The sequence below is a fragment of the Vanacampus margaritifer genome, chromosome 8 (assembly GCF_051991255.1).
Source record: "Vanacampus margaritifer isolate UIUO_Vmar chromosome 8, RoL_Vmar_1.0, whole genome shotgun sequence".
Classification (NCBI taxonomy): Eukaryota; Metazoa; Chordata; class Actinopteri; order Syngnathiformes; family Syngnathidae; genus Vanacampus; species Vanacampus margaritifer.
Window position 1 is genome coordinate 3,094,610 of NC_135439.1, and position 123,356 is coordinate 3,217,965.

The 123,356-nt window shown below is 39.0% G+C and overlaps 10 protein-coding genes and 2 long non-coding RNA genes across 17 annotated transcripts; 8 read left to right on the forward strand and 4 right to left on the reverse strand.

Moving 5' to 3' along the window:
* Nucleotides 1-1,838: 1,838 nt before the first annotated feature.
* On the reverse strand, nucleotides 1,839-11,109 carry bin2b (bridging integrator 2b). The gene is made up of 12 exons (XM_077574323.1): nucleotides 10,825-11,109; nucleotides 10,065-10,145; nucleotides 9,110-9,164; nucleotides 8,630-8,724; nucleotides 7,112-7,207; nucleotides 6,865-6,972; nucleotides 6,708-6,793; nucleotides 5,207-5,282; nucleotides 5,006-5,088; nucleotides 3,739-4,420; nucleotides 2,470-2,562; nucleotides 1,839-2,278 (listed from the first exon to the last, which is right to left on the reverse strand). The coding sequence occupies exons 1-12, from the start codon at nucleotides 10,915-10,917 to the stop codon at nucleotides 2,177-2,179; spliced, it is 1,650 nt and encodes a 549-aa protein (XP_077430449.1). The 5' UTR covers nucleotides 10,918-11,109; the 3' UTR covers nucleotides 1,839-2,176.
* A 1,364-nt stretch (nucleotides 11,110-12,473) lies between these two features.
* txnrd3 (thioredoxin reductase 3) lies at nucleotides 12,474-23,972 on the forward strand. The gene is made up of 16 exons (XM_077573155.1): nucleotides 12,474-12,781; nucleotides 13,180-13,240; nucleotides 14,211-14,320; nucleotides 14,740-14,847; nucleotides 14,975-15,047; nucleotides 16,149-16,268; nucleotides 16,391-16,533; nucleotides 17,673-17,788; nucleotides 18,556-18,781; nucleotides 18,875-18,967; nucleotides 19,202-19,278; nucleotides 20,511-20,667; nucleotides 20,777-20,884; nucleotides 20,972-21,067; nucleotides 21,362-21,496; nucleotides 22,284-23,972. Exons 1-16 carry the CDS (start codon nucleotides 12,665-12,667, stop codon nucleotides 22,344-22,346), a joined length of 1,803 nt encoding a protein of 600 aa, XP_077429281.1. The 5' UTR covers nucleotides 12,474-12,664; the 3' UTR covers nucleotides 22,347-23,972.
* Nucleotides 23,973-26,653: 2,681 nt separating this feature from the next.
* LOC144056531 (carbohydrate sulfotransferase 11-like) lies at nucleotides 26,654-40,127 on the forward strand. The gene is made up of 4 exons (XM_077573443.1): nucleotides 26,654-26,856; nucleotides 26,924-27,050; nucleotides 33,368-33,447; nucleotides 38,132-40,127. The coding sequence occupies exons 1-4, from the start codon at nucleotides 26,827-26,829 to the stop codon at nucleotides 38,972-38,974; spliced, it is 1,080 nt and encodes a 359-aa protein (XP_077429569.1). The 5' UTR covers nucleotides 26,654-26,826; the 3' UTR covers nucleotides 38,975-40,127.
* Nucleotides 40,128-41,227: 1,100 nt separating this feature from the next.
* LOC144056530 (solute carrier family 41 member 1-like) lies at nucleotides 41,228-52,685 on the reverse strand. The gene is made up of 9 exons (XM_077573442.1): nucleotides 52,545-52,685; nucleotides 48,091-48,198; nucleotides 47,487-47,558; nucleotides 46,640-46,994; nucleotides 45,432-45,576; nucleotides 45,278-45,357; nucleotides 43,147-43,281; nucleotides 42,899-43,047; nucleotides 41,228-42,061 (listed from the first exon to the last, which is right to left on the reverse strand). The coding sequence occupies exons 1-9, from the start codon at nucleotides 52,674-52,676 to the stop codon at nucleotides 41,897-41,899; spliced, it is 1,341 nt and encodes a 446-aa protein (XP_077429568.1). The 5' UTR covers nucleotides 52,677-52,685; the 3' UTR covers nucleotides 41,228-41,896.
* On the forward strand, nucleotides 42,608-46,785 carry LOC144056532 (uncharacterized). 2 transcript variants are annotated; one of them, XR_013295078.1, is made up of 3 exons: nucleotides 42,608-43,231; nucleotides 45,096-45,565; nucleotides 45,635-46,785. It is a non-coding gene; the product is annotated as an uncharacterized LOC144056532 (long non-coding RNA). The 2 variants fall into 2 exon arrangements; XR_013295077.1 differs by having other exon boundaries at nucleotides 45,096-45,561.
* A 1,129-nt stretch (nucleotides 52,686-53,814) lies between the features above and the next one.
* On the forward strand, nucleotides 53,815-81,860 carry ppp1r3db (protein phosphatase 1, regulatory subunit 3Db). 3 transcript variants are annotated; one of them, XM_077572635.1, is made up of 4 exons: nucleotides 53,815-56,083; nucleotides 79,695-79,818; nucleotides 80,180-80,297; nucleotides 81,473-81,860. In XM_077572635.1, the coding sequence occupies exon 1, from the start codon at nucleotides 54,065-54,067 to the stop codon at nucleotides 54,962-54,964; it is 900 nt and encodes a 299-aa protein (XP_077428761.1). In that variant the 5' UTR covers nucleotides 53,815-54,064; the 3' UTR covers nucleotides 54,965-56,083; nucleotides 79,695-79,818; nucleotides 80,180-80,297; nucleotides 81,473-81,860. The 3 variants fall into 3 exon arrangements, with proteins under 3 accessions (XP_077428761.1, XP_077428763.1, XP_077428762.1); XM_077572637.1 differs by lacking the exons at nucleotides 79,695-79,818; nucleotides 80,180-80,297; nucleotides 81,473-81,860 and adding an exon at nucleotides 71,071-71,249; XM_077572636.1 differs by lacking the exons at nucleotides 79,695-79,818; nucleotides 80,180-80,297; nucleotides 81,473-81,860 and adding an exon at nucleotides 57,767-59,501.
* On the reverse strand, nucleotides 57,429-88,151 carry phactr3b (phosphatase and actin regulator 3b). Its single transcript, XM_077572631.1, has 13 exons — nucleotides 87,868-88,151; nucleotides 80,132-80,290; nucleotides 79,938-80,012; nucleotides 79,686-79,826; nucleotides 78,674-78,922; nucleotides 78,388-78,595; nucleotides 76,426-76,616; nucleotides 74,604-74,757; nucleotides 62,425-62,480; nucleotides 60,500-60,561; nucleotides 60,275-60,415; nucleotides 58,706-58,782; nucleotides 57,429-57,954 (listed from the first exon to the last, which is right to left on the reverse strand). Exons 1-13 carry the CDS (start codon nucleotides 88,136-88,138, stop codon nucleotides 57,939-57,941), a joined length of 1,800 nt encoding a protein of 599 aa, XP_077428757.1. The 5' UTR covers nucleotides 88,139-88,151; the 3' UTR covers nucleotides 57,429-57,938.
* On the forward strand, nucleotides 87,923-92,113 carry acot8 (acyl-CoA thioesterase 8). Its single transcript, XM_077572634.1, has 6 exons — nucleotides 87,923-89,218; nucleotides 89,542-89,678; nucleotides 90,100-90,325; nucleotides 91,326-91,480; nucleotides 91,576-91,767; nucleotides 91,897-92,113. Exons 1-6 carry the CDS (start codon nucleotides 88,908-88,910, stop codon nucleotides 92,013-92,015), a joined length of 1,140 nt encoding a protein of 379 aa, XP_077428760.1. The 5' UTR covers nucleotides 87,923-88,907; the 3' UTR covers nucleotides 92,016-92,113.
* A 793-nt stretch (nucleotides 92,114-92,906) lies between these two features.
* LOC144056145 (uncharacterized) lies at nucleotides 92,907-93,805 on the reverse strand. Its single transcript, XR_013295009.1, has 2 exons — nucleotides 93,645-93,805; nucleotides 92,907-93,573 (listed from the first exon to the last, which is right to left on the reverse strand). It is a non-coding gene; the product is annotated as an uncharacterized LOC144056145 (long non-coding RNA).
* Nucleotides 93,806-93,850: 45 nt separating this feature from the next.
* Nucleotides 93,851-99,384, forward strand: ift52 (intraflagellar transport 52 homolog (Chlamydomonas)). Of its 2 annotated transcripts, XM_077572632.1 has the most exons (14): nucleotides 93,851-94,611; nucleotides 95,038-95,177; nucleotides 95,257-95,344; nucleotides 95,499-95,628; nucleotides 95,731-95,806; nucleotides 95,906-95,977; nucleotides 96,069-96,195; nucleotides 96,283-96,366; nucleotides 96,903-96,971; nucleotides 97,060-97,214; nucleotides 97,314-97,401; nucleotides 98,738-98,846; nucleotides 98,936-99,081; nucleotides 99,154-99,384. In XM_077572632.1, the coding sequence occupies exons 1-14, from the start codon at nucleotides 94,609-94,611 to the stop codon at nucleotides 99,193-99,195; spliced, it is 1,329 nt and encodes a 442-aa protein (XP_077428758.1). In that variant the 5' UTR covers nucleotides 93,851-94,608; the 3' UTR covers nucleotides 99,196-99,384. The 2 variants fall into 2 exon arrangements, with proteins under 2 accessions (XP_077428758.1, XP_077428759.1); XM_077572633.1 differs by having other exon boundaries at nucleotides 93,851-95,177.
* Nucleotides 99,385-102,337: 2,953 nt separating this feature from the next.
* mybl2b (v-myb avian myeloblastosis viral oncogene homolog-like 2b) lies at nucleotides 102,338-108,910 on the forward strand. The gene is made up of 15 exons (XM_077573510.1): nucleotides 102,338-102,664; nucleotides 103,425-103,521; nucleotides 103,614-103,685; nucleotides 103,784-103,876; nucleotides 103,955-104,175; nucleotides 104,261-104,390; nucleotides 104,504-104,563; nucleotides 104,692-104,895; nucleotides 106,133-106,399; nucleotides 106,479-106,621; nucleotides 106,727-106,826; nucleotides 107,356-107,466; nucleotides 107,978-108,085; nucleotides 108,178-108,306; nucleotides 108,408-108,910. The coding sequence occupies exons 1-15, from the start codon at nucleotides 102,645-102,647 to the stop codon at nucleotides 108,534-108,536; spliced, it is 1,884 nt and encodes a 627-aa protein (XP_077429636.1). The 5' UTR covers nucleotides 102,338-102,644; the 3' UTR covers nucleotides 108,537-108,910.
* A 1,151-nt stretch (nucleotides 108,911-110,061) lies between these two features.
* Nucleotides 110,062-118,894, forward strand: rpn2 (ribophorin II). 2 transcript variants are annotated; one of them, XM_077573833.1, is made up of 18 exons: nucleotides 110,062-110,151; nucleotides 110,471-110,665; nucleotides 110,757-110,848; nucleotides 111,325-111,500; nucleotides 111,574-111,649; nucleotides 111,742-111,876; nucleotides 112,721-112,897; nucleotides 112,990-113,108; nucleotides 113,861-113,966; nucleotides 114,288-114,379; nucleotides 114,459-114,573; nucleotides 114,649-114,843; nucleotides 114,925-115,011; nucleotides 115,089-115,184; nucleotides 115,491-115,566; nucleotides 117,416-117,545; nucleotides 117,989-118,086; nucleotides 118,449-118,894. In XM_077573833.1, exons 1-17 carry the CDS (start codon nucleotides 110,139-110,141, stop codon nucleotides 118,038-118,040), a joined length of 1,932 nt encoding a protein of 643 aa, XP_077429959.1. In that variant the 5' UTR covers nucleotides 110,062-110,138; the 3' UTR covers nucleotides 118,041-118,086; nucleotides 118,449-118,894. The 2 variants fall into 2 exon arrangements, with proteins under 2 accessions (XP_077429959.1, XP_077429960.1); XM_077573834.1 differs by lacking the exon at nucleotides 117,989-118,086.
* The last annotated feature ends 4,462 nt before the right edge of the window (nucleotides 118,895-123,356 follow it).

The window sequence follows — 123,356 nt, forward strand, 5'->3', positions numbered from 1 at the left end:
AATATGTTGTGATTTGTGCTCATAAAACAAATTACACTATAAAACAAAATGTTCAAATTGTTTTTTCAAATGAGGGAAATGCATGAACCTCCTTTTTTTTTTTTTTTTTTACAAAGATGGACCATGTTTCTCTTATTTGATGGCATTAATGTATCGTTGCAGCATTTAAGCAAACAAGGCGAAGGCCAAGGTCAAAATTCCAGATGTGTTTTTCCAAATAAACGACAGCATAGCAACAGCAACATTAAAAAGCATCCTACATTTGACATTTCTTTACACAAGACTTTTTATTCTAATAAAGGTAGAATACTTAAAACAGTGTATCAAAGTTGTGTGGGCTGCCTGTTGTTTATATGTTGAGTGTATGCAAATAATCTAGTCCACACTTTTGACAATTAACATTCATTTCCGGAATCGGGTTGTGGTTGCAGCAGTGAAAATAACGCAAGACAGATGTCTTGTCTGGCAGCACAAACTCCCCCCCCCCCCCCCCCCAAGAATTCCCCGGCCAGATGAGTAACTTAATCCATGCAGTGTGAAGACCTCCAGTTGGTGCAGGGACACAGTTTCAAATACTGTGTGGCTGACGTTCATCCATTCCATAACATTGATGACACAACGTCGTGAGATACATTGGGTGTGTGTGACACGAGTGTGGTCGCTGTGATGGGTCAATTGCAAAGGTCAAATTTTGTGTACATGACAAAACGTCTTTGATTAACTCTTTGACTGCCAGACGTTTTCAGAAAAGGGATGCCGTGGGTGCCAGCCGATTTAAGCATTTTGACTGATCTTTCAAGGTCCACAGAAAATTATGTGTTTGGACTATGGAAACACACATACTACCAAACGAAAGATTGGACTCTCATCTTTCATCAGAAAAAAAAGTTTGTTTCTACCTTATTCCGTTTTTCAGTAATCAACAATAGAAAATGGTTAATTTCACCTCTGTTTTGAAACAAACGTCTTTTAACGTCTTTGGCACTCCTCCCTAGGATTTTACTAAACGTTATTTTACGTTTTTGGCAGTCAAAGAGTTAAAAACAGTATGACATCAGTTTTGTCACGGTGACAGTCGGGGCTGCTTTGCTTCTCCATGACATGGACGATTTTTCTGTGGGATTAACAACGACGGTTTCTGCCGTCTACAACAAAATCTTGCAGGCGAACTCAGCAGTGGTTTCCTTAAAGAAAATAGAAGCAATACGTAAGTGCTTAGCAACACTGACAGAGATCAGTTTAACGATTTAATAAAGTCAAGATGAAAAATGCCAAGCGGCTCCTGTATCCTTTGATTTGTCTGTATATGGCCCTCGTGGATATTCACTCTAAAAGGAAAATTGTTGAACCAATTTAAGATTACAAATTGAATTTTATTTGTATTTTTTTTTAAATCGCTTCAATCGTGTAACACACGATGGAATTAAGTTAGTCCAAAGTGAATATATTAAGTTGGAGTTCATTAAACTTTATATTCACCTGAATTAAATTAATCCAGAGTGACTCCAATCCAAAGTATTAAATTCAATGTACTCATAATTAATTAAACATCATATATTCACTTTGGACTCAATTCAAACGTGTTACAGATTGAAGTTGGTCAAAAAAAATTAAAATTTTTAATCCTAAATTCTCTTTTTAGAGTGTGGGACAGTTGTCACATCAAATTAGGACTATAGCAGAGGAATAAACTACAATTGAAATTTTCATTCACTTTAATTTGACGGATGTCATTAATGTCATGAACATTCTTCTGCAGAATGTTAAAAAAATATACTGAACATTGATTGAACAATAACATCATGATTTATAATTTAAACACAGATGAGCAACAACTCTTAAACTTGATCTTTATTGACAAATAGTACAAACTGTATTTAAAAAAAAAAAAAAAAAAAAAGCTTCACAGTGTTTCAGGAAAAGAATAAAAATACTGAAAATACGGTTAAAAGTTTTGCTTCAGTTATCCAAATGTTTCTGCAAAATTCAGTTCATTTTGTTCCACAACTTGCAACACACCAAAACACGTGAGTATCCGCAAAGGACTTTTGAGATTTGTTTGTGCAGCTTCCACACCCAAAACAATTTGGACCTTCCGCATGTGAACTAGTGAGTGTGTGTGTGCACGCGTGTGAGTCACCAACTCCTCATGGGAGTGAATATTGCGTCAATACGCCTAAACAGGCCCAATGAGGTCTTCTAAGAAAGTCCCGGCGTGATTTTCTAGATCTCTGTGCAGTTGCCAGCTCTCCTCCCGGACTCCTTTCAACAGACCTTCCTGTTGCCAGACACAAACCACATACATAAACACAGACGCAAATCAGATAACTCGCGTGTCACTCTCATCTGGTCAGCCATTCAAATTGGGACGGCACCCCAAAACGACAATGAGATCATACCGTTAACAAGCGTTGCAGTATATTGGATTTGACATTTTGTGAATATTTTACAAAAGACGTAGAAACAAACCTGCTGGGTGTCAGCAAACACCAAGATGATTTCCCCCTCTTCAAATTGCAGCTGGCCACTTTCAGACGCTGCATAACTCTTTAGCGCCACACCCTGGTGGTAAACATATCACATCAGTTACAATTCAGGAAGGCTTCCACCTTAACAAATACATTGCGGTTATTACACAAACAGTCAAAAATATAAATTAATCAATAAATCGCTGTTAGTTAACCAGAGTTGAGATTCTCCCTCTCAAAAATAAATACACCCCAGGGATTTTTTTTTTTTTTAATTTCGGAAACCTCTCTTCTGGTTAAATTATGAGCACACACTGTAGTGGTGACTGGTGAATATTACATGATCTCACAAAAGTGTGTACACCCCTAACATTGCTGTGGATATTGAATTATTTTTACACGGGACAACAATGAAGAAATGACATGTTAAAATGCAATGAAAAGAGGTCAGTGTTATCTTATATATCACAGTGTAAATTAAATTGATTGGTCCCTCAAAGTAATAAAGCACAGCCATTAACTCATCCAAACCCAAAAACATGTAAATAAGTTTATTTTCCCTTCACTCCCAAAAACGTATTTATTCGTTTTTTTTATGCTAAAGCATACAGAAGGCTTTGATGCAGCCTCTGAACTTCAGAGAACGGGTGAAGCAAATTCAGCAATTATAAAAACGTCCAGCAGGTGGCAGCATAGTATAAGATATCAGCCAGGGCCATGTTGCAACAAGCTCTTTTCAACCGGTTTGTGAATAATGATGAAACTTAGCGATATTTGACACCTTGCGCTGATCCACCTTCCATTTTTGGAGGCCCTAAGAGAACTAGTTTTCCAAGATTTCAACATAATTTCCTAATTTTATTATTATTATTAATTTTTTGGGTAAAAAGTGTAGGGAGTTCCTAGCGTCAGCATCATTTTTTTTTTTATAAAGTGGAAATTTAAATAGTTTCATAAGAGTGACAAATGCATGCGAATGTAGCTAATTTGGGGTTTTCGTCAAGGTTTGTTGAAGGTTTCAAAAGATCTTTGCAGTGAAAAATTCTCCGAATATCTTCCAAATGTGTCCACGACAAGTAAAAACTGTCTATACTCATCTTACAAAAATCCTGATTAAAATCCTAAATTCACTGCGTTTGCAAGATGTCACCGCTCAGTGAGATAGCAGCTTGATCGACTTTCAGATTTATAAAAAGGACGATATTTGTCAAAATTCAAAATATCAGCGCTGAAAATCAGTCCATCCCTAATTTTAAGTGTGTTTGCCTACCTTGTAAAGAAAGCCAGGTGGATAGCGCTCATCGCAGTCATCATCTTCTGACCCGGCCGTCTCCTTGTCAGATTCTCCTTCCTCCTCCTTAGCAGGCAGAAGAGGAGGTTTCTCAGAGCGGAAAGACACGCGAGGGGCTGGAACTGGTGTCATTTTGTTCTTGGCTTCCTCTGATGGCGCCTCGCTCGTATTGTCCTCCTGCTCAGGAGCGGCTGGCGCGTCACTGCCTGCGCAATCGGAAAGGCTGGACGTCTCTTGCCTCGCGACATCCGATTTCGGGACGCCAGAGTCATCGGACTGATTTGTAGCCAGCTCGGCTTCCAGCTCGGTTTCCACCTCCGCCTCCAGCTCGGCTTCCACCTCCGCCTCCTCCTGACTTTCACTCGGGCTCCTGTCGCTACGCTCGCTGACGCACTCCGACGGCCTCCTGGGTGTGTTGGTACCGCAGGAACTCAAGTCAGAGTCTGAGGATCGGCCGCTTTTGGGAGGGATGGCACTTTCCTGTGCTGCACACATTTCTCCCGAGGTGCTTTGAGTTTGTGGAGGAGGACAGGAGGGCAAAGCATTTTTCCCATTTTGGGATGAGGAATGGAGGGAGACGTGATCGGTCGGAAAGGACGTGTTGCACGGGATTGGATTGGAGATGACCAAGGACTTCCTCTTCTTTGACTTCACTGTGGCGCTGCGCAAAGAAAGAATTGTTAGTTTTGGACTCGGATGACTTTTTTTTTTTTTCTTAACTCATTCACTGCCATTGACGGCTATAGACGTCAAAAATTCATTTGAACTATTTCTCTTAGTTTAACATTTTTTCCCACTTTTGTTAGCAAGAGTATGAAAACCTAGAAAAAAAATACTGTTCATTTGAAACAGATATAAAATTTGTTAACTAGTGAAGTCATGCGATTAGGATTTTAAAAAAAAAATAATCGCCTGAGTTTTAATAATCTTTTCTTTAAAAAAAAAGAAAAAAGATTATTAAAAAAATTAATTACAATTAATTAAAAAAAAAAAAAAGATAGAAGAAAATACTTAAAAATAAGGGGAGTCAGGCAATTACATTTTTTCATAATTAATTGCATGACTTCACTAGTTAACTCACGATTAATCACAAATTTTGTATCTGTTTTAAATAAACAATTTTTTCCCTAGGTTCTATACTCTTGTTATTAAAAAGTGGGGAAAATTTTTTAAACTAATAGAAATAGTTCAAATGAATTTTTGACGTCTATAGCCGTCAATGGCAGGGAATGAGTTAATATATCACCTGTTCAGACCCTTTACGATGAACGCTTTTCCAGAGTGTTGATCTTCTAGTTTCTTCATCACATTGTACAAATCCCTGTTAAGCTGCATATGAACAAAATCATAAATGTTTGAAAAAAAATACGTGAAATATTTTTCTTACGTCACTGAATGTTTCAATGCTTTAGAACTTGAGTGAGACGGCGTGTTTTGTCTTACTTACCACACTCATTTCTTTATAGAAGACATCTCTCAGATTTGATGCATTTTGGAACACCGTCACGTAGCAACCAATGCGGCTGTAAACAAACAGACATTTTTTCAGTCAGCTTGTCCTCATGACATCAGTTACAAGACCTTACATCAATGCATTTATATTCTTCTTTAACAGGAGAAAGAAAAGCATTGCATAGAATGAAATTAAGAGACATTCTATGTCTTCTAACACTTTAAAACCGTTCCCAGGTTTCTTAAAATATGTGATGTATCAAAAATGTATTTCTATTAAAGTCAAATCAAAAGCTTTCTAATTTAGACTAATATGCCTCACTACGCTAAACACGGTACTGGTGGTATTCTGATTAATATTTTGTTTGTGTCATATGAATGAATCAGCAAAAATCCACCCGTTTTTATCCATCTCAGGGGACGGCCATTTTGTCACTAACTGAAAATGACATCAAAGTTGCTCAGGTAACGACCAATCACGGCTCACCTGTTTTCTGACTTTGGTCATGTTGACATTTGCAAGATTTTGCCGCTTAATTTATATTTCACAAACCAATATATACATAGAACATATTACTGTAAAGAAAATTTTGACTTGACTTCCCCTTTAACTCATTCACTGCCATTGACGGCTATAGACATAAAAAAATATAATTTTAACTAATTCTATTAGTATAATTTTTTTTCCACTTTTGTTAAAAGTATGAAAACCTAGAAAACATTTTTTTTATTGTGCATTTAGAAGAGATATAAAATTTGTGATTAATCATCACTATTAAAGTCATGCGATTAATTACAATTACAATCGCCTGACGTGATAAAAAAAAAAAGATAATTAAAAATGAGGGGTGTCAGGCAATTACAAATTTTAATCGTAATTAATTGCATGAGTTCAGTAGTTAACTCACAATTAATCACAAATTTTATACCTGTTCCAAATGTACAATAAAAAAATGTTTTCTAGGTTTTCATACTTTCAACAAAAGTGGGAAAAAAAATATACTAATAGAATTAGTTAAAATGATTTTTTTTATGTCTATGGCAGTGAATGAGTTTTCATACTCTTGTTAAGAAAAGTGGAAAAAATGTTAAACTACTAGAAATAGTTCAAATGAATTTTTGACGTCTATAGCCGTCAATGGCAGTGAATGAGTTAAGAAGGTTAACGTAGAGATCATTCTTTTTAGATTGCTTCCTCTCAAATATTCAACAGACTACTAGTACTCATGGTATCCCAGAATACGATGTCTTTATGATTCTGATGGCCGTATTAGGATTCCCAATCTTTCTACAAAACCGAAACGACTGCTGTGAAAACAATTTCGCAATACTGGGAGACGTTCAAAATGTTGCTTCTCTGTAAAACTTTGATGAAACGCCATCTGTAAATGGGATTTTTCAGACTTAAAGTACAAGACCTGCCTGAATAGAAAAGACAAAACAAAACATAGCCAAAAAGAAACATATCAGGGGAAACTGCAGCTGGGCAATCATACCTCTGATAAAGAACCGGCAGATCGTCCCTCAGCTCCTGATTAATCTCTTCAAAGACATTCTGGGCTTTGTTGAACTCCTCCTCTGCCTATTCAAACAAAATCGATTCCGCAGTGGATGTGCTAGCGTCATCCAAAGTAGTGCGCTGCTATTTGCTACCTTAACAATTTTGCCATCATCCTTTTTCTTGGCACTCTGAAGCGCCTCCAGGTGGTGACGTGCTGAATCGTAGTCCACCAGCTTTCGACCCCGCTTGGCAACTCTTTCCTGAAACACGCAAGTAAGAATTTAGCAGATTAAAGCCATTTTGGAGTATTTTAGAGGGTATCAAACCAAACATTTTGTATCTGAAATCAGTTTGATAAAACACAGACAAAACTAAAGCAAAAAAAAAAAAGCAGGATACCTTGACTTCTGGAAACTGGCTCGTATAGTTTTCCATGGTGCGCACAATCTGGTCATTCATTTTCTCCTCATAGTCGCTCCACAGTAAATCTTCACTCTAAAACATGACAGATTTATTGGAATTCAGTTAGACCGTACACTGTAAATTGGTTTAAACGATGGGGGTCAGGCAATTAAAATTTGTAATCGTAATTAATCGCATGACTTCTATAGTTAACCCACGATTAATCGCAAATCTTATATCTGTTCTAAATGTACAATAAAATATTCTCTTGTTAACATAAAAGTGAGAAAAAAATTAACTAATAGAAATATGTCTGCATCTTTTAGCCATTGATATGGTAATTTTTATAATATTTCATAAAATTGAGTTTAAATTAAAATGATTTATTGTACTGTAAAAGAAGACTATGATATTGATTTGTTTTGAGGTCACTTTTATGCCACTAGATGGACTTGCTGATATATTAACTCATTCACTGCCATTGACGGCTATAGACGTCAAAAATTCACTCGAACTATTTCTATTATAAGTTTAAAAAATGTTCCCCCTTGTTAACAAGAGTATGAAAACCTTGAATTTGTTTTGTTGTATATTTAGAACAGATATAAAATTTGTGATTAATCGTGAGTTAATTATTGAAGTCATGCGATTAATTACAATAAAAAAATGTAATCGTCTTGACACCCCTAATTTTTAATAATCTTTTCTTTATTATGGGGCATCAGGCGATTACATTTTTTAATTATAATGAATCACATGACTTCAGTAGTTAACTCACGATTAACTCATTCACTGCCATTGACGGCTATAGACGTCATAAATTCATTTTAACTTTCTATTAGTTTAATTTTTTTCCCACTTTTGTTAACAAGAGTATGAAAACCTAGATTTTTTTTGGGGTACATTTAGAACATATATAGAATTTGTGATTAATCGTGAGTTAACTAGTGGAGTAATGCGATTAAACATTTTAATCACCTGACACCCCTAATTTTAAATGATATTTTCTTTAAAAAAAAAAAAAAAAATTTTTTAATTAATTTTTAATAATCTTTTTTTTTCTTTTAAGAAAAGATTATTAAAAAATTTAGGGCGTCAGGCGATGACCATTTTTATCGTAATCAATCGCATGACTTCACTAATTAACTCACGATTAATCCCAAATTTTATATCTGTTCTAATACAATAAAAACATTTCTAGGTTTTCATACTCTTGTCAACAAAAGTGGGAAAAATGTTAAACTAACCGAAATAGTTCAAATGAATTTTCGACGTCTAGAGCCGTCAATGGCAGTGAATGAGTTAATCACAAATTTTGTATATGTTCTAAATGTACAGTAAAAAAAATGTTCTAGGTTTTCATACTCATACTGTTAACAAAAGTGGGGAAAAAAAGTGAAATTAATAAATAGTTCAAGTAATTTTTATGTCTATAGCGCGTCAATGGCAGTGAATGAGTTCAAGGCAACATATTTTCATTTTCATTGAAATCAAGAAATATAATGATGAAAATACTTCTATGATGACAGCGAGGTCCTCCACTCCATTCCAGTCCGATTCGTAGACATCTCGCAAAGTCTGAGACAGCCGCTTGGACGTCTCGTGTACAGCTGTGGAAATGGGAATAAATAGAACGTCATGTTACCGTTTTGCATCGGCAGCACTTGAATGTAGCATTGTGTTCAAGGTTTGAGGCAAGACTGACACACCCACACGAGAAGGTCAAATCAACACTTGCTTCCTGACGGTAGCTCAAATAATAATAATAGCTAACAATGCTAGAAAAGCAAGCCTTTCTTAAACATAATATCGCAAGCACTGAACTTTGTTTTCACTTTTCTTTGAAGCAACGCAGACATCGTTGCAAAATAGACTGCGGGCACCAAGACGAGTACAAGTTGACTTCCCATTTACTCACTACTCCATCTTCCTCTTAAAGTGCCAGTTTGTTGAAAGAATTGTGTCTGTTCATATAATAATACTTTGGAAACTTGCCTTTCACTGCACCATAGTAGGCCTTGACATCTTTAAGCAACCTGCTTCCATCAATCTGTGTGAAAAGGGAAAAAAAAAAAAGTCATCATGAGTTGCGGGATATGAGCTAAAACACTACCGCCTAAAATAATGGGATTTTCTTCAGCCCCAAGAAAAAAAGAAAACACCTTCAGCGAGACTATACTGTATCACAAAATGTCCGAACTCAAAATCGACTAAAAGGGGGAGTCGAGTAAAAATAAATGATTTACGATAGTCTGTTCTATGCAATACAGTCCAAACACATCATTCTGTTTGTAATTGTGTTTGTGGAATATGAGTTAAGCAGCTCAGGGGGCGGCCATTTTGCCTCTTGCTACAAATAGAAAACAATACAGATAGCTCAAAAATGTCTTATAAATACCTTTAAACATTATTTTTGGTGCAACATAAATGTCTGTATAGTATAATGCACGTAGAATACTTTGTGATAACAGCAAATTGAATGGCTGCTCCATAACATAACTGACGTTGATTTATTTTTGCCCCCCAAAAAATAATTTTTAATACTTCAATGAAACTAAACTACAACACCGTGATGGTGAATAGTGAAGTGAAAACAGTTGTGGCATGTTAGCATTTAACATCCTTCCCGTTGCTCAATGGAAAGTCGTACTTTTAAAATGCACTAGCCTTGCATTTTTCAAGTGAAAGTGCTTTCAGGAACTTTACTCCCCCCCCCCCCCCCCATGCCCATGACTTTGGCAGCAAGACCTGCAATTAAAGAATAAAAATCTACTCTTGAATAGTTACTTTGTTAAGAGTAATGACTGTGGAGAGAGAAGGATAACAGAGAATTTTGTTGAAAAAAATAAAGACAGGAGATTGTCTTTTATCTTAGTTTCACATTAAATAACAGACTCAATCCAAACGGGCCTACATGTTATTTTTTTATTAGTATTATTATAACATGTACCTGTTGTTTGTTGAGGTTCTGCGAGCAAAGCTCAAACTGTTCATCCTTGGTCTCCACGGTTTTGCCCAGTTTTTGGAGGACCTGCGTGATCATAACATTGAGATTTCAGCTCGATCTGTTTTTTTTTTACATACGTTTATTATCCATTTGCAAAATGTACCAATTCACATTCATAGTTTTTTTATGGTGCTCAGCAAGACAAGCGGCATCTTCATTTTTGTCATTTCAAACATATGCCCTAACACTTTTTCACGTATTTGTATAATCTCAAATAAATATCCTCAACAAGCAGGTGTTTGTTACTCCACATGACCTTCACCTTTCAAAATGATTCAAAGCATCTGACGCACTAAAATAACATTTGGCCTGCAAAGTCAGCGCGCGCACTAATCCACCAAATCTTTGGAGGCGTCTGCTTCAGCTTTGTTCTATCAAACAAATCAAGCTCAAACTTGATGTTTTAGAGTTCAGAAAGCAGCGGAAGTTCACAATCAGGAAGTGGCGACTTGTGCTGTGTGGTACTGAACAGCACTACGATGTTCTGACAGGGGTCCGAAAACCAGGCATGTTGAATGCTGAACTAGTCATTTCGTCATTTGAATTCACAGGTCACGTAGCAACCGCGCAGAAAATGATCACAGCACATTCCAGACACGACAGCAAATATTCCACTCGCTACATTTGTCAAAACGAATTGAAGGCACTTGAAGGACCACGCTTCCCATCAACACTTGGTTTCGACATTCGACACACAGCTCACCTTCTCCTGTGCGCGACTCAACGACTTCTGGACCCTTTTAGCGAGAAATCCAGCACCGGACTGCAGGTTCGGCCCCAGCTTATTCTCGGCCATGGTCCGCTCTGTGGTTTGCTTGGCAACGGTTTGAAATCCGCCTCTCGTCTGCTTCCTCTTGAAAGACTACGTTCGTTTGCCTTCTAACTGGAGGCGAAGGAGGTGGAGCAACAAGGCAAATGACATGACTCAACACGCGCGCGTGCGCACATATACACGCGGACAACAACTTTGAGTGAATTCCTTGACATCACTAACGTCGTGACGTCATCATGGAGTGTCTGTGCATGTCCCAACGGTGCTTTTCGCATAGTTGCAAAAGTAAACCCGGCTTCCGTCCACTCACCTGAAAAGCATGCGCGTCGATTGCGTCCGTCGGATGAGGCGGAGTTGACTCAGCCAAGTGATGAGATCATGAGACAGGTGAGCAGCAGGTGAGCAGCAGGTGACCGGGCTGCTCTCAAATGGGTTGCAAAATAACCTTCAACAACAAATGGTCAGGATTTTTTTTTTCATGTTTTACGTGTCTTTGTTATTATATGACATTTTCTTTCTCCATGGACAACACTTTGTATGCAGCAATGGTTGTTTTAAGGTGCTTTATTATTATTATTTTTATTATTAATATTATTATTATTTATGAACGATTAGTTTATTTCAGCTCCATACATAACACAGAAAAGAAAACACAAACATCCTTTCAAACAAACAATTAATAACCGAAAAAGGAACACAAACAGGTAGGCTATTGTTCACTACACACATACTCACACACCAAAAACACATTTCCAGTATCTTCAAATACACGATATCCATAAATTTATAAATACCAGATCCTATCACTAATTGATTAGTTGACGATTCTCTGTAGCCACCCTTAGTTCTAATCACTTTTTTTCTGTAATTTAATAATTGAGTCCATATTTTTTTATATACATTTCCCCAAACTTCAGCACAATATGGCATGTGAGGCCAACACAAGAGATAAGTGCAGTACAGTATATGAAGACCTTTCTTATTTTTAAAGAACAGCCCCTGATTTAGCTAATTTACTTGTATCTGTGGCTTCCAACACAATTCATGAATCAATAATTACGCCCCAAAACTTAAATTTCGTTTTCATTTATTTTTTTCATTTAATGATAACTTTTTGACAATCTTTTTTTTTTTATATATAAATACAATGGAGTTGAGTACAGTTACACCAACTTAACTTTGCCTTTACAACATAACCTGTCATTTGTCATTGAGTATTCTGGCCAACAGACGGCGCCAGATACCAACTATTGACTTACTAACGCTTGACGGATGTTTTTGTTTTCGGTTTCTTTAAATTTAATTTGAATTTCCTCCAATTGTTATTTTTATGACATGCGTGCACGTAAATCACATTCCACGTTTATTTAATGCGCAAATTTACAGGAAATGTAATGTCGTCGCGCTTTTATGGCATGTTACTAAGCAACCCGGTGACGTTTTGTTGGATGGGCTCGTTTTTATTTTATGGATTAGCCATGTGGGCGGAATAGTTCTTGACGAATGTATATCGTGCTGGACGGTGAACAGAGTGCCGCAAATCGAGTGCATCCTTGTACATGGCTATAAAGCAGTGGGAGTAACCTCGGCGTATTCAGGCGCGGTTTGGGCTGTTGGTCGCAGACGTGAAGGAGAGCCAGCGGTCCGGTTGTTTTGTCCGTGAAGCCCTTCAAAGAAAAGCGAAAGAAAAAGCTACATTTTTCTTATACTTTTCCCTTCCTGCGAACAGGCCGTCTTTCGAAGGCTTGGACGGAAACGTTTCACCTTGAAAATGCCTCCCATCGAGAATGAAAGCGGGAAGAATGAACTTAAAAGTCGGATCCAATCGCTTATCGACTCCAACCAAGTGGTGGTCTTCAGCAAAAGTATTTGTCCGTATTGTGTGACGGTAGGCGATTTATTTTCATCTTTGGCTTTATTTGTCAACTTTGTCGTGGCGCGGCTTGCAAAGTAAACGGGCTTCGTCTAGTCTCTGGATGCACATGTTTCGTAAATGTAACTAACTTATGTCTGTTGCAAGTTGAATGTATTTTTCCAAGTCGCGCATCTCATTTGGGGAAAATAATAAGAGTATGTAAAATTAATGTCTAAGTTTCTGCGCGCTTAATAGTCAATTCAAATCTCTCTGTAATGGAAACGTCCACATCGCGAAGTTAGCTTGCACCGTCGTTGATTACAGTCCATAATTTCACCCAGGATCGCCTTGTGTTTTATGGCATTAATACAATGGTAAGATTGTATTAATTTAAACTGAATGTGTTTGTAATCCTATGTGTGTTTGTGTAGGTAAAAAAATTGTTCAAGGAACTCAAAGTGGAGTGCAATGTGGTGGAGCTGGATCTCATGGGTAAGATCTATTTCCTCATAGAAATCCCTACAATGACTCAGCATCTTTAGCACGGCTGCTGCAAGCCTTGCTGCAATTGAAGGGACGACGAGCATAATGTGTCAAAAGGCGTTTTATATTTGCAGCTAATTAGCATTTCAAGCGTGATGAACTACCGGCAAGTACACAAGACTGATCAATGAAAAACACAGATAATAACATGATCAAAATATCGACTCAAATTGAATCCGTTCGTGCTTGTAAACACGGTGACGCCTAATTTTTTCACCAAACAACCAAACCTTTATCACCTCTTGCATACAATAATGCTACAAAAAAAATAAGACATATGAAGTTGATATATTGCCACGACTGTCACCTCTGCTCCTACCGTTATTTTGCCGTGAGCTTCTCAGATTGGTCAATCAGCGCACGGGGCATGCTTCACCCTGTCCTGTGTCTTTTCACGAAGTTTTCATTTTTGTTTTGCCACCGAAAATAGGCAGTCGGCTTTACCAGCCTAACCCTATCCAACCCTTAGAGCAGGTTTATCAGCCAGTAGTACACACTTTGCATCTTTTCTAATGCAGCAATCACACGTTCTGTGTCCTTAAATGTGCACAATTAATAACTGTTCACTTCTTCAATAAAAAACATGAAACAAAGCGGCCGCAAGAAATTGTAGTTCAAACATTTTTTAGAGAGTGGGATTGGAACCAAAGACTTTGCGCTTTGTGATCATTCTAACCAGTATTCCACAAACTAGAACACATTTACTGGTGCAGAAATATTCGTTTTAATTTAATTAACAAAATAGCACCAGGTGGCGAGTTGCTGGTCACGGCAAAATATCCATTTTATATTTCTTAATTTTCTCTATAGCATTATTTAATGCGAAGTAATTTTTAACTGTTTAATAGACTAATTTTCACTGTGGCAGTTCAGACCGTGTACTTGTTTTTGCATAATATTGTTTCTACACTCTTTCTAGAGGATGGAACCAATTATCTGGAGATGCTACTTGAGATGACTGGACAAAAAACCGTTCCTAATGTTTTCATCAACAAAACGCATGTTGGTGGCTGTGACAAGACAATGCAGGTAACATATTTTTAATGGTTTCTTCTTCTCACTTAACAAAATAGTGTTCATCTAAAATGGCTTAATTGATTTGTTTACACACAGCTACCATATAATGGCGAGCACTTTATGAACCGCTAAACACGGATGAGCGAGGGCTTTTCTCAACTGCATTACAAGTAGTCTTCACCACACACTAATTGCTGCACTGATTTTGCTATAAAAATCGTGAGGTTGTTGTCGGAATTAACAGAGGTCCAGAACAAAAATCATTACAAAAAACAAGTTTTAAATAAACATGATAATAATGAACAAACAGACGGATTAAATTAGCTTCCAGTATATTAAGAAGATACCATACTGGGTACTTGACTATAATTATAAAGGATAAAGTGGTTGTGTAAATTACTCCTAATGTGTGCTTACGTGTTTATTATTAGGCCCATAAAGATGGCAGCCTGCATCAACTCCTCAATGGACAAAGTGAAACGTATGACTATGACCTTATTGTCATTGGAGGAGGATCTGGAGGACTGTCCTGTTCAAAGGTGAGATGCCCGGCAACACGGCGACCGGATGTAACCTTTTCAATAACTGATTTATTGCTCAGTTGTCTGGCTCGGAGTGGCTACCAATGTAATCCTTAAATAAACATTTTTCGTTTGTCAATTTAAGGAATCTGCAGCTTTGGGTAAAAAAGTTATGGTTTTGGACTTTGTTGTTCCCACACCAAAAGGAACCACTTGGGGTAAGATTTTTTTTTTTTTTTTTAAATATCTTCTTGGCTCCGATGTGTGGGGGAAAAATATTGAGACAGAGAGCAAATACATCTCCGGAAATTAAAAATTGAGGAAATATTTGTGTTTTGCTTTTTGTAATTGCAGCCACTATTCTGTGCCTTTGGACAATATATTGCATGTGTATTCCTCTGCTCCCCATTAAGCCAAACTAGTGTGTTGAAAACGCATCACATTCTTCCGCAACAAATTTGAAAAAATAAAAAATAAATAAGTAAGGCTGCTCGATTATGAAGAGAATATTAATCATGATTATTTTGGTATTAATTAAAATCACGATTAGGACAATCATTTCATTGTTGGTACAAAACAAGAAAATATAAACGTTTTACGTACGTAAAAAATATTAAGACAAATAAAATTATTTGAAACACTAACTATGCAAGTTCCTTTTGGATGAAATAAAATGTATTAAATTATTTAGTTTACATTTAACTCTTTGACTGCCAAAAACGTTAAATAACGTTCAGTAAAATCCTATGGAGGGGTGCCAAAGACGTTAAAAGACGTTGTTTTTTTTTTTTCAAAACAGAGTTGAAACTAACCATTTTCTATTGTTGATTACTGAAAAACAGAATAAGGTAGAAACAAACTTTTTTTTCTGATGAAAGATGAGAGTCCAATCTTCATCTAACATTTGGTAGTATGTGTGTTTCCATAGTCCAAACACATCATTTTCTGTGGACCTTGAAAGATCAGTCAAAATGCTTAAATCGGCTGGCACCCACGGCATCCTTTTTCTGAAAACGTCTGGCAGTCAAAGAGTTAAAAAAGGAGGAAATGTATAAATTTAAACAACTCATAAATGGTTATTAATTATTTTATTGTATTTACAATTATGCTGATTTTTGTAATTGTGTAGTGTAATAATTTAAATTGTAACTGAATTTCGATTCATTGCGCAGCCCCATCTCAAATGGTCTATTACATATGTGCTTTCGGATAAGACTGCGTTAAGTGTGTCCAAGCATTTTTGTGCTCTTTAAAAACAGTCATGGCTGCATACAAAGTGCTGTACTTGAATGTGTCATCTTACTGTGGTAATCAATCAGGTCTCGGTGGAACATGCGTGAATGTCGGCTGCATTCCCAAGAAACTGATGCACCAGACTGCCTTGCTGGGTACCGCCATGCAGGACGCGCGCAAGTTTGGCTGGGAATTTGATGAAAGTGGTAAGCGGTTCATTTCATTGACAGAAGAATTGATGAAAGGCAAAAGCACCAACTAACCTGCAGTAGTAAATATTGGGTCCGAGTTGGTGCTCTTTTATTAATGATTAGTGTCTTGCGGTCAGTCAAGCACAACTGGGAGACGATGAAGACGGCAGTGAACGACTACATTGGCTCACTCAACTGGGGCTACAGGGTGGCACTGAGGGACAAGAATGTCAACTATGTCAACGCCTACGCAGAATTTGTCGAGCCTCACAAGATCAAGGTAACACATTTATCGTCGAGCATCTAGAATGAAACTTTAATTTTACTGTGTGAAATTGTGCAAAAACGTGCCGGAAGCTGTTCTTGAAATTATCTTGTGATTTATGGCATTTAACTAATTTGCTTCCAAAAACATATAAATAGGTTATTTTTTTTAAATATTACTAATTACCATCGTCCCAAGAACGTATTTATGTTGTTGTTTTTTTTAATGCTAGAGGATACAGAAAGCGTTGATGCAGCCTCTGAACTGAAGAGATCGCTTGAAGCAATGGGTAGTTATTACAAAAACGGGCAGCAGAGTATAAGAGATCAACCAGGGCCATGTTGCAAAAAGCTCTTTATCCCAGTGTTTTAAGCAGGTTTGTGAATAATGATGAAACTTAGCTATATTCTAATGCTAATTGCTGCAAAACGGATATTGATAGAAATAAACTTTTTTTCCTGATGAAAGAAGAGACTCTAATCTTTCTTTTGGTAGGTTCCATGTTTTTATAGCAATAGAACAGAATAATCTGTGGTCCTTGCAAAATCGGTCAAAATTCAGTAAAACAGCCGGGAGCAAAGGGGGTTGCTTCAGTCAAAATGGCTGGGAGTGAATGAGTTGATGTAATAGTAATTAAGGGCTGTTAACTCTTTGACTGCCAGACGTTTTCAGAAACGGGTTGTCGCCAGTGCCAGCCGATTTTAAGCATTTTGACTGATCTTTCAAGGTCCATAGAAAATTATGTGTTTGGACTATGGAAACACACATACTACCAAATGAAAGATTGGACTCTCATCTTTCATCAGAAAAAAGAGTTTGTTTCTACCTTATTCCGTTTTTCAGTAATCAACAATAGAAAATGGTTAGTTTCACCTCTGTTTTGAAACAAACGTCTTTTAACGTCTTTGGCACTCCTCCATAGGATTTTACTAAACGTTATTTAACGTTTTTGGCAGTCAAAGAGTTAACATGGCCATTTATTTAATTTTTAATCTTTGGTGTTTTAGAAACAAAAGTTGCCCAAAAAAAAAAAAAAAGAAAGAAAAAAGAAACAAAAGTTGCCTTTCATAATCGTGCCCATCAAAAGTCCATGTTGTGCAATCAGCCTATTATTGACAGCCGTCTAACAGCTACTTGACGTCTTTCTCATACAGGCATTAAACAAACGAGGGAAGGAGACATTTTACACAGCAGATAAGTTTGTCTTGGCCACGGGTGAGCGACCACGTTACCTGGGTATACCTGGAGACAAGGAGTACTGCATCACAAGGTGATCCTTCAATGCCATCTTTGTTACTTAAACTAAAAAAACGCCACATTCAAGCAGTTGAGCTATGCGAGATGAAATTACTGTCAATTTCCAGGTGGCTTGTTCTCACGACATCCTGTCAGAAATGTTTGCCAAACATATTTTCATATTTTGCTTGTTGCTATTTTGGCAGACGCGCTTTCTGGCTGTTGATTTAGTCTCAACAGTTCCTCATACCAAAGGTGATTGCGTGACCTTAAAAAAAAAATTTTTCACAATTACTTGCTGTGTTCAGTTTGTTCTCTACGCAAGTTGTAACCAATTTCAAGGATGCTGGATTACGTAATCTTCGTTTCCCAACTAAAGATGTGTTGCAACCGGCGGGGCGCTCTGTTATCGGCCCGTCTTTCTCTTACTTTGTAAGTGTGTGTTCAAGCAGCCTCCGAGAAGAGACGCAGCGCAAAATGTCGATTTTAATGCAAAAAAAAAAAAAAGAATTTTAATGAGCCAACCAAATAATCGAAAATGGTGGTGAAAAATCCCGTCTCAAAATGGGTAGATACTGTAATGGTTCAAATGTGTGTTTGTTTGCAGAATGTTATTTTATGTTCAAGGACTGATATTTAAAAGAAAAATAAACAAAGACTGTTCGTTTGTATAAAAACGTAGAGATCCAGTCTGTCCTTTTTCGCCATCTCGACAGCCTCTTTGTGTTCAAGCAATTCACTGCTGACTTTCCTGATAAACACTTCTTTTTTCTTTTTTTTTTTTAATCTGTTGTCCACCAGCGACGACCTCTTCTCCTTGCCGTACTGCCCCGGCAAGACCCTGGTGATCGGCGCATCTTACGTAGCTTTGGAATGTGGCGGCTTCCTTGCCGGCCTGGGTCTCGACGTCACCGTCATGGTGCGTTCCATCCTGCTGAGGGGCTTTGACCAGGAAATGGCCGACCGTGCTGGTGAGCACATGGAGAAACATGGCGTCAAGTTCATCCGGAAATATGTGCCTGTAAAAGTAAGTAGGGCGATTTATTAGCATTTTTAGCACTGTCAATATAGCGGCAGCAGGTGCAATACGTCAAATGAACCTCCTTTTTGTGTTTGTCAGATCGAGGAGTTGGAAGCAGGCACTCCTGGCAGGCTGAAAGTGACGGCTAAATCCACACAGAATGATGATGTCATCGAGGGAGAGTACAACACTGTAAGTCAGCCAATCAGTCTTGCTCTGATTAAAATAATAAGAAAATAAAAATGGAATGAAGATGTTTGGATATTAAATGGAGCATGACTTTTTTTTCCTTCTAGACTGTACCTGTTTTACCGGCTTACTAAGACAACATGTGTTTTGTTCATAATTCCATCAGTTGACTGTGTACACCGATTCACACCTGCCGTTTTCCCCCATCAAGCTTAACAAGTATTCTGTGTTCCACAGGTATTAATTGCGGTGGGTCGAGACGCTTGCACTGACAAAATCGGCCTGGACAAGATAGGGGTCAAAGTTAACCCAAAGTAAGTTTGACTTGTCAGTTTTTTTTTTTTTTCTCTCCGGTTGGCATTGTAGCAATTTTGTGACCTGTGCCTTTAAGATGCATGCTAGTCAGGGTGAGTCAGCGCTTTATCACTGTCACATGACTCGCTGCAGTGTCGTGACAGGGGGTGGTGCTCATTATGGCTACATTATGTTGGAACAGCGGAGGTCATGCTGGGCTTTTTTTTTTTTTTTTTTTTTTAAGGCCAAAGATGCAGACAAGTTCAATTTGTTGGCTAAATTTGGCAACTGATGGCCAATCATAATGAAGTAATAATAAAAATAAACACACAGCTATTATTAGGGTTAGTACTATTCACGTAGGGCTCCTACGCAAGTATGGAAAAGTTTGCGCTCTAAAAACAGTTGGGTCTTAAGTAACCCAATTATGGATCCAAAAAGGGCCGATCCACTTTATGGGTCAGTTTGAGCCATTCTTCTGGGTTGTTTTATACAAAATGAACCAATTAAAGGATCTGACAAATATTCATGAGTTGTTTTACGCTGAAAGACTCATTTCTTGACTCAAAGTTGGGTCAAATTGACCCATTAAGTGGATCGGTCCATTTTTGATCTATAGTTGGGTTACTTTTGACCCAACTCTTTTTAGAGCGTGGAATTTGATTTGAGAGGATTCTAGAAAATATAAACTTGTATGGAAAAATGTTCATGTTTCCAAGACTGTTACAACACATCGGTTTTTGTTTGCTGCAGAAATCATCTTTTAAAAACAATAAAGTCCACACACCGTCTGATTTAAATATGTGGTCTTACTGTGGCGATTTCACATACCAGTAGTTTGACCTTAAATTACTTTTCTTTCTTTTTTTTCAGCTGTTTCATAATACCTTAAAAGGAGAATTTGTGCTGTTCATTGAATTTGATTGGAAAATGTGTTTATACGTTGTTTTGCCGAATGTTAACGTGTCATTGTGACTATTTTCTTAGCTTACATTTTAGAATGGCTGTTTTTTTTTCCCAGGCAAAAGGGGTCAGCGGGGGGATTAAGATCACATACGGCAATCCTAAAAGAGAGTTTTGAGTCATGCTTTTAGTCTTGTGACCGCAGAAATTCTGTATTTAGATGAAGCTGCGAAACGATCACAAGGGCTGGCGGCGTTCGGCCACAAGACTGAGCTTCTGCACTACATTTGTTGAATTCCTCGAATCATTCTTCTATTGAAATTAAAAGTCTTACTTTTCTTCTTTCCAGGAACGGTAAAATTCCTGTCAACGACGAGGAACAAACCAACGTGCCCCACGTTTACGCCATCGGCGACATCTTGGAAGGCAAGTGGGAGCTAACTCCGGTCGCTATCCAGGCCGGAAAGTTGCTGGCGCGACGTCTTTATGGCGGTTCGACACTCAAGGTACGCGGCCATTCAAAATAAGTTTGACTTAAAAACAAATTGAAGAGCTCCAGATAGAGGAAGGAAACCTTCTTTGAGCTATTAAAAGCCATTCCAATCGTCTCTTTAGTGCGACTACGTCAACGTTCCCACCACCGTCTTCACGCCGCTGGAGTACGGCTCCTGCGGTTTGTCTGAGGAGCGAGCCATCGAGTTGTACGGGCAGGACAACCTCCAGGTGACGCATTCAAACGGTTTTGTGCATTCGTTATTTCATTTGTTTGCCTGTAAACATTTACTTGATGGATTTGGTCCTTGTATTCAGGTATTCCACAGTCTCTTCTGGCCTTTGGAGTTTACGGTGCCTGGCAGGGACAACAACCAATGCTATGCCAAGATCATCTGCAATCAGTTGGATAATGTAAGATTAGGTTTTATTTTATTTTATTTATGTATTAGCTGTAATTACTTTGATTGATTTATTAGTTCAGTCTTGTTTAACTTGCCAATCATTACTTGACTTGCCCCCGCCCACAATGACTGGGCTGCATACAGCCTTTTTGCAGGGTCATTTGTTTTCTGTAGGCATCATTTTGAAATATGTCCAGAATCACAAAATAAGATGAAAATACGTGGTCATGTTTGGACCATTAGAGAGGAAATTGAGCTTGCAACAGAACTTGTTTCCACTGAGGTATTTGTTTTCTCACAATAGGAGAGAGTGATTGGCTTCCACTACCTGGGTCCCAATGCAGGTGAGGTCACTCAAGGCTTCGGCGCAGCCATGAAATGTGGCGCGACGAAAGAGCAGCTGGACGGAACCATCGGCATCCACCCAACTTGTGCTGAGGTAAAGACGCTGCTCACATTTTTTCATATTCAAGATGTTCAATCTCGGCTTCTTTATCTCGCTGCCCTTTGTGGTTAACTTGCTAGCTTCCTTTACCGGAACGAGTGCAACAGGAAATGATATGAAGTGCATTTCAAGCTTGGCAAGATTCCAACATTTCAAACACGACAACTACCATCCATTAAGTCAAAAGCACTGACGGGAAAACAATGCTTTGATCCAAAAGTGACATGATTTCAAAAACGTACTTTTTCAGTAATAACTACCAACGTTTCTTGACAATAATGTTATATGTGACCTCATCAGTCTCAACATGACATTCTGATTAATATTATGAGTTATGCAGCAAAATCCAGCCGTTTTGCCACTTGCTGTCGACTGAAGGTGACATCACAGTTGGGGCTCAGGCGGCGACCAATCACAGCTCTCCTGTTTTCTGAAGCTGAGCTGTGATTGGTTGTTACCTGAGCAGCTGTGATGTCATCTTCAGTCGACAGCACAAGTGGCATAATGGCTGAGATGGATATGCTGCTTAACTCGTATTCCACTAACGCAATATTAACCAGAATACCACATTTCGACTTTGGTGAGGTTGCATAGAACATATTATTGTCAAAAAGTATAGAATTGGAAAATGGCTCAATGAATCAAGTATTCCTTTAAATGGTAATTGTGTATATACTATTTGCTGCTTTTTGAAAGACTTGAGATATTGCACATATGTGTAATGTGAGCATGGACGACATTGTCTTGAGTCATTTTCCTTCCTTCCCGTCCTCCCCCGCAGGTCTTCACCACTCTGAGCGTGACCAAAAGTTCAGGAGGTGACATCACCCAGGCTGGCTGCTGAGGTTAAACCCTGCTTGTTTAGCAGAATGCTCTCATCGAGTCCACCAAGCCGTCTTCTCGTAGCTCCCAAAGAACCTTCAACTCCAGCGCTTCGCTTGACTGGACAGTTGTTTCTCAGGACAAATTGTGCAACGCGGCCAGCATCTGATGATGCTCAATTTTGCTTTGCTGAGCTAAATTGATATGAGGGCATTCTGCTGAACAGCGGGGTTACTCTGCTGAAAAACTGCGGGACTTTATTTGTGTTCTTCTGTGAGGAGCAAGGGTATGCACGGCACTCTTGTGATGTTTGCCGGTGCCTGAACTGTTCTTGACGTCCTTGCCTCTAACCTTAATTATTTGGTGGGCAAGGACTGATTCACCTCTGCAGAAGTAGCTGATATTGTCCCACACCTCCTTCGTCCAAAACCTTTTTTTCCCTCCCCCAGTACGAGTATGTATACCAATATGACCTATCAACTGAGGTGGCAAATCCTGGTCAAAACCCTGCCACAGTTTGGCTTTAGGCCCTGAAGCTAGCTAGCTAGCTTCCTAGAAGGTTAGCGAGCACCATGGGAGCTAGCTATCCAGCACCTGAAAGTTAAAACCCTGCCACAGTTTGACTTTAGGCCCTGAAGCTAGCTAGCTAGCTAGCTTCTTAGAAGGTTAGCGAGCACCATGGGAGCTAGCTATCCAGCACCTGAAAGTTAAAACCCTGCCACAGTTTGGCTTTAGGCCCTGAAGCTAGCTAGCTAGCTAGCTTCTTAGAAGGTTAGCGAGCACCATGGGAGCTAGCTATCCAGCACCTGAAAGTTAAAACCCTGCCACAGTTTGGCTTTAGGCCCTGAAGCTAGCTAGCTAGCTTCCTAGAAGGTTAGCGAGCACCATGGGAGCTAGCTATCCAGCACCTGAAAGTTAAAACCCTGCCACAGTTTGGCTTTAGGTCCTGATGCTAGCTAGCACCCGGGACTGAAGCAAAACTGTGGCAGGGTTTTTACTTTCTGGACCTGAATTTGGGTCAAGCAGCGGTTTTGAATGGATGTAGTTGAGCTAGGTAGCGGTATGAAAGTGTTAAGTGCCATCGCATTTCCCCGTTGAGCTAGCTACAGCTACATTCTGATTGGCTGTTGAGGACGTAAAGTCCTCGCGGAAAACTAAACATGCTGGTATCAGTCAAGGCTGCAGCAGAATTAATTCCCACCCCGACATCGAGACTTTGTTGTCAACACAATCCATTCCGTTGAATGGAACACTATAACTTATACACATGTACTTATTGTCTTCTGTTGTTTATACTTGGGGTAATTTAATTTCATTTTACTACATTATAACATATTTGTAAACAACTGCTTTTCTTGTATACTTCCAATGCCATGGGAAATTTTGTGGAACACATTTGCGCTGCTCTGATATTCCTGAAATATAAACTATAGTCATGAAACAACAATGTAAGAACAATTCACTGAAGGCTTTTTATACTGCTTTAGTTTCATCTTGGAGCGCTTAATTGAAAAGTCTGTAAAAGATGTAGCCAATCTTGAATGACCAGTCTCTAAATCACTTGTGATTGTTTTTTCTTCTGTGTGTGTCTGAACACGTTAATCGTATCTTTCAAAGAAAAAAAAAATAAAGAACCTTTTTGACATTGTGTTGCCTTTTGTTTTAGTTTCAGTATAATTTTTTTTAAAGCAATATTTAATAAACACCATGGTAAAATAACCAATTTCTTCCCTAGTGTTGCATTTCGGCTAAGTTAAATGAAAACGCAGACAAGCCATTGGAGCCGAGAGTCGAGCATGCAAAATTGTCGCCTCGGAGCGACGTCATCTCAGGTGTATTTCTATTTTTTCTGCTGCTAGATGACGTCACATCTGTGTGTCACACTTTCAAACGTCCTTTTTCCGGTTAAATAAATCATTTACAATCACCCCCAAAGGCTCATGCATGAAATTATTTACCAAAGACTAAAACGAAGGACATTTCTGCTATAATTATAGTTTTGTAAACAAATGTAGTTTGTTGTTTTTAAAAAGCATTTTCGTTTTTATTTTATTTTGTTAACATTGTTTTTATTTTAGTTTAGTTTTTTCGTTAGTTTTAAACAAAATATCCTTGTCACCAAGTCATGCTTTATGTGGTAGGAACACTCAAGTACAGTGAAGCAAAAATAAGCCCCTTAAGTGAGCTAGCTATTCATATCCACCAGATCAGAGAGCCCGGCAGAAAATAGAAATAATAGCGAGCAGGTCCGCCCCTTGTGCTCTATACAACCCTCACAAGTGATCAGTCGCATCTGGACTGGTGTGAAGCCTTCATTCAATGCTCACATCTGACAACAATGTGTCACCTGCATGGGTTGCCATGACCACCCGCGCTTTGATGGCTTTCTTTTATTAAGCCTATTACCCATTTTATGTGGACACTGCCTTATGAGCTCATTCAATGGCGTTTGTTATTCTTTTATGTCCAATGGCCTGCTTAAAAACAAAACAAAGAATATTTAAACAGGGCGAACTGGTTAGGTCCTGGACAGTATCCATGCAATTGCAGCAATATTTAGAACGGGGGTCAAAAATGTATAGCTTTAACAGCTCATATAATCTCTAGCTCTCAAATGGTGGCATTATTCTTCCCCATCCCACTAAAAGGTTTACAGCAGGTCTTGTGAGCAGATCCTGCACTTTGTGAGAACTTGTAACTTAATTTGCTGACTTGTGTAGTCGAGACTGCATTTAAGAGCAATCCCTGTTTCACTATGACTTGCTATTTGCAACACAATCCTTATCATATTGGCCAGCGTTTAGTCACCGGGGAGTGCCACACTTGCGTAACCTGACGTTTTCAATATGATGTTAGACATGACTCAAGCATTCTTCTCTACTGATCATGCGGAGGAAAATGATGCTCAAAATTAAGTTCTTTGTATTAAATTTTGCTAATTATTGATGGGATGTTGACTTATAGATGGAGATGTCTGGAAATAGTTTACTATGGTACTTTAATAGCCTGTTGAAGTAAATACACCTTGTAATTAATAATAAAAAAATATATGTTTTTTATTCAGTATTTATTATTATTATTACTACATTTTATTTTTTTATTTTTTTGTTTTTACAATGGGTAGCGTTTCTGACATGGTCTCCAGAGAGCAGCACTGGCTCACCAATGTCGGGATCGAGTGACAATTTGCTCTCTGGAGGTAAATTTGGTGCTCTAGTAACTTTTACCTGAAGAAAACAAATTTGTAGTTAGTTAGCAAAATATAATTTGAAGTTGTAGAGGCAAATTTCGAGCTTGTTGTTCTTGTTGCTGTAATTTTTTGTAAAAAAGAAAAAAAAAAAGAACTGTACACTGGCTTGCCGAATCTCAAGCTCATTGGTTGATTTGGAGTCTGTTTGGTCTTATCTTTTCTACAAATACAAGGTAGTTTTGCTGCGACTACGTATTTATTTTCTACAAGTTTCTCTTACTACAACTGCAACACAACTGAACGTTACTTTTGCACCAAATGTACCTCTACAACTGCAAGTGGTTTAGTAGCTACAAATACAAATTTGGTTTAATGTTCTGTGGTTTTCTGTTGTCCACTTGCTTAAAAATGACCCGACACGCAGTACAGGATTCACCTGCTTCTTTATTATTTCAAACTTTTTCCCCTTGCACGGCGTTCGGTCGAATACTTCACGTCCCTCTCCCACTCACCCGTGATGACGTGAGCTGTACGACTTCTCAGCATGTAAAATAAATAAATAAAATAAATGCTAATACAAGCACCAAATTAACCCACAACAAACACAACACAAATACTACCCAAAATACAAATTAATAAATGAAAACACAAATTGACAACTAAATTAAAAAACCTACATAGTAAAGGCCACAAGGTGGCGCTGGAGGACCACAACGCCTTGTTAACACGCAAACCAATCAATACAGGAGTATATTAATGCGCTTTATCAGGCATTTACACAGCAGCCCTTTTGATAAATAATCATTTCCAACTTTGACGCCAAACGCAAACACGTGTGTAGATGTCACATATGGTTGACGCTGGGTCACCGGGAAACACAATTAGCTTCAAAAATAAAAGCACCTAACGGATTCTTGTGGAAACGGGTAAATCGCTCCAGTCCCAAACTAGCAATAACATAATATTTAGACTCCAACCAGTGGTTGTGTTGATAACTATCGACTCTAGCCTGTCCAAATCAAATATTACTCATGCATTTTTCCAAACAATGTCACAATGTGATCGCACCATGTGAATGAGAGCATTTTACTTTGAAAGGTTTCAGTGCAAGGAAACCCAGCCGTGTACTGCATCCGGGCTGGGGAGGGAAGGGTTAACTGGGCACGGACCCTTTGGAAAGAAGCCACCCGGGCGACCAAAGCACCTTTTAATAAAATGCCTCGCCTGCTTTAACACGCGTTGTAGCCTTTTACGCTTTCTGGCTCCAGTACCGACAACCTGCGCTTCCCAGTCCGCGTCTTCATCACTGGACATGCGAGGATGTACTGGAAGAGCGGCAAAGGTCAGAAAGACGGATCGATGCCCGTGATCAAGTAGACAAAAACACGTTCTTGCATGAACCCCGGCAGGATTTGCTCTGCAACTCGGTCTCCTCCCGAGGACTCAGGATGAGGAAAATCATTCGAATGCTTTTTGCTTTGAGTCTTGGATGCTTCGTGATGGTCATTTTCTATTTCAACACCAATCTAAAACCAGGTGAGTAGACAAAAAAAAAAAAGCCGTCAGCATGAGCGTCTCTCTTTCTCTCTCTCTTTCTCTCTCTCTCTCTCTTTATCTTATTTACATTTATATCCTGTAGGTATGACAATGTATATTTTTATATAATGTACATGCTCTATGTATGTATTCATGTGCATATATATATTTATACTGTAAATACTTTAGTTGTAGACATGTGGACAGTATTGTTGGTACTTCTGTGTTAATAATAAAAAAAATGGTCACATAAATATTTTGTAGGCCCCTATCTAACTAAAGTGTTTTTTTTTTGTTTTTTTTAATGAATCGATGAAATATAGACATTGCTTTTGAATGGTGGTTCGACAAAAGGATTTTTGATTTTTTAAACAAACTCATGAAACAGGACTGGACAAAATGATGGTACCCTTAACTTGTCTCAGGTTTAAAGGGTGCTTTCTCACAGCTGGTTGATTGGATTTAGGTCAGGGCTTCAGAATAGTCCAATGTTTTTGCTTTTATCCATTCTTGGGTGTTTTTAGCTGCTGTGTTTTAGATCATTATCCTGTCGCAAGACTCACGACTCTTGCTCTTTGACACTGCATAGCCAATAGACTGTCTTGAGATTTCATTGTACACGGCACACATTCAAGACACCCGGAGTCAGATGTAGCAAAGCAAACTCCTCCATGTTTCACAGCTGGCACAGTGTTCTTTTTTAAGTATGATTTGTTTTTTTTCTTAATCTTTTAATATAATACTGATGCACAGTTTTGTCTTGTCCGTCCAAAGGACAACAGTTTCCTGTGTCATAATTAGGGCCTGACCGATATGCATTTTTGGATGCAAAGATTATTTTTACAGATCAGTTTAGCATTAGCGCTAGGCTAGCGATGTTTTAAAAACGAAGCATGTTTTGTATTTAAATATACAGTGGATTTAATTCTTATCGTCGTGCGTTTAGTTTTACAGTTAACTCCAACTGGGGTGTCATTAAACCGCTTAAAGGGCGCTTAGGGACAACAAAATAACCAGTATAACATATGCTACACAATTGCTAGTTGCTAATGCTACGCAAGCAAAATGGTGCATTCAGGGTACTTTCACGGCATCAGAAACTTTGGTTTTCTTCGATTATAACATTTTAAGGGGCCGATTGTTTTGGCAGCTGTTTGTCTTTGTATAATAATTAAACTTGTCGTTTATATAAAATTGTAAATGGTTAGAGTTCATGAAGGGAAAAGCAGTCAGCAAATATATTTAAGGGTCAGCGCAACCGACCGAAGAACACCGTTTTTTGCTGTGAGGCAACAACCCCTCTAAACCATGTTTGGGCTTCCACTAAATTAATCTGCGTCGTCAGTGTTGTGCAATAGGCCAGCTGGACTTTGTGTGTGTTCTTGACTTTATTGTAACCCAGAGTGTCACAATTTATGAAAACTTTGCGAAGCTACATACACACTGCAGTGCGAAACTATTAAAAGCACACAAACATAAATCATGCCAGTTGTATTTATGGTTTTGGTTTATGGCATATAAAAATATAACCCCATGACATGTAGAAATGAGATGTGGAACTATTTTATTAGCAAACTTCTTCTTAGTTGATGATGACTGCTGTTTCCTCAGCTGGCAGCTTGCAGGATTTGCCCGAAGCAAACCTTTTCCAGGTTCTTTGGCCACACACACAATGGCCTCATTCAGACATGCCTTGCAATATCATGTGCCAACAAAATGTATATATCCCATGCTGGTTGGAGGGAAGAGGGAGTTCTGAAAATGTGCAATGTGTAACATGGGGTGAGAGTTATGTGCGGTCGTTCCAGATCCAAGAGCAAGAGGATACACGCTGCGCTTATGAAGTACATTTTTGTGGCCGTTGCAAGCGGTCTCGTTGAACGTTGTAGTTTTCGTTGGATGTATATCATCATATGTTGAAGTCGGTTTCTATGTAGTCAAAAGGTCAAGCTGCCTTATCTGCATACGTGAGGTCAACGAAGCCAAGACTGATGTGATGATGAAAATGAGCCAAATAATGAAATGAATCTACCAAAGCATTTTTATTAGCTTTCGTAAAACCGGACTTTTGCTCTGCTGTGGCATCATCGATAAAGTAAACGTACCCTCTAGTGTTGCCTAAAGCTGCCAGAGAACAGTCACGTATTAAAACAAACATGAACTGCCTGTCTTGATCTTTCAATTGATTTAAATTCATTAAGCAGTAAATCCGATTTTCGATTAGCTGCATTGCGTAAATATACCTTAACTTCATGTTGAAAAGAGGATTAAAGAGGAAATAGTCTTTGGAATATTTTTCTGTGCTTTAAAAAAAAAAAATTATGATAATGAATATATACGTCATCAATGGCAGACACAGATGTGATGATTTCGAGTGTATTACTGGTACTCCCGTTGCATACTCACCTCATGACTTTTTGACGAGAGGCCACAAAAGTCATAAAAATGAACTGCTCAGCATTTTCAGCATCATTTGGCGCACCTGCAGTACACACATTACACCACTTTCTGCTCTGTATTTTAATTACACTGAAAAATGGTCGCGTATGCAACCATTTTGATCACAGTAAAAAAAAAAATCCATACATACCCAACTAGTGTGCAACAAATGACATGTTAAATATGCAAATTTACTCTATTCTTACATCTGCATACATTCAGTGGCCTAAATACGACGAGAGGAAATACTTATTTACCCGCACACTGGAAAATGGTTGCATATGCAACCATTTTGGTCGCAGTCAAGTATTTTTTTCATAAATAGCCAGCTAGTTCCAATCAATCAAGCAAATCTTTATTTCTAGAGCACCTTTCATACTTTAAAAGCAACACAAGGTGCTTCACAGGGAAAAAAAAGAAGAAAAAAGAAAGAGAACAAATCCAACGAAAATCAAAAAACACCAACCGAATCCCCTTCCGCCCCCTCAAACAACAACGCATGGCTGCAGAGGCAAGGCTGAGCAGAGCAAAACTGAAGAAACGCCCCCTAGTGAGTAAACACTGAAATATAAAAATAATAAAATAGAATAAAAGCATATACTAAAAAGTGCATCTAAGTAAATACATGAAAACTAAGAGTACTAAAAAATATAATATAGAGGAACACTATAGTAAATAAATGTTAAATATGCAAATTTTCTGCATACATTTAGTTGCCTGAATACGAGGAAATACTTATTTACTCGTACACACTGAAAAATAGTCGCATATGCAACCATTTTGGTCGCAGTCAAGCCCCCCCCCCCTCCTTCCCCATAAATATCCAAACTAATTTGCACCAAATGACATGTTAAATATGCAAATTTACTTTAATCTTCCATCTGCATGCATTCTAGGCAGTCATGACACCTTCCACGCGCTTTTCCTTTGCACTAACACCCTTAAAACAAACATTTGTGGGCCAAATCATCAGGCTTCCCCCTTGTACAGTGTCTCTCTCAGTCGGGCTTTTTTGACAGGAATGGCCAAAGAGAGGTTAGGGAGGGGCTGGGGGTGGGGTGGGGGGTGGGGTGGGGTGTGTGGGGGCTGCTTCTCAACGTGGGACCAAATAACAGAGGTCCGTTTATGACCGAGACAGGACTAACACACATCGTCTTCTATATATTTTTGCATTGCCAAAGCTCCTGTTTCTGAACAGGTCGAGAGGAATGCAGAGGAAAAAGACACGTTTGGGTCTAGACGGGGTTAAACTAATACCAATGCTCCTTCCTTGAAATGCTTTTTGGATGCGTGGAACAGTGGGTGGGTGGGATGGGTTCCGGGGGATTTCAGAAACAGCAGAGAGTGTATACTGGAGTGTTTGGGAAATGCATTCCGCACCCAGAATTGGACAAAATTAAAAACATGCAAATTCAAAATAAAACAATATTACGGCAGGAGGTTATGATGTCTGTTTAAATCCGGATGAAACATTGCGTCGTTTTTTTGGTGAAGTTCTACCAACTCAGGCGGGGACGGGCAACTGGACAGGAAATAAAAGATTTCACCGTTGCGTGACCATCGACAAAACTGTGACAGACATTAAGCAGAGTACAAACAATAAAGAGATCACCTCAACTTCCTCTCGCTGCCGCTGAAAACCAACCAACCAATAGGAACGCGCCATCCGATGGCATGAATATCAAAGCGTCCGCACAGTCGCAGGCACCATCTCCAAACACAAAGGAGATGGATAACAAACATGACCGTGCCTCCGTTTGTCTTTTCCTTTCAACACACATAAACACAACATTGCAAGAGCTACGTTTCAGCTGACTGTTGCCATGACAACAACCTGACACACACACACACACCAGTTACTTTTTTCATAGCCAAGATTCATCGTGCTGTACATTCTGTCAGTGTTACTCGTAGAGTGTGTTTATAAGACTGCAACGATTGTAGAAGCAGATAACTGATATTAACTCATTCACTGCCATCGACGGCTATAGACGTCAAAAATTCATTTGATCTATTTCTATTAGTTTTAAAAAAAATTCTCACTTTTGTTAACAAGAGTATGAAAACCTAGAAATGTTTTTATTGTTCATTTAGAACAGATATAAAATTTGTGATTAATCGTGGGTTCACTAGTTAAGTCATGCAATTAATTACAATTAAAATTTTTAATCACCTTACGCCTCTAATTTTTTTTTTTTTTATTGTGTCAGGCGGTTAATTTTTTTTAATTGTTATTAATCGCATGACTTCACTAGTTAACTCACAATTAAGCTCATATTTTATATCTGTTTAAAATGTACAATATTTTTTTTCCCCTAGGTTTTCATACTCTTGTTAACAAAAGTGGGGAAAATGTTAAACTACTAGAAATAGTTTGAATTATTTTTTGGACGTCTATAGCCGTCAATGGCAGTGAATGAGTTAAAAAAAAAAAAAAAAAAAAAAGTGGGCATTGAATTTATTGTATATTTCCATGAGATTAAAACAAGAAATGAATACAGATAAACTAGGTCAAAGAAAAACATTCGACCAGTTGTTTCCACAGCCAGCCTCAGCTGACCCAATCACACCATGATGTGGAAAGAGACACACATCCTCAGACTCGCCCAGTCCCACCCAAAGCTCTCTACATTGGATTTACAGTACTGTAAAAAAAATTTTTTTTTTAAATAAATAAAAAAAGAAAAAAAGCTGCTTTAGTGTTTTTTTGTTGTCTTCATCTGTGCCATCTCGTTGATTTTTCCTCTCAGACCATATTTCTATGTGTTAAGTCATCTTCAAATTTCAGTTGAACATTAATATTTGCGATCGCACTGCTGGAAAGTGCTTTGGCTTGTTTTCATGGTGCAGCTGTCTTTGCACATGTCACATTGCCTTGTTACCAAGCTGGAGCAGGTGTCGTTTTCAGTTCCATACTCACAATTACTGTTTTGGTATTTGTGTGTTTTTCTTCTACTTAAAAAAAAAAAAAAATGTTGCCTACCAATGCCTCTTCAATGAGTTGCTGCATTTCAGGAGCCAACGCTGTTAGCTTATTTGCGACTCGAACAAGTAACATAGCTGTTTAGCTAGCATGTAGCCACCATTTGCTAATTTAATTAGATTCTGTGCACAACATGGCTCATCACAAATATACGCCACCAACGCATTGAAAACTTAGCTTAACATTATAACATTAATAACAGAAGCTAATGCTGGTAACACTGTTAGCTAATGCTAATCTGTGCTAGCACCGGAGCACTGCTTTCCTTTCGACTTCGACATGATCGTACTTTGACGGCCACATCTTTCGCTGTCGGACCTTAGCGACTTAGCTATCAAGTCATTGGCTGAGAAAGGCGGTGTGGGAGGAGCTATTGTGTTAATTAGCCCGACTGTTTTTGTAACAGAGTGCTGAAGTGGAGAACAGCTTGCTCGCAGACACGTTTTCAAAATTACATTTTTCTAATCTCACAATCATTTGATGGGTGGTAATTACTCCAGGGACGCAACTATTTGCATACAACATTATATTATATATATTATAAGTCATTTTCCATAATACTGTTTACTGTAAGCTAAAACAGACCTACATCCTATACAAAAAATATTGAAACTCACATCTGCATTTTTGCAGTCTCTAATCCTACCATCTGAAAAACTTGAGTTATAATTCATATTGCATGAGCCATAGACTTCAATTAGAGGTGTCGAGTCAGCATGTTATAATCTCTTTTTCTTGTGTTCTATATTTACATTTCCAATGTTCCAAACAGCTTCATCAGCATATTTTCCTTTTGTGGACCAACTTGATGCTTTAAATCAAAAATGTTTTCCCATCTTTGCACTTGGGTCACATATTTTAATGACTGGTACTTTGTTTCCTCATGTTACCTCAGCCTCGGAGCAACTTGGGGAAAGAAGCAACGGGCAAAAGCTCCGGAGGAGTCCGCTGCAGACACTTTATGATGGGGATCAGGTAAGTGTCACTCCATTATTATGTACAACATTGATATAGCAAAATTTAATATTACAATTTTATATATATATATATATATATATATATATATATATATATATATATATGTGTATATATATATATATATATATATATACTGTATATATATATATATATATATATTTTTTTTTTTTACTTGAACACACAAGTCTATGCACTTGCCTGGTGTTGAGTTAATATTGTCTATTTTCCCCCCACTGTTTTGAACAGTTTTGTAATTAACGATGAAACTTAGCTATATTCTAATGCTAATTGCTGCAAAACGGAAACGGATAAAAATAACCTTTTTCTTCCTGATGAAAGAAGAGACTCTAATCTTTCTTTTGGTAGGTTCCATTTTTTAAAGCAATAGAACACAATATTCTGTGGGCCTGGCAAAATCAGTCCAAATCCAGTAAAACGGCTTGGAGCGAAGGGGATTGCTTCAGTGAAAATGGCTGCGAGTGAATGAGTTTCTCGATATTTTCTTGCCAATTAGAATGTGTTACATTCTGCTAAAGCTAAACTTTTACATTTGACTTTTGAAAAAAAAAAATCTGTATATATATATATATATATATATATATATATATATATATATATATATATATATATGTGTGTGTATATATATATAATTATTATTATTTATTTATTTTTTTACTTGAACACACAAGTCTATGCACTTGCCTGGTGTTGAGTTAATATTGTCCTTCCTTTTTTCTTCTTTGCTTTTTTCTGTTGTTTTTTTAATTCAACCCAGAATTGTTGGCCTTCACAGTGCGAGTTTTGCGTTTTAAATATGAGTCCTCCTGTATCTGCCAATGTGTTTGCTCAAGGACATGCAGCTCTTCAGGGAGAGTTGGCTTCCTCCACTAATTGGAAGCATTTCCCGCCCAGAACATCCAGTGGTCCCTCAGTGGGTCCAGTTGCTCAAGGCTCAAGTGTCCTTTTTTTGATGCAATAAATACAAGCGAAATCATTCCTAACAAAATCCCTCCCTGGATTAGGAAGCAAGCCGTACTTGCATTTCACCGACTCCATCCTTGTGTGACAACATTTTTATAGCCACTATTTTATGAGCTGGAAAGTAGTTACAGTTAGGCCTCATATACGGAGAAGTTGCTGTTGTAATTGCTCCCGGTGAAATTCCATTGTGTTGGGCTGGAAAGTGTTTAGGATTACTGCATACAGAAGGCTTTGATGCAGCCTCAGAACTGAAGAGAATGCTTGAAGCAATGGTAGTTATTACAACAACAACAAAAACGAGATCAACCAGGGCCATGTTGCAAAAAAGCTCTTTCTCCCACTGTTTTGAACAGTTTTGTGATTAACGATGAAACTTCGCTATATTCGAATGCTAATTGCTGCAAAACGGAAACGGATACAAATATACTTTTTCTTCCTGATGAAAGAAGAGACCCTAATCTTTCTCTTGGTAGGTTCCATTTTTAAAGCAATAGAACACAATATTCTGTGGGACTGGCAAAATCAGTTCAAATCCAGTAAAACAGTTGGGAGCGAAGGGGATTGCTTCAGTGAAAATGGCTGCGAGTGAATGCATACAGAAGGCTTTGATGCAGCCTCAGAACTGAAGAGAATGCTTGAAGCAATGGTAGTTATTAAGAAAAAAAAAAAGAGAGATCAACCAGGGCCATGTTGCAAAAAAGCTCTTTCCCCCCACTGTTTTGAACAGTTTTGTGATTAACGATGAAACTTAGGTTCCATTTTTAAAGCAATAGAACACAGTATTCTGTGGGCCTGGCAAAATCAGTCCAAATCCAGTAAAACAGCTGGGAGCGAAGGGGATTGCTTCTGTGAAAATGGCTGCGAGTGAATGAGTTAAGAATGGTTTCTCGATATTTTCTTGCCAATTAGAATGTGTTACATTCTGCTAAAGCAACATTTTTACATTTGACTTCCATGTGCTTAGCATACTGATTTAACTTTGAATATGAGCCAATATGCAAATTGATGTTTTAAAATACGGGTCTTAAAGTTGACTTTAGTTTCACCTGACTGCATGAGGATCGTGATTGATGCGCAAGACTGTCGCGATCTCCCCGGCGTCTTAGTTGTGGTCGTGTTTTTTCATGCCAATCACTGACGCTTTTTCTACTTCTGTTTCTGGAAGAAGAAAAAAAAAAGGTTGAACATCTTTGCTGAATTAACGCAGTGACATTTATTGATGTGTTTGCCTTGGCAGCGTCAAGCTGCAGACAATGAAGAACTCAGCGGCTTTACTGGGGGATTAAACTGCAAAAGACAGAAAAAAAAGCGCAGGAGGAGTATTTGACTTTTGGATGTTCCGTATAGAATGCGTACTCTTGCCGGCAGGGAATATTTGTTTTGTATTACTGAGGTACTGAAGCAAGATTTATGTTTTAGTCTCATGTTCAGTGTCATATAAAAGCATTGCCAATTTTCTTTTGACATGACTATTTTATTGGAACCAGTTGTTTTCTTTACGATTTTGTACGGCGCACCCACAGCGTGTTAACAGTCGGAGGATACGTTGTGGTCATCTCGGTCGATGTATTTGAAATTAACGTAAAGAAGAAGATGCTTCGAAACAAACCGTTAAGATGAAAAAACGAATGAGCGCACTTTTGGAATCTCCGCAATCTAAAGAAGTGATGAATTGAGCCGTCTGGAGAGATCTGTAGATCGAATGGGAAAAAAAGAAACATGGACGCCATCCAGCAGTGACTTCCATAGGACGCCGTTTCCCCGCACGGAATATGTTATCTTTTTTTTCCCTCTGTTTGTCTTTGTTGCTGAGCTGAGAAATTTAATCAGACACTTTTGGTCGCGTTTCATCCTACAGTCGCAGATAATTGGCCACAGATCGATACACGGCTTGTGTGCGGAATCTAAATTCGAATCCCCTGCAGCAGGCCCGACATTCGTGAGAACATCTTGAAGCTGTTTCGAGTTATCTTGCGCGGAGGAAAAACGTATATCAATCCATCTTCAGCAAACTTTATTAACTTGAAGGGTTGCCTTTTTTTTTTCTCTCTCTTGAATTTGTTCTTCTGCGTGCTCGGAACTGAACAAGATCAAACACGAGCACAATCTAAGACCATCCCTTTGAGGATACGTTTTTCAGAAAGAGATTGTTCAGAAAGATTTGAGCTGTTTAGATGTTTAGCCCTTTATAGAAGTCCTCTTTTTTTTCTCTCTCTCTCTCGACGTAAAGCTCCGCTCCTCCGCTTTCTTTTTTTTCTTTTTCTTTTTTTCTGGAGAGCTCATTATTGTTCATTCTGTAATTTTACCGATTTGACATGTCATCATCATTGCTCTCCTTTTTTTTTTTTTTTTTTTTTTTTGTATGTGGGTGTGCGTGTGTGTGTATTCATTAGTTCACCTAAAACCTATTTAAAAAAAAAAATCCCATACCGTTCACCTAAACCGAACACTTCCAGCCAGAGTCGTGAGGCCGTCAGGAGACCCGAGGAAGGACCAAAGAAAGGAAAGTTGAAATCCAGCACCGACCAGACACCACCCACCAGGCCACCAACCAGAGTCCTTCACCAACCCCAGAAACATCTAAATTCCTCTGCTTTCTGAATCCCTTGGAATTCCGTTGCTAGCGCTAACGCTTCCGGATTTACGGTGATTTGAAAAACATGCGTCATTTCCTGCCTCCTGCGTCACTCTCACCTGTGACGCACCATTTCCCCCTCCCCCACACGTGACAATCTGCCAGCTACCGTAATATATATGTGACATTGACGTAAAGTTCCGCTTCTCTGCTCTCAGAAGCCGTCGGAATTACGTTGCTAGCACAAACGCTTCAGAAGTTACCATGATTTGAAAATCGCGCATATTTTCCTGTCGGGGACGACGGGTTTAAAGATTCTTTAAAAAGTTGCCCCGTGCCCGAGCACGCTTGCTGCTAAAGTCCGGGTTCAATAGGCTGTGTGAGCGCAAACGATCCGCGCCAGAGTCCGGTTCGGATCCCCGGTTAGGCACGATTGGGAGAGGTAGGCCAGAGAACGGTACGGTTGGACGTACGTATTTGGGCGGCACGACTGTGCGACGTCATGACGTATATCTCGGAGGCAACTGGGCCCGGGCACGGTTGGGTTCGAGTAGAGTGAGTGCAGGCCGGAGGGGGAACAGGTGTGGGGGGGGGGGGGGGGGGTTGGGGCAAATCAGGCTTCAGTACGGTACGGAAGAAATGGCCCTAGTGTGAGTACGCCCTAAGACTTTTTAGAGAACGAACCCAGACCTAAATTAGTCACAAATGCTCACCCCTGAGTGGGGTTCGGGCTTTAGCTGTCCCAAAACATGCCTAACGTAAAATACACCAACTGAGTACTTAACTGCTGCCTGCATACAGTCCTCAGTGAAATGACTGACGGAATGCCATCCGTCCATCCGTCCATCCGTCCATCCATCTTCTTAACCGCTTGTCCTCACAAGGGTCGCTGGAGCCTATCCCAGCTGGCTTCGGGGCAGTAGGCGGGGTACACCCTGAACTGGTTGCCAGCCAATCGCAGACTGACGGAACGCCCACTTGTGATTTTGCCCATTTTGTAGACGCGATCCTGCGTCCAAGCAGTTAGTCGATTAGCTGATCAGCAATCAAGTCTGTGCCCGTTTTAGTCCATCAACTTCCAAATGAAAGGTTCCGGTTCGTAACCGCTGTTCCTCCATTTTGTAGGCGGAGTCAGCAGTGCAGGCAATCCATCAAGGCCGCCGGGAGTTTTTAGAAGAAGCCTGTCGCTCCTACACCCGTAAACGTCGAGTCCTAATCCCGGAAGACCTCAAACATGTTATTGTGGACGACCAGCACGGCTTGCTGTACTGCTACGTCCCGAAAGTGGCCTGCACCAACTGGAAGCGAGTTCTCATGGTCCTGACTGGCGCCGCCGGATCCCACCGAGACCCGTTGAGCATCCCGGCGAATGAGGCCCACGTCTCCGGAAACCTGCGCACCTTGTCTGAGTACTCCCCGTCCCAGATCAACCAGCGCTTGCGCTCCTACTTGAAGTTCCTGTTTGTCCGCGAGCCGTTCGAGCGGCTGGTGTCGGCTTACCGCAACAAATTCACACGAAGCTACAACACGGCTTTCCATAAACGATACGGCACCAAGATCGTGCGCCGGCACCGGCCCGACCCGCAGCCAGAAGCTCTGGAGAAAGGCCAGGATGTCTCCTTCGAGGAGTTTGTGTATTACCTGGTGGACCCGGCCACCCCCGTTGAGGAACCCTTCAACGAGCACTGGGAGCGGGTGCACTCGCTGTGCCACCCGTGCCTCATCCATTACGACGTGGTGGGCAAATACGAGACGCTGGAGCAGGACTCCAACTACGTGCTGCGGCTGGCCGGGGTGGAGGACCAGGTCAGTTTTCCCGCCTCGTCCAAGAGCGCCAGGACTACGGGAGACATGACGGCTCAGTTCTTCCGCAACATCAGCCCCTTCTATCAGAAGAAGCTGTACAACCTCTTCCGCATGGACTTCCTCTTATTTAACTACTCTGTACCGGCATACCTCAAGTTTTGACCAGGCAGGGGGTGTTGTCTTGTTGTCTTGTACGTCCACAGACGGTGGATGAAGATGCCGTTTGACAACACTAGTGAACCGGAATATCACTATTGTAAAATCCCGTGAATAACACTTTTTTTTTTTAAATAAATAAATAAAAATTCCAATTCCAGGGTGTGTATTCTACAAAACATTTTCACTCGTGCTTTCACTGACGAATATTTTTAGATTCTATCAATCCATCGATTTTATTCAATCGATTAATCGACTAATCTGATTCATTTTAATTTTGCATTAATGTGTATTACAAAAGCATTTTCCTCCCTGAATACTGTTTATTGACCAGTGATTGATTGGTGTTCATTTTGTACTTTGTATTCGTATAGTGATTTAAAAAAAAAAAAAAAAAGTAGTTGGGGGGGGGGGGGTTGATGTTGTACTATGTTACCGTTTCGGTCATTGTTTTCCAAAGTAAAAACTGATGTTTGCAAATGTCTTATTTTGATTATACATAGAAGATAACCAGTCTTCTTTCATGAAAGACTACAGAAATCGGTGAACAATTACTGTTGATGTTCTGAAATTCGAGGATATGGGCCATGTTAAATACATTTTAAAAAAAAGACGAAATGCAAATGATTACTCGATTATTAGAATAGTCGTCGATTAATTTGGTCATCGTTTACCTGTCGATTAATCTGTTAATTTTGACAGCTCTAATTTTACACGTTGATCAATACTAAATCGATAAATAAAACCATTGATTTATAACTAATGACTAATTTATATTTGACTGTAAACAGTGATCAAGTGAGTAGCAGTCTGTGATTGTGTGAACAATTTCATTTCAAATTTCATGTGTTTTTTTTTTTTTTTTTTTTTTTTTCTGGTGAATTTGCACAACAAATGTGATTTCTCTGTTATGGGGCGACGTTACAATAATAGCACAATGAATGTTTCCGATCACATTTGGACAGTGAATGTCTCATATGTGCCTTTTGACGGTCAACCTTAATTTGACCCCAGAGAAAATAATTTGTAAACGTGCCTGTGTTTCATTTTTATAATGCTGTTTTTATTTATTGTGCTATTTCTGACTGAATTGCATCCGACCAGCCCAAAAAAAAAAAATGTTGGCACACTTTTCCAATAAATGTCACCCAGCAACAAAGTTTATTGGATTAAATATTGTAAGTATGACAGTAAGACTAAAGCATGACTTGTCATAACTGACATTTAGATACGATTCTAGACATTCTACACAAATACTTAAAAAAAAAAAAAAAACATCAAACAGCAAGAAACATGACATCAGCTTTGTGCAAACAGTTCAAACGCGGTTCCTTTATTTACTTTACACTGTAGTCGCAAAATATTTGGGCTTGACATCATAAAATGTCAAAATGACCACGACCTGTGGCTGGATGGAAAACCGACTCATTTCAAGCCCAAATGTTTTCCGTCGACAGAAATATGTAACACACACTAGACTTTTGGAACCTTTCTTAGAAAACGGCGAATTCGTCCAATTTCAGGACAACTCTAGAAAATGTAACGTTCATTCAGACATTGCAACACGCTGCATACGGAACCGAAGAACGCTCAGACTTGACAATCCTTTGCTAGTAAATGCAAGATCGGATCAATATGTGTTGCAATATCAACACTGCAGGGCAGCACTGATGTTGGTTTTCAATTAACACTAAGGCGATCGTATACAAATGCCGCTAACAGTGAGCTGGCAAATATAGAAAGCCGTTTGCAATATTTTTTTGTCACACCTTTGACAAGCATTTCAAGCAACAAAAGTGGATTCCACAGATTTGCATTTCGTCGCTGCTATGAGAAAACACGTACATCCTTTTTTTTTTTTTTTTACGTTTTGGGGATGTCTGCATTCAGTTTCACCCCAAAACCACTTTTTTTTTTAAATGACAAAAATGGTTTTCACATTACAGCGACGATTTGTAAAAATTTGAGTCTGTAACTCGGAAATGAGCAGAACCAAACCAACTCATTTAACTCATTCACTGCCATTGACAGCCATAGACTTTAAAAAATTCATTTGAACTATTTCTATTGGTTTAACATTTTTTTCCATTTTTGTTAAACAAGAGCATGAAAACCTAGAATTTTTGGGGTGGTACATTAAGAACAGATATAACATTTTTGATTAATCGTGAGTTAACTAGTGAAGTCATACGATTAATTACGATTACAAATTTGAATCGTCTGATGCCCCTAATTTTTTAATAATCTTTTCTTCTTTAAAAAAAAACAAACATTTTTTGTTTAATTTTTAGTAATCTTTTTTAAAAAAAAATTAAGAAAAGATTATTAAAAATTAAGGGCGCCAGGCGATTACAATTTTTAATCGTAATTAATCACATGACTTCACTAGTTAACGCACGATTAATCACAAATGTTATATCTGTTCTAATACAATGAAAACTTTCATACTCTTGTTAACAAAAGTGGGAAAAAATGTTAAACTAATAGAAATAGTAAAAATGACTTTTTGACGTCTATAGCCGTCAATGGCAGTGAATGAGTTAAGTTTGATCTCCCTACTGACATGAAACTGGTCAAATTCTTAATTTTTAAGCAGACTTTAAATTACAAATGGGATATTTGCTTCTATCTTGACATTTTTATGCTAATTGCTGTCAATCACTGAGCTACTCGTATGCGGTATTATTTATCCGTACGTAGGTTAGCGTACAAATCTGAGGTTAGCAAACAAATACTGTAGCTTTACTTGAAGTCACTATAGGGACTTCAATTGAATACATTTGAATAAAATGTTGTCTAATATAATGAACTGGCCAGTATGAAGGGATGGGGGTGTTTTTTTTCCCCTCAAGTTTTCTTTTTTATCTCCTCTATCCTGCATAGCTTGCATTTGACTTGCTTTTGATCGACTTTGTAAACCGCGAGCCCTTAGAAGCGGATCTTCTCAATCAGTCTGAAGCTCAGGGCCAGAAAAGCCGTTCCCAGCAGGTCACCCAGTGCTGTTAGGTAAGGGATGGAGAAGTTATCCGGGTCCAAGCCCCTTTGCCACAGCCACCTCACCATCACGTTGGCTGCATGGAGAAGAATCAGCACCTGGTCAATAATAGAGAAATATGTCGAGGGCATTTGAGGATTTTCAGAGTCCGCTGACAAAAAAGACTTATGTTATGTTTTTTTTTCATTTTATTTATATTTTAATTATTTTTAAAATATTACACCCATTTTATTTATTTTTTTTTTTTTCTGACACAATCAGTATGCTGATTTTAAATCGAATAAATAAATAAATGAACTTGCATTATTATGGAAGCGTATTGCATTCACTGTTTTTCTAAAAAAAAAATCTGTTTTACTGCATGGAGGTGTGTGGGGAATATTCAGAAAAAAAGGGGGGGAAATACTCAGAAAAACAGAAAAATCTTCAGGGAAAAAAAGGAATAAATGATTTAAAAAAGAAAAATATATATTTTCTGAGTTTTTTTTTTTTTTTTTTGACCTCTGAACTCCAAGTGGCTTGTTGCAGACTCACTAATGGCGGACACTTTGCCGCATGCAATTCGCTTCCATAGAAACTGTTAGCTTACTAAAATCATGCCGATCGATTGACATGTTTTTATATTGAGCCTGCAACAAGTCACTTCAGATTTTAAATATTAATATAATATAAAATACCAGCTTCTGTTTTTCAGTGTAATTTTTTTCCGTTTTTTTTTATTAATCCCCGCCACCCGCATTACGCTTTTTTTTATAAAAGGAAAAAAAATCGGTAAAACAGACAAAATATTCATAAAAAAATAGACACCAAAAAAAAAAAAAAAGAAAAAATTTGTCAGAACTACTTTTTTCCCAAGTGAATGCAACAAGCCTCCGTATTACGGAAATGAGGTCATTAGCTGAATGAATTCTGTTGAATGAGCAAATTGGTGTCACCTGAAGCAGTGCCGCAGACAGGTAACAAACGACAAAGGTGGCCGTCATGGCCGTGTGTCCCGCCTGAAGAAGATGGATCATGTACAGGAAAAGAAGATGACCCGGGACCACGAGCATGGCCAGGACTCTGGCTGATTTGGAATTCAGGTCTGAACACAAGCAGAAAGAAAATCAAGTCTATTTGATGAGTCTGTTTTTGATGACTCGTAGCAATCCAATAAGGGTTTTTCTTTTCTTGTCTTTTTGACCGGAGGAACAGAAAGTAGCATCGGGTCCCGGGCAGCTCGTGTTGATTTTGAATGGCAGAGCTCCAGGAGCGCTCCAGTAGTGGAGGTAGGTAGACATCCTGCTGGCCTGGATGGCTACCAGATTTCCTCCAACACCTCAGAGAAGGAATGGTGCCATTACCAGGATTAGACATCTAGAATTTTGTTAACAAGAGTATGAAAACCTACATTTTTAGAATAGATATAAAATTTGTGATTAATTGTGAGTTAACTAGTGAAGTCATGCGATTAATTACGATTAAAAATGTTATTCACATTATGCCCCAAATTTTTAATAATCTTTTTTTTTTATTATTCATTCACTGCCATTGACGACTATAAACGTCAAAAATTCATTTGAGCTATTTCTATTGGTTGAACATTTTTTCTCCACTTTTGTTAACAAGAGTATGAAAACCTAGATTTTGATTGTACATTTAGAAAAGATATAACATTTGTGATTAATTGTGAGTTAACTCAAGAAGTCATGCGATTAATTACGATTAAAAATGTTATTCACATTATGCCCCAAATTTTTAATATTATTTTTTTTAATTATTATTATTCATTCACTGCCATTGACGACTATAAACGTCAAAAATTAATTTGAGCTATTTCTATTGGTTGAACATTTTTTCTCCACTTTTGTTAACAAGAGTATGAAAACCTAGATTTTGATTGTACATTTAGAAAAGATATAACATTTGTGATTAATTGTGAGTTAACTCAAGAAGTCATGCGATTAATTACGATTAAAAATGTTATTCACATTATGCCCCAAATTTTTAATATTATTTTTTTTAATTATTATTATTCATTCACTGCCATTGACGACTATAAACGTCAAAAATTAATTTGAGCTATTTCTATTGGTTGAACATTTTTTCTCCACTTTTGTTAACAAGAGTATGAAAACCTAGATTTTGATTGTACATTTAGAAAAGATATAAAATTTGTGATTAATTGTGAGTTAACTCGTGAAGTCATGCGATTAATTACGATTAAAAATGTTATTCACATTATGCCCCAAATTTTTAATATTATTATTTTTAATTATTATTATTCATTCACTGCCATTGACGACTATAAACGTCAAAAATTAATTTGAGCTATTTCTATTGGTTGAACATTTTTTCTCCACTTTTGTTAACAAGAGTATGAAAACCTAGATTTTTTTATTGTACATTTAGAATAGATATAAAATTTGTGATTAATTGTGAGTTAACTAGTGAAGTCATGCGATTAATTACAATTAAAAATATTATTCACATTATGCCCCAAATTTTTAATAATCTTTTTTTTTTTTATTCATTCACTGCCATTGACGACTATAAACGTCAAAAATTAATTTGAGCTATTTCTATTAGTTCAACATTTTTCTCCACTTTTGTTAACGAGAGTATGAAAACTTAGATTATTTTATTGTACATTTAGAACAGATATAAAATTTGTGATTAATTGTGAGTTAACTAGTGAAGTCATGCGATTAATTACGATTAAAAATTGTATTCACCTTATGCGCCAAATTTTTAATAATCTTTTTTTTTAATCATTATTATTCATTCATTGCCATTGACGACTATAAACGTCAAAAATTAATTTGAGCTATTTTTATTAGTTTAACATTTTTCTCCACTTTTGTTAACAAGAGTATGAAAACTTAGATTATTTTATTGTACATTTAGAACAGATATAACATTTGTGATTAATTGTGAGTTAACTCGTGAAGTCATGCGATTAATTACGATTAAAAATTTTAATCGCCTATCACCCCTAATTTTTTATATTCTTTTTTTTAAATGAATTTATGGCAGTGAATGAGTTAATATGTTAGATGTGACCTCACCAGTCCAAACATAACATTCTGATTAATATTACATTTGTGGAATATGAGTTATGAAGCCAAATCCAGCCGTTTTTATCCATCTCAGGGGGCGGCCATTTTGCCACTTGCTGTCAACTGAAGATGAAATCAATGTTGCTCAGGTCTCAGATAACGACCAACCACAGCTCAGCTTCAGAGAACAGGTGAGCTGTGATTGGTCCTTTCCCTTAAGTGAGCAAATTTTTGATTAAGGTTTTTCAGTGTTAATGTTAATGTTCTTCTTCTCACCATTGATAACCGGAGTGAACACAGCCATACCCTCAAAGTTTGGATTGCTCACTGTATTATCCAGAATCAGACCACCAACGCTGCAAACGACACAAATCCAACAAATGACTTGATCTTGCCTGAGAAGAGAGAGCGTCAAAGTGGTCTAACTCGCCTGCTGAGCGACATGGCCAAAATAACGGGTTGCCAGCCTGACCTCAGGACTTCTGCCATTGGTGGAGACCGGCGGGCGATGTTGACCCACACCGGCGCAAGAAGCAGGAAAAAGGCGCACACCGCCAGAGGCAGGTACCACATGTCTGGAGCACAAAATAACTCTCAGGAGACTTTTGTTTCATTCATCCATTTTCTATACAGCATAAGTGGAAGCAATCCTGGCCGACTTCAGACAGCGCGGGAAGGGAAGTGTGGACGTCGCTGCCCTCTTCTTGCGAAACCAAATAAAAGCAAAAGTGACAGCGGCCTGGTGGAGGAGTGGTTAACACGTTTGCCACACAGTCAGGAAGGTTCAGCGTTGGAAGCTCAGTGTGGCTTTTCTTCATGTCAAGTACATTTAGTTCATTCTAGACTACCAATAGATGGAAGTGAATGTGAACAGTTGTTTGTCGGAATGTCAAATTAGTTCAAGTTGGGATCGGCCGTCACCCTGATGAGAACATGCAGTGCAAAAAACACTTGCGTAGCACTTTTCATGACACCCAAAGACGTTTTACAAGTTGATGAAAAAAAATACACAAATAAACAATAGTGAATAATCGTCGTATATATTATTAACCACAAATTACATACACCAGTTAACTCAGAAATGTATTCAGTTGAGACCAAGGTTATTATAGCTCACAAAAATGAGCTAAATAATTTAAACTGTAATCTAATTAATTAAACTTAATCCCCCCAAAAATAACAATAAATACTGAAACTACATATTACATTTATAGCTAATAGTGAAAATGTCTTAAGTTATCGTCTTTGGCACACACAAAAAAAAAAGCTCATAGGGTTCATTATAAAAGTCTCTCTTTTTTTCCCTTATCCATACGAAACAAGAACGTCATTTGAGAATTATTTATTTTAATTTTTTATATAAAAATATATTTATTAAACCTAAAACAAAAACTAATTATGAAACAAAGTATAAAAACTAAACTAAAATAGACAACAAACAAAAAATCTGCTAGAACACTTTACATCTAAAGCCCCTCAGCTTCTTCCCCTGGAAGCAAAGCTCCTGGGCCAGACGGATCACCACCATAAAGAGTCCATTGCAATGTAACGAAATTGCCCTGAATCCCCCCCCCCCCCTCAAGTTTCTGGTAAAGGAGCAATACTTCAAATTTCCCGCAAGGCGAATTGCACTCTCACCTCTGTAGCAGAGGAAGAAGCTGCTGACTCCAGCAAGCAACGACAGAGTGATGACATCACCCAGGCTGGCAGCGATGGGCGTGGCTACGTTATCTGGGTTGACGCCCACTCTCCTGGAGCCAATGATCACTGCCACCATCACGAGGCCTGTTCGTGTTGCAAGATGATGAGCACGCGTCCTCGGAATGTCGTATATTTTTTCTGTCTGACCTAGAGACAGCGCAGCAACGAAGGCTGCGGTGACACTGCTGGCACACAAGATGGCAGCGTGGAGAACATCCACTCGACCCCTCGTCAGACCCCCGAGACTCACTGCTGCCACAGCGGCCAGGAAACCGACAACGGTGGCCTGGACCTTCAGGGATACATTCTTATTCATCAAAATGCATGTTAGCTTCTAGTCGTATTGTTATTATCGCCCCGTCACTCGTACCCTTACAGTCTTGTAAATAGAATTCATTTCACCGTGTTTATTCATTTTTCATATTTACAATAAATGTAACTTTCCACTTAAATTGGATTATTGATGTTGTTTTCAACATGGCCCTGGTTGATCTCTTATACTCTGCTGCCACCTACTGGCCGTTTTTTTGTAATAACTACCATTGCTTCAACCGTTCTGTGCAGTTGAGAGGCTGCATTAAAAGCCTTCTGTGTGCTCTAGCATAAAAAATAAAAATAAAACGTATAATGTAACGTGTAATGAGTTAAAATATTTGTCGATTCATTTAATAACATGATTTTTTTCATTGTCATAAACGACGGCTTGTTCGTCTAAACGTGCCAGCGATTGAGTCAAGTGGTATGAAAAGTGGATGGATTGGATGTCCTGAGATCCGTCTTTCACCTGGATAAGAGCCAAATTACAGCAAACTGTCCTCCATTGCTGCTGAGGTTCCTCCAGCTGCCCAGTGTTGGCCTGCACATGGAATCATCACGAGTGCCGTTATGGAAATATGAAAATTTACACCTGGTTTATGCATTGTGTATATGGGATTTTTTTTTTCTCATACATTTGATTAACCATAATTGGAAGAAACAATATTTGACAACTAATTTTTTTCTGCAATCTACCTGTGTGCAATATTTAGTTTTTTGGTGCATTTAAAGTATCTCACATAAGTGAGCACACCCCTCACATTTCTGCAGATATTTAATCATATGTTTTTAACATAATGACACCACAAATAGTCAGTGCACAGCCTCTATAACGGTGTAAATGTATTGTTCCCTCAAAATACAGCCAATATGGCAACAAAAGTGAGCACACCCCTAAGTGAAAAAAATTATAATTAAATATCTGCTGATATTCACGACAGTAAAACATGTATTATTAACGCCACCTTTATATACAATACTTTATCTAAAAAATACTTTTGTATGTAATGTAAAAAAAAAAAAAAAAAAAAAACATTGTCAAGTATTTTGGTAAGTCGTGTGTTTCCACTCACGGCTGTTGACAGTCTGGATGCCAAGGTCATCTCCAGGTTCCCTTTCAGTCCCACCAGCGCTGGAACCAAGATAAAAACCTCAGGGATCTCTTGAAACACAGTCCAGTGCTGGAAAACACCACAAAAATAGGATGTTGTTTTGTTACTTCAAATGACTGGATTTGAATTTGAATGCTTAAAAAAAAAAAAAAAGCAATAAGGAGAATAAAGTCTTGCCATTGCCCAGGTGGCCCCGGATTAGCCTAATGAGTGATCTGTAATATTGGTCGGCCAGCCTGGAAACCTTCATATGATTTCTTTTTTTTTTTTTTTTTTAAATACAAGTCTGCATTTTTTTTGTACAAACTGAAGCATAGGTAGCAAAAGTACTCACATTCAGTACTTAAGTACTGGTTTGATACACACACACTACTGTCGTTCATATACAGTCTCTATTTTGGTAAATGAGTAAAAAAAAAAAAACTTCTCTGCACACATGCCAGATAAATAAATGCTTCAGTATATTACAGATTCCTGAAATATGGTGTTTTGTTGATCTGGTTTTCGTTAGATTTCAGTTATGTCTCGTTAAGTTTTATTATGTCCACCTGTGCTTGTCAACCCAGTCCCGCGGGTTGTCCAATCAGCTCCCTCAGCCACGTGTGTCTCTCGTCAGTTTGTTTGTATTTAATTCGCTGCTTTCGTTCACTCTTCATCGGTTCGTTGTCCGTATCATTGTCCGTTGTTGCTGGTTGTACTTTGCCAAGTCTAGTTTGTTTGTCAATGTACTCTTATTGTTTTGGACTTTTGTTTGCTTCTCTAACACACTCCGACAACAATCCTTTTCTTAATTCCTCGTGAAAAAAAAATAGACGATCACATTATTCACACAGAAACATTGTAGCATCTTTTCCATACTTGCACTGTTTTCTTGCCGGACACAACGAAAGGCACCAGCACGTTAGCTGCGATGACCCAAGCGCCTTCTAGGAGGAAGCTTGGAACTGAGCGGGTCACTTTGCAGCTGAAGCCTTTCAGCTTCTTGCCCAGGAAGCAAAGCTCCGGGGCCGGATGGGTTACCACCAGAACTGTTCGCTGTTAACCCATTTTTGATTTTGCTGAAAATCTTCTGTTGGGGTTGAAATAAAATCAATTTTCTTCAACCCAATTTTTGTTGTTGCCGTCGCATGTCCATAAATCAGCTCCACCAGTAACTGTCAGTTTGCAAACGTTGCAGAAATGGTACTAGCAGCTTTGAACCGCTTGAAACAGTCCCCATATGAAGGACAGCAGATCTGTGAAGTCTCTTTAAACACTTTGAAACTGACAGACGCTCACGCACTCCTCATGCTTCGCTTTTGAGCAACCGGGCGACTGAGGCCGAGCGCTGGAAGCCAGGCCTGTCACGGGGCCTGAAAAGGGTCCAGGTCCGATGGGACAAGGACATCCAGAAGGCCAGGAGCTTCTTCTCCGTCCTCATGTGCTCCTTCTCCTCTGTCTCCGTCCACAGCTCCCTCTTTTGGGGAAACTGAAGCACCTTTCTCAGTTTCATCAGGAAATGCTGGGAAATTCGGGTGAAAGATGGCGTCAGGGTCCGAGTTCCCCCCGAACTCCGGATGAAGAGGCAAGTGATGAAGAAAGAAGATTTGTACGTTCCGTCCGTCACCATGAGCAGCACTCGTCTTTCCTCAGCAACCCTCGATTGTGTTCAGAGGGTGCCGGTGTTCTTTTCTCCCCTCACTCTTGGTGTAGCTCCTCCTCCTTCTGCTCTTGGATGTCCTCGGTGGGTGACGCCATTCCAAGCGCCAGGTGCTTTACCTGCCACTGACGCGTGCTGCTGCCGCATCCTGTTGCACTGCATTCAATCTGACATGCATAACGTCAATATTCTAAACACTCTTGCATATATTCTCGCCCTTTCAAAGTCGTCTGACTTTTAGCGGTATTGTTAAGAGACTCACAATATAAACGTGAGGAAGAAAAAAACCTGCAGTGTCCAGATTACCTCCCACACATACACACACTCGCAATGACTCAGCTCAAATTTGACTTTGGGACATGGGACATTGCTCACAGTGATTCTTTGTTCTCCGCAGCGCCCCCTTCTGACTACTGGATGCAATTTGAATAATGAGGCTGCAGAAGGATAGCACACTTATAGCAACTGAATTGGAACACAGGACAAACAGCACAAATAATACATGTATTGATGGATATTAGCCTATAAAATTATTATAATTATATTATTATTCATATTTATAATAATAATAATAATAATGCTGATGATGATAATGATGATGATTATTATTATAATAATTAATATTTGTAGTAATAATATAAAAAAATAATATGATCACAATACTAATAATACTAATACCAATAACAATATTATTATTATTATACAAAAAAATATGGGGAAAACACACAAAAAGGGAATTTGGGATATATTTAATTTTTGTAATCAAACAAGGATCTTCTGAGCATATTCATACTATTTCATTCAAAACAATGAAGAAAATGAAAACATGTATGACATATTTAATAACTTTAATGGGGAAGTCAACCTCAATTTATAATATATTCTTTGCAGCCCCACTCGCCTAAACACTACATTCTGATTAATATCGTCTTTGTGGAATATGAATTACTCATCAAAATCCATCTGTTTTTAATCACATCACAGGGGGCGGCCATTTTGCTACTTGTTGTGGACTGAAAATGACATCACAGTTGCTCAGGGCTCAGGTAACGGCAGATCAGAGCTCACCTGTCTTCTGAGCAAGGTCATGTGACGTTCGCAAGCTGAACTCTGATTGTGTGACAAAATGGCCGCCCCCTGAAATGGATTAAAAACTCATGGATTTTGCTGCCTTATTCATATTCCACAAACAAATAATTAATCTGAATACTGTAAAGACATTTTTGGGTTGACATCCCATTTAACAATGTTTATGTAAACAAAAATGGCAGCTGGAATTCCAAACAATTGGGCTGATAAATATAATATATCCATAAACAGAACCTACTGTCACATTTTCTTACTAATGAGCAGGAAGGAAGATTGGATAACACTAAATAATAAACAAAAGTCAAGATGGTTTCAGAGATACTTTGATCAATTATCGATCATATTTCTATCAATGTTGCATTCTACATTACAGTCTCTTCGTCAAAATGCCAACGTGTATATTTGCGTGTGTGGTTGTCCTCAGGGTGACGGTCACCGGCAAGGTCACTGCGACCGTCAGACAGCTGAAGCTCACAAATCAAATTTTGGCACAGCAAAGAGACAACAAGTCACACCGCTCCGAGAACACACATTCACATTTAACAGCTTGTTGAACCACGGCGGCTTTCTCGGCAAGTGCTTTTATGACAAAGGTATTTTATTCCGCTTGGTTTCAGATAATAAAACTGATGTAGATGAGACTTCAATTCATTTTGCACCAAGGAATGGCTATGAATTGAATATGAATACAGATACATTTTTTTTAAATTTTCTGCCTTCCTATCAAATTACTGACATGTTTGCCGATTTTGTCGACATTTAAAGGTGATTTTTTTTTTTCAGGGTTTCTCTTTTTGTTTTGGGACATTTATAGTTACTTTTTAAGTGTTTTCTTTACTGCCTTTAAAAAAACTTTTCTGACTATTTAGTGCACATGTTATGGTAATTTAAGGGATTTCTTTTGGTTTTTGACATTTTCTTTTCTGTCTTTTCAAAAAAAAAAACCTGCCTTTTTCGTTACAGCAATTCCCCCCAAAAATGATGGAGATTTTCTGCTTTTGTTCATTTGTTTTTGTACATTTTATGGTTACTGTTTGAGCATTTTATTTCATGCCTTTTCATTCAATTTTCTGTCCTTTGTGAAAAAGTTTTAATCATTTCTTAAAAATGTTCAAAAAAGAAAAGCAGAAAATGTACATAAAATAATGAATCTACCTTTTATCTTTTTTTTCTGACAACTTAAAAATCTGGCATTTAAAAAAATAATAATTATTGATTTTTTTTTTTTTTTAAAATCATTAACTAATTAAATAATATTTTATCTAAAAAATAAAATGAATTTGTAAAAAATATGAATCTCTACTTTTTTTTTTAAAGAGCCACATGTGGCTCCAGAGCCGCAGGTTGCAGACACCTGATTTACAGGATCTAAAGGGAATCTGGAGCCGACATCTGATTTAGCTTGAGACGGACGAACACCCTGGACTGAGCACCTGTCAATCATCCGAAACGAATGACACAGATTAATAGTCACGCCTCCTTAGCCTAAAATGCTACTACACCTGTTTTGTATTCTTTCAGCATTTGCGCATTAACAATATAAGGACTGGGCGAAGGTTCAGTCAGAACTTTTCAACTGGTGCTGTGACCCGGATCTTAAGGGTCACTCAGGTTCATATTGGAAAAACGTCCATTACAAGACTTATTTATCACATTCACTTCTTTTCAATCTGTTTCATCAACTGACCTGCACTTGGTCCAGCAAAATGCCGGCCATCACCATCCCGAGTCCAGCCAGCATATATGAAGGCATCACCTGCAAGCAGATCATCCGGAAAGATTCTTTTTGTGCTGAAATGGGGAACTTATCCTCAACCATTTTGGAGTGTGGCATTAACTTTCAATATGCAGCCATCTGAAATCACGATACTGTTTAAAGATCAGTTCGCTGCTCAGGATGTCGTGTGACAAGTTCCTCCTATCACGGTCCGTCCCGGGTGTAGTCAACTTTATGCCCAAAGTCCGCTTGGAGGGCCTCCAGATCTCCATAAACCCGATTAAGATAAGGAGTAGATGGATGGATTTCTGGCTGTAAAACAATTTTGTATGTACAGTATGTCGGCTCAGAATTTGTCAAATGAGCTTTTATGGCGCCATTTTGAGTTCACATATGACAGCAATTTCAATTTAATTTACAAGCTCATGTGTAGTAGAGCATGTTTTTAAATTTATGTAATTGTAGTTGAAATAAATAAAATAAATGATGTGCTGTTCGGTCATAAAATGTGTAAAATATATATATATATATATTTTTTTTTTTTTTAATCATAAAATTCCCTGTCAGATCAAAGACACCTAAAAGAAAACCAATTAAATATGTATGGCAGAAAAGTATGGTAAATGGGACTTAATTTATATAGCGATACTAAAGCACGAGAGATTTAATTGATTAACATTTTAAATCCTAATGTATTAATCTGACCATTATTTTGTCAAGTAATCGATTAATCACATTTTTTAAATAAATAAATAAATGCTTTCATTTCCATGCCTTTATTTAAAAAATATGACAATATGTCAAATTGACAGCATACAAATTCATGAAGATTTGTTGATCAACATTTTGATCATTATTTTCCAAAGTGATAACTCATTTTTTTGAGTATTTATATATATTTTTTCTGTTTTTCTGAATATTTTTTTCTGTTTTACAGATTTTTTTTTCTGTCAAAAAAATATTCAGAAAAACAGGCTGAAAAAAAATATTCAGAAAAACAGAAAAAAAATATTCCAAAAAACAGGTGGGGGGGGTGTTAATGCTCAAAAAAACAACGCTCCCCCCAAAAAAATTAGTCAGAAAAACTGGACTTTTTTTTCCCAAGTGAATGCAATATGCTTCGGTACAAACGAGATGAAATGACTGCAAGTATTATTAGAGAAGGGACAACCCACCACTATCAGCTATAAATATTCTCCCTCCACCTCCCATCCCTAGTAAAGGGTTCAAGTTTAATGTGAAGAGCTAAAATGAAAGTAGCATTATATTGCTGCAGTTGTCTGCTGAATCTGTTGTTGGATGACATCATCAACTGTTGTTAACCAACATTTGTTTTTCAATATAGTTCGATTTTTGTGTTTTACTGGCAATTGCTGTCCTAACTGCATCCAGGAACAAAACATCGGAGCAAACAGGAGTTGGTGTTTTTCAACTGCTGAAACTGAACATTTGCTGTTGCTTTTCTTAACAAGTTCATTCATGTGACCAACATGGACGAGTCTTGTGAGAAATGGAGACGCGACGGCTCCGCTGCGACGAGTGGTCCGAGCTGGACGACCACCCCCGGAACGACCACCACCATTCGCCTTCGCTGCATTTACGATCCCAAACCGCAATCCCCAAAAGTGCCGGTTCCGATCCGCCCACCGGGCCCGAGACCTCCATCGGTCAACCAGGACTCCAAAATCAGCCTGTCCGGTGATCCTCCAACCAAGACGATCATGAGGAGGCGAGCTAAGTCGCTCCCTTTGCCCGCAGAGCGGAAGCGAGAGCTCCGGAGCCAGCAGGTTCGCTTTGTGGACGCGCTCGGTCTGGATTTAGAGGAAGTGAAGGTGTTTAAAGTGAAAGAGCGACCCCTGGTGCCCCAACATGTGATGTTCAGACTACTGATGAGCTCCGAGAGGGCCTTCGGCAAATCTCTGGAGCTGTCGCTGCCTCACTTTAAACCCTGTTTTCCTGAGAACTTGGGCGCTCAAGCCGACTTCCTGAATCGCGTGCGCGCGCTGCGTGTATGTTTGGAGCAGGTCACGTGCTCCGAGCTGGGGATCGCCGGCACGATACAAGTACTTAATTTAGACTATGAGAAAAAGGTCAGAGTGCACTACTCTTTTACCAACTGGAGAACATCCACGGATACGAAGGCATCGTGGGTGTCAAGCGGGGCCGAAGGGGAACACGACGCCCCGGGGACGGACGTCTTCCGTTTTCGTCTGCCGGTGCCGCCGTTCATTTTGCTGCCGGGAGCTTTGCTGGAATTTGCCATCTGCTATCAGGTCAAAGGCTCAAATTATTGGGACAACAACAATGGGTGCAATTACAAACTGACTTGTCACAGCTATAAGGTGACGGTTCCAAGGGAATGTGAGGACAGTATGCTGCATTTTACCTGAGTGTCCACTTGAAGGCGCTATTGCACATGCACCGTTTAGCAGCAAAGTGTAAACAATGACGTGATGCAATCAGTTACATTTACTCATCCTGTGGTGGAAAGCTGCATTTTAACTAAAAACATTTCCATTAGAGGCTGTGGGAGATTATGTTATTATAAAGTGACCAGAATTTCTAAATTACAAATGGGACACTACCAGTTTGCTGAAAATCAAATACAATAAATTCTCACCAGGAGCTATTTATAACGAATTTAATCGCTAGTCAAACTGGTTGTTATTACTTTAGCTAATGCTAAATGCTATTTTAATGTTCCGTTGACCTCGCACCGGTTATATACCTTTAGAAATATGCCACCAGAAAAAACTCACCTTGCATTGGATCTGACCGACAGCGGCATTAGGCTAGTAAGACTACATTCCCCATAATTCTAGACACGGAAGCAAGACGTAGTTGTAGTTCTCGTATGACGAAAAGCTTACTAGCGATTTAACAGTAAAAATTCTTCTTCTTTTTTTAAGTACAAATTATTTTTTAAATTGGTTTATCGTATGAATCCCTATGACAACTGTGTGATTGACATGCACGTGGCCCAAATAATTGGCTTACTGGCTGGACTAAAAATAAAACTAAAATATTTAAAAAATGGGCGGTATCTGTGTAATAGTGGCAAAATCCGCCGTGACTCGTGATACAAGGCTCAAAAGTGCGACTCTCTTAAGTTAGTTAATTTAGTTTATTAGATTGCATAGTATGAAGACGAAGAAGAATATAAAGTCCCACAACCTCTGTGCAATTTTTTAAACTCATTTGCTAAATCTGCTTCGTGACACATTGCACTAATTTAGAGGGGTGGAGGAATTAACCACAGCTGGATGTAATCAAAGTTTATCGATTGCAGGTCTAAATAAGGTCCTTGCACAATGAGCACCTTTGTTGTCAGTGTTTATTTCGACCATTCTTTTCTGGACCTTGTTTAGTGTCAGAGGTCACATGATCACATGGGGCTGTTTTATAATATGTCTGACTGGCTCCAGGACAGGACTGGCCTTTCACCAGAAAGTTTCCACCGGTGTGAGTGCCAGAGAAGTGGCTGGCGTGCTCCAGCCTTTGGCTGCCAGGTGGGATTTTCCTATCTCTATTTATCACTGTTGTTGAATTACATGCCATTTATATCACACAGCGTATGATGCAAGCAATAAACTAAATGATGGGAATTAAACAAGAAATAAAAAGAGGCCCTATTTTAGATGAGGTTTCGCAGCGTGTGATGTGATTATATATTTTTATTTTTTTGTTACTCTATTTGTCATTTGGATGTTTTTGTCAGCACGGGCATCTTAGTACAAGGAGGAGGCTCTTTTTCAGTGGAGACTGAAATTACTTTATGATTCAAAACTGATATTTAACGACATTTTCAATACACACTTAAACAGTAATGACGCATTTTTAATGCTATGATTGTGAAAAACTGTTAAAACGGCATCGGTTTGTGATTGTGGAGGCTTGAACTTTTTAAATAGGGGCCTAAGCTAAAATGGCGGTCCAGAGTTTTAGCTCAGTGGTCAATGCTAAATTTGCGATCTCAAACCAGAGACGTGGTGACTTTGATCCCCAAATTGGGAGGATGCCGCAAGAATAAAAACGTTTTGAAACTGACCACTTGGTAAATACGACACTCGTTTGAGCTTTGTGCTTACCACAATGCTAAGCTAGTGTCCATGCTTTCCATTACATTTGAGGAGAACATCACCACTACCAACATGGCCGTCACATTAACGTGTTTCAGCCTGCTACAGTCTACTGTACTGTAAGTCTACAACAGAGCGCAAGCAGGAAACGTGACCAGTCTCTGTCTGTTGATGGCACCACAGCGCTGTTTAGTGGCCATTTGACGAATTGCGGCTAATTCTGGAACTATTAGAAAGTTGTAAAAAAAATATATATATATATGTGTTTGTGTTTGACTTTGTATCTCATTCCAAATTGTCTGCACGTGTGCACCGGTCAAGGTTATTTTAGTTAACGAAATAAAATAAAAAAACTAAAACTAACAATAATTATAGCAAAAATGTCCTACGTTTTAGTCTTTGGTAATTAATTTTATGCATGGGCTTTTGGGGATGATTTTAAATGTGATTTTAAGTAGATTTGTTTTTACCATGGTGCTTTTTAAATATTGTGCACAAGTAAAACACATTTACAATAAATAAATAAATAAATAAAACAAATACTGATCTAACTAAAACTAAATGAAAACCAAGCATTTATGGAATAATGAAAAATAATAAAGGAGCCAACCTGAAAACTAATTAAATCAAATAACATTTAAAAAACAAAACAAAATCCTAACTAACTAAAATGAAAATTCCAAACGATATAATAACCTTGGCACCGGCGCATCACTTATTATCACATTACTGATGATTCAAAAACCATAACAGAACTCCAAAGAACACACAAAAGTTTCTTACAAATAGAAAACCTGTATTGTGCAGACAATAAATAGTGCTTACAAAGGGAGGCCCGTCTTGTACACAGACAAGGTTTTTGATTAAGAACATTGACGCTGTCGATATGAAACTCCTCATCAACCGAGCCGGTGAGAGTCGGACGCAGGACGGGGAGGTGACGTCTCAAACAACAGTGGAATACATGCACCTTTTGCCCCACCGTCACGGCATTGCAAAGACGTATTTGAAAATAGTCCGTTTACAAAAAAAAAAAGTCTCTGAGACTGTGAGTCTTCCTGCTCCCCTGACAAGGTCAACACGAAGGTTTCTGTGAGATTCTCCTGTGAGCAGATGGTGCTTGGTGTGGTCTGGTCTACTCCATTTCGAGAGACATAGCCTCTGAGGTTCGCTGGACCCAAATATCAGGACACCCACTGACTGCGGGCTGGTACACTGGAAGACTCTGCGCAAGGTCTTCACTGACTGAACCAAATATCAGCAACTCTTCACAGAAGAAACCTTGCTAAGGCCGGTGGAACCTGCAGAGGGGATGAGAGGGGGGGAGAGAGAGAGAGAAAAAAATGAGGCTGGGCGGCTTTCTATATTCTGCTGCTGAGGTTTCATCAATCAGGAGGTCTATTATTAGCCCACAGGTGTCATCATCGTTTGCGCAAGAAAGGGGTCTTGCGTAAGCGCAACTCCAAATAATCCAGGGGCTATTAACCCATTCGCTCCCAGCCATTTTCACCGAAGCAACCCCCTTTGCTCCTGGCTCTTTTATTGGATTTTCACACATTTTGCAAGGCCCCCCGGAATATTCTGTTCTATTGCTATCAAAACACGCAACCTACCAAAAGAAACATTAGAGTCTCTTCTTCCATCAGGAAAAAAAAATTGTAAAAAAAAAAAAGTTTGTATCTGTTTCCGTTTTGCAGCAATTAGCGTTAGAATATAGCTAAGTTAAAAAATAATAATAATAAAAAAGAATATAGCTAAGTTTCATCATGATTCTGTTTAAACTGTGGATAAATATGCTTTTTACTACATGGCCCTGGCTGATCTCTTATACTCTGCTGCCACCTGCTGGCCGTTTTTTTTTTTTTTTTTTTTTTAAATAACTACCATTGCTTTAAGGCACTTCTTCAGGTCAGAAGCTGTATCAATTTCTTCTATATGTTCTAGCATAAAAAAAACAACAACGTATTTGCATATACGTTTTTGGGTTCGACTGAGTTAAGCAGGAGAGAGCAATTGACACAAGATCCAGCGCAAGACTAGCGGCCCACCAACCTTGTCAGGTGTTTGCTGGAAGAATGAACTTCCATCTCCGTACTTTTGAACTCGTTCAGCTCTTTCCGGATGGCCGCCTGCACAACAAAAGCCACAATTCAGCACGGGCGCCGTCACGCGCGCCTTCCTTACGCCATATGTTGTTCGGACACGTTATGCTTAAGGTTTGCTAAATTGTTTACAAATCACTCCATGATGATATTATGAAACAGTGACCGTATTAAGAAAGTCCTATTTGACAACAGGAAGTCCATTTGTCCATTTCATTTGTCCTCATTTCCAATCGCAGCTGACGTCGGGTCTCAACTATCTATTCTGTTATCTATCCTTTTCAAACGGGGGGGGGGGGGGCATACGTGACAGGCAACAAACGTAATTAATGAGCAACCACTCGAAAGGGGGAAGCCGTGTAGTGCAAACTGTAATCTCCCTGTTTGACAAGGTCAGGGTCATGTTTCTCAGCGGTTGACTAAATCGCGTGAATAACCTAATTAACCCCATAAAGCCAAACATATAATATTAAATACAATACATTTTGAGCCCGCCCTCTATTTCATGAGTATCATTTTTTTTTCATAAAAATAAAACCCTGACGTGTATGATCTGACACATGCAATGCACGGATAATCCATTAGAGGGCAGTATCACACAGCCCTAATTGAGAAAGGAGAGACGCATCTACTTATTAATAGCGGCAAATGTTGGTTCCAATTTTTGGAAATACTAATGAATATGTTTGATCTGTCTGTCGCTTATAATGTTTTTGACAGTTATAAACGTATGAATTTAAAGCATTGTGACCGGATGTATCAAATATAACAAATCAAAAGTCATATATGGAAGTTGTTTGTTCAAAAATGACAAATAAATACTCTATTTACAAAGAATAATTTTCTCTCATATATTTAATCTCATATAATTAATTTAATAAATACTGTATTTACAAATAATTTTCTCTCATATATTTAATTTCAGGCTTTATAGGTTTAATAGCCAACATTTACAAACATATAGTGATTATATTGGCTTTATCTATATACTGTATATAAAATTTCATTTATTACGTCTTGATAAGTATACTCTTATTGTCAAGGCAATTTTTTTTACACTGAAGATTTTATTATAATGTTGTTTCATTGTATTATTATTATTTCTCTTTTTTTTCTTTTTTTTCTTTTTTTTTTTTAAATAGTTGTATAATCAATTTTCTGAACTGAATGTTCAGGGGTAAAAAAACTGTTTCTGCTCCTTCTTATGCAGGACTTTTTTCAAAATTCCCAAACTTTTAATGTTTATTATCAAGATCTGCATACAACATTAAATTCAACATTCTAAAAAAGGTCAAAAGTAACCCAATGGTGGATAAAAAAAAAAAAAAAAAGGATCGATCAACTTTGTGTCAATTTGACCCCATTTTCTGGGTTATTTTATACAAAATGACCCCATTTTGGACTCAAAGTTGGGCAAAATTGACCCAAGTAGAAAATTGGTCCATTTTTGACCAAATAATTGGGTTATTTTTGACCCAATTGATTTCTCGAGTGAAATATCAGCGTGTTTTGTCGCTACCTTGTCAGCAGCTGACAGTCTGGTCCAGGGTTTGTCCGCCCGCCTGTCATAGTCCTGAGCTTTGGCCACTTCCACGTAGTCACTGAAACGAATGAGAATCTTTCTGTCCCGCAGCTCATCCACCGTCGGCCGCTGGTTGAGCTGTCGCGAGACAAAAATCACAGTCAGTTGGAGATGAATGCGGTCGGAGAGACGGCAGCGGCCGGAGAGAGCGCAGCGGCGTACCTTTCTGTTCAGCCGTTGCTTTATTTCTCGCCGCTCCTCCTGTTCAGTCTGGTCATTTCTTTCTAGTGATAAAAAAAAAAAAAAAAAAAACCATTTACTCATTTAAACAGATTTTAACTCATTCATTGCCATTGACGACTATAGACGTCAAAAATTTCTATTAGTTAAAAAAAAAAAATCATTTCATTTTTTTATGAAAACCTAGATTTTTTTATTGTACTTTTATAACAGATATAAAATTATCATGCGATTAATTATGATTAAACACCCCTTATTTTTTTAGATATTTTTTTAAATTAGGCCTGTCAGGCAATTAATTTTTTTTAATTGTAATTAATCACGACTTCACTTGTTAACTAACGATTAATCACAAATTTTATATCTGTTCTAAATTTAAAATAATTTTTTCCCTAGGTTTTCATACTCTTGTTAGTAAAAATGGAAAAAAAATGTTAACCTAATAGAAATAGTTTAAATGAATTTTTGACGTCTATAGCCGTCAATGGCAGTGAATGAGTTAATTTTCCTCACTTGCTGCCAAAATAACATCTCAAATATTGCATTTAAGAACAGCGCAGCGATCTGCTGCGAGAAGTGCACAAGGTTCGGATGGCGCAAGCAGCTGCTGGCCGGCTCACAGGTGGCCACTCCGAGCTTAAGGCAAGGCTCAGGACAACTGTCCTGCGACTTCATTCCTCGCATGAATGCGTTCGCATAAGTTTCCACCGAGTAGCTGACAAAAAAAAAAACATTTGAAGATGAATTTGAGTTCAGGGAAGATTCTACAACCTGTCGTGATTCAAAAAAAAAAAATCGATATTATTTAAAACGGAGTTTGTCCTTGGTGCAAATAATTTCTTGCACGTAAAGATGATGTAACAATTACAGTAGCATTTCCATCTCATGAAATGTTACAATATTATCGAATGCATGTGTGTATGTATTCTATTGTCATTTTTTTATTTAACCTTAATTTAACCAGGTTGGTCCCGTTGAGATTAAAAAACTCTTTTTTTTTTTTAGGAGACACCTGGCCAAGACAGGCAGGCAAATAATATGTAGCATATATGAGTTTATATTTGGCTCGCCCGTGTTTGAATTGTTTTCATCTATAAACGTAGCTTTTTAGTGTGTACCCATATACGCAACGTCAAATGATTTTGTCCATTTAGTTTGTGCATAACACCAAATTCATTTGCAGCCACGAAAGTTAGAGATCCTGAAAATAAATTCAAAACTTTTGCCTATTTTCTCATTTGTCTTTATCCCTGTATTTCTAAAAATAAATAAATTAATAAATTAATTAAAACAACTATTTATGATTTTTTTTATTTAACCCTGGAGAACCCACAGGGTCAAATTTGGCCCCTATAAATTTTGCTACTCAAATAACAGACCTTTTTTTTTTTTACGAATTTAACTTCAAAAGTCCAGAGTGCCACTTCTGACCCCTGCATGGGGCCACCTAGTGGATGAAAATTGCACTTACATGAGCCAGAGTGGTGGTGACAAGATGGCTAAAATGCAACAAATAAAACCCCAAAATTATATTGTTCAATGTAGCTGTGTATTTGATTGATTATTTTCTTAAATTCTAAATAGTTTACTGACAGTTTTTGTTATTCTGATTTTTTTAAATAATACCCCTAAATCCCAAAAGGGTCAAATTTCGCCCTAATTCCTAAATTAGGGAATAAAGGGTTCAAATTGAAAAAACATATATTTTGGTGTTCAGTGAACTTATAGCAGTCATTTAATGTATAATTCATAATTTTGCAAAGAAGAAAAGGGTTCTTGGGTTCTCCAGGGTTAAGGTCAATCTTTTTTTTTTTTTAAACAAATGCAAGTTATGTCATAGTATAATGATGACGGGTCACTTTGAAATAAATCTAAGCAAACCCAAGCTCAAGTCGCTCGCAACTCACGCTTCAAGATGTTCCGACTCTCCAGCTCCTCCACGGCGGGCCGCTGGCTCAGCCTCCTGCGGAGAAAGACCAGAATGACGTTCTGGACCATTTTTGGGGGGTGCTCGCAGCAGCTCTCAGTTCCGCCGGCACTCGGACTGCGCGTGTCTCGTGCGCGCGCAACTCCCAACGCCGCGCATGCACGCGTCCTCCCGGCTGCACCTCACTTGGCTCTTGAGACGTTTAAGCCTCCACATCGAAACAAAGTCCAAAAAAAAGCCTTTTTTGGATATGATACCGCGTCCGATTCAGAAAACACGTGACTTGTTGTTCCGCTTAAAGAAAAGTTTCCATGAGCGTGAAAGTTGTTGGTTTTTTCTCTCCAGTGGATGCTGATGCGTTGTGAGCGGAGTGCGTGAACGCAACACGCGTCGCCTCCTTTTTGTAGCGCGCACCGGGAAGGGGGTGGGACGCTTTTTGCACGCGCACGCGCGCTCACACGCAAGCGCATGCTCTTTCAGGCCACGTGTCGCAGACTGCCGCGCGTCGATGTAACTGATCAATAGATGTCAGGGAGGGGGGGAAGGGGGGGGGCATTCTCCTTTCCCATGGTGGACATTTTCTTTTGATGTGTTGCGCAACTGATTAATAATCGCATTCCGACAACTGCAGACAGTTGCCGTCGCAGATACCAGGTCAGGTTGATGACCTTTCAACAAACCCCCCCGATTTCGCAAGAATCACGAGTCAGCATTCCACATCACCTGAACTTTAGCATCGCGCACGTACGAGCGAGATTCGACTATTGTTACTCTTAAAAAAACAAAAACAAATCAACACTTGATGAATTGCAATTTCTCCAGTTTACAAACAAATACCTTGACAAAAAAGAAGAAAGATAATAACAGTGACATTAACACAGACTTTGAACAAATTAAGTTTAAGTTAGTGTACCGAAATTTCCTTGTCATTAGCTCGTTCAAACACAAAAACGTTTAAATACGTTGTTAATACTTCACTCCCAAAAACGTATTTATACGTTTTTTGTATGTGTGTGTTGTTTTTCTATGCAAGAGCATATAGAAGGCTGAAGAGAACGGCTGAAGCAATGGTAATTATCACAAATACGGCCAGTAGGTGGCAGCAGAGTGTACGAGATCAGCCAGGACCATGTTGCAAAAAGCTCTTTTCGAATATCGGTGAAACTTAGCTATATTCTAATGCTAATTGCTGCAAAACGGAAACAGACAAATATTTTTTTTAATGAAAGAAGAGACTCATCTTTTTTTGGCGGGGGTAGGTTTCAAGTTTTTTTTTTTATAGAAATAGAACACAATATTCTGTGGGCCTGGCAAAATGAGTCGAAATCCTGTAAAACAGGCGGGAGCAAAGGGGGTTGCTTCAGTGAATGAGTTAAAAGGTAGTAAGGTTAAAAACAACATGTACAGTACATAAAAAGAAGTAAAGAGCTTGCAATGTAGTCATAATAATAATAATAATAATAGTGATGGGAAAATGAAGCCTCATGAAGCACTTGTGATATTTTTTGACTCCTCTAGATGGCACTATTGGTTTAAAAAGGCAGTGGAAATGTAATACATTTTCATTGCACTAGCCTTTATATTTGAACCAAGAGCACCATCTAGAGGAGTAAAAAAAATAGTAAAATTGCTTCATGAAGCTTCATGAGGCTTCATTGTCCCATCTCTAAATATAATATCTGATAATAATGTACCTTATTTATTTATTTTTTATTTGGGACACAATCGCATCTAATGGCAATTTAGAGACTTTGAAGATGCGCATTTTCAGATTGTGGGACGACATGCAAACTTCACCCAGACAAGCCAAAGCCGAGATTGGAACCCTGAACCTCTTGACTACGGCATGCTAACTACCTCAAGGTGCTTCCTGAGCACGACAATCTCAACTTTATTAAAGTGGGCGGAACGTATTTCTGATCGACCCGTTCACCACTAATCCTCGCGGTCCTCGATGACCCCCCCCCCCCCCCACGGGTTTTCCATTGTAACTTTGTATGAGCGTCTCAAGTGAAGTAAAATCGTTCAAACCCAAAGACGTATGTGGTTGTCTCGATTTCACATCATTATTCGACCCCGGGGCGCCATAAAGGGTGTTGATTGTAAGGGTCCATGACGAACATGGGGGGGGGGGCAAGGAAATTGTATTTTCAATAAGCGGAATTGACGTAGGCAGGTGATATCCCTGGCGGCGTTCCTGATTGGATCGACAAAGTGTCCGATTCTGTCCAGCTGTTGATGTTTTTCATCCTTTTGGCCGCACAACAGTGCAAAATGTTTCATTTGTGTCGTGTAAAGACACAAATCTGACTCCGAATCCGATTTGTTGGCAAAATATGTCAAAACGCTCTTCATGGTCACAACCTGTCCAACGGACACGAAAAATAACAATAAACCAACAAAAGGAGACAGAGCGGGAAGCCTGAGGGCTCGCTAATTAGCGCCCCGAGTTTCTAAGATGGGGGAAAAAAAATTCATGAGGAAGATGCAGGATTATGAGCGATGAATGTGTCACATGTGCATGCATTTTCGACAAAATGAAGCCAGCAAATGGTGAGCGCCAGGAAAATGGCGGCGTGGCTTTACATCGTCATCAAAATCGAAAAGTAGGGCTGCTCGACTAAGGAGAAAATATGAATCATGATTGTTTTTGGTATGAATTGAAATCCCAATTATTTTTGGGAACAAAGCAAGGGAATGTTTAAGTGTAAAAAAATATTAAGACAAATAAAATTCTTTGAAACACTATTACGCAAGTTCCTTTCGGATGAAACTCAATTTAGGAAATAAGTTATTTAAAAAAAAAAATTAATGTGCAAATGTATAAATTTAAAAAACTCAAACTAATTCATTATTAATTATTATATTATCTATAATCATTTTTAGCATGAATACACTGTTTTTACGATTATGCTGATTTTGTAATCGTGGAGTGTAATAATTGAAATTGAAAGTCGATTAATTGCACAGTCCTAATTGAAAGGGTTCTTTTTGGCTTATGTGACAACCGACTATAAAGTCCAGTGAAAATTTCTGCTAAGCTCAACGATATGCACAATGATTTTCTCGATAGTCAATAGGGGTGGGAATCGTTGATCGTCTCACGATTCGATTCCGATTTTTGGGTCTGCGATTTGATTCAGACTCCTCGAGATGGCACTCTTGGTTTAAAAGTGAACCTCAAGTAAGATGTTTTGTTGCAAAAATTGATGATTAAAAAATCGATTTGGCCGCATATTGAGCCGTTACGAGAATTGTGCACGATAATATCGCGATATATCGGCGAAACAATTTTTCTTAACGCCCCTACTGCGAAAGGTCTCCCGCGCTACATGAATAGGACGCTTTCAAAGACCGACACATGAAACGTACAAATCAATCGTGAATTCAAGCTTGGATGTTTTTGCCCTTTTCCCAGGGGGGCCACAAATGGGGGGGGGGGGGGGGGGGATCCCCCAGTGGGCTCTGTGGGATCCGACTGGGAGCAAAGAGTCAAGGCGGTGACTTCAAATAAGTACGTTGGGCTTTGAACGTGCAGCATTTTAAGTCAAGCGCATCGCAAATTGAATAACGCTAATGTTAGCGATAGCATACAATTTTCATGTTTTGGGAATATGTGGGGAAGATGGAATACTCGTTCAAAATTCTTGTTCTGTCGAGTAAATTGGACTCCATTTCGAGTGGGACCGCAGTTTTTGAGTAATATTTACACTTGGTTCGATCATTTATTTATTCAGGAAAATAACACTTGTTCTAATCACTTAAATGTTACACAAACATTGACATCGAGATGAAATTGTTTTCATACTTCTAATTCCATTATTGTAAATATGAATTAAAAAGTCCGGTATTTCATAAATGTAAGAAAAAACTTTTAAATGTGTCCTTTAAAATTCTATTTTCGTGTTAATTTATGGGGAAAAAAGAGATATTCAAATAATCGATTAATCATCGAAAAGGAAATCCGATTCAAAATCGATCATTCGATTTCGGAAACCCAGCCCTATAAAAAAAATGCCTTCGATTCAGAGACGAGACCGAGCCCCTGAAAAGTGGCCTGGAGATCGGTCTCAAGACTAAGACTGATCTCGGGAACTGCACCGCTGGCGTTCAACAGAGCGCGATACTGGAACCCTTATTTTTGCGAGATGCGCAACTATGACTGAAAAATGGAAACAAAGACAATCTCAGTCAAAACCCCAAAATGAAATTGTTGGGTTGACGTACAGCCTGCCTCGTCTCAACCGTCAGCACCCGAGCAAGCGACACGCATTGCTAGAAGTTGTAAGATTGCGCTTGTGGGTTGCTTAACAACAATCAAAGCAATTCCAAATCCCCCACCGGGCCCAACTAATATAGCCAGGGTGCGCTCAGCTGTTGCGCGGCCAATGTTTTTGCTTTATTCACGGACAGCAGCTGTCGTTCGTTGCGCCGCTTTGCCCTCTTGCTCAAGGGAAGCTGCCATGTTAGCGGGAATTGGTCCGTCAGCCACAAATGTATGCCAAACCATGTGAATTGATTAAAAATGACTTCATGATAAAGTCATGATCATTTCAAGGCTATACTGATTGGACATAACTCACGAAAATTGAACAAGATTTAGAAGAAGAAAAAAAATGGTGCTGTATGCATTGTGGTTTCATCCTCCGAATTAGGAACGTCCTCGGTGGTGTGCATTTTCCGATTGTCTCTCAGTAGATTGAGCAAGTTTTGTGTCCAGCGAATGCAGACGGTTCCGTAAATATTGGACATCGGCATAACTCTCACCTTTTTGGGTACGGCCGGGTTTAAAAAAAAATCGAATTATCGATAGTGAATCGATTTCCCTTTTTGAGCCTGATATCGAGTCATTAAAAAGATAATAAAATGAATAGATTTTAATTTTACTACGACAAAATTATATCTTACTGTTTTCTTGAACTTTACTAGAGCTGTCAAAATTAATCGATTAATCGATTCTAAAATTAATCGACAGCTGTTTTAATAATCGAGTCATCATTTGGAGCCATTTTTTCAATTTAAAATTGCTCAAATGCTCTGATTTCAGAATATCAACAGTAATTGTTTCCTGATTTTTGTAGTCCTTCAAGAAAGGAGACCGATTATCTTCTGCGATTAATCTGTTTTTAATCTGGAAAACAATGACCGAACCCGTAACATAGTACAACATCAATCCCTCCTTCTTTTTTTTATCACTATAATGAATACAAAGTACAAAATAAACACCAATCGTCGGTTAATAAACAGCAATCACGAAAAAATGCAATGTGTAATAACTTTAATGCAAAATTAAAATGAATCAGATTAGCCAATTGAATCATCGCCAGATTAATCGATTCTAAAAATATTCAATAGTGACAGCACTCAAATTTACTGTTCACAGGAATTTACATTTATGAAAAACCTGACGTACTGCACTTTAAAACAATTCACAACCTTTTAAAATTTATACTTGTAATTACTGAATTAGAATTATATATAATAATAATAATAAAGTCATCTCATCCTTGCTGATGTCAATGTTTGGTTAACACTTAAGTGATTATAATACATGTTACTTTCATTATCAGTTACTGCCTCCACAAAATGTAATTTGCAATTTAATGTTTGTGGCGTTTTTATCTTGTCCTTGATATTTTACGAATTGAAGTGAATCGGAATCAATCAATGGATCAAAATCGAATCGAACTGAACTCTTGTGAATCGGAATCGAATGGATTGAGGAAATTGGAATCGACACCCAGCCCTACTTTCGGGCTCAATCGGATTCAGGTCAGGTGATTGACTTGGCTATTACGTAACATAACATTCCGAATATGCTTCGGGTCATTGTCCATCTGCACTGTGAAGCGCCGTCCAATTTGCATGTATTTCCATTGATAACTACTGCTGGCTTAAGACGTGACTGGAGCAGAATAAGTCGTGGCTATTTGTCAGTGTTAGCAGGCGGGCCCATTTCTAGCAAGGCTAAGCATTCGTCACGACAGTAGGACGGTTCAATCAGAGGGGAAATGGACGTCTCATCGGCAGGGACGTATGTAGGACATCGATTATGGCCGACTGCCTCTGCAGCATTTGGCCCAGTTTCGAAACGGAGGCTTCCCTTCCGTTTCCCCCGAGCCGGCTCACTGCGCCGCTGTCAATGCAACACAGCGCCGCTTGTGTCGTCCAGTGTAATCGTTTGAGATGAAGGGAAAATGTAAATCGCATTTTAGAAAGATAAGAGTGACTTTTAGAGCTGTCGAAATTAACCGATTAGTCGATTATCAAATTAATCGGCAACTGTTTTAATAATTGATTAGTCGTTTTGAGTCTTTTTTTTTTTTTTAATTTAATTAAAATTGTCCGAATCCTCTGATTTCAGCATATCAACATTAATTGTTGACTGATTTCTGTAGTCCTTCATGAAAAAAAGACCGATTATCTTCGGTGTTTAATTAAAATAAAGACATTTGCAAACATATTTTTTTACTTTAGAAAACAATAACCGAACCGGTAACATAATACACCATCAAAGTATGAAACAAACACCACTGGTTAATAAACAGTAATCAGGGGGGTGGGGGGTGGGGTGTTGTAATACACTTTAACTCATTCACTGCCATTGACGGCTATAGACGTCAAAAAGTCATCTAAACTATTTTTTTCCACTTTTGTTAACAAGAGTATGAAAACCTAGAAAAAAATGTATTGTACATTTAGAACAGATATAAAACTTGTGATTAATCTTGAGTTAACTAGTGAAGTCACGTGATTAATTACAATTAAAAAAAAAAATGTAATCGCCTGATGCCCCTAATTGAAAAAAGAAAATAAAAATTACAAAATTAGGGGGGGGGCAGACGATTACATTTTTAAATTGTAATTAATCGCATGACTTTCATAGTTAACTCACGATTAATCACAAATTTTATATCTGTTCTAAATGTACAATTAAAAAACATTCTAGGTTTTCATACTCTTGTTAACAAAAGTGGGAAAAAAACATTTTAAATGAATTTTTGACGTCTATAGCCGTCAATGGCAGTGAACGAGTTGCAAAATGAAAATGAATCCAATAAGTCGATCCATCGATTGAACAATCGATAGATTAGTCGATTCTAAAAAATATTCCATCGTGACGGCACTAGTGACGCCAAATCCACCCAAAAATGGCTTTGAAACTTTTCTGAGCAGTTCCCGGCCGGCACACAGCGTTGTTGTTGTTTGCTGTTTGCTGTTTGCGCCGAGCACGTGACCAGACGGATGTCGGCGCTGGCAGACGGCGCACAATAGCACGCCTCGGCTGTCTCGCGCTACGCATAACGATCGTCGCCCAGCAAAGTATTTTGGCCGGGACGACCTTCTGCTTCCATCGCATTCCGCAGCAGTGCGGATTGTCACACCGCCGCCGCCATTTGGAGTCTGCGTTGTGAATTTTAACATTCGGGTGTCACATTTGCGATGTTGGCGGCGTTACGTAACGTCGGGCGTTACATAACGTCGGGCGTTCCTCGCCGCGGCTTTACATTACAATTGTGGGAGCAATTTGCTTGCTCACGGTTTTCGTCCTTATGAACTTGCACGATTCAACGGGTTCATTACAATCTTCATAATCTCTGGGGAAAAATAAATAAATAAAAGAAAAGAAAAAGGAAAAAAAAATCCTAATCTAAAAGCCTTCATAGAATTTATTTTTTATTTATTTATTTTATTTACAGATTAGTTGTGTTGATTTCTTTAACGAAAAGCAAACAAAAATAATGTTGTCAACTCACTTTTTCCCCCGGACGAAAACTAGACTAGACTGAAACCCTTATTAATAAACAATAACTGGGACTAAATCAGAACGCATTTTTGTCAACTAATGAAGACAAGACAAAAATGTACTCATTTTCTCCCAAAGACGTATTTATATGTTTTTGTTTTGTTTTTTGTATGTGAGCGCATACAGAAGTATTTGACGCAGCCTCTGAACTGAAGAGAACGCTTGAAACAATGGTAGTTATTACCAAAACGGCCAGCAGGTGGCAGCAGAGCATAACAGATCAACCAGGGCCATTTTGCAAACAAGCTGTTTTTAACCATAGTTTTAAACAGATTTTCTGAATGATGAAACTTATATATAACTTATATACTTTTTTTTTTCCTGATGAAAGAAGAGACTTAGAACACAATATTCTGTGGCCTTAAAATTTTTAATCGCCTGACGCCCCGAATTTTTAATAATCTTGAAGTCGCGTCAGGCGATTAAAATTTTTAATTGTAATTAATCGCATGACTTCAATAGTTAACTCACGATTAATCACACATCTGTATTTCAAAAAAAAAAAAAAAGCTAGGTTTCCATACTCTTGTTAACAAAAGTGGGAAAATAATAAACTAATAGAAATAGTTCAAATGAATTTTTGACGTCTATAGCCGTCAATGGCAGTGAATGAGTTAATTCTGACACCTCCAGGGCAGTCAGTAAACATTGAGGGAAGCGTTTCATGACAGCTCGCTGCTCTAACCTAGATCCTTTCACCGTCGTTATACAAACGACGCATAACCCGATGACCCCCTCATTGATCACTTCCTGCTTTTATGCAAGCCTTATTTACATAATTAGCGACCGGGAATGTTTTGTGGCCGTTTTCCTCTGCAGCGAGCGCGCTTCCGTGGCAAATTCCCAACATAAGTCCACGCTGCAGAACGCCTATCGCCCCGAGTGTGCGCCGTCGGGTGCGCGTGTGGGTGGGGAGCGCACGGGACGATGACATCACACGCTTGCATCAGTCGCACGCGCGGGTCCCGGTGCCATCCAGATGGACACGCAGCTGCCAAATGCCGGAGGTGAGGGCGTGTGAACGCAGCACATGGGGACGTTCACAAGCACTATTTGTTCGGAATGTCAATCATTTCTCATGTTATTTTCGTGTGGCGGGGATTCTGCGTACTTGCATGATTTGCTTTTGTGTTTATGAGCGCTTGGTCTGTTTTCAGCTTCATCGGGTTTGAACTCAACTCGTGTACGGAGAGCAGGAATGGCCGACTTCAATGCTAGAGGGGGGGCACATTTTTTTCATCGGTGCTACCTGGGGGGGGGGCCACATAGGACCATGCGATTCCTAACCAGACAAAAACTAGCAAAATAGGTGTTCTTCACTCATTCACTGCCATTGACGGCTATAAACGTCAAAAATTCATTTGAACTATTTCTATTAGTTTAACATTTTTTTCCCACTTTTGTTAACAAGAGTATGAAAACCTAGAATTTTTTATTGTATATTTAGAACAGATATGAAATTTGGGATTTATCGCAAGTTAATTAGTGAAGTCATGCGATTAATTACGATTAAAAACTTTAATCGCCTGACGCCCCAAATTTTTTTATATTTTCTTCTTTTTTTTTATTCATTCACTGCCATTGACGTCAAAAATTCATTTGAACTATTTCTATTAGTTTAACATTTTTTTCCCCACTTTTGTTAACAAGAGTAAGAAAACCTAGAATTTTTTATTGTACATTTAGAACAGATATGAAATTTGGGATTTATCGCAAGTTAATTAGTGAAGTCATGCGATTAATTACGATTAAAAACTTTAATCTCCTGAAAAAAATAAAAAAATAAAAAAAACTTTAATCGCCTGACGCCCCAAATTTTTTACATTTTCTTCATTTTTTTTTATTCATTCACTGCCATTGACGTCAAAAATTCATTTGAACTATTTCTATGAGTTTAACATTTTTCCCCACTTTTGTTAACAAGAGTAAGAAAACCTAGAATTTTTTTATTGTACATTTAGAACCGATATAAAATTTGTGATTAATCGTGAGTTAACTAGTGAAGTCATGCGATTAAATGACAATAAAATAAAAAAAATCGCCTCTTTCCCCAAATTTTTTATAATCTTTTTAAAAAATTCATTTATGGCAGGGAATGAAGTTAATATGTTTCATTTTTCATAATAGGCCCACATTTGTCATTGTGTTTGTTCGTTTTTTACAGTGCAAAGGGCTTTCTTGCATAAAAAAATAAGATAAAAATCGCCATTAAAGAACGGCACAAAACTAGTGAACAGCAAACCAAAATTAAGTGCAAGCTTTAATTTTGATATTTTTTTCTCCAAAATCAACTCACACATAATAATCTGTCCTGCTTATCATTCCAAATCCGCAAAAAAATAAAAGGTGGTGAGATTACAACTTAAAACTACAATCGATGCATAATCGCAGGTCAGCACCCAAAAATTTGCATCATAATCGCGCATTTTTTTTCCAATGTTTTTATTTTATTTTATTTTATTTTATTTATTGGTGGGGGTGGGGGCAGATAAATGCTAATACATTTCCTGGTTTTACATGAGTGTTAATCACTCACACTGAGCTTCCATTGTAAGAATTTGTCCGCGGTTTTTCGACACAGCACGGCTCTGTTCAATGTTTTCATTACGTAAGCTGCGACCGCATCAGCATCGACGCTTACCAGCCACAACATTCGGCGCACAAGCACAATCCGATACGAGAGATGCATCGAAAGTCGGAAAACAGGTCAACTTTTCAAGCATGATGCAAAGTGCTGTTTTTAATGTTTCGGTATTCAACTCAATACTTTCATTTTCCACACTGATGAATGGAAGCCACATGCTAGCTGCTATGCTAACAGCTGGCTTTAAGACCCTCTGCAGTAAACGTGGCTGTATTTGGTCGATAGTGTAGTGGTTCACCCTGCGGATTTTCTGGGCTCGACTCCCACTCGGTGATCCGAGGTGCAAATGCGAGTTTGTCGCTATGCGCCCCCTTGCAAGTGACTCGCGGCGGTTTCAAGCTCAATCAGCAACAGAAAGCAGGTCAAACGTAAACGAATGCAGGCTTGAGAGGAAAAAAAGAGTGACGATTTTCGCTTTGAGGCTCGGCTTTTCATTTCAACCTCTTGATTCAGCAAACGTATGAAAAACGACGAAAAGTCAAGTTGTGATGGAAATGTCAGCTGTCCAACTTGATCAAATAATAGTCGGGGGAATCACGCTTTACTGCTGTGTATCAAAACCACTTGTGGTGGGTGCGCGATCCCCCTCTCAGAGCGTTGCATAACCTCTCGAGCACACGCTGTACTACTCACTAACAAACTAACCTGATTTGACTGCAAATCCTATTAAAGTCTCCAAAGCAACAGCGTTTTGCCATTTATGTAACACCAAATTTAGGATTGGGTTGCATTCCTACATTTCTGAAAATCCTCTTGTACCCTCCGCAACCTTTGACCTAAAAAAAAAAAAGTGCAACAATATGAACCGTTGTTGGGACTAAACTAATCGCTGATAGCTTATTACGTAATTAACCTCATACGGTTTGATCCAATTTAAACAAATTATGTCACTTTCATTCAGATAGGGAAAGCCAGAATATGTCAACCGGTCCAGAAGTATTTGGGTAGTGACTGTTAACCATTACGTTGTTAAGCTTTCATTAAAAAAAATAAAAAAATATTGCACTTGACACCTTTTAACCGCATATGGGCATAACTGTAAATACAACCAAATAAAATACTTTACAAAGTATTCAGACCCCCCGTTTCTGCTTTGATGTGGATCTTGCTGACTCAAAATCTTGAGAGAGAAATTAATTAATTAATTTAAAAAAACACTGCTGCTAGATAGATAGCTCGATAGCTGCTGGCTAGCTGCTTGCTGGCTAGCTGCTGGCTGGCTAGCTGCTGGCTAGCTGCTGGATGGATGGATGGATGGCACAGTGATGACACCCAAGGGGTGAGTGTGGGTGGGCGCAGCTGCTGGCTAGCTAGCTGCTGGCTGGCTAGCTGCTGGCTGGCTAGCTGCTGGCTGGCTAGCTGCTGGCTAGCTGCTGGATGGATGGATGGATGGATGGATGGATGGATGGCACAGTGATGACACCCAAGGGGTGAGTGTTGGTGGGCGCAGCTGCTGGCTAGCTGCTGGCTAGCTGCTGGCTAGCACAGTGATGACACCCAAGGGGTGAGTGTTGATGGGCGCAGCTGCTGGCTAGCTGCTGGCTAGCTGCTGGCTAGCTGCTGGCTAGCTGCTGGCTAGCTGCTGGCTAGCTGCTGGCTAGCTGCTGGATGGATGGATGGATGGCACAGTGATGACACCCAAGGGGTGAGTGTGGGTGAGCGCTGCTGGCATTTTGTGGATTTGTGGGGTCCACACAAAGCCACTCACTTGGCCAGCTTCATCTCGATCTGCTGCCGGATGGCCTGCCGCTCCTGGTCACTGCGGACGGGGAAGATGTTGCGGTCCTCCAGCTCCTGCTTACTCGGTCGGTTTCGGAGCTTAACAGCCAAAAGCTCCTTTCTCATCCTGCGTGGGAGCGTCCCTGGACACACAAAGAGGTAGACGACAAGTTGTCAACAAAATGTTTTTATCGCGACACTCTGGCAAAAACCTCTTGGCAGCATTTTTCAGAAAATCTGTGAAAAACACGCAAATAGGTGTTTGTAAAGTCTATTAAATTACTGATAGCTTGTTAAATTAGCATGTAATAATATTCAGGTTTACGATGAACCCTCTACTGTTGGAAATTAAATAAATGTCTTTATAATTGCTGACTATAACTGCACATCCAGAATAATGGTTACAGCCAACAGAGGGCGCTCTCTTCATTACTTAAAGCCTCTCCTTAACGCAACCAAGAACTGTTTGAATCTGTGAAGAAAAATAAAATTTAATTAATGTTAATTTAATTTAAAGTAATAGCCCCTGTTTTTTTCTAGACCACTCTCAAATCCTCAAAGTAGCAAGCATCATTTATTTGTATACTGTATTTTAAAGCTTATCTGCATATGATGTGCAGGTTTTATTAATGTCCACTTGGGGTCGCCCTCCTCACTTTCTACACTATTGTGTCTGTCATGTTGAATGTGTACCTGCTGAAGGTGAATCCGGCCGTGTACAGCCTTTGAAATGTGTGTAGTGACAATGTCAGTTCAGGCCATCAACAGGTCAGCTAAGAACGTAATTGTGTTTACTTATCTTTTGTTCAATAATTCATCTTAACCACTTGTCATGTATTACAATTCATTCTATCTAACATTTAATTAGCTAGTTTACAGGTGACTGCAGTTGTCTAATTAAAGCCGGTTGTACCTTCCAATAAGTACTTTTTTCTTTAGTGAGATGATCCCAAACCTTGAACATTTTCTGCTTTTTTACACGGTTTCCTCCTGACTTTGCACTTATTGGTACATGAGTCTGCACAGTCCGTGTGGAAAAATAATTAGCGAATAATATGCGATAAGTATACCCACAAAAGGTGAACCGCACTATAACAACTGTAAATTAATAATTAGCTATGAGCTCGGTAAATTAGATTGCTACGCTGGACTGAATTAATTTGCATGAATTAGTCGTGCGGCTTTTTAAGTGCTGCTCTCTTTCAGATTCCACTTTTACTTCCTCCCACAGCGTTACGGGTCAAAGCAGTGAGTCACTCTGCATGAAAACCTACAACGGGGAAGGCAGCACTTTTTCTTCAAGAGCCTCGGGTGGCTTGTAAAGATCCTCAACTGACTACTCGTCTTTAAAATTGCAACAGCATAGCTTCTTAACGGACTGACCTTACAACAGTTTATGCGGTCCTCCTCGCATTTAAAAGACGATTCCATTCTGGATTCTTGAAGCATGATAACAGTCTATCACACATTTTTTTTTAGAGCAAATGAATTTCCACGTGAAACGTCTTTGAAGGTAAACCGGATGAAAGCGAGGACCGCAATGCTGATAACGCACACGTTCACCGCACGCTCCCGCGCGCTACTGACCCACAACGCCAGTCAAAAACGAGGCCACCACAACAGATGTTGGCAGGCCGCTGGAACTGAACATGAGTAAGTCTTGTCATTGGACGCACTGGGTGCAAATACTGTAAACATCAGCAGAGATTACGCTGCCTCGCCGTCCAATGACGGCGTGTCGAGCGTTAGCTGGCTTTTGTACATACACGACGGGATTAGAGCGCCGACTGTCGCGAGGAGACGAGACGTACCGGAGATGACAGACTCGTTCCAGCTGTCCTGGTCGTTCAAGTACTCATCCAGACGTCGGTTCTCCTTGTTCTCATCAGACTGCTTCTTGGGCTCCGGCTCTCCGGCGGGTTCACGCTCGGTGCTGGAGGTGCGGGACAGGCGACCGTCTAGTCTGCGTTTGGGGGATGGTCGCACCTCCTTCATTTGGAAGCTGAAGTCAAATGTAAAATGATGACAATAGGAAGAATTACTGAGAAGTAGCATTTAAAAAAAATATGGTACTGTTAGTTCTAGCCACTTGATAAAACATTTATTTAACAGCACATTGTTTCGGATCCAATGGTTTAAAATACAATCTAAAAACAGTTTGGTCAAAAAGGGACTGACTCTTTTTGGAGTTATTTAATTAACCCAAAATGTTGGGTCAAATGAATAATTAATTAACCAACCCAAGACTAAATGAATAATCCACAAAACTTTCTTTGATTTGATTTCTGCCTTATTAATTTAATTTGACCCAACATTTGGGACTAAATACCTCAAAATGCTGTGTTGGTTCATTTTTGACCCAATTCAGTTGGGTATTCAACTAACCCAAAAAGTTGGGTCAAAAGAATAAAAAAATATATATTAATTTGACCCAATATTATGGGCAAAATACCTCAAAAAGTTGGGTCGGTTAATTTTCAACCCAATTCAACTTTATGGGCTAAATACCCCAGAAAGTTGGGTCGAATGAATAACCCACACAACACCCAAATTAAAGGTTGTTTTGTGGGCTATTAATTTAATATGACACAACTTTTTGGGTTAAATAACTATAAAAGTTGGGTTGGCCCATTCTTCGCCCAATTTGGGTTATTTTTGACCCAACTGTTTTTCGAGTGTACTATAACAAACTATAAAACCGCTGATTGGATCAATATGGTGAGTCAATTGTGTTAAAGTTGCGGATTTGTTCATTTGAGGGCGAGACAGGACAAAGTTGTAAAGGTCAAAGGTTAGATAACAAAAGTCACGTTCTACTTTTGTAATCTATATTAGAAGTGTAAAGATTTTTAGGTCAAGCACAGATGCTATCTTCGACAGTATCTAACAGAATATAGTTCAGGCAAATGAGGTCAAAAGTCAAAGCGACGAAACACGCACAACATTTTATCACCTCCAACGGCTCTGATATCGAATCAGAGATGTAGTAGCAAATGTTCTGCCTTTTAATACTTTTCAAACTTTTAATGCCAAAATGTCTTCACTCTTTTGTGTCCCAAATGACATTTCATGTTTTCTAAAGATGCTAAATGCATTTTTAGAAATATATAGGATTGGTCTTACTACTAAATTTTTACTAAGTATGCCTTTTCCATGAGAACTAAAGCAAATTAATCTTAGTGTTTCCAAATTATTTTGTTGCTTTGTAAAAAAAAAAAAAAAAAAAGGTTGGTGAAATTGACACAATTAGTGCATCAGTCACTTTTTTGGCCCAAATAGAGACGGGGAGACATAGAGAGAAAATATAAATCAAATATAATAACCAACTTGATAACATAAAACTGCCATTGTCCAGTGTTTGTCAATCCTATATGAGCGTTCATTACTCATATTTTTATGTATTACTTACTGTATACTTATAAAAGTGTAAGTGCAATAAATAACAAGAGGTTACCAACCTTTTTGAACGCGATAGCTACTGAATCTAGCGAAGGGCTACTTATTTGATACATACTTCTAAAATAAAATAAAAATCTCAAATTATCTTTAACAATATTTGTATGTGTCATTGTTAATAATGAATGATATTCATGTTTGTGAAGTCACCGGTCATGAAACCCAAAAAATATCATATGCTACACTATTTTCATAAATCTCTGCTAGCTAGTTTTTAAAAAAGTTCTTAGTAAATCACAATGTCCTTTCACTGGTGAGCTATTCTGAGAACAGTCCCGCGGGCGACCCCCGATATATACCGGAAGACCGTGTCCGACCTGTCCTGTCTATGTTTGGTGGCCAGCGCCCGGTGCAGTTCCTCGATGATGCAGCTGGGGGGTAGTTGAGAATGGAGTGTGCCCAGGTGGGGGGAGCCAGTTGGGGTGGACATGCGGCCTCTCAACAGGGAGCTATGGGGGTCTTTGGGAAGCGTGAAATTCCTGGGCAAGGTGGCTGGAGATTTTTTCACTCGCACGGGTGGCGCACCTGAGAAGGGGTACGAGCCAGCGTCAGATGTGAGCGTCAGATCATCCACAGCCCGTTTTTATGAACACGTCAACTCACCATCGAGACTGCCCAGCCTTGTAAGCACTTTGACTTGCAGGTTGGGTCCCGGAGGGGTGCTGGCGCGTCGCTGAGGGTGGACCGCTTCCTTTTTGCAGTCAGAGGCTTCCACTTTTGAATGCTCATCACAGGGCTTTCCATTTTCACCTTGATTGGGATCGCCCGCTGTCTTGCAATCCTCCATCACATTTTGCACTAAATGTGGCAAAATGAATTCTGGAGTTCCGTTTGAGATGTGTCTGTCGCCACCTAGAGTACAGTTTTAGTTACTACAGACGTTAACCATGAATCCATTCGTTTTCTATAACACTTCTATTAACCTAATATGCATATTTATTTAATATGCGTATTTTTGAAAACAGGAGAACCCAAAGTAAACAGGCAAGCACAAGGAGAGCATGCAAAGTCCAGTGAGCTGAGATTTTCAAACCCTGACCTTGGGCTGTGCAATTCATCAAAATTCAATTACAATTTAAATTATAACACTCCACAATTACAAAATCGGCATAATCATAAACAAAAATATAATATTTTTAATACAAATTTTGATTTGTTTAAATTCATAAATTTGAACCTTTTTTTTAAATTTTAAAATGACTAATTTAATAAATCTTGTTTGGTCCAAAAGGAACTTATATAATTATAGTGTTTCAAATAATTTTACCCATCTTATTATTTTTTAATGTTTAAACGTTTTCTTGCTTTGCACCAAAAATAATCATTTGAAAAATCATGATTTCAATTATTACTAAAATAATCGTGATTATAATTTTTTTCCATAATAGAGCAGCCCTGCCTCACCTGACTTTTTTTTTTTAATTGAAAAAAAGTGTTTAGTTTCAGAATACTCAATATTTCAATATATGCACCACAAACAGCCCACAACAAATTATTATCTTTGCTGAGATTGACTTATTTTCAATCTGGCAGGTGGATTTTAGCTCATAAATTTTACAATCCTCATGCCTGATTTTGGACATCTTTTATGACGCTCTGGTCCCTCATGTTTTACCTGTTGAAGCTTCTAGATTGCGGTCCGGGTCTTCCGTGGTACCGGCCAGCGATTCTATGGGCTCCTCATCTCTGTCCTCTCCATCTGAGTGGTTTGGCGTGTCCTGGTCTTCACTGTTACCTCCACAAGCAAGGTCTGAATCTGCATGCGAGAATGAGTTTTCGTGCATACTGGCATCGTTTGGCAAAACAAACGAACTGTAATAACCTGTACTAGTGTGTGCATGTGTGTGTGTGTTTCTCGTTTTTGCACCTGTCTCCATCTTCCCGGGGTTCTGTTTGAGGGGGTCGTCTCGCTTCTGGCGTACAGCTGCCTTTTTCTCCACCGCTGCAAAAAAAAAAAACACTCATAAAGAGAGTCCCGTGATGGGCCCGAACAAGTCAAGTCGACGTGGCAATGCCACCTCAGATTGAAAATATTTACCATCACTGATGAGCGACACTCACCGGTTGAGGGCTTCAGCTTCTCATTTTTCTTTTTCCTCCATTTCCAAGGCTTGAAGATGCGTCCCAGGTTGGCCAGCTTACTGTTGCGTCTTACGGGAGGCGTTCGAACCCCTGACACCAGGCAACCAGACTGCAGCCCCCTCTGTTGGTCCATCGCATCTTCAAGGTAAAAGCAGATAGCGGAGCTCTTAAAAACAAGACGCGGGTAATTTTTGTATTCCTCTCACTTGGAACACAATTGGCTGAGAGCTGGTCATGTGACAGCCGTGAATGTGGGTCACGGGCGCGACATGTTAAATAGATTCTCGTCTAAATCTGGAGGCGAAGCTAAGGATGCGGGGAAAGACAGAGAATTGCTTTGTTTATGTGAGGCTCGCATGTTCGAAGACAGGGATGGAGCCTTCATTTCAACAGCGTTGAGGTGTAAACGTTGCTGGAACGTCGACGTATTAATTGGTCATAAATTGCAGACGTAGTTGCTCAATTTACACTTGTGCACATTCGTTTACATATAAAAAGGGTGAGTAAACTTATGAGCATTAAGTTTCCATACAAAAAAGGATATGTAAATTTATGAGCACATACATAAAAATTAGGGGATGTAAACTTATGAGCACTTGGAACTTAACATATAAGTTTACATACAAAAAGGGCGTGTAACCTTATGAACACGTACATAAAAAGGGCATGTGAACTTACGAGCACATACATATAAAAAATTTAGGGTATGGAAATTTATGAGCACTTGGAAATTAACTTATAAGTTTACATACAAAAAGGGTGTGTAAATTTACGAGCACATACATAAAAAAAAATAGGTTATGTAAATTTATGAGCACTTGGAACTTAACTTAAAAGTTTACATACAAAAAGGGCATGTAAACTTCTGAGTAGATACATAGAAATGTCTGTTAAAAATAATTTTATTTTTTGATTGATATAAAAGTGCAGATGGAACAGATGGTACATAATCAGGAAGTTGTCCACCTGGTCAACAACCCGTAGACGATGAAATATCTGCGACCAAATTTGTAATGGAATTCCCTCAAACCCCTCACATCCAAGTCAACACTTCTTCCAATTCCGTCCTACATTTGCATGCATACTGTCATCATCGTAAGTGGGGAAACGTTCACAATCTGTGCCTGACGAACCACTTTTTTTTGCCCCAATGGAGATGATGAGAAAAACAGGTCTTTTTAAAGTTGGACTTTCTCCGATTTGCGTTGCTGATAATGTGACGCTAAAGCAAGAAATGCTGGTTTGCTGAGGATGATTCTGGAGATAAAACCTGCATTGATGTCTATCAGTCACATGAGCTATAATGCTGGTTCGAGACAGATCACCCACGGCTGGACTTGTTGAGTACGTAAGAGGATCGATCACGCTGATGGATTGAGAACACTTTTGTGGCGCTGCAATGAACACCAGCGGGAACAACGTTCCTTCGAGAACGGACCGAAATAGGCCCTCCTACACAGTCTGGCTCTGACAACATGCTGACACCTCGGGGAGCTTACAGCTGAGTCGTGGGCTCCATGAATTCCTCACTTCTCTGTCAGTAACTTCGGAATCCACAAAACCTGCTCATTCGTCCCCCAAGAAATCAATAAAGCATATACGCTTAGCATCCCCAGCCACCAAAGAATATTTGCAGCGTGGCGGGAATTAGCGATCAAAGCTACGCACGCAACACGATCAAGTATCAAATACTTTATTCACGTTGAGAGAGAGAAAAAAAAAACGCTTTTTATGGAAGCATGCAAGCTAAACGGATTCAATTCCAGCTGTTCATAACGTCGGCCGCATTTAAGAACTCATCAGACTAGTACACACATGATTAAAAACATGTAATCAACCACCAGCGATCATCTCAAATCTGCCGGCATCAAATGACCCGACTCTCAAAAGCTCCTTGACCGGCAACGATCAAAAGCAGGTCAACTGCGCCCAAGTAATGTCTGCCTCCGTATGATGTGATGAGGAATTCAGGTCAAGCGTGCAGTAGCTATTACAGTGCGCGCAGGGTCAGGCTGCCGTTGCCATGGTTACCACGCTGGATGCTGCAGAAAAGACCCTGGGAGGCAGAGAATCACCACAGCATGAGGAATAGGGAGTTGCTGGGTGGAGGGGAAGGCTGTTGCCACACAGAGGGACAGAAAGCCGCAGCCAATCACAGAGCGGCGTATTATAATGCATAATGTAAGCCACTGTATTTTTAATTGCCAACTTTTCTTGAAATATTTATTTGGAACTGTTAGGCGCTTGTATTTTTTCTGGGAGGGGAAATAAAACGCCATTCAAGAAACAGAACATTAGTACTTCTACTGTACTAGTACATCCATCACACACACCTACTCGAACCTGCATTCAGTGGTTCTGAATGGTTGGCCAAATTAATAACCATATTTCTTTAGTAAGCATCCAAGATATAAAAACATGATGACATTCTGGCGACGCGTCACATATGGCTACAATATTCATTTGGATGTAGCAACAGCAATACTTTTTACACATTAAACATGAACCTGTTGTGATGAATAAATTAAGTCAAATAACATACATAGCAGTATGTGGAACGATATAGTTTGAGAATGACACTCACGTGTAAAACGCCGCAGCGCTATCCTGGTTGGGCTGCGGGGAGTCGCGACATGTAATTCCACAGTCTCAGAAAGTAAACGGATGAATGAAGGGATACAGTCGAGCTGAAAGGCGCGGAAAGCTGCTTTCACCGCGATGGGGGTGGTCGGAATCAGGAGTGAGTAAAGATGGGGGGCGCCATGTGGACCCCGCCCCGCCCCGCCGGACGGGAGGAGGAGAGCAACAAACCCGAACTAACGCGATACAGTGCGAGCGCTGTTCAAGAGCTCATCTCCTGTTTTGGCACACTTCGCGTTTTGGGGATCAAACATTTACAACGTGGGCAGAATTTATGAGACAGACTATGAACAAAATTCACCAAATAGAAGAGATCTTCACTAGTTTGTGAATCCTTTCAGAATGGCCCTTGTGCGTGCATTTGAATGATTTCTGCTAGACAGGTAAGTTGATCACTTTTTCATATTTTAAATTCATTGTTCATTCAAAAAATAATAATAATAAAACTTCAAACTGACAACATTTAGCGCTCTACATTCGTGACACGAGTCTGAATCCGTGCAGGGGTGGGCTAGACTTGGTTTTGGTATTTTCACAGATTGCTACAGTTAAAAGCAGGTGTGACCACAGCTTACTAAGCTAATTGGTCTTACCGTAAACCACGCCCGCATGACCTAGTAAACCAATCAAGACACAAGACGTCATGTCTGCGTCCGCACCTGAGTTTTGCTGTGGACAAACTGAGCAATCCAGCTCCTAGGTGATGCATTGCTTGGTTATCCAAAAGCAAGAAAAAAAATCCATGAAAATGGTTCAACGCTGTTGTCACGGCCTGTGTAATAGAGATAACTCTGTCCAGTTTATTTCCTTCTCTAAACCCCTCAAACAACTACGAAGAAAGCCTGCGCTGGTTTGAACTTTGTGGAGGACCGCACGACGAGTTGGATTGCTCCAAAATGACCAGAAAAGTGTCTGCACTAAGGTAATATTCTCCTTTGGTGTTTTTAGCTAAAGGCTAACGATAGCTCCAGGTAGCTAACCGTCCACGCGTTTGTTGACCTACTATTTACTTGATGCCACGGTAAGGTCAACTGAAGCGTGTAACAATCCGCAGTGTGGCACCACGCCACAGGGTGGCGACTCCTTGTTTTTGTTGTGCCTATGCAGCAATTTTTCAGGCTACATTCAAATATTGCTAGCATTTTTAAGCTAGTAAGTTAGTTCGTTTGTTCTCTTTGATGTCAAACGGACGGTCGGTGAGATTGCGAAGGCGTATCTAATGTTGTGGCCGGTGATCGTTTTTAAACGATCCTGCTGCATGCGTTCGCGCGCAACTAATGATCAATTATTCAGACGGCATTACCAGAGGTGTAAACAAAAGCGTTGCGGTTGCTTATCGATCTTCACAAGGGCCACTCCAACGTTAACAACAGGAAAGCTGAGTACATCACAGATGATAAATGTCAATGGCTGGATTTCTCCTCTGGGATGCAAGCAGTAAGCAAAGAACATAAACAAAGCCACAGACTACTCCGCGGATTTCATTCAATATTCACAAGGTTTGATTTAAAACAGTGGTAAATGTTGTCATCAAAAATTGACAGCAAGTTCATGAAAACTTGATGAAGGCTTGAGTATGAATAAGAATAATAAACACTATGAAGCTTATTCAGCATCCATCCATCCATTTTCTATACTGACTTGGGGCAAAAGGCAGTCACAGACGCATATAGGACATCTGTTCACAGGTAGGATACCTTTATTTCCAAACTTGTGTTTGCTAGGTGACCTAACAACAACTGACTTACCACATAAACAATTTCAATCTACACTTGTAGCCCTTACTATCGCTAAAAAAACAATTCTTGTTAACTGGGAAAATAAACAAACTCTGAATATCGACCAATGGTCTAACCTCCTCATAAATCACATTTTAATGGAAAAAATATCTGCCTCAAATAAAAACCAAATATCAAAATTTATAGAAACATGGTCTACGTATATAGAATTTTTTTAACCTAATTCCGGTTACTTAATTCTGTCTGTTAGCGAGAGCCACTACATCGTGATAACTTACATTGATGTTTCTGCATTTGGCAATTTATTATTATATTATATTATTAGTATGGGATTTTTTTTAATGGACTTTAGGTGAACTGATGAATACACACATGCTCGCACGCACGCACACACACACACACACACACACACACACACATGCACACACACATGCTCACCCACATACAAAAAAAAAATATATATATATATATGTGTGTATATGTATATATATATGTATATATATTTTAAAAAAAAAACATTTATTATTTTTTTTAATTTATTTGTTTGTTTTTAAAAAAAAAAAAAAAAAAGGAGAGCAATGATGATGTCAAATCGAATGAACAATACTGAGCTCTCCTGAAAAAAAAAAAAAAAAAAAAAGGACATCTGTTCACAGTTTCACACTCATATGCCGTCACTATGCAAACTGACAGTATACGGGACATCAGACAAGTGGAACAACGCACCATCAGTGACGTTATTCGACGTAATATTTCAATATAAATAATACGATAACCCCAATATGATCTGTCACTGATGACCAATGGAAAGAGATTCCGTAGCATTTGGTGCAGGACCACCACAGTAAAAGCTTGTAGTTTGTAACAATCCGCAGTACGGCACCGCACCACTGGGTGGCGCCTCCTTGTTTTTGTCATGCCTATACGCTTGATTATGACGCGTGGTAGCGCCAAGAAGCCTACTTTTTTCCTGCTCATAAAGTAATTTGCCTGTGGACTTCCAGCCCATCATTTTTACAATCTGTTTTTTTTTTTTTTTTGCTATCCAGCAGCGCCGTCCATGCACCGCGCGTTACAAGTTGTACAGACTTCCAAAGAAAGTAATGCATCTTCCACAAAATGTAAAAGAGTCTTTCTTAGCAAATTGACCAGGTCGTTTTGACTGAATCCTGTTGAGAGGCAAGCCAACATAAAGCGGCAAAACATGGCACGCACACACACAATATGGCCCCATATGGAAAAGGTCATTTGTGACAGCAACCTCATTTCAAAGGACAAATAGTCTCCATTAAAATGCTGCAACATGTTTGCAACAGAACAGGACAACAGGCAGTTAAACAGATAAAAATCTGATTAAATAGTTCATTAAAATGTCTAAAAGAATCAAATGCAATGCTATGATAGAATAGAGCATTTATCTGGAAGGCTAAAACATGTACACATTATTCTTATTGTGCTGACATTGCAAGGAATAAAGTGTCTGGTGTGGTCCTTCATCACTTGTTCACTTGACACGATTGATGGTGCGTGTGTTGAGCCACATGGGACAGAAAATGTGGGTTCGAGCCACAGTAGATCTAGAGTGCTCATTTGTGGAGTCATTTGTAGAAAAAAAAATACTTAGGAATTTACTGCAACACTCAAATATAATAAAGTTGATGTGGACAGGAATATAAGAAGGGCGGGTGAACATTTGGAGATGCTTTTTTGCCCTGATTGTACCTGGTGCATTGCTAGCTCATAAATTTTGTTAGGTGTAAAACATCCATAGTTAAAAAAATGAGACCTTTCACTTTCCTCACACCTTTCATTCAAAGTCATTTTCATATGAAATTCTAGCTCCATAAAACAATGTCAATGAATTCACTATTTTTTCCAGGAAACGTCAAATGATCAGAACCAAATAAGTGCTAGCAGTGTTAGCTCCAAGCAGAGATAACAGAAGAATTCCATCCAACATTTTACTGCTGTGTTATCTTCTCCAGTCCACCCTGCACAAGTCATTCGCTCCAGATGAAATTTGCTGCAGTTCATCTGGAGGCTCTTTGTGAAGTTGATTTACAGTTAACAGAACGATGCATCACAGGGCCATCCTGACAGTTTCAGATTATGTAACCGAGACAGCCCTTGTCAAGTACTGGATTCAAAATGGAGGGCTCAATATCTCGTGTGGAGTTCTTGAACGTCCTCTCTGTTCTATGTCTGTGGGCATCGTGTATACAGAAAAACGCAAACATTGTATAAGTGTATACATTTGATTATAATCCACCTGCTGCACTACTCAGATTATGCTTGTATGCATTTACCACTCATCAGATAGTTAACACAGAATAACGGTAGGCTATAGCAATAAGTATGTTTTTGGAGTGTGGGAGAACGATTGCGTACCTGGAAACCTTAAACTTACACACAAGCGTGCAAATTCGACACTAAAATACACAACCTGACAGATTTCAACCTTCTGGTTGAGACGCATTGACCAGGGATTACCAAAATGTCAGGGAAACCTCCGGATCAAGAAAATTTGTGTTGTTTTAAATACAAATAAATGCAAACTTGACTCTGTAGCATTTAAGCGTTTACAGTGTATTCTGAAAATGACCGGTTAGTGGAACAAACACATGACAGCTCACATTTAGAAGGCCAAATACCGCCTCCTGCCATTTAAATCACCATGGAAACAACCAAATACACAAGGAGCACTCTCATCAGCTTCAACTCAACATGCCATTTGTAATTGTAGATTTTGCTCTCATTCTATAAATCATGTAACCCAAATTAAAATAAAAAAACAATGGCTGATTTACATTATATTGATTTACTGTACTTGTGTGCACAAATCATAGGCCATCATCATGACTCATGTAAAAGCGGTTTTACAGCCATATTGGTGTTATGGGAGAAAAGAAGTTTAAATTGATGAAAAACAGTTCGGCTGGGGAAACAGATGGTCAGCTATGTTAATAATCATGATTAGTATAAATGCGGGTTTGATCTGCAACCTCATGCATTCCACGGTCACTGCAAGAGCAAACTAGTCTAGTTTTGACCGGATGGTCTCATCTCATTTGGACTACACCTGTTATTTTTCCTGTAAATTATAATGAGATAGCCGACTGGTTATACTGTACTGCGAATTGCATCATCGAAGCGAGATCATGCCGGGTAGAACGTGACGCACGTTCTGCACTGAGACTCGCTGTGATGTGATGCAGGCGATGCGCCGACGCGCTGCAAATAATCCTTGACACTAAGCAAACATGTCCTAATGCTAATAATGAATGAGCTTGCTAATAAACCTTACGTGCCCCCCCCCCCCCCCCATTCGCTTCTTACCTGCTTGGTGCGCCTCACCCAGGCGGACCTCGGTGGTGCTGCTCGGGTCACTCTGAGATCTCCCTCGCTGTAAAACGCGATCATCTCCCAGGCAGTCCGACGATGCCATCGCATCAAGAGAAAGAATCGCAACAGTCGTTGCCCTGCACCGCCGGCCAAGGTGACTGACTGGCCGGCGAGTGGTGCAGACGATGTGATAATGCAACTGGACCGGTTCGATGCTGCGGCTTCTGGTCCTTGCTTGCTGAGAAGCAGCGCGGAGGAAAGTCATCACGCGCTTCGCATATCATGCCGCCTTCAAGTACCACTCGTACACCTTAACTTACACTAGTATTTGTCTACAATATTGCCCATTCGGTCCAGAGTATAGGACAGATTTGCTTTCTTGGTATGTTTGTGGAAAATGTTACGCAAAAACTACACTTTGTGGAAGTCTCATATGCGCAGGGCCTCCAACGAACTATATCAAATTTCACATTTGTTGATATTGTAAATGATATTTTAACTCATTTTGGTCCATGCTTACTTCGTATTATTTCCCTCAGAGGGCCTATTTGACAGTGGAAAAACATCAAATGTATTGCACACATGTACGCACATGCACACGCACTGCGGTAGTTCATGTTGCTGAGTTTCGGCGCGGAGGGTGCAGGTTGCCAAAACCCAGCCACTGCATCCCGCCCGGTACCAAGATGATGTGTTGCGTCAGGATCAAGAAGGGCATCCGCGGAGTTAAAAATAAAAATAGAGGAAGGGGGTGCGTATTGTGCCAAAACAAAAGTCATGCGAATGAGTCTCTACAGCGACCCCTGGTGGGATAAGACGAAAGTCACAACACATTTCCTCTGTATTTTTTTAATTTATTTTTTTAAATATTGACAGCAAATTCAATTTTAATCTGTAGTCATTAATTATTTTTTTGCAAGCAAATATTCAAGTACACTATAGGCTACTGTATACAAATATTGTTCAGTTGGTTTTAGAGGAGCAGGTGCCTCACAAGTCATGAACCTCACCTCATATTTCTATACACATACGCAATGTTTAGATGTCATTTATTGTATGTGGAATGGTCGACGGGTGCAAGGATTCACGACGAACCTATTGGGACGCAGCCAATGTTCCGCTGGTCCTGCCTTCCAACAAGCGGAAGTTACGCCGAAAACATGGCGGAAGAAAAAGTTGATCGTTCCTCTGCTACTGATTCTACAGCAAAAGCCATTTTAAAACAGTCATCAGAGGATGAAAACTCAAACTGTGGGAGTCGTGCGCCTGAATACAACCAAGACCTGAGAAGCGTTCTTGTTACCAGTGTTTTAAACGTGGAGAAGCTTGACGTAGACCTGTACAGGTAGCTCGGCTGTGGACCAGTACGTCATACGTTGACAGCTCTCGATTCAATCCGATTTCAAAGTAATTTTTAAGAATGTGTAAACGTTTAATGTGTTGCCGGAGCAAGTTTTGACTAATCCCGTTTTCTGACTTAAGCACACGATATGGTGTTAATGTTTCCAAAACGACCGGAAGTACATATGCCACCTTAGAAGTGCTGCATGCCTAAAATCCATTCAGCGCACTTTTAGGATACGGAATAAATCTTCAAACGGTTTTCCATAAAGCATGTGTAATGACTTTACAATATTTCAGTTGTGATTCATTTTTTTTCTTCCTCAGGGGGACACATCACTGGGTGCCCCGTACTCAGCGTCTATTTGGGGGACAAATCATCGGTCAAGCCCTCGTTTCTGCTGCCAAATCTGTCAGTGATCATCTTTATGCCCACTCGTTACACTGCTACTTTGTGCGAGCAGGTAAGATGTAGCCTGATAAGTGCAAAGTTGAAATTCAAATACAAAAGTGTGTGTGTGTGTGTGTTTTGTTTTTGTTTTTGTTTTTTTACCTGCGAGCAACCTTATTTAGCAGATTACAAGATTTCAGACACAACATAATGGTGATGACTTGCAAGTAAAGCAACAATGTTCACATAATAAAGTCCCAGATTCAAATATAAGCAAACTAGGTCCTGCGCTGTCATTTTCACTCAGAATTTTAAAATGTAGTTATAGGGTCTCCCATGTTAGCATGCAATGGAATACTTTCTCATACGAGATTTACGTTTTGAGAAACATTTTTCCCCACTGTGTCTCACAGATGGCCTGTTTCTTTTTCTAAATATTTTTTTTCCCAGTTCTGTAGTCCATTGACATGACACGGTCTTGTGTTTTACGTTAGGAGATCCCAAGGTTCCAGTGTTGTACCAGGTCGACCGTACGAGAGACGGTCGCAGTTTTACCGTGCGCTCCGTGAAGGCCATCCAGCATGGACAGCCGATACTGATCTGCCAAGCGTCCTTCCAAATGTTACAGCCAAGCTCGTTGCAACACCAGTTCACGATGCCGCTTGTCCCAATGCCTGAAGAGCTCAATACTGTAGAGGAACTCATCCAGCTTTATCTCAGGTAGGAAACTTCTTTATTAAAAATCCACATTTTAAAAATATGATTTCCTGGAGGTCCTGTGTAAATGTTGAAGAGGAATAAAATTATTTTGCCCTCTTTGCGTGTTCCAAAAATGAAGATAGATTTAATGTAAGAAAAATACACCTTTGCAAAAATGATTTTTAATCAGTCAGAGATCTCTGGACAGATAACAGCCTCTAATTCATCACTTAAACAGGTGGGATTCAGAGCGTCAAATGTACTCTTCTACGTGTACAATAGCTTCTTATAGTTAAAAGACCTCCTCCTTTTCATTTATAGACTAAACATATTCTTAGTACTTTTTCCGTGAGCAGATGGAATAAACAAGGTCAGGCTACAAATCAAATACAATGGAAAAGGTGGAGGTGGATGTTACTGTCATTTTCCAGAGTTTGCAAGGAGCTACATTGCTAACGTAACATGTTCAAGATTGAGTTTGCCAAAAATGAAATGTTACCGGTTTATGCTGTATTTTTTTGGAACGTGCAATCAACTTGACCTGATGACATGATGGGAATTGTCAGATGGTAGTTGCCGCAGTATATAGTTGTTAATACGCAGACGTCCAAACAGCAACTTTATATCCCATGGCATGAAGTAAAGAACTTCCGAATTCCTTTTTTTTTTTATGTTGCTAACTGAGTTACAGTAAATAACCGGCCAAGAAACTATAATACTGGGCATGAGCAAATGATTGATGTATCCTTCGGTCAGGCTTTCTGTTTTTTAAATTTCCGATTGGTGGCTCGTTTATGCCACGGCGTGATTAATTCAGAAATAATTCAAATTTTAACTCGACGAATAAGATGGGGTCCAAAGAGAGATCATTTTTTTTCCAAACTCTACCTTTTAAAGAAAAAGAACTCAAAATAAACATGAACGTTAAGGCAATATTTGAATTAGGATGATTTCAGTACACGTCATTTTACATACAAGTATGTTTCATTTATTGTGTGATTTGTCCAACTGACTCTTGCAGTAAACCGGGCCTGGCTGAGAATCTAAAACAAAGCCTTAACAAACTGCTGGCAATTGAAGTCCCTATTGAGATCAAGCCTGTCAACCCTCCGCAGTTTTACAGACTTGCCGAAGAGCCGAAGCAACTCTATTGGGTGCGAGCCAAAGGATACATTGGTAAAGTTGTCACAATCACTTTGATGTTGATCGGAGCAGTTTGTATGTTCGGTGAATTTAAAAGGAACGTTTTAATTTTGTGTCTTTGTGCACAGGCGAAGGCAACATGAAGTTGCATTGCTGCGTGGCCGCATATGTGTCCGATTTTGCCTTTCTAGCGACTGCAATACTGCCTTACCCGAACTACAGGGTCAAGTTCTCCGCCTCCCTGGACCACGCCATGTGGTTCCACAACACTTTCCGCAGCGATGAATGGATGTTGTACGAGTGTGAGAGCCCGTGGGCAGGTTTGTATCTTCATCACTGACCAATATTTGGGATTCTGTTGGTTGCTTAAAAAAAAAGCCAAACTGTACAATAAGCGATGTTGTGGTTACTTTAGAACTAATGTATGTTTTTAACTTTTGGTCCGACAGGGGGCAGCAGAGGACTGGTTCAAGGCCGACTGTGGCGACGAGATGGGGTGCTGGCTGCCTCCTGTTCACAGGAAGGGTTACTGAGAGTCAAGGAGGTTCCCGAGTCCAGCAAACTATAGGCACCTCTCACATAGCCAAACATTTTATTAATTTATTTTCCACGTTTTTAAATTCAGATACTTTATTTCCAATAAATATTTTTAGTCATTTAAATGAAGCGTGGCTCCCAAATGCTAACATTTCTCAAAAATAACTTTGGATAATGCATTTGACATTTCGGCAGTTTTTCTTTTGATACCCTCTAATCAATAACCTTGTTTTATAAGAGCTTTTGAAATTCTGAAGATCTTTAGAAAACCCAAAGTGCTGAAAATGTGTGACTTTACCAATCTGACATTCAATACTTTTGTTCAGGATAATAACCTCTTGAAGGGAAACTTGACTCATTGAGCCATTTTCAGCAGTAAAAAGTTAATTTGTCCTGAATTAATTTGGTAACTCCATTATTTTTCATGTACCTTAAAATACAAATTTTTCCATTTGTTGACTGAAGATGACATCAGTGCTGAGGAAGTAGGTAACGACCAATCATGGCTCAGTTTGCTGACCAAACCCAGAAAACAGGTGAGCCATGATTGACCTACACTCTAAAAAGAGGATAGTTGACCAACTTAAAAAAATAAAATCACAATTGATTTATATTAATCCAAAGTGAATATATTAAGTTTAATGAACATTAAATTTAATATATTCACTTTGGATTAATTAAATCCAATCGTGTTACCAATTAAAGCAGTTTCATTAAGTTCGTCAACAATTCCCTTTTTAGAGTGTCTTTCCTCAGCACTGGTGATGTCATCTTCAGTCGACAGCAAGTGGAAAATTTTGTTTTTAAAGTTATTAATTGTACAAGAAAAATAATGAAGTTATTTAAAATAAAAAGAGTTTTTATTGCTGAATGAGTCAAGTATCCCTTTTAAGAGTGCAGACAAATTTAATGACACATCAACTCTACAACAAATGTTATTTATTCAAATGTGCTTAGTGATAAAACAACCCATGACAAGGAAGTGTTAGGGCTTTAGATGATCATTTTAAGAATCAAACTAAAACTACTTTTATTACCACTTGTTTAAAACAACAACAACAACAACAACTCAATTGCACAAGTACATGTGAGCATTTCATCAGGTCAGGGAGAAACTTCTGGTTTTGAATGTGATCCAGATTGCAGTTTCGGACTCCACAGCTCCAGAGCGTTCGCCTCCGTGCAGACTTTTGGGCTGATGCCGTCCGGCTTAATCGCAGACACATCCAAAGACATATCCATAGACGTTCGACGGGCATTCAGGTCAATGTATGATTGGTCAAAAATTCTAATTTTTTGCTTTCTTTGGAGGTTGCAGGGAGTGGATGAATTGCCCTGTAATGGCAATAGCAGACTACCATTTCCACTCTCCTGGCTGGTCAAGTCGTTGAGGAAACATGCTTGAGACAGAGATCCTTGATCAGTCGACGTGCAGAGAGAAGCCCGGATCAATGCTTTGACGTCAGGTCCATCAGATGAAACGCTTGATCTTGACATTTGGCCCAGCGACAAAGTAGAAGGCACATTTTGGTCCCCAAAGAAGGGCCTATCAAGCTCAGATGGTGAAATGCAGTCAAAACTGCTTAGATCTAAAATAGAGGGTAGGAGGCTCATATCTAAATAAATTCGGCTCCATTGTGGACAAAGCTTTTCCGCTTACCTTTAAGAAGAACCGATTTTTCCATTATTATTTTTTTCTTGGCAGCCAGTGAGTGTAATCTTGCGCTCCAGATGACTCTTTTAAAGTGTTGAGGATACTTGCTAATTGACCCAGCTGGACTAAAGCAACTCATCAAAAAGGGGGAGGAGAACACTTATTCAGAACTGAGGTCAAGTTTGACTACAACATCTTTGAAAAAGACTGTTCATTTAAAATGTTTTGTTGTGTTGTGAAAACAGGTAATAAACCATCCTATAGCTTGATTCATCCAGATCAACAATCAGCCATACACTTAAAAATATATATATATATGTGACTGTACCACTCGGCCACCTAGAGTTTAAACTGTTTATAAAAGTACATATGAAAACACCAAATATACAAAACGTTAAAGCAATAAGATAACTTTATAAAAAATAAATACAATACAAAATAAATTGATATTTCCTTTTGAACTCGTTTATGTTGTTTGGACATTGTTGTAAATCAGTACTCAGCCTGTTCCAAATGTTCACTTTTTTTGATGGGGTTCCGGTGCAGAAAATGTTCTCCAACTTATTATATTTAAAATGTAACATACCACAGAAGTCACATCAAAATAGTGCAAATTCCTAACAAAACAGGAACAAAACTTTTGTTTCCGGTTGCTATGACGCCTTCACTGGGAAGGAACGTTCATGGGAAGACAAACTGGGTTGGCTATTTAGTCACATGATTCCAGTCTGTGGCGTGACTGTTTTTCTTTATTCTTGGGCTATTTAGCTATGTTATGGTGCTTAACGTACCGTAATAGTTTTACGACGACTTTAAGTTGAGTTTCTAGAGAGATTGTGATTTTGGCCGTTTTATTTTTTTTTAATATTGCGTATGTTGGTTTTACGTTGGCTGGAAACTGTCGCTCGGATCTGGCAACCCGCGATGAGACGACGACGAAGAAGAAGCGGTTGCTAAGATAGGAGAGTGCATGGTAACCGGGTTCCTCCTCAACAGTTAACTCGAAACAATCAACTCTTTTCGCTCTCTGCATTTACCGATTTAAATCGTATTCACGTTAATGAAACGGTATTGTCGCCGTTTTGATGATAACGATGTAGGTAGAATTGAGCAAATACATCGGTGAGTGGCATCGAGCGCTAACGTACGGTAACCTGTTAGCATCAAAGCTAATCATGCTTTACACCTCCGTTTAACAATCTATCATTTGTTTAGCGTGTAGATTTTGCCTATATTTTCCTCCCGGAATGTTTACAAAAATAATCCAAACCAAGGTAGCATTTAACCAACCCTTCTCTGGCGGACAAACGTGCTAACTTGATACAGGCTAGTCAGTGTTACATAGCTATTGAGGTGTAGCCTGGCTTGTCGATATTTACTCACAAGAGCGAATGTATAGCGGTTGAGTCCTGTAATCATCATGGAGAAGGAACAACACAGTACAGTTGTTTTCAACGCCTCCAAAAGAGAGATGTTTACCACCAGCAGTGGATACAAGTCCATGCAGAAGCACATTAGGACTCAGTGGAGAATTCAAAGGTCTGAGTAGCTTTTTGTCATTTGTGTGAAACTCACTAACATGAACTAAAATGCTTTTCTCAATAAATGATTCTTCTAGTATGAAGGAGGAGTTGTCATCGGACAAACTGAAAGGTGTCAAGTTGTGGATCACTGCAGGCCCAAGAGAGAAGTTTACAGCATCCGAGGTTAGATATCAAAAGAGAATTGGCAATTGATTAGACAATCAACATTTTTATGTTGTGGGCTGACAGTGAAAATAATAAAAATAGTGTCCATGAACTGCATAGGCACAATGTCACACAATATCTTGTTTTTTTGTTTTGTTTTTTCCACCCCCAGCTGGAAGTACTGAAACACTACCTGGACGATGGAGGAAATATCCTGGTCATGCTTGGGGAAGGAGGAGAAAAGAAATTTGACACAAATATCAACTTTCTCCTGGAAGAGTTTGGAATCGTGGTTAACAATGGTGCATATGGATCTATCTGATATTCTTTGTCACTGTTGCAACTGTCGGGTGTCAGTTGATGTTGCTAATCGTGTGTGGTTTTATTGCTTTGCGATATGACAGATGCCGTTTTTCGGACCAGGTACTACAAGTACTATCATCCGAAGGAAGCACTCGTGTCTGATGGTGTGTTGAACAGGTTTGTTACGATGTTTGATACAAATTATCTTTATTTTTTGAGTCATTAGTAATAAATGGCTTCTCTTGGACTCACAAAATCTGCATTGTTTTTGTTCAGGGAGGTCAGCCGGGCTGCTGGCAAATCAATGCCAGGAATAAGTGAAGATGACAATGTTGGAAATAACACACAGTAAATGATTTATTTTCATAAATATTTTTTTTCAGTTACATGCTACATTTACTTTGCTTTTTTAACACTTTGCGTTTCTTTATTCGTGCAGGGCTCTCTCATTCGTGTACCCGTACGGTGCCACACTGAATGTGACCAAACCGTCTGTGGCTGTTCTATCAACTGGCTCCATCTGCTTCCCCCTCCACCGGCCCGTCATGGCCTTCTATCAAGAAAAAGTCAGCAAGCTTAAATAGTCTTTTTTTTGTACCCCCAATTTTGTACCTGTAGAATGCTGTTAATATGATGTCTCGTGTCCTACTTAGGAGACGGGCAAATTGGTGGTTGGTGGTTCCTGCCAAATGTTCAGCGATCAGTTCATAGACAAGGAAGAGAACAGTAAAATTCTGGTGAGCATGGCTGTGTGTATATCATGTATCTTCAAAAAGAGGCGCTTCAATTAGTCACACAAAAAAAAGACAAGCAGTCTTAATTAACTTTCCTGTGACGTTTCATAAACCAACGAATCAAATGATGCTAGCGGATTTTACCACAGCACACGTGAACTGTGCATCTGAAGTTTGCAGTGGAATTTAGTCAAACTTACGCAAGTACATGCAGAACATGCAAACTTAACACAGGAAGGCCAGGGATGAGATTTGAATGCTGCCCCAATGTGTGTATATGTATATATATTTAAAAAAATAATAATAATAAATGAGAAAAAAAAAACTTTTTTTTAAAAGGAGAGCAATGATGATGTCAAATCGAATGAACAATACTGAGCTCTCCTAAAAATAAAAAAAAATAAAAAAGAATGCTGCCCCACATCCAAACTCCACATAGAGACGATCCAATGAAGATTCAAGTATTCATTTCATGTATGAGAAAATGATTAACAGACTGTATTCTAATAAAATCAAATGTATCTACTTTGTCACTGCAGAGTGTTGTGCTCCAGTGGCTCATGACTGATAATATTCATCTGAATCAGATTGATGCGGAAGACCCAGAGGTGAGGCCGTGCAATTCAGGGAAGGGGGGGGGGGGGCTGCGACATGACAAGAAGTGCATGTAAAACAACTGTTATTAATACAATCTAGGTCACCGATTACACCATGTTGCCGCACATCGGATGTTTGTCCGAACAACTCACGCAGTACTTCCAGGAGGGGGACGAAAACCCCAGAGACTTCACTTCTCTTCTGGACGTCTCCTTTTTCAGTCTGTCCACAGACACGTTACCTCAAGTGCTCAGGTAACGGAAACGGAATGCGCTGCCAGGCGTTGCAGCGTTACGGCGCGACAGACTTCCTTCTGTCTTTGTTTGCCTTAAGGATGTCCTGTTTTCCCACAGTGTGTATAAGCATCTTAATGTCAAAGACGAGCCTCTGCAGCTGATCGCGCCGCAGTTTGAGACCCCCCTGCCTCAGTTGCAACCTGCAGTGAGTACAGCAGCGCTTCTGCATTCCTCTTGTTTCACTACAATTGCAAACAAGAAAATGAAAAACTGTTGCTTAATGTCACTTAACCCCTAGGCGTTATTGTGACCTTTTTTTTGGCTTTTTGTTGGTTCTGACCAAGCCATTTCAAAATAAAATACTGCCCACGGGTTAAGATGTATTTCCTGATTAAACGGGCTCGACAGCGAAATACGTAGGTCGTCGCCTTCCATGTCAAACTGGACACGCGGGAGGCGACAAACGACAGTGAAATACGTACGTCGTCAGAAGTTTCACTACAGTATGTAATTTCAGTATTGGGGGGATAATATTCAGAGAGAGAAAAACGAGTTTATAAAGTGGCAAATTTGCGGGGAAAAAACACGTAGATTTGCCACTTTATAAAGTGGCAAATTTGTGAGTTTATAAAGTGGCAGATTTTTCGAGAAAAAAACTTGTGAGAAATACAACTTTATTCGTCAGTTGAGTGACAACACTTCCCTAACAGCTGACTAACAATAACCAATCAGAAGCTAGCATCCTTTTGGTAAATTTATAAAGTGGCAAATTTGCAAGTTTTTTTCTCTGAATATTACCCCCCCCCCCCCCCCCCCCCCCGCCTAAAATATATAAATGTCATTTAAAATGACATCACAGTTGCTCAGATCCAACCAATCAGTTGTTGTCAATCAACGTTGATTGACTCCATCCACAGCAAGGGGTAAAATGGCCGCTGTGTCAGTGTCATAGTATGGAGGCTGAAAAGTGACGAGATACTACTGAATTAAAAATGTATTTAATTCCATTGATGGAATAAAACATTAGGGCACAAAACACAATGACGGTGTATTTGATAGAAAAATAGAAGTGCACTTTTTTCTCTCCTCTGTACTGTTAGTTGCGCTGGTAGTAAAATCATTTGACCCGTTTACAGACGTGTGCGCGCATGCTGTCGAGCCACTCACGGCACGAATTGGCACATTGAGAACGTCAACGACGGACGGCCTGACACCGACGTGTTTGTGTCTGCACGTACTACGTATGCCTTCCTCCCTCAAACACACAGGTGTGAAAAACAAAGTCAATTTGCTGGTTAAACGTGATCACCCCTGGGTGACGAAAGGACAACGGCTTGCGGCAGATTGATTTTCATGACGTTAACTATAATCCTGGCTGCTCCGTTCAAATGGTGTTTCCCTGCAATTTGTAATAAAGTGTCAGGCTATCTTTCTACCGCTTTCTGACCGAGTTCATTTCTTCTGAATTCAATTATGAAATATGAAACGTTGACCAAGGCAACAAGTTGAAATTATGATTATTATTATTGTTTGCCTTGCAGGTCTTTCCTCCAATCTTGAGCGATTTGTCCCCACCAACGCTGGACCTGTTTGATTTAGATGAAGCCTTTTCGTCTGAGAAAGTGCGCCTCGCGCAGCTCACCAATAAGTGTAAGTTCACTCTTTGAACTAAAACGGATGAACGTCTGATATTTGAAGGGGTAACGCCGACGTTTTTGACCCGTCCCCCCTGCTTGCAGGTACAGACGACGACCTTGAATTTTACATCAGGAAATGCGGTGAGATTCTGGGTGTGACTCCCAAGTTGGACAAAGATCAGAGGGATGCCAAGCACATATTGGAACACATTTTCTTCCAAGTTGCAGAGTTCAAGAAACTCAATCAAGTGAGGGTTCTCAAAAATGTACATTTGCGGCACATTGAAGTGGTCAACTAAATATAAGTTGTTTTCTTTCAGGAGCAAGATGTCAACACTGAGGCACGCTTCACCCCCTCCTGAATGGATTGAAATATTGCAGTTTTTTTTTTGTTCATAAACTCTACCAATACTGTTCTAATGTTGGCATATTTATTGTTTAACTCAACAGGCACCATAATAATGTTTTTTTTATTCACTTAATATTTTATATACTTAAAATGCAAAAATAATATTGTAAATATTACAGCAATTAAAGTCATTGCCGATGAACGTTTTGTGTTGAACTCTTGTCTCATATTATTCATCTGTTGACGTCAAACGTTTTCAGTCGACAGCACAAATAAAGGCATTGTTGTCACTGTTCCAATAGTTTTGGAGAGAAAAAAAAAGAAAAAGTATCGCAAGTGCTTCATGAAGCTTCATTTTCCCATCACTATTAATAAGGACAACAATCATTTTAGGAGTGAGACAAAAGCCACTAGTTGACAACTGCATGCCATTACGGGTGCCATTAGACAATCAAATCAAATGGCAATAGTAAGCATCTGTCCAGTTGCCAACTAGTGCACCATTTTGCCTCACTCAAAACACGTATGTCCTACTAGTCGGCTGGGTTGGTTTATCGAACATATAAATGCAATACAAAATACGAAATAGAAGTGAAAGAAAGAAAATCAAAGTTAAGAAGGAAAATAATTATTAGTAGTCAGAATTTACATGTTCAAGGGGAGTAGGAAGAAATAATAACTTATCTACTCCTACCCCCTATAACATATCATGATACATTACAAGTGATTATGTGATTATAAAATATCATTAAAATAGAAAAGAAAGCAAATGAATAATGAAAAATAAACAGAACATGCACATATATTAGTGTAAATTATAAACCCTTATCCATTGAATACTCAAAAAAAAACAATGATAAATTTCCAAAAATTAATTGATGTTCGTACATGAGCACATACAGCATGCTTATACCTATACATACATATAAGTACATATACAGAGCATACATACATAATATGCATGTTCATGCATATACTCATAGATTCATTTTATATTTACTGTATACTTGATTTATATATTTTTGTAGCACTATATTTGTAAACCTCTTATTGAACATAGCAAGTCATTCACAGTTTTTTTTATTCAGTTTCATAATTGTTCCACAAATTAACCCCTAACAGAAACACACGTTTGTTCTTATTGATTTTCTTAAAAAAGTCACTTGTGCCTTAACTCAGAGTGGCAGCCCTCTTTGATTTCAAACAACTTCTGAATACTGTGGCAAAGTTTGGGTATTGTATACTTTATTAATTGTATTGTTTTAAGTTCGATTAGGTCATCAAATTTGAGAATAATTGAATAACAAAGTTGGTTTATTACTAGTGTGGGAAAAGTGCTGCTGTCCTGGGCTTTACGAGTGCATACTAGTAGACGAAAAGGGAGAAATGCTTTACGCTAATACTGCAACATAATCACAGAGCTGGCACGGATCTCGACTGAATGCTCTAACGCACGATATGCGTCGTTGCAACTGCTGCAGTTTGACCACTGGTTAAAATGCGCGGGGCAGTGGCGGAGTGGTACCGCCACTTGCCTTCGATGCATGTTGGCGTGGGTTCGCTACCCCGCCTCGACGACGCTCCTCGGACACCAGGTTAGTGCGTATGAATGTGTGCGCGTTTCGACGGTTGCCCTCAACTGCAAAATGCAGAAACTCAAAACTGAACACATCTGCAAACCAACAAACACTGAACAACACAAATGAAACACAAGAGCAAATAAAACAAAACCAAAATGCAAAAACCAAAAAGTGAACACACATGCCAAAACAAACAAATAAAACAAAATGCAAAAACCAAAAACTGTACACACATGCAAAAACTGTACACACATGCAAAAACAAAATGCAAAAACAAAAATGAAATAAAAAACAAACAAACAAAACAAAAATGAAATAAAAAAACAAACAAACAAAACAAAAATGAAATAACAAACAAAACAAAAATGAAATAAAAAAACAAACAAACAAAACAAAAATGAAATAAAAAACCAAACAAACAAAACAAAAATGAAATAAAAACAAAAAAAAAAAACAATAAAAAACAAAAACCTCAAACAAACAAAATAATAAATCAAAAAATTAAATTTTTTATTTTAAACGAAACGAAACAAAAACTAAAATGTAATCGCAAACGCAAATCAAAAAACACGAGCACAAAAAATTAAACAAAACAACGAAAAGGTGATCACAAACACAAATAAAAAAAAGGCAAACACAAAATACGAAAAAACACAACAATAAGTAATCGTAAACATAAAACAAAAAATACAAACACAAAATATAAAACAACCCCCCCCCAACAAAAAAAAATCACAAACACGAAACTCCGAAAACATTAACAAATGGTGAAATACAACAACATTTTGCTAACGGAAGTGATGTTTACGTGAGATGAAGGCATGTGATTGGACGAAAGAAACAGCGTGATTTACATGTGCTTAAAATATATATAAATAATATATATTATGTTGAAGTTTTATAGTAGCGTTAGTGCTTAATTTAGTTAGATAGTTGGACATAACAAACATCGTCTGGCACAATTGAACTAGAAATCCTCAGACACTATGGTATTTGTAGAAAAATTTGACGCATGAAAGTTTAGTGTAGTGGTAAAACATACGGCATTCCAACCTACGTACATTTTGCGAGTGGGTTCGAGCCTCGTTATTGGCAAACTCATGCCTGGCATTTAATATGATTCATTTTATTTTGATCTAATATTAGTACAAAAATAATGTGTAAAACTAAGAGTTGTTTTAAAATTTGTGAGCAAGGTAAATAAAAAGAGAACATTTGGTTGCCAAAAGCGAGGCTCGAATCCACTCGCAAAATGAACATTGCTCGGGAAGCTGTATGCTTTACTACACTGGACTTCCGCTGTCCAGCCACCTTAAAAAAGCTATACCATTTTATAATTTCTAATACATCAGCCATGTTCGTTTTCTCCAACTACTCACTGAATTAAACGGCTCCTATAAACTGTTTTTTTTATTTATTTGTGTTTACGATTACATTTTAGTTTTTTGTATCGTTTCGTTTAAAAATTTGCAGTCGTGTTCACTTTTTTGTTTTTGCGTTTTGCACTTTAGGGCCACCGTATGTTTGTTAAGTCAAAACGCGCCCTTGCAGTTGAATGCTGCCTGCCTGCCAAAGGGTATTTGTGCCGACGCGCACACGTAGTGCGCAACACGTCACTGCGTGTTCAACGTCTAGGCAAGAGCGCGAGATAGAAATCCAGGAGCGCGGACAGACAAGACAGGCAGGCGGGCGGTTGGGCGCGGAGCTTAGCTGCCTCTTTGCTAAACACTAGCAAAACACCACCAAGCCTACAAACAAAACCAACACCCGACCGATTCAAAAAGGCGGTGCATCCCCAAACAATCGGATCATTTATGCACATGTCGTGCGAAGTCAGCAGGACAAGCCGTCGGATCGTAAACAAGTGAAAAACGGGGGGAAAATGTCCTGGTTGCCGCGCGGGTAAGATGACAATCGCAATCGTTGTTATTTATTTCAATTCATCGGGACTATTTATTTGATCTCCGGCAAACTTTACGTGCCGACATTATAAATAAGACATGTGATTGACAAACGTAATGTGTTGGGTTATTCTGTAGATTATTTGACCTCATTGAATGCAGTGTCTGCCGCCTTTTCCGGCCGGTTCAGCACGTATAACGAGCTCCAGCGTTGCACATTTCCTTCATTTCTTCGGTGATTCATCTGCTGATTCACAGAATGCACAACTGCAACTCCTTAACAAGTGGTTGTGATTTAACAGTAATGCGTGTTTCTGGATCTAAATGTAACCGAGCCAGTGACATAAAACCAAGATGTGTTTATTTCCATCTCTTTGCTTGGGCGTATGAAAATTTTCCACTCCTTACTGCCTGCTGTTAACCCCCCCCCTTTCATTCAATTCTTGTTTGGTGGTGTTTGATTCGTTTGAGCCGTTTCTTTGATGTTTTTAGCTGTGGTTGGACAAATCAAGCCGTCAGGTTGACTCTGTCCCTCCCCGTTTTTTAAAGAATGTTTTAAGTACTGTATATGCAAATCTGTCATCTGGTGCTTTTCCCCAAATGTTGACTTAAACATGCTGTAATGCAACCCCAAAGCTTGACACTCTGCCCTTATATTGGGTTGTTGTTTTTTTTGTAAATATGCTGTTGATGCATAACACTGTTTCAGCCGTGTATAAATAAAACTAAGTTAAGCTCTATCAGTGTTTGTATTTTTTCAGCGAGGAGGGGGAGGATAACCAGCATCCTGACACTGATTCGGATGTGGCGGAGCAGAGAGACGGTGGCAAAGTGAAAGTAAAGTGGACACAAGAGGAGGTGATCCATTACAACGTTCACACTCTTTGAATGCATTCACGTCGCCGTCTTGTTCTAGAATTTCGAGACTAAACCTTCTTGATCATCTACAGGATGACAAGCTAAAGGCACTGGTTCAAAAACTGGGGCAGCATGATTGGAAAAACGTTGCCAGCCATATATCGGTGAGTTTGACAAACGTGTGTTTTTAATATCGCTCATATTATTTCATGTGTGCGAGGTTTTGTTGATGTCTGAATCACTTTGGCTCTTTCGTGTTTAGAATCACACGGAACAACAATGTCAGCACCGTTGGTTGAAGGTTTTGGATCCCGAGCTAATTAAAGGCCCGTGGACAAAAGAAGAAGACGACAAGGTAAGTTGTGATCTGTTAACATAGTTTGACGAACAGGTCGTTACTTATATGTGATATTCCCCGCTTTGTGTCTCTCAGGTCATTGAGCTTGTAAATCTCTACGGGAACAAACAATGGGCGGTGGTGGCCAAGCATCTGAAGGGAAGGCTCGGGAAGCAGTGCCGAGAGCGTTGGCACAACCACCTGAACCCCTGCGTGAAGAAGTCGTCGTGGACGGCCGAGGAGGACCTCATCATCTACAAGGCTCACTGCATCCTCGGAAATCGCTGGGCCGAGATTGCAAAGCTGTTGCCCGGAAGGTAACTTTTGCCGTGGTCAGCGGTTTGAAATTGTGGCATTTTTAAAAGGCGCTTTGACGTATTCTGTGGAAATCATTTCAAACAGGACTGATAACGCGGTGAAGAATCACTGGAACTCAACCATCAAGCGCAAATTAGAAATGGGCTTCTACTCGAGAGAGGATTTTACGCCGGGTGAGCTTGAAGAGCTGCTAGCCCAAGTGAAAGATATGCAGGTGGGACGTTTTTTCCCCAAATGATCACCTGTGTTCAATGTAATGACTACATTTATTATTATTATTATTATTATACATTTGTATTCAATATATACTCTCCCGTGACTATACAGATGCCCAATTGCTCTCAGGATCACGCTGACGTGAATTCCGAGCAGGAAACAAACACCCCAGTAAGCAGCTATTCATACATTTGATGTCAATCCTCAGTCAATTTGCTGTAAATTAACAATAATCAACACATTTATTCATTCCTAAATACCGTCAGTGCTCTAAATGTCGACATCGTCACACATTGCAGGAAATGTCCGATTTAACCAGTGTGAATGGTACTGACGAGGCGGGTCCTTCCCGGGTCGTGCCCTCTCCGAAGGACAGTTCAAGTCCCCTGTCAGAAGCAGACAGCACATTAGAGATGAATCCGACACACTGGGTTGTGGACGACTCTGGATTTCTCTCCCCCACGGGACCGGCATTGAGGGAGGTCATGGACATGGTGGATGGGGTAGGAAATTCGCAACAACCAATATCCGAGCAGAGCACCACAATTTAACACGATGCCAAATGTAGAGTATCAATCTAGGGCAGTGGTTCTTAACCTGGGTTCGGTTGAGGGAGGTCAAGACAACCCTGACTCAAATGATTCGTGAAGATATGCCCTGCTTAGCTATCATTGGCTGCAGGGAATTTGGTGCGCGTCGTGCAATTTCTTCATTATACTTATAGTATGTTAATCAAAAGAAAGTAAGAGGTCGGACGAATCTGTGCAATATGAATTTGCGTGTATAACGCAACGTATGGTGTTCCGCAGGGTTCAATTCTGGGGCCTCTGCTGTTTTCATGTTACCTACGTACTGAGTTCCATCTTAACCCATTCAGTGCCATTGACAGCTATAGATGTCAAAAATTCATTTAAACTATTTCTAGTAATTTAACACTTTTTCCACTTTGGGTAACAAGAGTATGAAAAACTAGAATTTAGAACAGTTATAAAATTTATGATTAATCGTGAGTTAACAGTTGAAGTCATGCGATTAATTACATTTTTTTTTTATTTTTTATCTAGAGCTCAGTATTGTTCATTCGATTTGACATCATCATTGCTCTCCTTTTTTTTTTAAAACAAACGAACAAATCAATTAAAAAAATTTAATAAATGTTTTTTTTTTAAATATATATACATATACACACATATATATATATATATATATATTTTTTTTTTTTTTTTGTATGTGGGTGAGTATGTGCGTGTGTGCGTGCGTGCGTGCGAGCGTGTGTGTATTCATCAGTTCACCTAAAGCCCATTAAAAAAAAATCCCATACTAATAATATAATATAATAATAAATTGCCAAATGCAGAAACATCAATGTAAGTTATCACGAATGCGATTAATTACAATAAAAAATTACAATAAAAAAAAACGATTATTGAAAATTAGGGGCGTCAGGCGGATAAAATTTCTAATTGTAATTAATTGCATTACTTCACTAGTTAAATTTTTTTAAATTTTATATCTGTTCTAAATGTATAATAAAAAAAATCTAGTTTTTTAGGTTGTTAACAAAAGTGGAAAAAAATGTTAAACTAATAGAAATAGTTCAAATGAATTTTTGACGTCTATAGCTGTCAATGAAATGACATTGAAAATGTATCGTTTATATGTAGCAGGCAACAACTTGTGACTTTTGCACAGTGTGATCCTGTTGATAAATGTTTTTTAATGCCAAATTGCATGCGACAGGACCTGGATGGCTGGTGCAACCTCGCCGCGTTCGACTTGCCCGAAGACAGCCCAAGCCCAGAGCGCCACCAGTTCCGTCTGGAAGGCAGCGCCCTGCAGGAGTTAAGCAAAAGCAGCAAAGGAGAACTCATCCCCATCTCTCCGGGCGGGGTCACGCCTCCATCCATCCTCAGCCATCGAAGTCGGAAACACTTGTCTCCCGACGCCAACGGCTTGATGACGCCAAAGAGCACACCTGTAAAGATATTGCCCTTTTCGCCCTCTCAAGTAAGTCACCTTCCTCTGGCGACGCCGTCCACCACATTTGGGAAGGTCAACATCTCTTCGTGTCTCAATGTTGCCCCAGTTCCTGAACATGTGGACGAAGCAGGACACTCACGATCTGGAGAACCCGTCGCTCACGTCCACCCCGGTGTGCAGCCAGAAAGCCATCGTGACCACACCCCTGCAGAGGGACAAGACCCCCATCAATCTCAAGGAAAACTCTGTGTAAGTGCTCGGATCTGACCACCTCTGCTGAGCTTTTTTTTTTTTTTTTGTGTGTGTGTGTGTGTTCATTTCAGTGTCAAGCATTCACTGTTTGTCTTTGTGTAGATTTGTTACGCCCAACCACAAGTCCGAGCTGGGCCTGACACCGCGCACTCCAACTCCGTTCAAAAACGCCATGGAGAAATACGGCCCCCTGCAACCTCTGGTGAGATCATGTCTCTGGGTTGAAACCAATTTAAACGGAAAAAGTCTGAAAATATCCACAATAGGTCTCAGTTCTCGTACGCTTACATGCACCTGTCACAGGTTTTTTTTTTTTTTTTTGAACGTCTTACAGGCATCAAATCCAAAATGAGTGAAAATGTGTTTAAAAAAGCAATACCAATAAAGTTTACCAGTTTGAACATTAAAAATGTGTTCTTTGTAGTGTATTCAATTGAATATAGGTTAAAACGATCTGCAAAATCATTTTATTCTGTTTATATTGACTTTTTACACAATGTCCAAACTTCATTGGAATATATATTTTTTTATTCCTATTTTTGACTTTTCAGTGTAAAAGCCGGAAAACAGCAGCCAGGCAGGCACATTGACAGACGAAATATTTATTTTGAGGATAGTTTAGGAATTGGACCCCCGTGAGCACAACTTGTGCATGCATATAGTGTTTTGTTTACAAACAGCTCAAAACGGGTCTGGCACTATCTTCTATCTTCTGTTTTCTGTCGTCTCAGCCTCAGACGCCGAACCTCGAGGATGACATTAACGAAGTGATCCTCCGAGATGTGGGCATCGACTTGGTGGGCGAACGCTCGGCTGTTCCTCAGCCAAGACGCAAAGCAGCGGTAACTTTTGATGCTTTTTCTTCTCAATCTCAATCATGTATGGACCACTCTTGGATTTTTATGTGAGTTTGTTAGAGAGCCGAATGCAATATTCATTATACAGTGGGGGTCTTTTGTCGCATTCCAAAATGGGAGTCATCACACACCTGCCAACATTTTGTGCCTCTGCTTAAGCGTAGTAAATTTCAGGTGTTGTAATGGCTGCTTGCTTTTTTTTTTTTTTGCTTTGCTTTCCCACAGAAGTGTAAAGGTTTTATGATATTTTGAACAGTTTTTAAAAAACAGCCTAAACATCATTCAGTGTTTTTGTTTTTTTTGTTTTTTTACACAAAACTAAGTGTTCTGTTTCAAAAATGTCAGCTAAAGCTACTAGAACAGCTGAACTTTATTTCAGCAATCTATGACTTCTCAAAGGCTTTTTTTTTTGGGTAATTTTTTACAAGGATTCGTTTTTTTCCAGGCAGAAAACTCAATTATCATTTGAACTTGCTTGATTTGATTTTGTTCCCAGCATCGCCCTCCTATGAAGAAAGTCCGCAAGTCTTTGGCACTAGATGACTGCCAAGTGATGCCCAAGTCCAAACGCAAATCTAAGACCGAAGCCAAATTTTTTATCAAGGTGAGCGCTTCAAAAAATGTCCCATTATTGCCCTGCCTGCGTTTCACTTTAACATCAGTATACTTGATAGTTTTTGTTGCCCTCGCTTGCAGGAAGAACCTCCGACGATTGATATCAGCTCTTCGTTTTCTCGCCAAAGCCACGAAAATATTTTGGATCAGGGATTCCTCCTTGGACCAAGTGACAGCGCTATTTTTCCCACGGTGGTGCCCCCAATTCCGGCAAGTTCCGTCTTCAGATTTCCTTTTTTTTTTTTTTTTTTTCATTGGAAAATGATCTGAAGTAAGCCTAACGCTTTGGCCATCATTTTCTTTCTGTCAAGATGTCGAAAGAATGGGAGGCAGTTGCGTGCGGGCAAACGAAAGATCAGCTGGTCATGACGGAGAAAGCGAGGCGCTTCCTGCGCGCCTTCAAATCACACACTCCAAACAGAGCTCTGGTGTTGTCCTGAGACTACTCGCACCTTTGTACCAAGTTGTTACACAAACGCAACAGAATGTTCTGTTGTTTGCTTTCGTACCATTGTGAAGAAAAGTACTGTATGCGCCTTGTAAATGTTATAACATATTGCAACAACTTATTAGTAGTCACCATGTTTAAAGTGTAGCTTCAATTGTAAACTTCTGCAGGGAAACAATGACATGTAAATGCCTCTAGATTTTTGTCGAATTCCAAAGGCCATTTTAAGGCCTGAAACCAATATCAGCACACTACGTCAAAAAATAGCAGTGCAGTATTTTATGTAACATCTTAAACAGTTGAACGTTCCAACAAAGAAGATCATGTCTGAATACTTTTGCAATCAATGAAAATAATTTAAAATTGCATATGTGTGCGTGTGTCTGTATTTTCTTCTATTTACTTGTGCAAACTGGTACACGGTACAAAGGTTCGAGCTATCGCCACTCGCTGACGTGAAAGTGGGTGTAGATGGCGGCGTCTGAATGATTGCGGCGTTGCGCTGCAAAAATTCGCAATCTATTCAACACTTATAGTCGTAAATCCAGCCTAGCCTGTGAGCTTGTGTTGAGAATAATATATATACTATTGCAAGAGCAGAGTTCGTAAGATGATTAATATTGTTTCAAGGTTTTTTTTTTTTTTTTCTTAGTTGATAAAGCCTAAAATAATATGTGCATTATTTGCTAAAATACTTTCATAGGGTCTCTTAATGCCACAGTTGATTTTTTCAGATGATTTTTAGCCATAAAAAAACTTGTTCTGAAACCTAGTGTAAGTGAAAGTGGTACACTACATTATTGTAGTTTATACAAAAACGTACCAGCATCAACACATTGATTTCCAAAGCTGTAATAAAAGTGTAAAATGATATGTGATTCTAAATGACTCCTCACTGCAACACAATAGCAGAGGACAAATAATGTTATTGCATCTTCCTTATCATGTTTGAAGTGTTATTATATCATCATGGTTATTTACAACATTAATACTGCTTTTGAAACTGACTAGATAATATGATCAGTCATATTTTCAGCATCTCAATTCAGTCATAATAATGACAATGTCAACAGTCAAAAAATAACAACAACAAAAAAACTCAAAAGACAGGCTTTGCCTCATTTGACAACATTGGTGATTATTAGAGACCTGTCATTCATGTACTTATCCCATTTGAAGGAATTTTGCTAAAATAATAAGGTTAGCTAAATGAAATTGTGTGCGGATACTCTCGTATTAAAACATAACAAATAACATGCTTCTGAAGTAAGGAAATTGGGGGGAATTATGATCTATAATTAATTGTGTCAATTTGCACCAGATCTTTTTTGTGCATGGACAAGACCAGAATAAATGAACTATTTTGTTTCTTAACTCACCAAAAAACTACAACTGGGTGGATATATTGTTTGGATAAAATCTATGTATCATGTTTTCATTATTTCTGCAATTCTTAAGAATGTTAAAAAAAAAAAAAGGAAAAACATCCATTATTGTGAAAACACAAACCGGATATTGCTTTCTCCTTTGACAGGTCGACTGCTGCACCGGAAGTAATCGTCCGTTTTGGTGACGCTGCATTAGACTGCTAGACATGAAACTGTTAAGTGAGTGAATGAATCGTTGTTTTAGCATACAAAATTTGAAGCAGTTTTAAAATATATTCAATGTTTATTCTGTTAGGCGTCTGATAAGGTGTTGCATTGCGCTCAATATATGTGAAAGTAGCTCACGGCGTCTGTATCAAAGTACCGCTGCTTCCTGTCGTTAGCTAGCTTTGGCTTTGTAGCGAACGCCTGCAATGAAAGCGCGACCAAATGAATCGCACCGTTGTGTCTATGAATTGAGAACTGTAGCGATCAAGGCTAACAAAAATCCATAACAAACGCGGTAGAGGATCAACTTTGATTTTTGTCTTGTTCACAGGGCTTCTCGGGTTGCTCCTCCTCAGCTTGGCTCGGACCGGAGCCCAGACGCTCACGCCAGGTCACTATCTTTCCCTCTCCGATATTGCTCGACTTCAAAATCAACTGAGCCAACCCGTCTCAGACCTGGAGTCGGCCTACTACTCGGTCGTGGGCCTCACCAAACTTGGAGCCAATGTTCCTGAGCAAAAGGCACGTTTTATCCTGAAAGATTGGCCACGTCTTGGACGTTGTATTGATGTTTGCCTTGGATGAAATGAATGAATGAATTGTTAATTTTTAGGCAGTATGCCAGTTCCTGAAATCGCAGCTTGATCCCACTAGTGTCGACTCAGTCTTCTTCGCTGCGGAGACCAGCCGAGCCTTATCCGGATGTGAGGTATGAACGAGCACATCCACCCTGGTCTTATAATTTCACATATGCCTTGAAGATGTCAAACACATAGTGATGGGGAATTTTGTACTTTTTTTCTAGAGACAGATTTGTTGCATCCTGTTGTTGCTTCAATTAATTGATTTAGTTAATTCACATACTGAAAGTGCAAAAAAAAAAAAAGAAGGCCTAAATCATATTAACCAGTTCCTCATCAGTTATATTTCAGGTTGTTTGTTCGTGGAGGCTGCTTGATAGAAAATTGTAATTTTGCACTCTGCCCTTGAATTGTCTCCCGTCATTCATTATTGGCGCAAAACTACAAAACCCATTTCACTAATGTGGTGACAATTAAAAAGCAGTGAAAGTCTGCTCATTTTCAATGTCGGGAAATTGATTAAATAATGTAAACCCTAAAGGTGACTTAACCTTTGAAAGCGCTAATAAGCTCAGTGGGTTTACCATTTTCTGTCATTGCTTAGATCACCGTGTCCAATGAAACCCGAGACATCCTTATGGCTGCTGTCAGTGAAGATTCCACCATGACTCAAATTCACCGGGCCGTGAGCGCGCTTAGCTCCCTGGGGCTTCCTCTGACCTCTCAGGAGGTCGTCAATGCGCTCACAGCTCGCATCAACAAGGATGACAATGTCATGTCGTAAGTTGTGTTGGGAAATGGAGTCTTTTGTGCGTGAGTGTTTTTAGGATCTGATGAACATCTTTTTGGACAGCATTACCTTAGCTCTGCAAACAGCCACCCGCCTTTCTCAGCAGGCCGAACTTGGAGGAATACTTGAGGAAATTGAGGTGAGGACTTTGACATCCACCAGGTGGTACTGTGGCGCTTGTCTTTGGCAACAAGCCACATGAGCTGTTTTTTGTGTGTTTTTAAATCTCAGGATCTGACGGCACGTTTAGATGATCTTGGTGGCATCTTCCTCCATTTTGAAGAAGGACTGGAGGCCACTGCCACGTTTGTTACTGCTGCGTATGCCCTGTCAGATCATGTGGATATAGAGCCGCCTCTCAAACAGGTTGGATTATATGTTGTATGTCATTGCCAATCTGTGGGCGAACGTGGGCCGCATTTTTTTTTTTTTTAATGGACAGATGTGCGAGGTCAATGAGTTCAAATACAAATGTATAAAATAGTTAAAAATATTTTTTGTTTTAAAATTACTTGGTTGTACTTAATTATCCAATTATGTGACAAAATATATAAATTATTGCAAAATCTTTGTAAAATATTTTTTTCAATTGTATTTACAATAACTTAACTAATCAATTGCTTAACTCATTCACTCCCAGCCATTTTAACCCCCTTCACTCCTGGCTGTTTTACTGGATTTTGACAGATTTTTTAAGGCCAACAGAATATTGTGTTCTATTGCTATAGAACATGGAAACTACCAAAATAAGATTAGAGTCTCTTCTTTCATCAGGAAAAAAATTACATTGCTATCTATTTTTGCAGCAATTAGCATTAGAATATAGCTAAGTTTCATCATTATTCACAAATCTGTTCCAAAGATTGACGAACAGAGTTTTTCGCAACATGGCCCTGGTTGATCTCTTATACTCTCCTTCCACCTGCGGACCGTTTTTGTAACAACTACCATTGCTTCAAAAATTCTCTTCAGTTCAGAGACTGCATCCAAGCCTTCTGTATGCTCTAGCATTAAAAAAAAAAACAAAAACGTATAAATGCGTCTTTGGGACCACGGCAATATTTAAAATAGACTGTATTTACACTGTATACGTTTTTGGGAGCAAATGAGCTAAAATAATCTAATAAGATTTGAATAAAACTGTGAATTTATTTTGTAATAAAAGAAATATGACTGATCTCCTGTCAATGAAAATGTGTTCTTTCCACAGGACCAAGTCATTCAGCTGGTGAACTCCATTTTCAGCAAGAAGTCCTGGGACTCCCTAGCTGAGGCCTTCAGCGTGGCAGGCGCTGCCGCTACCCTCTCCAACAACCGTTTTCACGTTCCGGTGGTGGTCAACACGCAAGGCCCGCCCACTGTGTCGCACAGCCAGCCAACCCTGCAGGTATAAAATGTGGGACGGATGTCATGGCAGTATTTATATGTGCGTTATGTTGAACGAGCTCAGTCATTGTGTTTGTCGCTTTCACAACGCAGATCCTCGTTACCGACGTCATGTCTCAGCCTCTGACCTCAGCCAACGTGCAAGTGGAATCCGCGTATGCTGTGGCCTCCAAGAGCGTCATTCTTGGACAATCACCATTCACTCTTAATGAGTAGGTGTCAAAAAGAGTTATCGGTTTTATATGCGTGGTTGTGTTTTATTTAGTGGTGTCAAAATCAATGCGTTCATTTTAATTTCCTTTACTGCCACTCATTTTTTTCGACGCACGATTAATGACCGCCACCTTAATTTGAAAGCCTTTATTGGGGTGGGGGAATTCCGGTCGCAATGCTGCACTCATGTACACGTCAGAATTTAGCAGCAATAAATGTTATAATAATGCATATATTTGTGGAGACTGGGGTCAAGTTGTATTTTACAATTTTAAAAATGTGCAGAATTTTACAAGTTACTTCATGTTAAATATTAGATAGCTCTTAGTATGAAAATAAAAATGCACTGGGCTGTCAGCAATGTCTTACAAATGCAATTATGCCATCTAGTGGCAGAAAAATGATCAACACAAATCAATTTCGCACTCGTTTTTTACAGTATGTCCTTGTAATTTTAACTTAATTTAATGAATTATTATGAAATGACTATCAATGACTAAAAGATGCAGCCGTATTTCTATTTAAGAGTATGAAACTTAGGAAAAATAGTTTTAGTGTACAGTTAGAACAGATCTAACATTTCTGATTAATCGTGAGTTCACTATTGAAGTCATGCGATTAATTATTATTATTATTATTTTTTAATTAATCGCCTGACACTCCTAGATTTATTTCATTTGTTATTTATTGGATGTGCTTTAGTTTTGACGGTGAAGATGTTATGTAAAAATGAATATTTCCTGCTTTTCAGTGGTGTCTTTGAACTGAACTTCATGTCCCAGCAACCAGCCGGTGGATATTACCAGTTCACGGTTTCTGTGACCGGTGATAGTCGCTTGATTGCCAATCACGTTGAGGTGAGATTCAATTTATGTATTTGAATTAGGGTGAAAAGGGTCCAAAAATGCATCTTTGGTTTTTGTGCCAAAATACTTTTTTTTTTTTTAAAGGTTTTATCATTTCTTTTGATGTTTCGGTTTTTGCCGTTGGTTTTCTCGTTTTCGGTTAAGACACTTTTCAATGACGAGCATCTGTAAAGACATTATAAGTGCATTTTTCATAACAGTCTCCTTTCAAATCTACCAACAATCATTTTTGAATGGCTCTAATAGTACTTTGTCTAAGGCCTCATTTGATGCGTCAATCAATCAATTTAACTCGATGCTGTTGACGTGCAGCTCAAAGTGAAAGTGTCGACTGAGGTGGCCATTACCAACATGGACCTCTCCGTGGTGGATAAGGACCAGAGCATCGGCACAAAGACCACCAGGTAAGAAATAAAGACAGCGGATTTGTGTTTGACCTTCCGCTGGGATTAACTGACGAAATGTTGTTTTCAAACGACGCAGAGTGGAGTATCCTTCCAAAGCCAAGAGCTCATTCACAGCCGATAGTCACCAGAATTTCGCCATGGCCTTCCAGCTGGTTGACGCCAACACCGGAATTGAACTTATGCCTCACCAGGTGTGGAATCGATGCAGGACGCCAACATTTCCCCTCCGAAAGTGCCTAACGTTTTTGCTCCGTTTTCTCTCACAGACTTTCGTCCGGCTGCACAATCAGAAAACTGGCCAAGAGGTTGTTTTTGTTGCCGACCCCGACACCAAGGGCCTGTACAAGTTTGAGTTGGACGCAGCCGAGCGGAAAACGGAGTTTGCCCTCATCTCCGGCACATATTCCCTCGATCTCATGGTTGGGGACGCCACGCTGGAGAACCCCATCTTGTGGAATGTGGTTCGTGTCGTCGTTGTCGTACGGTGAATCCCGTCTTTCGGATCATGCCCGACGTAACATTCACCGTCCGTCGGTTCGCAGGCGGACGTCGTGCTGAGGTTTGCCGACGAGGAAGCCCCGGCTGCCATTCATCCCAAAACTCTTTACGTCCCCAAACCAGAGATTCAAGTAAAACTCCACTTGAATAATTGTGTTGTATTTTCTGGGTGAAATCAGCTGTTTGAAATGCTCGTCCGCCTCTGCAGCATTTGTTCAGGGAACCCGAGAAGAAGCCTCCAACGGTCGTTTCCAACGCGTTCACTGCTCTCGTCCTGTCTCCCCTCCTGCTTCTGCTCATCCTGGTAGCAACGCACTCATATCGTATTTTGATGGTGGTCATGATATGAAAAAAAAATTAATGAGCCAAGTTACATTTACATTTAGAGCAACTGCTTGCCAGTAATTTGAATCATTCATAAAATGAAGGTTAATTAGAAGAATACTTTCTAAATTTGAATATCAAGCCCAATTTGATCTTTATCCCAGAATTGAAAGTTTTCAGTAATAGTTATTGAGCCAATAAGGGCTTGTTCTATTTTCCACTGCTTTTGTTTGCTTTTCCGTATGACAAGATTTTGACCCATTTTTGTTTCTGCTCTCCATTGCAGTGGATTAAGCTCGGGGCAAACATTTCCAACTTCAGCTTTTCTCCCAGCACGCTTCTCTTCCATATCGGACATGCAGGTTGGTCTCTCTTCAAAACGGTACCCAAAGTTTGTTGTTTGGTTGAAGCGCGACAGTCACGAGTCCGCGATGATGCTGTCGAATTGCTGTACAAATCTCAGCAAATCCAAAAGTGTCTCCTTTTTTTTTAATAGTGATGTATTGAAATAACAATTGTTTTTAGTTTGGAACCGAGGCTGATAAGTACACCCAAAATTCCTCCTCTGGATCATTTTCTGCATTTTTCCAAATTTAAGTGCAAAGGTGGTCCTTCTGTAGGGATGTTTGCTAACGGGTTAGCCTGCAGCATGCTTGCTTTAAAAGTTTGTGCGTTTCAGTGACGAAAGTCTTTTGGCTAGTGATGGGAAAATTACGGTTCGCATATATATATTTTTTACTCCTCTAGATGGTGCTCTTGGTTCAAAGCAAGGCTTAGCAATATTCCGTTTTTGTTGATTATAGTGGCAGTGTTTGGTAGTGTTTTTGCCTTGAATGAAGACCACATTTCCCATGAGGGCGAGCCCATAGCGTGGTGAAATCCTCATCTCCCGGTAGTCAGGAATTTAAAAGTTTGTAGTGGCTGTGTGAAGGATGAGGTCATTCATCTGTTTTATGTTTTTTTTTCTTTATACAGCACTGTAACGTTTTACAAGTATGTTAAAGGGCTGCCGACGTTGGTTTGACTTCTTTCTTGTCAACACACAAACGGCTGCGCTCTCTCCCTTCCCGCGATGCATTCACAAGCACTTTGTAAAGAAGAAAGTTCACGACACAAGTCAGTGTGAAAGGACGAACTACTACTAAGCTCATGGCTATTTATTACTACCATGCAAATTTCCAATAGCTAACATTGATTGATTGATTGATTGATTACTTTGTATCAGGGACAGTACATATTAATAAACATTCCTGTAAATATGCCAGAATTAGCCAAAAGCCAATTTTCATCTGCTGTCCCGAGACAGATGTAAATGTCACCCTAGTAAGATACAAATAAATTGCACAACGATAAAAAAAGTTAAAATGACATTTTCTTAACAAAAGCAATACATTTACAAAAATACACATTAAAACCAACAAGAGAGAAAGAAATACAGGAAGCAACAGAGTTGACATTTCTGAGGATCAATGAACCGTTTTGTTTTTTTTAGTTTGAGCTTAAATGTAACGTATGTGCATCAGCATAATGATTTTGATGTGAGCATGGAAAGCTCCGTACTCGTCCAGTCGGAAAAGAGCCGAGGCTCGCAAAGGCAGCGTCGCTTGGAAAACCCCTCGTCTTTGAACGCACGCCAGCGAGGGAATGTGGGGACAATATATCCAGGTAGGGTCCTTTCTTTTTTTTTTTTTGTCTCCCCAGAAAAATAAATAAATCATTTCTTGCTTCTCCTTGACACCAGTAATTGCGTTCACCACGTTCGACTCGACTTCCGTCTTTGTTAGGAATGGTGTGAAAGGGGAACGCGACGTATGCCGTAAAGCAGTCTGCATGTTTGCGCGGTCGTTTTTTTTGTGTGTGGCGGCGTCCCCGCCATCGTCCTCAGAAGTTGTTTAGTGCAAGTCAAAAATGATCCAGACCCTCTCAGGTCATGACAAAGGTTTCATTCATCTAGCTGGAAGTCAATGTTTCATCGGCAGAATTAAGGAAATATGAGTTGACGGTTCAAATCTTATTTAGTGTTGCTTTAAAGATGAAGATTAGTGCTTACATTTCAAGCGTGCCGTCTAGAGGCGTCTCAAAACATCACAAATGCTTCATTTGTCCATCACTACTTTTGATGATATTTTTGTAAACACGTATGAAGCGTTTTATTGTCGTCATCCTGCGTTTTTCATTCTCAAACCTTTTGCAATTTTATTTCTTCTGCAGCTGTGCTGGGCCTGATGTACGTCTACTGGACCCACTTGAACATGTTCCAGACACTCAAGTACCTGGCAATTATCGGCGCTGTCACATTCCTGGCCGGCAACCGCATGCTGGCACAGAAAGCCGTGAAGAGGTAAATGCGTCACAAGACAAGTTGCTTGTGCTTCATTCCGGCACGCAGAGTCGTCGCGAGTCCTTCACGTGGAAACGGTTTCGGTCTTCCGAGGGCTCTTGATAGTTCTTTGGTCTCAAATAGAGGCAATTATTGCTGTCCTTGTGTCTTGGCACGCAAAATTCAATATCAGTGCACACCTGAGCCCGTCAAGTGTCTGATTGAGCAATTTCTCACTAGTTTTTGTTTTAATTTTTTGTAATTACACACATATATATATATATATATATATATATATATATATATTATTTATCACTTGCCACTGCCTGAATGTTTCTTTTGCTTTCCCTTTTAAATATTTTTTTCTGCAAGCAGGCCACTAAACTGAGGTCTCACCGCCATGCGACTTTCTCGTCTTTGTCTCCTTTTATCCACATGCCGCTGTCTCTTTACTCCTCTTGCAGGATTGCCGCTGAGCAAAGTAGTAGGTTGGCAAAGTATCGGAGCCTCCGATAAAGCGGCCGTTTTGTAACAAAAGAGCCGCTCGCGCTCCCAGGCTCAAGTAAGGGCGTCCACGTGCTTTGTGTGTCACGGCTGGCAGCATGCGTGGCTGTGTGGTGCTTCCCGCTCGCTCATCCTAACTCGCTGGTTTGCCTTCTTGCACTCGTCACCCCATGAACATGACAAGTACTCGATAGCCATGCCCACACTGCATTGTTCCCCATTCATTGATCGACCTCTGCCTTTTTTAAGGTTGGTGTGTTGTGAGCCAAAGTCATCAGCATTGTTCGCATCATTAATTATTTTTGTTTTGCTGTGTATTTAAATGCATGTCCAGCCTTGTCACATTCTTGCTTTTTATTATTATTATTATTATTTTTAATCAAAGCCAGTAATATAAACGTGTGTTTTTTTTTTCTACAGAACTGAGAAAAAATGATCTAAATACATGAAACGAAGACACTGAAGGAGCACGTTTACCCCCCCTTGGAGTCGATCACCGAAAACATCCCATCACACTTTGGAACAGTTTGAAAAATGTGTTGCTGAATGAAAAGAAATTGAGGTTGAACATCGCACTTCATCTTCCTGTGAGATTTTTTTTTAATTTGTCGTACAACATGCAAGTGTTGTCTGTGTGCTCTGATTTAATTTTTGTGGTTTCTTGGTGGCGTGTTTTTTTTTTTTTTTTGTACATCTTCTCGATACATTTGCAGAATCCCGACGCGCTGCAACTGCACTGTCGACTTGAAACTGTACCAACAGCGTGTTTCCTTTTTGATACAAATTTGAATCCCCAAGATTAATTGTTCATCACACAGTTTGAGCACATGGTTGGTCTTTCTAAGAAATAAAGAAATGGAGGTGAATTAAGTTCCGTCTTGATTTTATTCAAATGTTGCTTTGTTACCCGGATCTGGCAAACGTATGTTTGGTTATGTTCAGGAAAAAATTGTTAAAAGTATAAAAACTATTACATCTCAGAAGAATGTTCAATAATTTAGTAATTGGCCTTTACAATAGTCATCACTTTGGCCTATTGCGCCCCCTGTCTGTTGGCTTCACTGCTCCTCTGAAGTTAAACTTTATGAATCAAGCTTTAAAGCATATTGCACCTCTGTCCACTAGATGGCGATGAAGACACAACACTTACCTTTCTAGGGTTAGAGGAAATAATGCTGATTTGCATTATTTATTTATTTTTGGGTGTATCTACCTTCAATAAATCAATGGATAAAGGAAAAACAGACTTATATTATTAGAGAGAGTGCATAAATTGCGACCGACAGCATCCACTGGGAAGTTTAGGTGAGCTTAGACTTTAGTACAGTCCACCCGTTCGTTTCTTTTGCACAGAATGAGATTTAAAAGAACGTATTGCATCATCGCACCGCTGTGAATAATTTCCACATGTTGTGGATGTTTGCCAAAAGGTCTTATTTGATCTGGACAAAAGGTTTCCAACTCACCTGTTGCATAACTTGCTGGAACATTTGTATTTGTCTAGTCAAATGTTACATCGGTAGGAAGCACACCGATCCATCTCGGTCATTGTTGATTTTTAACATCAAGTTAATCTTTTGAAGTTGGTGGTTTTCTAGGAACACCAATTAATTTGGCAACCACATGATGGGGTAGTAGAAAGCAACAAGTCCACACACCTGGTTCATCAGGTGGACTACACTGTACTGGTGTCCAGCAGGGTTATTATAGTTTTGGAATTTTTCATTTTAGTTTTGTATTTAATTTTGAGTTTTGTTTTTTAACTCATTCACTGCCATTGACGGCTATAGATCAAAAATTCATTTGAACTATTTCTATTGAATTCCGATGAAAAAATTGTAATTGCCTGGCGCCCCTAATTTTTAAGAATCTTCTCTTAAAAAAAAAAAAAAAAAACATTAAAAGTGAAACAAATTTGTTTTTTGTTTTTTAAAAAAGAAGAAAAGGTTATTAAAAATTAGGGGAATCAGGCGATTAAAATTTGTAATTGTAATTAATCGCATTACTTCACTAGTTAACTCAGGTTACTCAGGTTTTCATACTCTTGTTAACATAAATGGGAAAAAAAATTAACTAATAGAAATAGTTAAAATGATTTTTTTAAAGTCTATAGCTGTCAATGGCAGTCAATGAGTTAAATTTAGTCCATTTTCATTAGTTTTCAGGGTGGTTCTGTTAGTTTTTATTAGTTTCAGTTATTTCATAAATGCTTAGTTTTAGTTAGTTTTTTTTTTTTTAAGTGTGTATTGTGCGTGTGTTAAAAACAAACATGGGAGCAACGTCATCTGAAGGTGCTTTTCTATTGGCTGCTGCTAGATGACGTCAAATGTCCTTATTCCGGTGAATATCAAAATAAATCTCCTTAAAATCACATCCCTAAAGGCTCATGCATTAAATTGATTACCAAAGACTAAAACAAAGGACTTTTTTGCTACAATTATAGTTAGTTTTTTTAAACATAAAATGTAGTTTCAGTTAGTTTTCGTTTAAAAAAAAAAAAAGAAGCATTTTTTTGCATTTATTGAGCAAATGTTTAATCAACAAGCATCACGCATTCAAATCGATGTTGAATCATGCAGCAAATTAATTATATAACCGCCCAACTTCATGATATTTTTTTTTTCTCGGTGGTATTTTGATGTTTGGTTGTTTAATGGGTGAGCTATGTGCGGCCTGCGAGATGTTACTCTTTAGTCACCCATGACTGCAAACCCGTTCGCTCCCAGCATCGGAAACTTGAACGAGTTAATTTGTAAGACTGTTCGTTACTTTCTAACATCTTTTTCTTTCCATTCACAATGAGATATGTCTTGACCAGCGGCAAGTGGAAAATCACTCATTGCACGAGTTTTGCAGGCCATTCCATAGTTTGAAGACAAAGAAATATGAAAATTGTATGAGGAAGTGCCATTTTATTTGTGTATATATTAGAGCTGTCAAACGATTACATTTTTTAAATCAGATTAATCACTTAATAAAAAATACTTTTTTTAATCAATATTTTTTTCCCGCCAAATTTGAAGAGCACCGATTAAGTGTCAATTCTTTTGACATTTAATGTTATGAGGACGTCTTTTGACCCCAATATTTTGACATTAACAAATATTCTAAATGTCATACGCAAACACTTATTAAATGCTTTACTTTAATGCACGTAATTATGTTTATTGCTCAACAACCTGTGCTACCTTAAACGTAGCCTTCCGCTGTCACGCCAAAGGATAATGTATGGTCAAAATTAATAGTGCGATTAATCTGCGTTAAATCATGATTAATGCAATATTTTTTGTGATTAATTAATCAGTTAATGCTTTAACTTTGACAGCACTAGTGTATATCTATCTATCTACATATATATATATATATATATATATATATATATATATATCAGAGGTATCAGGAGATTACAATTTTTAATTGTAATTAATCGCATGACTTCAATGATTAATCGCAAATTTTATATCTGTTCTAAATGTACAATCAAATATTTTTTCCAAGTTTTCATACTCTTGTTATTGTAAAAGTGGAAAAAATGTTTAATAGAAATATGGCTACATCTTTTAGTCATTGATACGGTAATTTCATGAATAATTCATAAAATGTAGTTCATGTTAAAAAGATGTACTACTGTATTGTAAAAACAAAACAAAAAAAAACTAGTGTAATATTGATTTGTGTTGAGGTCATTTTTCTGCCACTAGATGGCATCATTGCATTTGTAACATTTTGTGACATTCGGGACAATGAGGAGGAGGAGAACAGATTGCTCACACTACTCAAGATCTAAATAGGAAGGTTGGAGGGGAGAGGAGTTTTTTTTTCCTTTTTTTTGGTAGCAGCCATTCATTTTGAACAGAGGGCAGGTTTCCAAATCTCCCCCTCGACATTCTTCTGGACTCAAAGAATCCCCAGGACAGAAGTGGCCCAAAGCTGGCACAGGCCGCCACTGTGTTGCCAGGAACCGAGCGCCTCTAAGATGGTGAGGCCCAGCACTTTTTCTTTTTTTTTTGTCCTTAGTCTCACCTCACTTCCTGGTTTGTGGCTGATCATTAAGCAGCAGAAGCGCTCCTTATAACAACCAGCTTTCTGTTGTCGTGTCATTACATGACCTCTGCGGCACGGCTTAACTTTTGCGTTTTTTCAAGCCAAACATTAATTTACTGTTAGCGAGCGTTCAGCCTTTTTTCACTTTGAGGAAATCAATAAGCTTTATTTTATGATAGTTATATCATCCGGGTGGATCAACATGTACTAACGGAATTTGTCTCCCCAGCCAATTTGTCCAGCTCTTATGCGATTCGATTCAGAATCGATTTTCCGATTAAGAACCATTTTTGATTCCAAATGATTTGATTGACAAAGATTTTTGCTTCAATCTATAGATCTGCAAGGAATTGTAACGATCTACTCCAGTCTGACTCGCTAATGCTAATTAGCGCGCTACTCGAGGCACTTTTAACACTCAAAAGAACGGCTCCACGCTGAAAAAAAAACTTATTGGAATAACTTGATCGTGACTTTTTCCTTCTACTCTCTAACGTGGCTTCAACTTAACAGTGTATTAGACCGCGTGGAACCACACTGCCCCTCAGTGGCCAAACCGGCTACAACATGAACAGCGCTCCAAATAAAGACACACAGACACAGGCAAGACAGTATAAAATAATTTAAATAAAATCGATTTGGGGATATTTAATTACTGTCCTCTACTTTTAGAACAAATAATAAGAATTCCAAAATGTAAAAAACTAAAAGAAACAAATAACAAAAAAAACAATGAAAGTGGCAAATATATTTCAATCATCTGAATTTGACACATCCCTGTGCCATTTGCACTCAGAATCTGCTCACTCAACTAACAAAACTCCACTTGAACTCATGGCCTGAAGCATGACCAGACATACTTATGTAAGAAGTTTGTAATTATAGTCTATGAATTGGTTTATTATTGACAAAAGATCCATCCAGTCCAGTGTATTATTTTTTATCGTAAGGCACTGATATTAATGTCAGTTTTACAAATTTACGAGACAAACAGAATGGAAGAATGGCATATTTGTATATTGCATATTGGCAGCCCAACATTTACGAATGGTTGAAACATAAAAAAAAAAAATAACAGAAACAAAAAGCAGAGTAACGGTGTTACGGAGAATTCTGGGATCGCTACTAAAAACATTTAAGAAAATTATGCGAACTTTCTGCTGATGAAGGTTATCAAACTCATTGTAGTTATCTTTTCCTTCAGATTGCCATTATGACTGTGAACCCAAATAAATGTATGATCGCCTAACTAGTTTTGAAATGAGTGGCCAATAAAAACAATTT

Excerpts from the sequence above, each read along its gene's own strand:
- phactr3b (XM_077572631.1), bottom strand. The coding sequence starts at position 88,138 with ATGACTTTCCTCCGCGCTGCTTCTCAGCAAGCAAGGACCAGAAGCCGC. Across the intron at positions 80,013-80,131 it reads GAAGCTGAAGCCCTCAACCG|CGGTGGAGAAAAAGGCAGCT; the intron begins GTGAGTGTCGCT and ends TTTTTTTTGCAG. Across the intron at positions 74,758-76,425 it reads GAACGAGTCTGTCATCTCCG|GGACGCTCCCACGCAGGATG; the intron begins GTACGTCTCGTC and ends TTGTGTGTCCAG.
- txnrd3 (XM_077573155.1), top strand. The coding sequence starts at position 12,665 with ATGCCTCCCATCGAGAATGAAAGCGGGAAGAATGAACTTAAAAGTCGG. Across the intron at positions 13,241-14,210 it reads GGTGGAGCTGGATCTCATGG|AGGATGGAACCAATTATCTG; the intron begins GTAAGATCTATT and ends CACTCTTTCTAG. Across the intron at positions 18,968-19,201 it reads TCGAGGGAGAGTACAACACT|GTATTAATTGCGGTGGGTCG; the intron begins GTAAGTCAGCCA and ends TGTGTTCCACAG.
- acot8 (XM_077572634.1), top strand. The coding sequence starts at position 88,908 with ATGTTTAGATGTCATTTATTGTATGTGGAATGGTCGACGGGTGCAAGG. Across the intron at positions 89,679-90,099 it reads CTGCTACTTTGTGCGAGCAG|GAGATCCCAAGGTTCCAGTG; the intron begins GTAAGATGTAGC and ends GTTTTACGTTAG. Across the intron at positions 91,481-91,575 it reads GCGAGCCAAAGGATACATTG|GCGAAGGCAACATGAAGTTG; the intron begins GTAAAGTTGTCA and ends CTTTGTGCACAG.
- ift52 (XM_077572632.1), top strand. Across the intron at positions 95,629-95,730 it reads TGGAATCGTGGTTAACAATG|ATGCCGTTTTTCGGACCAGG; the intron begins GTGCATATGGAT and ends GCGATATGACAG. Across the intron at positions 96,196-96,282 it reads TGGCCTTCTATCAAGAAAAA|GAGACGGGCAAATTGGTGGT; the intron begins GTCAGCAAGCTT and ends TGTCCTACTTAG.
- rpn2 (XM_077573833.1), top strand. Across the intron at positions 110,849-111,324 it reads GAGCCTTATCCGGATGTGAG|ATCACCGTGTCCAATGAAAC; the intron begins GTATGAACGAGC and ends GTCATTGCTTAG. Across the intron at positions 112,898-112,989 it reads ACAGCCAGCCAACCCTGCAG|ATCCTCGTTACCGACGTCAT; the intron begins GTATAAAATGTG and ends TTCACAACGCAG.
- ppp1r3db (XM_077572635.1), top strand. The coding sequence starts at position 54,065 with ATGGACGAGTCTTGTGAGAAATGGAGACGCGACGGCTCCGCTGCGACG.
- LOC144056531 (XM_077573443.1), top strand. The coding sequence starts at position 26,827 with ATGCGAGGATGTACTGGAAGAGCGGCAAAG. Across the intron at positions 26,857-26,923 it reads GTACTGGAAGAGCGGCAAAG|GATTTGCTCTGCAACTCGGT; the intron begins GTCAGAAAGACG and ends GAACCCCGGCAG. Across the intron at positions 33,448-38,131 it reads CACTTTATGATGGGGATCAG|GCGGAGTCAGCAGTGCAGGC; the intron begins GTAAGTGTCACT and ends TCCATTTTGTAG.
- bin2b (XM_077574323.1), bottom strand. The coding sequence starts at position 10,917 with ATGGCCGAGAATAAGCTGGGGCCGAACCTGCAGTCCGGTGCTGGATTT. Across the intron at positions 2,563-3,738 it reads CACCTGGCTTTCTTTACAAG|GGTGTGGCGCTAAAGAGTTA; the intron begins GTAGGCAAACAC and ends GTTTACCACCAG. Across the intron at positions 2,279-2,469 it reads TGTTTGCTGACACCCAGCAG|GAAGGTCTGTTGAAAGGAGT; the intron begins GTTTGTTTCTAC and ends GTCTGGCAACAG.
- mybl2b (XM_077573510.1), top strand. The coding sequence starts at position 102,645 with ATGTCCTGGTTGCCGCGCGG. Across the intron at positions 103,877-103,954 it reads CAAAAGAAGAAGACGACAAG|GTCATTGAGCTTGTAAATCT; the intron begins GTAAGTTGTGAT and ends TGTGTCTCTCAG. Across the intron at positions 104,176-104,260 it reads GCAAAGCTGTTGCCCGGAAG|GACTGATAACGCGGTGAAGA; the intron begins GTAACTTTTGCC and ends CATTTCAAACAG.
- LOC144056530 (XM_077573442.1), bottom strand. The coding sequence starts at position 52,676 with ATGGTTGAGGATAAGTTCCCCATTTCAGCACAAAAAGAATCTTTCCGG. Across the intron at positions 48,199-52,544 it reads TTTTGCTGGACCAAGTGCAG|CACTGGACTGTGTTTCAAGA; the intron begins GTCAGTTGATGA and ends GGTGTTTTCCAG. Across the intron at positions 45,358-45,431 it reads TTGGCCATGTCGCTCAGCAG|CGTTGGTGGTCTGATTCTGG; the intron begins GCGAGTTAGACC and ends TGTCGTTTGCAG.